Genomic DNA, 144,179 nt, shown 5'->3' with positions numbered 1-144,179 from the left:
AAATAGTTGTTAAATATCACTAAAATGCAACCATGCACATCCCACAATATCTGTAAATGCCTGTGGTTATTTTTCTTTTGGCACAGAACAGTGAATTTCATGAGAAATCCAAAACCAAGACTGTGGCAGTTATTCAATCATAAAGATACTAAAACCCCTCTAGAAAGCTTTACTTTTCATAGTCCAAGTATAGCTAAACAGTGAGCCCTCATTTTAATAGTTTTTGTTGTCATTAGTATTGTATCCATGTGTAATATTAACCAGATAAAAGTTCAGCTTGGTTTTCTTTTGTAATTTATGGAAAATCCATGTAATTAGTATTACAGCAGGGATCTGGCTTCCAGGAAGTATCAGGAGAGTTTGACTACAGGAGGAGGTCCCCTTGAGGTGGAACATCACCCCCATTTTACCTGCTGGCCCCCAGGTCAGGACTGCCTGGCTGCAGTCTTTTGTGCAAAAGATGTGTCGCCTTTGGATGATGCCAGAACAGAAGACTTTGTGATACCTGAGATATTTATATTGTACATTATTATTGTAGTGTTTATTAGTGTTTTACATTACATTCATTACATTATAAGTCATTATTTAGCTGACAGTTTTATCCAAAGTGACATGACAGTTGATTACCCTAAGCAGGGGACAATCCCCCCTGGAGCAAAGTGGGGTTAAGGGCCTTGCTCAAGGGCCCAACAGCTTATTATGGCTACACCAGAGCTTGAACCACCAACCTTCCAGGGCCCAGTCAAGCACCTTAGCCACTAGGCTGCAGGTTGCCCCTGTGTCCACAATCAACAGTGGGGTTTGTGAATGAACTGGCTACTCCAGCTCTTGAAATGTGCTTGCTCTTTTGTTTTATTTGAGGATTTATGTGGGGTGTAGTATCATCCTCGCTGCCTCTCCTGTGAAACTGAAAACATCAATTCTGTGCATGAGAAATGACAGGCTGTAGATTTTATTTTATTTTTTAAAGAAAAAAACACATTTGAATTGCTTTTTTTCCCAATTTGACACCTGCCTGAATGCCGCCAGTCAGACAGACGAGGCAATGTTCATTTCTCCCTTTTTTCCCCTCCTCCCCCCCTTTTATCTATTACCTGGAAAATCAGTCTCGAAGTGTGCTTTTGAGAAAGGGAAATATGCCTTACATATATCTAATGAGGCACTGAAGAAGCCATGAATATATATTGTTGAGTATTTCTTTTGTTGTCTAATTTCATCCTAGATCAGCAGCAGAACTATGAAATATGAATTATAACTATGTCTGTCAGTCCCAACTACCATGTGCAAGTTGTGTTTTGTTGCGTTTTGCGGAGCGGTTTCATGCCTATCAAACAGGCCTAACCCTAACCCAGATTCATTGGGTCTTAAATGACAAATGATTCTGGGAACTTGAGGTTTTGTTTGGGGGGGGGGGACTTGAGGTTTTGTTTGGAGCCTGAATCACAAAGCAGGATTACTGAGTTAGCTGGATAACTGCAGAGAGTAACACCCACAAAGCAGGATTGCTGAGTTAGCTGGATAACTGCACTGAGTAAAACCCACAAAGCAGGATTACTGAGTTAGCTGGATAACTGCAGAGAGTAACTTCCACAAAGCAGGATTACTGAGTTAGCTGGATAACTGCACTGAGTAAAACCCACAAAGCAGGATTACTGAGTTAGCTGGATAACTGCAGAGAGTAACACCCACAAAGCAGGATTACTGAGTTCGCTGGATAACTGCACAGAGTACTCAGGGCAGTTACCCGGCTCACTCATTAATCCTGCTTCAGGGAAGAGGCCCCGGATTTTACACAGGATTAATTGACACTCTGCCTTTTATGTTAATAAGAAAACACTCTGAATTTGCTCTTTCTTTTGTTAACACAAATTACAATGTCATTTGAAGTATTCGATCATTCATTCAGCTACTTTCAACCGTTCAATTAATCACATATTCAGAATCCATACATAATGCACTTCATCCAGACAGTTAAAAAAAAAAAATCTATGTGTGCACATGTATGACCAATCCACTTGATCCTAAGAAATCCTAAAACCACACGATAGTGGGTATTAACTGTGCTGTACCACAAGACTTACACAATAGAAGGATGTCTTGCCGTATGTAAGTTATTTTATGAGTGTTTTAGTTAGGGTAGTGAGAAAAAAGAAAACATGCGGATATGTTTGTTTGCAGTGCACAGAATGGCATTGCAAAATTAATATAAAAATATAGTTGTAAGCAGACATTCCAGGGGTTCACCTGTTATGCTGTCAATATGTTCTTGCTGATGAGATGGACCTCTACGTCAACTTTCAGACTGAACTGATGCAGTAATTTCTCATGACTATTGATTCATTTCAAATTTTGATTTGCATGTATTGATTACATTTGATATATACCTGTATATTAATATTCGCACATAGACTCTAAACTGTTCCAATCATACCAAAATAGTCTCATGATAGAGCTTGATATTTAAAAAAGTAAAAACATTTTCAGAAATTCAATAAAATCATTGGACATCAGACTTGCTGCAGAGATCAACCTCCAACCAACATTTGTAGTGCAAGTGTGCCCTAATTGACAGCCATTTTGGAATATTATCACTAATTTCCTCCTCTCACTCTATATATAGTTTATATTTAGTTCTTAAATCATGTTATATAAAGTGTATTTATTTTGTCTGCTGGAGTTGTTTTCATTTATTTGTTACTTTGGCAACATGAAGATCATGCTGATTATGCACCTTAAAACTGAAAAAGAAAATTCTGTAAGAGGGTTAGAAGGATTGGGAGAGAGAGAGACTATTTGCTGCTGAGATGAGCAGTGGAACATCCTGGTGTAATTGTAAAGTGCCATTCTTCCATTATAAATGGGGGAGCCTTGGGCATAGTCTGCTGGTGGAGGGATACTGGACTCCATCTTGGCTCAAGGCCAACGTGTGGGAGAAAGAGCCTTATGGAACCTCTGAGACAGGAAGTCATTACAGCCATGGGGGCATGGGCTGAGCCAGTCTGTGCCAACAAAGGTGTCATCCTGCTTTTTCTTTATCCATTTTTTTCTGTTTAACAGCCTGAGAAATTTGTAAGAGGTGGCACAGCCGAAGACTGAGGAGACACAAATAGATGCACCTGTTACATGCTAAATTATCCTGTGGGGCTTTAAGTGAGTAATAGTACAATATTTAAGTGAAAAATGCACATGCTGCTACAACTCAAAACATCTGTAAATTTGTATTTTTAAAATTAAACTGTGTAATGTAGAAAGTGTATTAGTGATAATAATATAATACCAATAACAATAATAATAATAATAATAATAATAGTATTAAATAAGTCTCTGTCCATCCATTATGAAATCTCCAGCAGTTCTGTGTGGTGTTCAGTAGCTGTGCTGTTGCAGACGCTGGGGTGTTGGGTAGATATACAGGACAGTGGGGTGTTGGGTAGATGTACAGGGCGGTGGGGTGTTGGGTAGATATACAGGACAGTGGGGTGTTGGGTAGATGTACAGGACAGTGGGGTGTTGGGTAGATGTACAGGACAGTGGGGTGTTGGGTAGATGTACAGGACAGTGGGGTGTTGGGTAGATCTACAGGGCGGTGGGGTGTTGGGGAGATGTACAGGGCGGTGGGGTGTTGGGGAGATGTACAGGGCGGTGGGGTGTTGCGGAGATGTACAGGGCGGTGGGGTGTTGGGTACATGTGCAGGACAGTGGGGTGTTTGTCTCCCCATGCTGAGTGCACAGAGACTGCGGAGCACCCAGGCGATGAATCCCCAGATGGCCCACGCTTGTCTTACACACCCACCTCCTGCTCCAGCTCAAACAGGCCCAGCCCTCGGAACGAGTCCCAGACCAACAGGGGCTTTGATTCTGGTGCTTTGGGTTAGGGGGGTAACTCTCCCTTTCTCTTCCTCTGTGCGATGTGCCAAGTCAACGAGCCATGACCCCAGCCAGCCCACCACATCTGTGAGCCCCTACAGAGTCAAGAGGTGTGTGTGTGCGTATGTGTGTGTATGCGTGCGTGTGTGTGGGAGAGAAATGCAGTCTATGTATGTGTGCAAGAGAGCGAGAGAGAGGATTAGACTGCACTTACGTGTATGTGTAAATGCATTTTTTGTGTGTGAATGAGCGTATGTGTATATGAGTTTGTGTGTCTGTGAGAGTGTGTGGGGTCAATACCAAACTAATCCTAAAATCTGTACACTCCTCCTTCCAGAAAGGAGACCCCCCCCCTCCCCCGTGGAGCCGATTACAGAGCAGAACAACCCCCCCCCCCCCTTTGTTACTGGGCAGCCATGTATACACTGCCATAGCCCAACAAGAGTCTGACTGTAGAGGGCTGTTACAGACAGCCATGTATACACTGCCGTAGCCCAACAAGAGTCTGACTGTAGAGGGCTGTTACAGACAGCCATGTATATTTCATTTTTATTATATTTCCGTTTATGGATTTGTTTGGGACACCCTTTTGCATTGCGCACAGATAAACATTTATTGATATGGCGTGATGTACTAAAATTTCATGATTGTAAATGAATCTGGACACTCCCGATTGTTGTCATTTCTCTTGTGTGACTGTACCCAGATTTCCACATATTATAAAAAAGATGCCATGCTAGCTATATGAATATGTGCAATATGTGCACATATATGTAGCCATAGCCCATGACTCTATGAAAATGTCTGATCAAACTTATGATGGAGGACCTCACAAATCTCATTACCCCTACTTGTGCAGATACACTGTGTGTGTTGTGTTTGGAAGGTATGCTGCGTTGGATTGTTCCTTAAGAGAATACACCTCTAAACCTAATGAAATACTGTAATGCTCCAAACAGCAGACAGTTCCATTGTTTTTCCTGATAAAGGCAAAGTGTGAAGGGGAAGGACATTGCATTGAATAACTGCTATAATGCCATGCCTTTCATTTCAAGGCCCCGTACATGTGGTGTGCTTTTTATCAAGTTGTGTTACATTGGTGCCGATTATACAAAGAAATAGTCATCCCAGGAAACAGATTGAGACATATTTCTGCGTTTGACGGAGTGAATTTGTACATCTGCCTTTCCTCAGCCCAGCTGCGTGCCAGTTGGCCAGTTTAGATGTCAGTGATTTATGACACGCCCTCCTCCCCCATTAAACACTGCATTAAGTTTAAAGTGTGGCTCTGATCTTGGGGAACACACAAGGATTGATAGCAGATTAGCCAGGCACTCAGGAGTCTTAGAGGACTTGCTTCTCGGACACCTGAAACAAATGAAGGATAATCACTTGATGCAACTGTCCCCCCAAAACGTACATTATAAGTATTGGGACTTGACGGTTTCAACTGGTTCTGTCCATTCTTAATTCAATTAATGAATGGCTTTCCTTCTCTTAAAATTCTGATTGATTAGCAGCAGGCAGAAAGACTGTGTGGTGTGTAGAGTGTAAAATAGGCACTGGTTCTCCTGTACTGCTATGTGCTCCAAAATGAGAATAGAAGGGCAGTTAAACTGCATAGTGGCCCAGGAGAACATCTTTGACAGGGCAAGTGGGAGATTCTGTTCCCGAAATGGTGGAAACATCATGCGTATTTGTGTCACCTATTTGAGAATTCAAAAGGTGTGTGATATTTATGGAATGTATTTCAAAATTCTAAGAGCCATTTCTGTAATATACCTGTCCAGGCAGGATATTATTCAAACCACAGCCCCAGGAAAGAAGCAGCATACATATTTAATAACCTCCTCCTCACACCAACCAAAATGGATGACTCGACCATCTCGGGGCTGAAAGAAATGTGGAAAGTACCGATATATTTCAATATATTTAAAAAGAAATACACCTTGATATATATATTTTTTAACGTGCATCATATTTTCCAAAAAAGCCCACATATTTCAGTATATTTTAACTGGTGTCATTCCATTGTCGCGTTTCTCCAGTACACTTTTCATATCCTTTAAAATGCATTTAAAGGAGGCTGGTTGAAATGGCTGCCTGCATGTCTGCTGCATGTGGAAGTGTTTAGCCGTGCCGTGGGAATGAGGGCTGAATTAAAGCGTAACTGCAGAATTGAATTAGAACTGGGGAAAGCCACTGCTTGATCTACCTCCAGACATGCAACCCACAGAAGACACAAGAACTCCAGCCATGGCATAAATTAACGCAGGCGCATTTCTCCTGGATTAAAGCTTGAATTAAGAATAGAACCACTTAATACTACAGTATTTTGTTCAGGGGTAAATGTTTTACAATGTAAACATGACATTTCTTTGAACAAAATTGTTTGCATCCTGGACATGCCCAAATGGCATGATTAAAATAGAATTGTCTCATTCTGCCTTTAGTAACATTGGCAAATTACTTCACAGTATTTAAAACATTTTTATATGGGGGCCACATTAGCAGTAAGGCAGAGTTGCTGATTTAATCCCCCAAGGTCGTTCGAAGTGTCCGTGAGCAAGACACCTCACCCCCAATTTCTCAGACGAGCTGGTTGGTGCCTTGCATGGCAGCCTTTCACCGTGTGTGTGTACGAGAGGTGTTCATTGTAAAAGCACTTTGGGGGGGGGGGGGGGAGGAGGAGAATGCACTCTGCAATATAAATGTAGTCCACCTTCCTGATGGTGCAAGAAATTTGAATCCAGATCTGCAGTCTGATTATGGGCTATGTACTGGTGTCAACTGCTATACAATACTGCCTCCTAGTGGGGGAACTGACTCAATGCTGATATATGTAGTGACAGATGTGGGTTGTTTATGTATACACATTTCTGTTGAGTCTTAAATGAATGCATTTCAGAATCTAGATCACATCATTTCAAATTCTGACTAATGTAATATTGACTGCAGGCCTACAGCAAATTACTTCTTAAATATTCTGAAAGATGAAGGCTTCAGTGTGTTACAAGCTAATCCAGTTTAAGGAAGCACTTTATAGCAACCAAACATGGAGGTGAGTTTTGAACAAAAGATTAGATAGTAGACAAATAACACTAAAATAGGATTTCTTATCGTGAGAGAAGGAATTATTTTAAGGATTAAGATCAGTTTGGGTTTGCGACAGTGTAAAAGTTTAGACGTTTTATTTGTGGAATTGCATTTTTCGGAGTTCGACAAGCAATTTTCTCAATGTTGCTAAAAGATTAGAAATGTACAAAGTAACAACTTTATAGTGATCGGGTGGAGAATTCTGAATGGAGTGGTGGCTTTACTACTGAAATACAGTGGCAAGGACATTGTCAAGGACAACAAGCTGGATAAACTAAAGCTTGAACCTTAGATCAAGGACAAACCAGACTGCGCAAAAAAAACCAAAAAAAAAACCAAGGTGTAAACAGAATTATGTCCCTGGTGTTCTCCAAGATGTTTAAAGCGATTTTGTTTGACATTCAATAAAAAATATCACCATGTTTGTCTTTAACTACCAAATGTAATTACATTGGTTGGAAAAAAAAAAAAAAAAAAAAAAAAAAGTATAAAGGAAGCCTAAGCAGGTTTATACCTCCCCGAAAACCATTCAGCATAGGACACAAAAATGGTTTCTGCACCGGATGTAAGGTCTATGATTAATCTCAGTCTCTTTAAGGCCCTGCCCACAGCAAACAACCAGGCTTTAAGAGGACTTCCTGTTACACTAAAGGCCTTAATGGTACACAGTACAGTCCACCAGTTGAGCTCCACCAATCACAAAGCACATTAGTAACAGCTACTAAAGAATGCCCACTGACTGGCTGACACTACTTCCTGGAATCCCACAGGGCATTTGTAGGTCTAGCCAGAAGTTCTGCAGGCTGTTACCAAAGCACTTTGATTGGTGGAAATCCCATTGTCTCATTGCAAAAGTGAAGTCACTTCAGTCAAACCGCATGATTCACTACCCAGCTCAGTACCTGCACTTAAAACCGAACATTGCAAATCCTAGCTTCTCTGAAGCCAACCTTCCTTTAAAAATCAAACCAAAAAATAACCCATAATGAACAGGGGGCCAATGCACCCTGCACTCCCATCACCCAACTCCCCCCAAAAAAAGTCTTAAAACGGGAAAGTTCTCAGTCCCTGGGCCCAGGGAGGAGCTGGTCGTGTCGGGGGTTATACGGTCTTCTGCTGGCCCTTCTTGCCTATCAGAGACTTGTGGATGTGTGGGATCACTCCTGTATGGAGGGAGAGGGAAACAAGGGTCAAAGGTCATGTATAATGCGCAAAACCCCAACACCTGCCCTCCTGGGCCAAAGCTCACCTACAAACTAATTTACAGTGATCACCATTATGGAAATGCAACAAGTATTACATTGTAGTACATGGGTACCATCCATCCATCCATCCATTATCTGAACCCGCTTATCCTGAACAGGGTCGCAGGGGGGCTGGAGCCTATCCCAGCATACATTGGGCGAAAGGCAGGAATACACCCTGGATGGGTCGCCAGTCCATCACAGGGCACACACACCATTCACTCACACACTCATACCTATGGGCAATTTAGACTCTCCAATCAGCCTAACATGCATGTCTTTGGACTGTGGGAGGAAACCGGAGTACCCGGAGGAAACCCACGCAGACACGGGGAGAACATGCAAACTCCGCACAGAGAGGCCCCGGCCGACGGGGATTCGAACCCAGGACCTCCTTGCTGTGAGGCGGCAGTGCTACCCACTGCACCATCCGTGCCGCCTACATGGGTACCATGCCAGTGTATATAAAAAATTAACATATTGCAATATGCAAAGGCAGAAATACATTTATATTTGAGTAATTTAGCAGATGCTTTTAACCCAAAGTGATTTACAAGTGCAAATTGCAGGTGAAAAGCACAAATCCATAAACAGCAAAACACATTTTTCTGTGTAGATAAGAGGGATATGGGGGGGTAAAAATCAGGAGGGAGGTGCATTTTCAGTGTCAATAGTTAAATAGAATGTAATATCTGACTATTTGGCGTTACAATGATTCTGACCCTATAATACCAGCAGTGATCAAGCTTTTACAAAGGATAATGTACAAGGAGCGATGGCTGTATGGTGACAGCAGGTGGCAGTGTGGAGGGATTCTGAAAGTACCATGACCCAAAACAAAACTTAAATGGCCAAAACAGCAGCAGAAGGGCAGGGGTTTTTGGGAAACCAAGACTGCTCATCACAACACCCACCAACCCTGCATGATGATTTTGGCGCTCGGGGGAAAAATAAAAAATAAATCACTTCAGAAAACATTACTGCAGAGGCAGTGAACCTGATACAGCACATGGAATTAGAGATCTACCAACAAGTTCTTGCACAATAGACTGATTATGTCCCAATACGTGCACTTCCTGTGTTGTGATTGCAAGGCTGCTACATTATGAACAAATATCACAAAGCAGTCAAACAAAAAACCCCCATACAGGTTTCAACTGGCAACAACAAAAAACTAAATCCGATTCTTGCCAGCGAACTGGGCGGGGCGCAAACGGTCTTTGGGCCATGGAGTCAGACTGAAAAGAGCCGATTTAAAGAGTCACGCCTCGTCGCGCCACCAGTGCACCCGACTGACTGGAGCAGAGAAGGGCCATACGAGGCACAGGCCAGCCAAGCTGCCGGTAAGACTCGCCCAGGGAAGTCCAACACCTTTGAAAAGAGGAAGAAAGGAGAGCGAGAGAGAGACACATGGAGACGGAGAGGGGCTTACCCCCGCCTGCGATAGTGGCCTTGATGAGGGAGTCCAGCTCCTCGTCTCCTCGGATGGCCAGCTGCAGATGGCGGGGCGTGATGCGCTTCACTTTCAGATCCTTAGAGGCGTTTCCCGCCAACTCCAGCACCTGGGAGGCGCGCACAAGAGCATTTAATCAAAACGGCGCATTTTCCTCCCCCAGACAAAACACACCGCCAAACTCTCCCGAGATGGTGATGAAACTGCGGGGCTGAGTGTTGTAGGGACTCAATCCACACGTTCTCATAATTACTAACAATTTTTTTTTTTTTCTCTTCTCAAAATTATTATACATTATACATTAGAAATGTAACCTGGTTGTTTAAAAAAACACAAAAAAAATTCATAAGGAATTTGAAAACCCCAATATTTTCAAGCACAATAATTCTGAGCCCAAAACCACAGTTCGGAGCGTTAACATTTAAGGAATCTAAGGAATGCCTAAAAGTTCACTAGGATGGTGTTGCAAGAAATTGGCCTGAAATTATTTATACATGCGCTTATCAGTTTGGATCAGTTGTGTGGGTCTGATGAGCAAGTCATCTCCAAAGTATTACTAATCGCTGAATCTACCCAGCATACCGAAATGTAAAAGCAAATGACTGCACAGCAGGTTTTTCCAGAAACAGATTTAACGTGTAGACAACCGTAGGCTACCTCTGCAGTCAGATATTCCAGAATCGCTGCACTGTAGACGGCTGCAGTCGCTCCAACGCGACCGTGACTCGTCGTCCTGGTTTTCAGATGTCTGTGAATACGGCCCACTGGGAACTGTGGTAAAAATGACGGAGAAAAAAATAAAAAATAAAGATATTGACCAAACGGGACTTTTGACCACTCATTGTTGGATCACCGCAAAATATTTCCAGTTTTTCGTAATTTCCCTCCTTGTTTGGTTAGCCAGCCAGGCTAGTAGAAGGCTACTAGACCAGTATCACGTGTCCTTGAGCGACATAGCAAGTCTTTCATCGCGGGCAGCTAACATTGCTGAAATGTACAACTGCCCATTAAATAAACGATTTTAAATTACCAATAACAATAATAGTGATAATCATTCAAACGCAAAGGCATAAGTTACTCACCTGCAATCCTGCTCTCTGTGACCGCGAAACAGATTTTGTTTTAGTTTTTCCGGAATCCTTCCCAGCCTTGCCTCCAGCCTAAAATGTGCCAAAAGGTTTACAAAAAGAAAAAGCGTGAAGCCAAACATTAAATCATTCTACGGTCAATTCGATCCATTATAGTTGGGCTATGATCTGTGTACGTTTTAAGAAACAATCCTACGGGAATACTTCCCTACAACTACGACTAGCTAGCTACTAAATTAACTTACATTATGTAAGTAACGCGAAGCAATTGAATTCGAACCATATGCGGAGACAGCAAGCGAACAGCTAGCTAGCTAACACTGATTAACCGTAACGAATTCACCGCTGGCCTAGCTACATTAGATTGATAGATACAATTGGGTGTATAAAGAACGTAAATAATAGTTATTCACCATGCAGATACAGTGACTTTACCTGTAGGGAAAAAAAGATCTTACCATTGTATTACTGCTATGCCAACACGCAGATTACCACTACACACGCTCTTTATCTTATCTCGTTTAAAACTACTCGTCCCGCCTTAACTTCATTATATACGCAGACTATCAGGACATCCGGGACTTCTTTCTTCCGGCGAGGAACCAATTGCATTCAAAGCGAATTACTTCTGAAGAAATGTATAACCAATCGGAATAATAATAAAAAAGATTCAATTGGCGGAACAAAGCAAATCGCGCGCCTAACATTATTATTTTGATCGGAAATGCAATCCCCTGTTTGTTAGAATGTTTTAAAAAATATATATATATAATACAATGTTAATTTTTACATGCGCCCAGAGACTGCAGAAAGGTTTCCGGTTTCTTGCAGAAGCAAAAATGTAATTTAATTTTTCCAAAAGCACACTGCATCTAGACACAGGGTGCCTGACGTGCCGGTTGAGAAATTACTTAGTAGGTAGTCTAATTTCATTCATGATGCAATTCCACAGGCCAACATGAACTAATACAGTATGACCAAACAATTTAAGGCAAATTAAGGCCACACTCGGCTACTGTACCACTTCAGATATGATTTCTGCTTAAATGGCTCTTTTAAATTGCTTGTTACTCTGTTTCATGCATAAAGTTCAGACAAAATAGATTTTTACATTATTACAATGATACACATTCCTGGTTTTACTATTGGAAGCACGTGAGACCTCTGTTGTGTGTCAAGGTGTAGAAAATGTATTATTATTTTCAATTTAAGAGTGTATGTAAGCTTTATGTACCTATTTGGATATTTTAGAAAAAAATACATTTCAATGTCTTTTCATTGACTTTCTTTTATTGAATTGATAGTAAGTACATCTTCATAGAATAATAAAATATTCCAGATTAATAGAAATAGGTTATGGGGTGAAAACTAGGGTTAGTATTAGAATTAGGGTTAGGGTAAGTATTGCAAGTCGGGTTAAAACAAGTTTGGCGTTATGTTTAGGGGAATAGCACATTGTCAAGGAAATGGTGACATAGGCTATGCATTGTGCTACAGTGATAATGCATTCAGCCATCCTTAATATGTTTTATATTTTTGAAACATATTTATTATTTATAAATTCAATGACAGAATTCAAATTGTGTTTCTAAATTATGCTTGATGGTCCATATATTGGTGCATTTTTGAAACATATCTGCAACTAGGCCTCAACAGATTGTATGCAAACAAGTGCTTATTAATCAACGCTACACCAGTAAAAGTTTGCACAATTCTCAGCTGCCATTTAGAGTCAAGAGATAATGCTACTCTTTAACATGTATATATTATTTTTATTCTTCAGGGAGTTGGAAATGATTATTCATTTGGACAAGAAATAAAAAATGCACAGAACCGCTGCCCATACCAAGTTCAGTCGCTGCTTGATATTTGACATTCCAAATTTGGATACATAAAGGCGCTTAACTGAGTTGTAATGCACATGCCTCCACCAGGTGGGAGTAATGAACACATTTTTTTTTACCAATTTTCACACTTTACAAGAGTTCTAATCATAATGTTGGCAAGTGGATTCTCAGAATTACAGTTTGAAAGATTCATAAAGAGTAAGTCAGTTCATATAAAGTAAACATAACTTAAGGCTGATTGATGATCTTCTTTAAAGATTTAAGCTGTACTTTATACAATACGGATAAAAAAGACAGCCAGTAGTAACACTCTTAAAACAGTGAGTTAATCTCAAAGATTAACAAGTGCATAATATTGTTAAACTGCAACCACTTATTTATAATCTAAAAAATATATATTTCTTACAATTATATTTGTTAGTATTTAGTGTTTGACAAATACCTTGGTTTCCCATTCTTATTTCTAAAATAACATAGGGTAGATCCAGCATATCTAGAACATAAAAACATACCGTAAGAATACACACAACCTAAAGGATCCAGCACTACATAAAGCCTAGACGTCAATATTCCTGCCGTATCTGCCTCTACTAATATGCCTTCTTTGAAGTGATTTTGATAAATAATAATAATAATAATAATAATAATAATAATAATAATAATAATAATAATAATAATTTAATAAATTATGATAAATGGGAGCTATGATCTGCAAATTATTGCATTGTTCGAGAAAATGTTGAAACTTATTTACCAATAAGTAAAACAGTACCTTGCTGTATCCAGGAAGCTACAGGCCAGAGATTCTCAAATCTATCTCTTTGGTTTTGACAAGTATAAATACAAAGATACAGCTTGTTATATTATGTAATTGAAATGTGCAACGATAGTAACTCATTATCAAACTGAATTTGGGTCAATCCCAATTGTTTTCAGTACAGGAAGATAATTACAATTTGAGTACCACGGGGGTCAGTATTGGGACCATTTGACCATTCACAGTTATTCATTTGAAAAGCATTACCTGTCCTCCATGGGAATAGAATAAAGCATGCGATAAGGTGATTGTGTTTGCAGCACATTCAAAATATGAAAGAGATTTGATTTTAGCACTGGTTTAATCACATTCTCACTCTACAAGCTGAGAACTGGTTACAACATGCAATGGACCATTTTGTTCAACGTTTTGTTGTTGAAGAGTAGGAGTAGTGTTCTAGAACTCAATTGCTTTCAATTACCAGCAGTGATTGTTAGAATGCTCAACTTTAGAACCCCATATTTGTGATCATATGTGGAGAATCTGGACTACTAACCTTATCCCTGTGTTAGTAACTCAGTGTATGCTATGTAATTTGAAAGTCTCCCTCCCTAAACACCTCTGTTCAGTGGTGTCAGATTTATGGCCTTAATAGAGACTCCACATGTCTCATTAAAATGAGGGTTCAATTGTTTAAGCTGACCTTCGAAGCTGATCCAGCGAGCAGAATCAGAGACAGTAGCGGTCAGGTTGCACATTCTATCGCCACGCTCGCAGGACGCAGATAAGAGGCAGATAAAAATGGAACCATCACTGCAGGGTTTGCTGCTGTTTGGAAATTGCCAGATGGGTTTCTATGCTGACAGGACAGTTGCTAATCGCAAAGTGAGGGAGAGAAATCAGTAGTAATCTTCTGCAAACAAAGCCGGGTTTACTGACGTGCGACCTCTCGTGAGCCTTGTCACACCGTAATCTGAGTTTCTTCGGCAGATGTGACCGAGGTCAGGTCCGCACGTAGCCCACGTCACCGCAGATTTGGGAGAAAGCTACGGACCTCGGACAGCGGCCGTCCAAGGCCACATTTAGATCGTTTTTGCGATGGGAAGTGAGTTAACTCCATCCGTCAGAAATCTGTTATTTATCCACAAGGGAAATGCACAATGAGGAAATGACAGGAACTAAACAGACAGCAGGCCATTCAGGTTAGAAATCACCCCCAAACTCAACATAGGCTGGTGATGTCACCATTGCCCCACAGAAACTGAAGGCCGGCATATTTTATTTCTGTTGTATTCTCTCGCAAATGAGGCTTCTGTCTCAAGTGATCATGTTTATATAAAGGATAAATAAAAATCAATTAAATATCGCAGCCAATGTGTAAAACACTCCCGGTCTCATTGTTGCACTAACACTGTACATAAGTATTCCCTCACATAAGAATACATACATAAATGTGTAGTGTGGTTGGCTCGGCTAGTTCGCGAGTAAGCACGGATGGTGCAGTGAAAGCGAAGGCTGGTAAGCAGGTTATCGCGACAACACTCCCCGATGACGTAACCTTCAAATTCAAAGAAGCGTTGTTGCCCTCGGCTAGGGGCGAGTTCGTCTTTAGCTGACTGGTAACGCGTTCGTTGAACAAATTGGAAGTGAGAGGGAGGGGTTCAAATCCCACGTCGGACTCAGGCAATTTCTCACCTGTAACAAATGCATAAATGAAACATGTAAGAATCTGTGTTTCATAAAGACAACGTATGACTGTCTTCTTCATGAATGGAATGCTGGAATGTTAATCCCATTTTAGATATACAAAACATAAGGCAGGAGTGTTTTTTATTAGACTTGAGTGTAGGGCCACACAAAGACCTAATGGGGCAGGTGCTCAAAGTGTGAAAAGAGCACAGGGAACCTAGAAAAATCTGAGGGGCAGGTCGGGCACTTGGGGCAAAAGGGTCAGGTACTCTGGCACCCACTGCAAAAACCAAAAAATGAGCCTCAACAAGTATTTTAGTACTGTATTTAGAGTTATAATCTCATTTCTATGAATTTTTTTTGTCAAATAAGACACAAATATTGCCAATGAGGTTAGATAGTAATTCACTAATTTCAAGTTTTGCCAATGGCCTAGACAGTCACTGTCAAGTAAACAGTAACTTTAACTTTTTTACTTGACTTTTATTTTTTACTTTTTCTTTACTTTGTTAAGACAGACATTTTTGCAATGCAGTCACTATTTTGATTATAAGGATTTGCAGAGGAGCTGAATGACTTTAACATGTGAATGTCTGCAGGACAGGAGAGGAATAAAATTCAGAGTAGCGGTTGGTCAGGAAATGGCAGTTGCAGCTTACTGGAGATCTCTTCCCATGATGCTTAGTGACCAGTGCACTGGTCAGTAATAAGAGAAGAGAGGGGCTCTATTCACAGGGGAGGAGTCTTAGGAAGGATGAGGAGGAGTCTACTGGTTATGATGGGAGACACATTAATGTCTGTCTTTTTTTAATTTAGTTTTTTGCAGCTTGGACTGTACCATATTTATCATTTATCATTGCGCAATAGACACATGAGCTTGGAGCTTGATGTTCCAGGACACAATGTTTCTCACATGACCCCTCCACCCCCATTGCTGGACATACAGTTTTTATGATTGTAAGATTTACGTTTTAACCTCTCCTTCATGTTATTTTCGGTACATGTTATATCAGTTTTTAAACTAGAACAAAGTCTATTAGGCACAAGGACACGGTGGGCCGCCATTATGAACGATGTCTTCTCTGGAACCTTTCCGTTGCTTTCAAAAATAATGAAATCAAGCATTTTAATTATCAAAGACTTTACTATAAAGAGCAGCAAGCTGTTTTTTTATTGAATTTTATTTGCACACATAAAAAGCAGTCAGTAACAAATTGGAAACTGACAAGGAGAGTGCAGGATAGGTACAGTTACCTCCCTTACTCAGTTATGTTGTATTATAAAACATGAAAACAACTTTCTTTTTTTAAGAGTTAAAAAATAAATCAAATCAATATTGTTGAAACCAACCATCACCTTTAAAATTGCATCAATTATCTTAGGCACACTGCCCAGCAGTTTTATAAGAAGATTGTCTGGTAGGTTGTACCAAACATATTGGAGAACTTGCCACAGTTCTTCTGCAGACGTTGTCTGTCTTGTTCGCTTCTAGCTGTCCAGGTAATCCCAGACAGCCTCAATAAAAAATTGGTTTACTACAATATTGAACAAAATGCAAAACAATCACGACAATTTCATTTTGGGGAAAATTAAATCAAATTTGCTATTTTCTACTGACACCCTATTGCAGAAAACAAAAAAGGACTGCATATGTTCTTTTCCTTACATGTTTAAATAAAAAATTTTTTTAAAGGCTTCAAAAGCCATGGACACTCACTGAGCACTTTATTAGGTATTTATTATACTTTTTTAGACTTTTTATTCTTCTGCTGCTGTTGCCTATCCACTTAAGAGGTTTGACACATTGTATGTTCAGATATCCTCTTTTGCATACCACTGGTGTAATTGTGTGGTTATTTGCATTACTGTCACCTTCCTGTCCAGCTTTGACCAGTCTGGCCTCTCTCATTAACAAGGCATTCTTGCCGGCAGAACTGCTGCTCACTGGATGTTTTTTTGTTTTTTGTACCATTCTCTGCAAACTCTAGAGATTGTTGTGCATGAAAATCCCAGGAGATCTGCAGTTTCTAAGATACTCAAACCATCCTTTCTGGCATCAACAATAATTCCACAGCCTTTTGACCATGTCTGCATGCTTTTATGCCTTTCGGCGCTGCCACATGTTTTGCTGATTGAAATATAAGTATAATAATATAAATATATATAAATATATTTATAAATAATATAAATTATATGCACTGGCATGCACACAAAGAGGGTAACTGTGTGTATGTGTGAGAGAGTAGCCTATCTGTGTATGTGTGTGTGTGTGTGTGTATGTGTTTGAGAGAGAGTGTGTGTGTGTTTGTGTGTGTGTGTGCGCAATTCCTGATGACATTGCACCTTTTCGTACTCCACTTTCCTAATTGGCCCTGGATAAGAGATGACATTTTGTAACGCAATGCAGTTTGCGCACTATGTGTACTCAGCCAAACTCCGAACCTCTCTCTAACCTCTGCACCCCACAGCTGCATGGCATGCACAGGCCTGGCTCCCTGGTCACAGAGGCTAGCTCCCCCACACCCAGGCTAATGCACCACCTCATTCCAATAGCAATAAGTGGAATAACAGACAATAATAATGGGTCAGAACCGATAACTTTTCTCTGGGGGGAGGGCAGGCGGCATCAGCAGTGGTGATAATGTCCATTGGGACATGATGTTGATAGGCAGCTTGCTGCCCTTAAGGTCCCTTAAAGCTACAAGCTGGCCACTTTTTTCACTGTCCACTGGAGATTCAGACTAAAAGAGCTGACTGCTGCTCATCAAGAGAGAATGCTGGTGAAACAGTATTAAGAGTAGCCATGTCAGTTAGAAAACCCCTGGTCCGCAGACGTTGTTTTCGGAAACCTTTTTTTATTGAATATCCCTTGTAGTGTCGGATTCAGCATAGTAGAATATATAGTTCTTGATATTAAGACCAGAGACTCATTTCCCCTAATGGGGGCAAAAATGTATTTCTGGACCTTAGGATAATGTCACATATTTGCATAACTGAATGTCCAGTTCTGGATGACCCATTTTGAAGGGGATGTTTGCTGGGCAAAGTCACACGGTGCGGTGAAACACCTTCCACTGAGCTTCGACTGTTCAAGACCCACTCAGGACCCCATGAACTGATTCCCAAAAAGTACCCTGCAACCCTATGCAAGCTGGATGGCTGAAAATTACATAATATTCAGCCTGCATGTCATGGAGCCTTTAAACCTGTCTGATACAGGCCGAAAGGAAGTAAAGAGACGCACACATGCATGCATGCACACACACACTGCAACATTACAACATACCTGTTTGTCCAATATATTTGTCTAAAGTGCATAAACAGATCTGGCTCTCGCAGACAAAGGAGTGGTGTACAAAAAGGGATATCAAAAACATTTTTGTGTCTAGTGCTTGTGGAAACATGCCTTTTTCCAAACCACAGCTCTAACAAAGATACATAAATAGATAGGCTACATGCAACATTTGGACATTTTTGTTTATCATACAGAATACATAGTCTGTACATGATTCATGAAAACATGTATTAAGAAAGGTGGTTATTTTGGCCACCACCTAGAAACAGGATCTAAACAGGGAAACGTAAGTCCACATTTACTTTTTTTAAGGAACTGCGCACATTTTGGCACGTGTCCCAGGTGCAGAGATATAACTGACATGCTGACCCATAATGCCCACAGTGAACCTATTTATAACGCGTTTGTATATAAATATGTGAAATAGTCGCCAAAGAGTCTGGAAAACGATGATAGGCTACTATCATTAACACCTATCCATAGACTTCCGACAGCGGAGACATTTTAAAGTGTCTTTCCGAAGTGTTTTCTCTGCATTTTATACCAGCCATAAACAGATGGCAAAGCACGACGAATAGGCTACACCACCACAGGGCTTCATTACCATAGCGAGCAAGTGATCACATTGATGATGTGTCTGCAAGACCTTTATTGTTGGCACAACTGTCGAGCGCTAACGTTCTGCAACTATGTTATTGTATTATACTGTTCTGTCTCAATCTCATCGTCAAACTTGTATCTTATTTGCTTCGTAATTAATTTTTTTAATATAGATATACTGTCCCTTCATTTGGGCTGGTGATAATCGTTTTTTCAAGAATTGCATTTGCCTTTGAAGATCCGACAGCTCGGTAACATTTTAAGAGAGTTACCGGAGGTGTATCTTTCCTTCAGACAAACACATGTTGATGGCACCTGGCGCCGGTTAATGGATCTTATATTACACAGACCGCCCGGCCAATTCAAGGTCTCGTGCCAAGAGCGTTCTCAGGTTCTGTTACTGGGCAGAAACATGCAGAAACATAATTTGCGCAGCATTCACATAGAGAGGGAGAAATGAAATACCAGGTGTTTTAGCAATTGATCCGATCGGTGGATATTTGCACGGCAGTCCGAAAGCATAGGCCTACCAAAGTAGATTTGGTGAATGGTCTGCACTTATGTTGCGCTTTTATCCAAAGTCTCTCACTCAACCATTCACACACCAACGACTGGCTACTATATCAGTGGTGTCAAACTCCAGTCCTGGATGGCTGCAGTGTCTGCTGCTTTTAGGTCTGTTTCAGCACAAGTGATTCATTTAAGTAATTGATTGGCTAAAGAGTCCACACACCTTGTTGTCAAGGCCTTAACTGACCACAGATTGAAAAGAAAGTGCACATACCTGCAGAACTACAGCCCTCCTGGACTGGAGTTTGACACCCCAAGTCTAGAACAGATTATTCTACAAATGTATTCGATACCAATGGACAAAAATAAACCATATAAACCAATTTGATAACATTTCTTTATGTTGCCCATGGCTGAATTCAGCGTGTTACACTGTCAGACATTTTCCTAAAGAATAAATTGATTTTAAAATATTTTTTTAAATAATACATTTTTCAAAAATAAAAAAATGCAGGCTCCAATAGCTTTATGTCTTTGAGTTTTTCAGCTTAGAAAAGGCTGAACAGGTCCATGTGTGAGTTTGCCACATTCAGATGTACTTGCAGGGCTGAGGAACGTAATTATTCTGCTGAAGTCAGGCAAATCTAATAGCTCAGCTCACTGTTTTGGGCCTAGCTCTTTCCAGCCTGTGCAGGGATCCCTTTCTAAGGATTATGGGTAATGATTGTATGCCAGCTTATTTGGAAAACCTTTGAAACAACTCCCATGAACTCAGCTAGGGTTTAAAGCACCAGGCCACCAACTTTGTATTAGAAGTAAGACAGCTGTTCCTGGTCACTCAAATGTGAAACAGCTTTCCTGGCTTCAAAAGAGCTCAGTCAGATCAGTGCGGATCAACCTGTTAAAGCACCATTCCATAGTATGGAGGGGCACCATGGTCTGGTCTCTGCTAGTGTCAACTGCAGCCAGTAGACCCACAAATCAATGTATAATTGGCCATAGCTTAGAGGAGATATGAATAGGTTTGCCTTTACTTCACCATACCCTGGGTTTGCTATCACTTTTTCTCCAAAGAAGATAATAGCCAATGACCTGACTGTTTGAGTTCAATATTTTCCAATGGGATAAGAATATTTCTCTTGTCAAGCAGTTACTTAAAACAAGCAAATATTTCCCACTTGATTTGGAGAATGGTTCAGGGCTCACAGTCAAGCGTATAGGAGGAGCGCACACCGCACTTCTGTGACCTGGGAGGGTGTCAAACTGACCTTCCCCCGAAACACGCATGGGCAGAATATGGAGGTGCATTTAGGGTGCAGATGGCACAGCAGAATTTCACAGCAAATACAGCCTTTTCAGCTCAAGGAGAGTAATAAGGAAATGGACAGACCCCACACTGGCAGAAACACAGCAGACTTCCTCTACCCTCAGAAGCACAGCAGCCTCCATTAATGAGCAGGAGAGAAATGTCACACAGACGCTAGTGTTATTAGCAGGGGGTCATGTGAAGCATTGGCGTAAAAACAATCCTGCCGCCCTGACCTGGGGCGGAATGTTCAGTGTGGGGCCGAGGTTACGTCTCCCTGAGGAACTTCTATAGCTCCTGTTATTTTAGAGCGTTTTGTTTTCGGCATGCCACGTGCAAGATTACATCTCTCTGAGGAGCATCTAAAGTTATGTTTTTATAAACTTGTACTTTTGTAAGTCATGGCAATCTTCTCGCCAGGCAAAATGCTTGCATTCCTGAACTGCCCAAGGATTTTGGAGTAGACTGCCTCGGTATCCTGTTTTACATCAATAAAAAGGAAAACTTAAATTTGGGTCAGAATTCGACAATGTAAACATTCTTCTACAAATCCCCCAAGACAACACAAACTTAAAGCACTGCAGGCTTTACTAGAAGGGTGGACAGGTTCATGTCTAAGCTTAAATTGGAGCACATCTTACATCAGATCTGATATTCCATTTTGCATTGATATACAATTAAAACCAGGTAAAATTGATTTGGTTTTGATGCCCATATTATTCATAGGGTCCTAGGTCACAAAAGGGCAGGGAAGAGCACGCAAACCTATTTTGGTTCTCAGAACATCCCTGTTCCTAGTGAAGGGTCCGGCGTTAATGGGACCCTTGTTTGTGGGAAGACAGGGAGACCTGTCCGACCCTACAGGGGGGGAGTCACGGCAACGGTACTCAGGCACAGACAAACAGCCCAGAGCCCATTGCCCCTGTATGAACCACTAAATGGATTCATACAGGGGCAGACCGTAGCCTCGTGGCTAAGGGACATGACTGAGACCTGGATGGTCACCGGTCCAAACCCCAGTGTAGCCATGATAAGATCTGCACAGCTGTTGGGCGCGTGAGCCAGGCAATTAACCCCACATGGCTCCGGGAGGGGGGGGGGGGGTTGTCCCCTGCATAGTCCAAGTTGTTTTAGATGAAATTAATTATAACTTGGAAAACAAGGGGGAAACTGAGCAGATTACCCAGAATACCCCACCCTCAGGGAGCAAGCCTATTGGATGTTGTCTTCATTAGAGAAAATGTGCATTTAACCCGTTTGTGAAAGCGGTGCCCCTGCCATAAATAACCCAGGACTGCACCTCCACAGTGGTTTCCAGAAATGTCTCACTGGGGCTGAATTAGGACACAGTTCCAGAATATGGCGCGCCATCGTGGCGTGTAAACACACGACTACACGGGTTTGGGAGGAGCGCTCACTGGACGCTTCAAAATATAAACAAGCTTACCGTACTTCTTGACATTTGGACTTAATAAATGAAACGATGCATGAGACAGTCGAGGTTTAAAAAATATTTATTGTCAAAAAGACAAGAATTTCCACTTCCTTTAACAGGAATTCCGTAAAAAAAAAAAAAAGAAAAGAAAAATGCCAAAAACAGCAGCGTAACTAAACACCCTGGAGAGACATTGCAACAGTAGCACAGTCAGCGTACAGAGACGACCACTACAACAAGCAAACCAATCCACATACAATTCCCATAGTGCAATGCAAGCTGACCAATAAGGTAGTCAGCATTCAATATTTTCTTTTTTTCCTCCCCAGAGCAAGACAGGCTGAAGGCTCAGTCTTCAGGGGGAATCTGGGTCTTTTCTGTACCTCAGAGCCCCCACCACCAGGAAGCAAGCGGAGTCTTGACATTTGACGGGTCATTCACACACTATTTTCTACACTGTATTGCACACTGAAAGCCACAGATCCCCTACTACAGGTGTCAGCAGACTGGTTTCCAAAACGAGTCTGGTTTCACAAGAAAAACACAAAATCATAAGTAAATCCAAACTACGTACAAGGATTTAGTGTGACAGTTATAAAAAGAGCAGCTACAATGCACCTGTTGAATTAGTGAGTGCAGACTGCAGTATGAAAGTACCCTTCCAGTATAAAATAGTGCACAAACATTTGGATCCACTCAGGAAACTGCTTCAATTTCAGCGAATATTTGTGGCTCTCAAGACTCCCAGCAAGAGACCAATCAATGTGCCTGTGACACAACCAGCCCTGCCTCCCTAATCTGCCCAGAGACTAAAGCCTCTGATGCAATAACCAGATTTCCGCCACCATCCCATCAAGTACCGCTCCTCCAACAGCCTAAAACCCTACCCAGCCCTCCATTTTAGACTGTCCCATGAGGCAGGCCACATCCTGCAGAGGGGTACAAAACTCTGAACCTTGGGTGGGCATTAAGAAAACCCCAACCATGCCCCTTGGCTGACCAGTGATGCTTACATTCAGATAAGTATCAGTTACCATGTCTAGCCAAATTCATCAGGAAACACTGAATTTTCAGACCAAATGCCTAAACCAGAAGCAGAGGATCTTGGGTACGTCATAAGCACACATAGTTCAGAGCAGGAGAACGTCCACCAACAAAGTCAGACATTAGCAGCACCGGAGGAGGAGTTGAGGGGGGGGGGGGGCACGAAATTCAGCGTTTCCTGATGAGCGATTAACAGCGGAACCGGGAATAGCGGGTGGCGTGGGGCCGGGCCGGGCGACGGCGGGGCTTCAGTACTCCAGCACCGTGCCGGCGGAGGACGAGTACAGCTTCCTCTTGACGAGGCGGAAGCCGGGGCTGAGCTTCAGCGCGTGCCGGAAGCGGGGGCTGAAGCAGGCCCCCAGCCGGAACAGGTGCCTCAGGCTGGGCCAGGCGCAGCTGTCCTGCTTGAACACCAGCGTCAGCTCGAAGGTGGGCACCACGCTGGGGTCGTAGGTCACGCGCTCCAGGCGCTTGCAGCCCCCGTCCGTCTCCAGCAGCAGGTGCAGGACGCAGCCCCGCAGGCCGCACGGCTCGCCCCAGGCCAGGCGCAGAACGTCCCGCGCGATGCGCCGCGTCAGGGTCTCCGGCACCAGCACCTCGGAGCACTGCAGCCGCGTCCGCTTGGCCCGCGAGAGGCAGCTCTCCAGCAGGGAGGCCAGCTGCAGGCAGGCCCGCTCCTCCAGGGCCCCGCCGGGCAGGGTGGGCTCGGCCAGGGCGTGGTCCCAGTACGCCAGCTCTGAGAGAGGGGCGAGCAAGACTTCAGATTAAACATCGCAGGACCTTGGAAGTATGACGTTTTATCTGCATTACAAGTGGTTTTGAGAGATTGAGCTTCAAACATTACAAAAGTGAATTGGCTCCCAGTAGATACAACCTTTTAAATTTTTTGCATTCATACAAACAGAAGGAGGGGATTCAAGCAACATTAGTCTGACTGAGTAAATTAACCCTTTAAATCCCAAGCCCAATATGAAATGGTTCCACCCAAATCCCAAGGGGTTTTGGCTTCGGAAAATTGAGAATTTAGTACGGTCTTAATAGGGGCACAAAACAATAATATAGAAGTCATTTTGATTGGTTGTAAAGGTATAAGGTCAAGGGTTAAACAAGACTTGCTCCTCAACATTGGTCAACATTGGCTCAACTTTGACTAGATGTAAATCCAATGCATATACATAATCTATAGGCAGAATATATTTGCATTTTGTAGACAATTGCTATACCGGGCGTGATACAGGTAATGATTTACTCTACTACTGAAAATGTGTCTGCATTGTTACAGCATTCGGGCAGGTAAACCCGGGATTTCAATCCATCTCAAAGCCTATATTTTACATTTGCAGTTGGGGAGTAATCACAGGGAGAAGTCAAGGACAAATCGTTTGGTAGAATGTCGTTAAAGCAAACATCAAATCTCACCATCAAGGAAAGCCTGGTCGTATCGGCGGTCTATCTGGTCCGAAACGCATTCAGTGCTTTTGTTCTTCAGGGTACTGGTTGCAACCATTATGGAATTCTTGGCAAATAAAAACAAAACAAAAAACAGTTACAAAAAAAGGGAAGAAAATGCACAAACTTCGGAAACGTTAGGTACACGAGGCAACAATTCGCTTGCTACTTTGCTAGACAGCTACCGTTTGCAATCCTACGAAAAAAATAATTCGTAACAAAACTACGCTTACCGTTAGGAATAAAGATTTAGATCATAAAAATAAGTTAATTTTAATAAACTTTCTGTTAAATACTTCCACGCAAACTCATTCAGAATATAGCTTTCTCATTCTCTCTATCGCACTCGCATACATTCGCTCTCGAGTAAAACCCACTGATCCTCGGCGCTGAAATTTTATAGCCTCCTTCACAGCCGGTCGCAGCGTGTCGACCAATCAGCGCACGTTTCGCGTTCTGAGGAATAAATGCATTTCTCAGCATTCACCAGCGGTCAGCAGCAATTGGTTTCGCAACCGGCGATTGGCTGCAGCACATTGTGAAATAGCCACTCGCTGCGGTGGACCACCTTGTTACCATCTCACCTCAAACCGGTACGATGTTTTTCAGTTTCGCCTCCATAAACGCTCCTGTTAAATATGTTAGCATATGAATGACACATTACATACCCCACCCATAAACACACACACATACATAAATATCCTGCTTACACATTTGGAGGATGCCAAACAATCTTGTTATTTGTCCTTTCCCTCTGGATTAAAGGGATTAATAAAATGAACTACAGGCGATTCTTCAGGGTGAGTTTGGTGAGCAGAACAAGGGGGCATCAATGGAAATTAGCAAAAGATAAATTCTGTATAGACATTTGGCGGTATTTAATCACACAGACAGTGGTCTCTGTGTGTAATTGCTTGCCAGGACATGTAGTGGAGGCAGAAACACTGGGGGTTTACTATATAGCTTTCAGACAAACTAAGCAGATAGGTATACTTTTGTGGTAGGAATAGGCTAGTATTGCTGGGCTGAATGGCCTGTTCTCGTCATTATAGTATGTTATGTTGTTATGTTAAGTATTTTTGGAGGATTGCGGATTTCCCCTGAAAATATGCTACAGAAGGAGAGTTGGGGAAGCACGAATGTGGAAACTACCTTCAGAGAGGCCTATCTGTCTAGGTTATATTACTGCGTACAGATACTGGGCCCAGGCATATAACTCATTCATGAAAACTGCAGGTACTTCCTCATTGCCAGCTAGTCCCCACAGAACTCCCCAAGTTATTTCTGGACCACCCCTTCTCCTGATCCCCCTTTGCAGGCTACCCGAACAATCCCACCCCACCTCAGATTCCTGGCACTGGCATATCATTCCAACAACCACACCACCCCAAAGCACTTAAGATTCCTCCTTGTAGTTTCTCATTAATTTCCTTGCAGCTGCTAGAGCAGTGGTAACCAACCCTGTTCCTGGATATCTACTCTCCTGTAGGTTTTCACTTCAACCCAACAAAGCACACTTCATACAACAGCTAGAGCAGGGCTGCTCAACCCTGTTCCTGGAGATCTACCATCCTGTAGGTTTTCACTCCAACCCTAAGAAAGCACACCTCATTCAACAGCTAGTGCAGGGCTGCTCAACCCTGTTCCTGGAGATCTACCATGCTGCAGAGTTTCACTCCAGCCCTAACAAAGCACCCCATTCAACAGCTAGAGATCTCCTTCAGCTGCTAAATAGTAGAGTCAGGTGTGCCAGAACCTACAGGATGGTAGATCTCCAGGAATATGGTTGGTTTCCACCGTGCTAGGAGAAAGAAGGCACATTCCACCAGAATCATTACACGCCTGGGACTTCTCCTGAGTTTACCCAGGTTAGATGCACCATGAGTCTGCATGGCTGCGTCATTACAGGGGCTCTGAATACATGCATTCATTCTGCAGAGGTCAAACAGCAACCGATGGAACAATAATACCTAACTTATTGAAATTATTAAATTGTTGAATCTGCAAACATCTACATTTGTATCAACTTTATTGAGAAGTGCGTCTTCTCCTATGCACTTTGGTCTCCTAATTTCCTCTTGTCACTAAGATTTTTGTGTGTTTATAAACTGTACACACTCAACCAGGTATATGCTGCAAAGCGTTCTGTAGCCTACTGTACTTGTACCTTCAATGTTTTTAAGTCATGGATAAATTAGTCATGCAAACAGTGAAAATCTAATAATGAAAATTACATTTTAAAGACATATTTTGTTGAAATTGCGATTATAATGCACTGATGATTATGTTGATGATGATGATTATAATTATATAAATGTCCAAATTCCCAAACTGAAAACAATTAGTTACTTTCTTCAATGATAAACCTAATTTCTTTATCAAACTGAAAATATTGTTCTAATTGACTTGTGGAACTGGAGACAAAATTGGTGAATAGATCTCCATCTGTTTGATGAGTGAACAGACATGTAAGAAGCACAATTTAGATAGATATTTAGAGAGATATAGCTCAGTATAATTCATTGACTAATTTCATTTTCCAGCCTTTTGTCTTTCTCAGCTTTTGAGCTATACTATTTAATGCACAGGCAATTTAAAAAGGGGTAGATAGTAAGCAGTCGCTCCAGAAGGTGAAAGCCTTTAGACAGGGTTTCAATAGTTGGATGTCCAGTGTGTTTGGATTGAGAGGTACTGCTATTAATAGCCGAGTATGTGCATCTGTTTATGATTACAACCTTTTAGTCCAAGGCACTGTGCATGTAAACAAGATTAATGGTTATTCTGTTGATCCTCTAATGTTTACATTGTCGTATGTTTAGATCTGTACAGATCACAAACATTAACATTGCAGGCTACATGTTCAGGAATATTCGTATACACAACTAAAAGTTGAAAGGATTTTTGTGAGCCTGGTAATGTACTGCTGTCCATATTTCATAACAGTGACTGAAAAACCTCACCTCACAGAAATATCACCATAATGCTTTAGAATACTACTGACAAATAGGCATGAATTATATAATGAAAATACTAACAGATACAAATCTAACATGTCAAAAGATTAACATATTTGTTTGTGCTCTTGTTTGTTATTCTTGCTGTTTTGTTGTGTTTGTATTTAAAATTATCTTTTGTACTACACAGGACTTGAGCGTTAAAAAAGTGTTTATTCAGATAATTTTGGACACTTCAGTTTCAGTCTCACCCAAATTACCTGAATTCACCCTATTATTATTATTATTATTATTATTATTATTATTATTATTATTATTATTAATGTCTTGGTTAATTACTTAACTCACTGTATCACATGGAAATCTGAAGGTCAGTGAATCTCTTCCCTGGAACCCTTCAGTCAGTTGACCAGTAACACAAGTAAGGCTCGTCTGCTGAGGAAAGTAATATTATCATCGCTAACGGCAACTTGGGCCCAGTAATAGCTGACAGGGCACATACAGGGCACTTCATTTCTCAGTATTATGAGGCAGGGGGGCGATCTTCACAGTTTTTTGGGTCCATATGTCTATCTGCAGCAGGGACAATAACCTCCTGAGACCCAGGAGAAGAAAAGTATTTTACATTTTCTGATATAATACAAGTGTCTTGGATGAAAAAAACATGTTGCAGTGAAAATATTTTCTAATATATTTTATTTTTTACTTATTTTTTTTACATATGTCATTATGTTCAGATAAATACTGTATAAAACATTTAATGTTCTCATTTGAGGACACAGGATCTCAGAGGGTTAATACATTAAGAAACAGAATTATGCGCCAAATAAACTGGAACTTTAGTGTTTATCTGTGGTAGGTGGCAAACATGGATTTAAGGTGTGAGATCATTAGAATATTCTTATGCTGATGAACATTCTATCACTACTGGTAATGGAAAGCAAATGAGTTCTAGAGTCAGAATTTAGCAAATAAATAAATAAACATAAAAAACAATGTACAATTGAAAAGGTTAATGGCATGTATCAGTTTCTCAGGACTGTGGTCGGCAGATATGTGTGGTCAGGGTAAGGGTGGGCACGGAGGGGGGGGGGGGGGGGGTGGCTGTCTTCACCATGTCAGCTGACCTGGCTCATTTCAGCACACAGGAAATATTGCCGCGTGTGTGCTGCTGGACGCATTGGCGTATGAAAGGCTGATGGAAAAGTACAGGACTGCTTTGAGGTGTGTCCTTCCAAAGTACAGATCTTCAGCTCGTGTTACTTGTTACTGTCATTTATATTAGTGCAAAATATGTTTTCACTATGTAGAAAAAATTGTTTTTTGAAAATAAAGTTTCAGTCATATATAAATTTATCATTTTCATTTTCGCTAGGTTTCACAAGGCAATGCTCACCTTCACTGCTAACACAAAACACTATTGCCATGTTGCTGCCATGTTATCACATTGACAAAACATTCCACTAAGGTGTGTGTGTGCGTGTGTCTGGGTGTGTGTGTGTGTGTGTGTGTGTGTGTGTGTGGAGGGGGGGAGGATAACCAAAGTTGTCTCACCTGAAGATGATACACCTACAATTTTGGCTGTTGAAGGGGAACCATATCACGAATGGAATCACACAATCAGAACCCCCACCGAACCGTTGTCATGGTGACAGGTCTCACCACCCAACCCAGGAGGGGACCTTGGAAGGCTTGAACCTGAGTCAATGCCAGTTAATGGCCGGCAACCACAGGAATAACAATAGCAGCAGTGCACAGTCTATGCATTCAGGAGCAGGTACAAATTGGCCAAGATTGTTTAAATGTCCGTTTGACCCCCTCTATCCCACCCTTATCTTGCTTCCATTGTGTCCATGTTTGACATGGTAACAGTGGCTTTCTATCTTCTATCTTCTCCAATCATCTGATGTCTGAGGGCGGAGTGGGATGGGAGATTAACAATCATTAGACTAGGGGGAGAGGGGTGGGGGGGATTGTGGGCCAGGGTGGAACCTCTCATATTTGGGTGTACCAATCAAAATCTGGGTGTGCCTAGGAACCCCAGGACACAGCATGGCACTGGTGCTGGTAGTGCCAAGACTACGAGAATTTAGGTAACACTTCATCTGAAGGCACTTACATAACAGCTATATAACTCCTTCATGGGCACTACATGGCACATTCATAAGTACTTATGTCAATAACCGCAAATAGGCATATGGTGTGTGATGTAAACATTGATGCAGCAAGTGACATTATTACGACATACCTTGTGAACTGACACAAGCTCCTTATGTTGGTTATTGACACTTATTAATGCTAATGGCATGCTTATGAATGTGCTTTTGAAGGAGTTATATAGCTCATGGTTGATAGGAGCCTCCAAATAAAGTGTCACCCAATTTGTTCATATTAATCTAGCAAAGTGGGTGGTGTGATGGGATACATCTGTATTCAAATACCGAAGCAGAACTATATACTACAGCCCATCAGGTTAAGCAATACCTGGGAATCAAACCTGCAACCTGAAGGTCACAAGCACAGGGAGGTTATTTCACCAAGCAGGATTACTGAATTAGCTGAATATCGGCACAGAGTAAAACCCAGAACAGCTCTTTTTGCTTCAATCCACGTTCCAGGTTTGGGAGGGTTCCAGGTTTCACTCAGTGCAGCTATCCAGCTAACTCAGCAATCCTGCTTTCTGGAATAGGGCCCAATTCTTTACCGATTATATTACACTATTACCCAACAGCTGATCAGCCTCTCACACTCTAAGACAGAGGTGTCCAATCTTATCCTAAAAGGGCCGGCGTGGGTGCAGGTTTTTGTTTTAACCCAGCAGTAACACACCTGATTATTCTAATGAACTAATCTTGGTCTTTAATCAAGACCTTGATGAATAGAATCAGCTGTCTTAGTCCTGTGCTAAAACAACAACCTGCACACACACCGGCCCTTCCTGGATAAGATTGGACACCCCTGCTCTCAGACACCACTGATCTCTCTTGGGCTCAAACAAATCATAGGGATCATCAACAATGGCCCGCAAATCCAGCCCTCGTTTTCTTTTCTCCTGGAGAATTAGCACTATGATTGTCTTTACACCTCACTCCCAGGTAAAGGGAGGGTGAAAAACAATGGTTCCCAGCCCTCGAGGACTGTGAGTTCCTGATCCCTGGCAGGGCAGGGGAGTCAAACTGAATTCAGAGTCTGTGGGCATATGTGGTTTCTTTTCAATCAGTTGCCAATGAAGACTTTGAGAACAAGGTGCATGGATTCTTTAGACAATCAATGACTTCACTGTTGTCAAGAACAGCCAAAAAACCAGCAGACACTGCATCCCTCCTGGGCTGGAGTTTGACACCCGTGCCATAGGGGAAAACTAATGCAAGCTAACCCCCCACATCCCCTCCCACCCACTCTCCCCCCCCCCCCCCCCCCCACAGGGCCACAGGCACACTGGAGAGGGAGAAGATATCTCCGCTCCCCAAGAGGATTCATGCGGGTAAATAGGAATGAGGATCGAATGAGCCACACCTCTGTCATGTTATCCTCGCTGTGTGTCTTCTCACCTTCCATCATTAGATTTTTTAAAGTCGTGTTACCAACAGCTTACCTACCAACGTTAGCTTACCTATGGAGACCTGCCCAGCCAGCGATCGCTGTGCTGACCCATGGCCCACCGCCATTTTCCAAACCACCACACCGGAGGTTGGATGAAGCAGTTCAGGCGCAACTGTCAGGAAGAATAGTGGCAAAATAGCTGGTGAATAGTTGGAGTAGCTAGCAGAGCAATTTGCCGAATGTTTGTGGTTTCTGAACGACAGTATGAATGATTACAGCTTTAAAAGCTTTTCCAATGTTCTTATAGAAAACACCAGGATTGAATATGATACCCTCCTCTCCACACTATCACTTATGATTTTTATTTTTTCGAGAAACATTGAGTATTTTTATTGAAATATTTTTTTGCATAAATGGCTAAGATATTTTCTTTAAAACTATGCCTGCCACATTAGCCTGTTCATACCGCCTGTTCCAAATAATTTTACCTTTCATTACAGTGTAATGAAACGTTCCAACCCCAACCCCATCCCCCCACACTCCCATTCGCAATCTGACTCCACAACTGAGTTGTTTAAACCTTAGACGGTGGATACCACCAAGCAACTTTCCACCCACCTGACCAGAGCAGAGAGAGGGAGAGAGAGAGAGAGAGAGAGAGAGAGAGAGAGTATGTTCTCTTCTTCCACCATCGGTTGTCACATGGGGCGAAAAGGACTGGACTGTGGAACAACACGACGATGTGCTCATGGCAGGGCATATCCACGATCCAAAGTGACATAGAACAGCTGACACTGCACAGCTTGGTATCCAACACAAACCTGCTTTCTGATTCAATTCCACAGTAACAAAGGACAGGAGGGCATAAAGCAAGCCAGTATTTATATCAGCCATGCAAATAATTGTTTTGAAGCTAATTACCATTCTAACTCTATGAGTTATTTATTTAGTTCCCACTTCTAAGCCTAGATGTTTATAAGTAACAGATATCATAAGTAAAATGCAACTACTTCTACGTGCATAAGCCCTTGAATCACATACAACTACGGTCATGCCTGTGAGTCTGATTTCAACCTACAATCTTCCTACACAAGCATACCCTGCTGAAGAATCCTGCTATGCCAGCCTGTCCAGCTTGATAAGTGAGCTGGTCATAAAGCTGGTCTAGCTGGGTATGAGCTGGTCAACAAGCAAGTTCTGATAGTCTGAGTTTCATGTTTCAAAACGTAGCTTGAGCTGGTCAAACCATGTCAAGCTGGGAGCTGGTCTGAAATGCTCAACCAGCTACCAGCTGTTTAAAAACTCTAGCTAGCACAGTATCCATGACATGAAACCTCTTCTGAGCTGAACAGTGAAGATACATTGACAAAAACTATCCAAAAGGACTCCACCATTTTGTAGTGCTACATTCCGCGAAGGTCCGTGTCACTCAACAGATGAGCAAGCTCACAAGATCTCGGTCTGTGTGTGCACGTGCCCGCAGAATCGGAGATACCAGCACACACAGACACAGTTATTTATGGAAACGCAGCTGGACGAAACAAAACCAGGAGGCTACAGTATCTTTTTCTCTGGCCATTTGTCAGTAGATGCCGTTTGCACCTTTGAAAAATAAAACCCTGAAAGTCTGTTCAGTAAAGCATTCCCCCATGGCCATTTTGAATCGCTGTCATCGCTGTTTTGGAGTTTCTAATTTCAAGAAAACATCAACCGTTTTTAAGCCAGTTGTTTTCCACCATCCTGCTTTTAAAATGAATGAATCAATGGTCAATGGCCTGAATTAATGACACGTATCCTCACCAAAATCCAAAGGTGCAATTTAAAGTTAATTAAATTCAGAATTCAAAATGGTTTTATTTTGCAGTTGATTAAAATATATATTTGTTTTTGTGTATGGCCCCTGTGCAGTCTCTGACATCACACTGTTTTAAGGGTTTAATGCCACCTTGTTTATGAAACATGTAACATTTTCTTGAATGTGTGCAGTGGTTAAATTGCAGTCAAGCAGCACCCAAGCCATTACATATTCAAACCCAGCTGCTCTGGGATTCTCTGAATATTTCCAGCACTTCAAAACCACTGCAATTGCTTGGTTATATGAGGCACACTTCAGCTCTTTCTAGCTGTACTGTTCAGTGTACTGTATGTCCCATAAATCAGTTTCCTGATTGTAATATTTTCAGAGGACAACTCTTGCATTAAATAATTATATGTTACAGTATTTTGAGAAGAGTAGAGAACATCTTCATAGATTTTCATGTACCATGCAACCATGTTGAAAAAAACATTGTGAAAACACGATGTCCAGCAATTATCTTAGAAGCAATGGCATCCACATAAACTGAATGCAGAGCAGAATGATGTTCTGTGAAGGCAGCGCTAGCATACATCATAGTGTTTACGCTGTGCCCAACAATGACTCAGAAAAGCAGTGATAAACATACATATCTTTATTGACTAATGATTATGTACATAAGACTTGTGTGTATGCCAGCAAGCAGTTTGTGTAATGCATGTGTGTGTATGTATGTGTGTGCATGTGTGTTTGTATGTGAGTGTGTGTGTGTGTGTGTGTGTGACAGAGAGAGCTAGAGAGAGGAGAGAGAGAGGTTATGAGATAAAGAGAGGATGTGAGATAGAGTGGGAGAGAGGATGTGAGTGAGAGAGAGTGAGTGAGTGAGAGAGAGAATGTGAGATAGAGAGAGAGAGGGGGAGATAGAGAGAGGAGAGAGAGGATGCGAAATAGAGAGAGAGTGAGATAGAGAGAGGATGTGAGTGAGAGACAGAGAGGATGTGAGATAGAGAGAGTGAGTGAGAGATAGAGTAAGAGAGAGAGAAAGAGAGAGAGGATATGAGACAGAGAGAGGATGTGAATGAGAAAGAGAGAGACAGAGTGAGAGAGAGAGAGAGAGAGGATGTGAGATAGAGCTCAGTCAGAATATCACAGTGTGGCTTGGGCTGTAACAGCAGCTGAAACCCCCTCTCTGCTGGCTTAATGTCAGAGAGGAGCTGGGATAAACACAGGCTTGTGTTACCGGCCCACGGCCCCACAGCCAAGGGCAGAGCAGTGCATCCACGCAGCTGAACTGTCTCCTAGCAACCGCACAGCAAGAGCGCACACTCTAGTGGTGAATATAACTACTGCACCCACACACAGGGTAGCCAAAGTGTCCTACAAAATAGGGTGGTAGTTCAATCATTATAGTACATGCACCAAAAAGCCAGGCAAGAGGAGAGAAAGAAAGAGAGATATACATATATTGAGAGATTTTGGCTGTCAAATTATTGGGCTACTTTTTATTTCACCATACCTACAGTAGGCCTAGCAAGTCAGCCACCATGTTTATTTAAATTTTGACTGGTTTCTGACATTTCCTTCATCCACCTCCACTCCACCTCCAACCTTAAGGTTGGCTTTATGGGAGTTTGTGTGCACAAAAGAAAATGGTTTTGTAGACCTTACGTTTATTGATAAACCTGTACAGAATATTAGATCAGACACAAAGAATAACTCCAGCTCTAACTGTAACAAAAAGCCCAGCCCTCACACAAAAGCAGGAAAAAATGTAATTCAGTGCTTTTCAGGCTAAAAACGTACTTTAGATTTAACACAAATCAGTAGACATTATTTTAAAAATACAGCACCCCTGATTCCACAAATCAACCTTTTTTTAAAGTTTTTTGTAAGAATCGTGGTGGAGGGTAAAAATGAGAAAGCAACGCGACCCAAAAAAAGAGCCATTATCTTGTGTTCCAGTCGGCCCATAATATCTCCCCGGCGTGGGCTAATATGCTATGTGGCAGCTATTTGAATAATAATATTGAATACAGTTTGCAATAAGCCTCCGTGATCAAAACAATTACCCCAACAGAATCCTTAATGATATAATTATATAATCGTTGTATCCAGAAACTCAGTGCATTTATTGGTTAGCATCATGCTGCAGACAGAGAGGTGAGTGCTGAGTAGTGAAATATCTTCAAGCAAATGTGATGCATGTTTGGCAGGGCATGCATGACTGACACTGGATATCTGTTTCACTGGCCAAGAAGACAGAGTACTGTACCACCCTGCTTACCTAAGACAAAATCAAAACCAAAAAATGTAATACAGGGGTGTCCTTGAGGGTTTGGATACATGTCTACTGGTTTTAGATCTGGCCGATCATTCTGACTTTATCTTTGTACACTGTACACATTGCTGGTGTGTGGTGAGCATTCTGGCGCAAAATGGCAGCCATGCATCACCCAGGTGGGTGCTACACATTGTTGGTGGTTGAGGCAAGTTTCCTACACATCAATGTAAAGCACTTTGAGCGGCTAGAAAAGCGGCTATTCAAATAGCTGGTTCAGAAATCACAGAGTTTAACTCACATATCAACTGTGTTTGTGATAAAAATTTCAGATCGGCCTCTACCACATATAGTTAAGCAACATGGCTGTTAATGTGATTATCTCAGTAAATATCCAGCTATATAAAAGTGACATATAACCCATGTCAGCCATTTTGTTAGAAAATATCATCAGCCAGGTACAGAAAGCACTACGCCTAACCTCAGACCTCCAGAGATGAGTATATTCACATGTGAATCTCCTCCATGTCTCCGCTCATTCATGATGCATTCAATAGATGCCATCTACTGGTGAATATATGACATTTCTTTCTTTTTCCCAAGGCCTAATTTGGCTGCTGATTGAAAGGAAACCACACAAATCTGCAGACACTGTGGTACTGTAGGCTGTGATTTCTGATTTATAGTTCTGAAACACTTTCACCCCATTCTGGACGCACTGGTAACTGAATAAGAGTAATCTCCTGAAGGATCAGCTTCACTTCATCCCTCTTCAGCGCAGGGCTGCAGAGAGGCAGGGTGAGTCACAGGAGTGAGAATGAGAAACTATCAGCGTTCTGCTTCATCAGAGCCGTGATCCTCTGTCCATCCGTGCGTCAGTGCTTATTCACCTGCAGTTCTTCATTACAATTCCCATCATTTCTACTTTGGATGTGGAGTGACAATTATATTTCTCCTCCTTTTGGACATTTCTTTCCTTTCTTTCTTTTGTTCTTTCTTTGTTCTTTCTTTCTTTCTTTCTTTCTTTCTCTCGCTTTCTTCAGAAACAACACCAGTCTTCACACAGGCCTCTCTCCACTCCTGCCTTGTTCACACTCTCATAGACACAGTTTTTCTCTTTAAGCAGAAGGATTTTAAGATTTATTGATCTGGCAGGGAGATTTGTAGCATTATATCTGAGTATAAAAAGCAGGAACCTTGCTGTGTTCGACAAGCTTAGTACGTTGATCTGGGTGAAATAACTTCACATCCTGGAGAACCTGGTATGGATTAGAGATTTAAAGGGGGGTGGGGGGGATAGGTTACATTTTGAAGGAGCCAAATTGAAGTCATACACTGGTTCACTAACACCCCCCCCCCCCAGCACCCCAAACACACTGAGACAATATCCATTCCCCTTTTTTCCCAGGACATATTCTCAAGTTTTTATGTCAAAGATTGAAATAATTTTGTTTCACCTTGTTGGGCACACTGGCTCATTGGCCCGTCACAGCCTTTGGTGAGTAGGTGAGAAAGAACACTCTCAGTAATCATACAACTACATCAGGGCAGACGACTACACAATCTGCAGCTACAGTCAAACGTGGACATTGGAAAAAATTCTAATATTGATCTTTTTTTTATACAGATCAAATCTGCTTAATGCTTCATTTATGTATTGCAGTACTGCATCCTATACAAGGATCCCAGATACATCATGATTATGAACCTTTATTTAGATTAAACAATTTAAAACCATTTATCCAATAATGAATCATGATATCTTTATTATATTACAGATTATACTGTATATCTAATTATAATCATCATCAAATCCACAAATATAGAAATAGAAATATCACTGTTGTATCATAACGGGGTGGTTATGGTTTACCTTTGGCAGTGAAGTAACACTCTTCCTCCCATTCAGGTCCTGGTGTCACGCCCAAGAGAACAATGTCATCATTCTTACTGTACATCCTGCATTGAGAACCACAGGTAAGAGGTGAGTACTGTACACTTAGGAAGGTACCAAAACCTCACTCTTAACCACACTACAAAATCTAATTCAGATTTTCGTAATAATCTCTGATTACTCATAATTAGAAGTCTCTGAGACAATATGTGGAATTGTTATTTATATTCAGTTTGACTATACACTCAATGAGCACTTTATTAGGTATTTATTTATTTATGTATTTCTTACTTATTGGTCTTCTGCTGCTGTAGCCTTAGAGGTCTGGTGTGTTGTGTGTTCAGAGATGCTCTACTGCATACCACTGTTGTAATGTGTGGGTATTTGCATTACTGTCACCTTCCTGTCAGCTTTGACCAGTCTGGCTATTCTCCACTGACCTCTCATTAAAAACACATTTCTGCCTGCAGAACTACTGCTCACTGAATGTTGTTTTTTGCACCATTCTCTGCAAACTCTAGAGACTGTTGCGTGTGAAAATCCCAGGAGATCAGCAGTTTCTGAGATACTCAAACCACCCTGTCTGGCATCGAAAATCATTCTATGGTTAAAGTTACTTAGATCACATTTCTTCCCCATTCTGACATTTGATGTGAAAAACTGCTGAACCTCTTGACCACATCTGCATGTTTTTATGCATTTAGTTGCTGCCAGATGATTCTCTGAGACTATATGGAATAACAATTCATTTTCTCTGGGACTAGAAGCTGCTTTTTTAGGCCCTGACAACACTGTTGTTATGGCCAATGATGTTCACTTGAACCCTTGTCTTTGCCTGGCACCTTTAAGATAAATAAATATTTTAACATCTTGGGACAACCCAGCCTATTCCAGAATCACTTATTTTAAGAACCAGTTGTTTTTTTTCATAATGACATGACAACATACAGGGTGGAAAACACTCGCCTGATACATGTGTATGTTCACACCCAATTTAGGAGACATTGCATTTTTAAAACAACAAAATAGCAGGACTCACTTTTCTTCCATGTAATCCGCCACATCTGTGAAAATAAATGGAATGTCTACATACATAAATCAACAGCCTAGGAGATTACGTTCCTTTAAACCAGCAGAGTATTAGAGTTCCCAGACACTTCTATCATTTCTATCTAAATACCATTGATTGTGGTTAACCAGCAGATATGTTTATGTCAGCGCCCTCTAGTGGATAATTCATTCTCATAACAGAAAATTGATCATCATCATTAAATACAGACTGATGAAATACCATGGATTTATGTGCTAGCAATGAGCTTAGGTCCTGACTAAAACATTAGAAAAAATGTTTTAATAATTTTAAATTACTTGGCTTTCCACAATCTGAGGCAGATAAGGATGCTTCTATATAAATAAAAAGAGATGGTGGAGATCAGTACACAATGAGGATCTCAGCTTTGTACCTGCTTTAGTGTGGACTCTGACACAGATGAGAACTTTGCTCTTCAAAATCAGGATGGTAACAAGCATAATAGCGGCCAAAACTCCCAACACTATCCAGAGAAATTTCCTGTCTACAGAAGAAGAGACATACACCATTATAAACACATACCTTTTCACTGGTAAACTACAACTACTATGTACTACATAGCATACGACTGCTGCTGCTGCTACTACTACTATTACTACTATGACTAAACATTTATAACATCATTGCAATTACATTTTTGTGTGTTCTTATGTACCATGTCATAGGAAAATAAAAACGTATACATTCCATCCCTAGTCAGCAATTATTATTAGTTTGCTGTAGTGTTTTTGTTTGTGGTGTGCATGCGTCTGCACGTGTGTGCGAGAGTAGTGTTTGTAGGCGTGTTAGAGTTAGTGAGCATATAAGAAGGTAGTGATATTTGGCAGTTTACATCTGACTGATGTATTTTTAACCCTTCTGATGTATTCTTAGGTTGTAGGAAAGACAATAAGCGCGCCGGGTGGGTCAGGAACAGGAACAACCAAGGATTGTGAAAATAGGAGTGACAGATCTTGAAAACTGATAACCATTGTCTTCTTTGCAGTGTGCATGTCATTAAGAACCGTCTATAAATCATTGTATGAATAGGTGGCACTATGGTTGAACAGAAATAGCCTCTTTGCTACATTTCTACCAGTGACAGTGGCTCAGGCGGTAAGAGCAGTCGCCTGGTAGTTGAGAGGGCTGCCAGTTCAATCTCGCCCAGGGTGTGTCGAAGTGTCCCTGTGCAAGACGCCTAAACCCCAATTGCTCCTGACTAGCTGGTTGGTGCCTTGCCCGTGGCAGCCAATCGCTGTTGGTGTGTGAGAGTGTGTATGAATGGGTGAATGAGCATCAATTGTACAGTACTTTGGATAAAGGCGCTATATAAATGCCTACCATTTACCCTTATCAGACAGCATTCCTGTCCTCTGTTCAGTCAAACCTTAGAAACGATGAGATGAAATTACAGATACCTGACTTAGGAGATTCCTGTGACTTCTCCTTTCCCTGGTTGTCATCAGGAGAGGCACTTTCACCAGCTACAGATAGCAAAAAACAACAAAGACCAGGTCTGTATTCAGCTTTTCCTCACTTCCCAGATTACTTTGTGTTTTTCAGCCCTGAACTAAAGTAGTTTTTATTGGAATGTCAGTGTTCTGGAACTTTACCAGTAATAATTGTTACATTAGCATTAGAATGAACATTCCAATCACATATTTGTCCTCTTACAACCGACAGTGTTTGTATTCAACACCATCAATGTCTTTGTCAGGCCTGGCTTCTCAAAACAGGCCACTGCCTTTTTCCCACACCACACACAGGTTAATCTAGCACCGACATTGGGTGAGACCTATAAAAAACTCAGAGAAACCTGAAAATTGAGAGACCAGACTGAATTAGAGCTTACAGTAAATTGATAGACTCACTCATGACAGGAGGCTTTTTGTGTCTCTGTATATGCTGATTCCCTGTTTCGGCATTGGCTGAGGGAGATGCGGAAGCTGTTAGTGGATTGCTGTGTGGGACATATTCTTCTCCTCAAATCAAGGTTAACATCTTTCTATCACCTTCTTCAATTCAATTAATTGCAACCATGATATAGTGTATAATTATATTGTTTTTTTTTTAATCACAACATTATGAAAAAAAGACTGATCAGCTCTCTTTGAAACATTTTGGCAAAGCCACAGGGACTTTGGTTTAAAAAAATAATTAACTTTATTTGCACAACGATTTTCAGGTCAAAGATGCACACGGTAAAATGATGCACAAGAAAACAACACAGGTCTGCGTGGTTAATGGAGTGAGATTCATAATCTACAGTTAAAAGAATGAGTAAGATGTATGGCTAGATGAACATATCGCTCTCTTACCTGGCTGTCTTGCGGTTAGTGATGCAGTGGTAGCAGAAGCGCTGGTAATCAGGGTCGGAATGGTTGTGGTTGGCGATACAGTGGTAGCAGAGGGGCTGGTAATTGGGGTTGGAATGGTTGTGGTTGGTGATGCAGTGGTAGCAGAGGGGCTGGTAATCAGGGTTGGAATGGTTGTGGTTGTTATAAGCTGGTCCTCTAGGACAACAAATAGGTCAGTGTTAGTGTAGCTAATTCCATCAAAGTTCAACCCATCATTTCCAACAATCCGTGGGCTTTTTCTTTTACGCGATACTGACTTAGGAGATCCCTGTGACACCTCCTTTCCCTGGTTGAACCATACCTTCTGACAAAGTCCAGTTATGACCAGCTTAAAATTGAGCTGATCAAGCTTGTCATAAGCTGGTCTAGCCGGGTATGAGCTGGTGAACCAGCATGGCAAAGCTGGTCAGAAGCTGGTCTAGCTGGGTATTATCTGGTCCTGGTAGTTTGCCTGAGCTCATAGCTGGTCAAACCATGTCAATGGAAGCTGGTCTGAACTGGTAAACCAGCTACCAGTGGTTTCAAAACCTAGCTTGAGCTTGACTCATACTTCTTGTTGCCTCAGTGAGCAAAAGACCAAAGCCATCACAGAAACACTGTTTATCTGCGATGTTACCTATCGAGGGTTTGGGCCAAAATGGGTATTATATATCAAAAGAAAGCTCTTGATGAGATCTACATATCAATGCCGTCTATCTAGTGGCATATTTAGCTTCATTGAAATAAAGGGTAAAAACTGAAATACTCCCAAAGATACTCCCTAAAATTTGGAAAATGGCACTTACGCTTGCACTCCAAACCTTTGATATGATGTGACACCTCCAGCAAAACTGTTACCTAGGGGATCCACTTGACAGGGAATCGAGGTGTTAAGAAAACAACCTCGTGTGCTTGCATTTAGCATCACCGTGGCACCACTTACTGCAGTGACTGAAGACTCTGAGCAGAGCTTTCAATATGACCTTCATCTCTCTCCTCACAACTTCATCCTTTACTTCTAGAAACTTTTTCAACAGAGCATCAAGCTCTTCTGCAAGAGACAAGCATGCAAGCAATTATTATTTATTTATGCATTTATTGTCTTTACATCAATTTTAAGACAACTTCATCCAGTGAAATCAGTAGTCAATTTTGTACTGTCACATAGATTCTTTGCTTCTCCCAGACAATGTGACATCTTAAAAACGTTGAATCTGAATGAGTGATGATCCCTTTCGACTCACAGAAAATAAATCCATTTGATCTTACCAGATTCCCCAGCCCGTGCTGGATTCACTGTGGATCCTGGAAAGAACATGGAATAATAAAAGATTCAGCACTGAGTAACCTACTTTCAGCATGCTGCTTTCTTTACACACCATTATGATTGACTGCTGCTGACAACTAGCAAAGATCCTGCTGAAATTCATAATTCAAGACTGAGAATAATTCACATTGAAGTTGGTTTGAAAACCTCTATGTGCAGTGTATGACACACTGACATCGATTCTACAGTCAAGATGCATTTTTCTCAACATATCTGTTATTTGTAATAAAATTTGTCCATGAGGCCATGACAGCAATATAGGCCATAGGTAACTGTGGCAAGGGTGTGGGTTGCGGGAAGGAAGCAGAGCAATCCAAGGACCAAGCCTCCTGATTAAGTAGGCACACACCTCTACTATGATGTGAATTAGTCCAGGCTTTTAAAATGTGTGCTCTTTTCGCAGTAGGTGTCTGAGCTGTGTATGAGAGACAGGGCTGAAAAGCAAGAGAGCTGAAAAGTGCCAAAACAAATGCTAGAATTTGGTTTAATTTATTTTGCCTTCATTATTTTAGTTTATTATTTTTACCCGGATCCCATGAGGGTGACGGGCAAAGATTTTAATTTTTATAGTCGCTCTCGCTCTCTCTCTCTCTCCCTTCCTTACTACTTGTAGATTGAATAATAAAAATGGCGGTGCAATTTGGCATTTCCCTGTGTCCAGCTCATCTATCCTCCCCAGGGTGTGTCACGGCGTGGAACAGAAACATATTAAATATTTTATTTACAATACTCAGCAAAAGTTTTAGGCAGGTGTGAAAAAATGCTGTAAAGTAAGAATGCTTTCAAAAACAAAAATGTTAGTAGTTTATTTTTTGCAATGCAAAGTGAGTGAACAGAAGAAAAATCTAAATCAAATCAATATTCGGTGTGACCACTCTTTGCCTTCAAACCAGCATCAGTTCTTCTAGGATTTTGTGGGCATATTCAGGTGTGTGATGAACAAATTATACCAAACAGGAGCTAATGATGATCAATTTCATATGTAGGTTGAAACACAATCATTAACTGAAACAGAAACAGCTGTGTAGGAGGGTTAAAACTGGGTGAGGAACAGCCAAACTCTGCTTCCAAGGTGAGGTTGCTGAAGACATTTTATCGTCAGAAGTCATACACCATGGCAAGACTGAGGACAGCAACAAGGTAGTTATTTTGCATCAGCAAGGTCTCTCCCAGGCAGAAATTTGAACAGACAGGGTTTCTAGATGTGCTGTCCAAGCTCTGTTGAAGAAGCCCAGAGAAACGGGCAACGTTGAGGACCGTAGACGTAGTGGTCGGCCAAGGAAACTTAGTGCAGCAGATGAAAGACACATCATGCTTACTTCCCTTCGCAATCAGAAGATGTCCAGCAGTGCCATCAGCTCAGAATTGGCAGAAACCAGTGGGACACCCATCTACTATGCGGAGAAGTCTGGTCAAACATGGTTTTGAAACAAGGCCAAGCGACTCAACTATGCATGAAAACACAGGAACTGGGGTGCAGAAAAATGGCGCCAGGTTCTCTGGACTGATAGGTCAAAATATTTCAAATATTTGGCTGTAGCAGAAAGCAGTTTGTTTGCCAAAGGGCTGGAGAACGGTACAAGAATGAGTGTCTGTAGGCAACAGTGAAGCATGGTGGAGGTTCCTTGCAAGTTTGGGGCTGCATTTCTGCAAATGGAGTTGGGGATTTGGTCAGAATTAATGGTCTCCTCGATGCTGAGAATTACAGGCAGATACTTATCCATCATGCAATACCATCAGGGAGGCATCTGATTGGCCCCAAATGTATTCTGCAGCAGGACAATGACCCCAAACATATAGCCAATGTCATTAAGAATATTTTCAGCGTTTAGAAGAACAATGAGTCCTGGAAGTGATGGTATGGCCCCCACAGAGCCCTGATCTCAACATAATTGAGTTTTTCTGGGATTACATGAAGAGACAGAAGCATTTGAGGCTGCCTAAATCCACAGAAGAACTGTGGCTAGTTCTCCAAGATGTTTGGAACAACCTACCTGCCTAGTTACTTCAAAAACTGTGTGCAAGTATACCTAGAAGAATTGATGCTGTTTTGAAAGCAAAGGGTGGTCACACCAAATATTGATTTGATTTAGATTTTTCTTCTGTTCATTCACTTCTTCTGTTCATGCATTTTGTTAATTGATAAAATAAACTATTAATATTTCTATTTTTGAAAACATTCTTATTTTACAGCACTTTTTCACACCTGCCTAAAGCTTTTGCACAGTACTGTATATGTCTATATAAATCTATATATTTATATATTTAATCTATACATAGAATATAACATGGTTAACTAATTGTTTGCTATCAAGAGAACTAGAGCATGTTCATCTAGGAATCTGAAGACCATTGTCACAAGATATCTCATTATTTTTATCAGCCCATCCCCATCTTGGCTATCGTCCAGAATGCATTCTGTCTGAGAAGATGGAATCAGGTGGGCGTTTTCATCTTGCAGGTCGGGAGAGATTTCATTTGAGTTGTCTCCTCATTGGACAGTCGGTGTGTCTCATTAGTCAGACTCCCTCTCTCTACTGTCCCATTTTTAAAGTAGATGAACAAAACGGCTTTGACTCCGCCCTCCTCCACTCCCCATCAGAGTGTACAATGATATATGTTTCAGCGGAAGTCTTTTCACATTTCCGGTTGGCTTCATCATGCTCGTGTTATGTTTGTATAAATTTTTACTTTCATCCAATGTTGCTGCTTACATATTCATTAGTGTCTGGAGTTGAAACGTAAAGCCAGGTTTGTGTTTTTATAGGCTACTGTATTCTACTATGCAACACAATTCCCTGCCACACAATTACCATGCCAGGTTAGCTCCTTTCCGACCGACAGCCTTGACAAATCACAAAAGCCACCCTTTCCTCCTTCCTCCGACACAATGCAGTTATATTTCACTGTCCCTGATTGTATATAAATTATTTTATTCACTGTTGTTACCATTGTCTTTACCGATCATATTTAGTTCCTTCAAACAGGCCAAATTAATGGCGGTGGTGAACAGTATTGTACCCCCTGCTAATGGTGGCTAATAATGTCATGGGTTTCAATGTCTACTGCTGGAAATTTCAGTATTTACCGCTGTAGACCTCTTGAGGGCTTGCCAGCTTAGTTCAGCAGGAGAGATTACCTCCCGCATGTGGAATGCGGGTGTAATCATGGCCAATTGCAGTCAGCTGCTTGGAGAACTATTTAATTCTCTTCCTGGCACTGCTCTGGGCTTTGGTGTTTCAGTTCGACACGTACACAGAGCCGGTATAGAGGTATAGAGGTATTAAGGTGGACGGACGGACGGACGGACGGACGGACGGACGGACAGACAGACAGAGAGTTTTGAAGACTGAATTACTTTAAATCTTGAGAAGCATTCAGTTAGAAATGAGAAATTAGAAAAAGAGAAGTTTAGGGACCTAGTTTGTATTCCTTTTGTTTCCATTTTTTGTTTCTGGGTTCCGCTTCTGTTTTGAAGAGCGAGTGGCAGAGTTTGGCGCATAAAGTTTAGCCCGTTCGAGACTGCCGATAAAAAATTCTCGTTTTTCTGTTGGCGGATCGCCGGGGAGTTTGGTTCCCTTTTTCCGTTCTTTCCTCGCCTATTTTAGTGGTTATCCAACTTATCGTTGGTAATTTTGTGATCCCTTCCCGGTCGCTCTTGGTCTCACACCCCTGCTCCCTTACAAACAACCAGGTTCTCTGAACTGTGGGGTCAGGAAGGAGAGACAAGCATTCCACTGGCCTCAGGTCAACTTTAATTTCCTGTAATTCAGCAGCGTTTCAAAATGGCCGCTGCACTAGACTCAAGCTGAAGAGGTAGCTTCATCACAGTCTCAGCAGTGCATCAGCCTAAACACATATCTACATAATACTTTTGCATAGCACCATTTACAATCAGATATTATGGCCTCTACAAACTGCAATATAAATATGCTTTTGTTGTGCCCGTTATGAAGCAGAGAGTAGCCTGGAACACACACAGTAAATATCATGTATTTAGATGGTAATACCAAATGCAAGTTTGAGAAAATGACACTTTGTGAGTATCTAGAGACTATACCATAGTTATACCATGGTCATTAAAATTATTAGTATTACTATTATGATAATTATGATATTGGTAATAAATATATGTCTAAGGCCACACTGAAAAAGGCCCTCTGACACAGAGACAATGCATTTTATCACAACACTGACCCCCGCCCTGCCCGAAAAAACAAAGCAAACCAAAACAAAACAAAACAACTGGTTGGACTCCTGCTGAGACTCTATTGTCATTTGAAGAATGACGATATCCACCAATCTTCAAAGCCCTATTCCACCATGTATGAGCATTTAGCAGATGTTCTAACCAAGTGCAACATACAGTGAGTCATTTAGCTGACTCTTTTTTCCAAAGCGACTAACAGTTGATTAGACTAAGAGGGGCCAACCCCTCCTGGGGAAATGTGGGGTTAAAGCTCAAGGGCCCCACAGCTGCTCAGAACTTATTGTGGCTACATTGGGACTTGAACCACCAAACTTCCAGGTCCCAATCATGCACCTTTGTCTGGTTACATGCCTTGTTCATGAATTGAACCCACAAACATTAGTATTGGAAGGCCAGTTCCTTGTCTAGTACTCTATCTGCGCCTACTGTTTGGTGTCATTCACAGGATGATGGCAAGAACCCTTTGAAAACACACTCCTCAGCACTGCCAGAACCACATCCAAATGTAGACAAGTCGCACCTTTCCACTGTCACTCCTACCACTTCTTACATCTCAAAATAATGAAAGCCATGCCTGAAGAAGTCAGGAAATTAAGTCATAATTTAAATTGCAGTTTGAATTACAGTTAGAATTTCTGAAAATATTAATATACAATATTTTGTATTATTAGAATTAATTCACTGAATTATAATTTATGTTGAGAATTGACTGAATGGAACCCATCTCTGACACAGGATTCCCAAGTTAATAATTGCAATTACCACACATACAATAAATATGAAGTTTAAAGGACATGGTTTAAATATGAATAAAAACTTGAGAATGTAATCAATATTATAAAGCATAAAATACAAATAATGAAATCATTTCAGACACACTCGTGTCCCGCAGCAGTGTAAAGCAGATTAAAGTGCACTGTGCCTATGTTTGCACACACACACACACACACACAGATTAAAGTGTGCTGTACGTGTGTTTGCACACACACACACACACACACACACACACACACACACACACACACACACACACACACACACACACACAGATTAAAGTGCACTGTACCTATGTTTGCACACACACACACACACACACACACACACACACAGATTAAAGTGTGCTGTACCTGTGTTTGCACACACACACACACACACACACACACAGATTAAAGTGCACTGTACCTATGTTTACACACACACACAAACACACACACACACACACACACACAGATTAAAGTGTGCTGTACCTATGTTTGCACACACACACATACACACACACAGATTAAAGTGCACTGTACCTATGTTTGCACACACACACACACACACACACACACAGATTAAAGTGTGCTGTACCTGTGTTTACACACACACACACACACACACACACACACACACAGATTAAAGTGCACTGTACCTATGTTCACACACACACACACACACACACACACACACACAGATTAAAGTGCACTGTACCTATGTTTGCACACACACACACACACACACACACAGATTAAAGTGTGCTGTACCTGTGTTTACACACACACACACACACACACACACACACAGATTAAAGTGCACTGTACCTATGTTCACACACACACACACACACACACACAGATTAAAGTGCACTGTACCTATGTTCACACACACATACACACACACACACAGATTAAAGTGTGCTGTACCTGTGTTTACACACACACACACACAGAGATTAAAGTGTGCTGTACCTGTGTTTACACACACCCACATTAAAATGTGCTTTACCAGTGTTTACACACACATGCACAGATTAAAGTGTGCGTTACTCATGTACACACACAGATTAAAGTGCGAGTTACTCGTGTACGCACACACTCACTCACTCACACACACACACAGATTAAAGCTGTTACCTGTGTGCCCCAGCTGTAGTGTGATGAGAAGAAGACAGCAGGCTGCTTCAGCTGGCTTCATGTTCGTGTTCTCAGGCAGCGCAGAGCCTGGACAGGACCTGCTACTGTCTCACAGCGTGTGTGTGTGTGTGTGTGTGTTGTGTCCTGAAGAGTGTTGTGTCCTTTCCCTAACCTCCTCCCCCCTCCCCTGGGGGCAGGACAGGGAGGTGTTAGCTCCTGTAGGAAGCCTGAATGGGGAGGGTGGGAAGATTCAGCTTAAGTAACTAGCTAAAGGGGACATTACATTGCAGTTATTTAGACTTTTTATCCAAAGCAACTTACAGTTGATTAGACTAAGCAGGGGCTACAGCCTACAGTGTCCTACATTACCTGGGAATTGAACCTGAAACCTTGTGCTCATAAGGCCAGTTTATTATAATATATTGCGTACTATAATGGGTATTATATAAGCAATTTGGTCAAACGCAAATGACTGCTATAAAAGGTTCTGCATAAAGTACATAATGTAGTAGCAGCAGTAGCAGTAGCAGTAGCAGTAGCAGCAGTATTAGCAGCAACAGTATTAGTAGTACCAGTAACAGCAGAAGCAGTATTAGTAGTACCAGTAACAGTAGTAGCAGTAGCAATAGTAGTAGCAGCAGCAGTATTATTAGTAGTACCAGTACCAGTAGTTTTAGCAAAGCTCAGGGGAAACTGAGCAGCTGCGATACTCTGAGGGGAAAATGGGCCCATGGAATGCTGGGATTGTTTCAGCAGCTCACCGCAGGACCCCAGTTCTCAGGGACTTTGCGGCAATCATGTGACCCAGGCGATGACATCCTGTGTATTGTGCAGCGTACAATAGCCCCAGAGAGAGAGACACGCAAAACTCACCTGACGGAAGGCCCACTCCCTCCCTCGTTTCTAAATCCGGACACAAAAGCCCCTCGCTTCCTGCTTTGGGCACGGATTGAGTCAGTTTAGGAAAGTCTTAATTGTTCTTTGGCAGTTAATTGGGTGTATCTCATTTCCCCTCAAAATGCACTGTATATTAAAAATTATTTGACATAATACAAGTTTCATGGATGACAAAAGCATGTTGCAGTCGAATATATATTGTTGTCTCATCTTATTGAATGTCCCTTGTAGTGCAGGTTTCAACAGTTTCAGTAAAATATATGGTGCTTACTGTTGAGACCAAATGCTCATGTCAACTACAGAGGACACACATGAGTTGCTGGGCCGAAGGGGGATATATTCTCTTTATAAAATCTGGTCTGTAATCTACTTTAAATGGTTTGGTGACACATATCGAGTGGGCAAAACATGAATGCATTTACATGTTAATGAATATGTAAAGAACCTGTATGGATGAGCTGGTGATGTAATTACGTGATCTGAATAGCACAGTGGCTGGTAAAGGGGCATTCTGGGGGTTGCAGTCTAAAGCAAGAAAATAGACTTAAAGCAGCCCCAAAGCAGTTTGTAGTGCAACAGCCAGTTTGTACAGGCTGCACATATGAACATGTTGTATTGGGTTCTTTTGGAATTGAAAACACACCAGAATGGAAACCATGTTTAAGAAACCCCTGAGAATGTGAACTATCCCTTTAAAGACTAAGGGCCAGTTTCATAGACAAAGATTAAGCCTAGTCTTAGACTAAACTCAATTTAACAATACTCTCCATAAAAAAACCTCAATTTAGTCCTAAACTTAATCTGTGTCTATGAAATTGGTCCGTCTATGTAACCTGACTCAAATAGTCAGAATCAAAATGTAACATGATGCGAAAACACATTCCTGGTAGTGCCGCTTACATATTATTTGCAAAATTATTTGGAATGATTTTAGATAAAGTGCTCAGTGTATAGCTACTGTATTAGGTATTAATTATTTCTTTTTTAGACTACTACTGTAGCCTACCCACTTAAGAGTCATGATGCCTTATGTCACAGGTGTCAAACTCCAGTCCTGGAGGGCCACAGTGTCTGCTGGTTTTCGGGTTGTTCTCAGAACCTGTGGTGCATTTAAGTCATTGATTGGCTAAAGAATCGACACTCCTTGTTCTGGAGGCCTTTGACAGCTGATTGAAAGGAAACCTCAAAAACCAGCAGATACTGCGGCCCCTTAGGGATTCAGTTTGACACCCCTGCCTTATGTGTTCAGCAATGCTCTTCTGCATACCACTGTTTTAATGTGTGGTTATTTGCGTTACTGTCACCTTCCTGTCAGCTTTGACCAGTCTGGCCCTTCTCCTCTGACCTCTCATTAAGCCGTCTGTCTGCAGAACTGCTGCTCACTGGATTTTTTTGTTTGTTTTATGCACCATTTGCAAACTCTAGAGACAAGTATGCGTGAAAGTCCCAGGAGATCAGCAGGTTGAGATATTCAAACCACCCTGTCTGCCACCACCAATCATTCCATGGTCAAACTCACTAAGATAAAAATTTCCCCCCATTCTTATGGTTCATGTGAACATTAACTGAAGCCCCCGACCTGTATCCAGATAATTGTATGCACTGCCGCCACACAATTGGCTGATTAGATAATCGCATGAATAAGTAGGTGTAATAATGTAAAAATGTTCCTAAAAAAGTGCTTGGTGAGTGTATAGTATTTGTATAGCATTCATCATGTGCTTTTCTCACACTGAAAGGTGATGAGGGGGAAACTCACCTCAGACACCACCAATGTGTAGCACCCACCTGAGTGATGCAACGCCAGCCATTTTGCACTAGAGTGCTTAAAAAAAAAAAAGAAAGAAAAAAAGAAAAAACCAACAAAGCAGAGAAACTCAGAGTAACAGAAAGGAACTTCTGTGGGTGGAATAGATTTATTATTTGTTTTATATTTATTTGTCATCTTGACATTGTTGTCCAATCACAGACTTTAGACAGACTTTTAGCTGGGCGGGCAGTCAGCACCATCGTGCACAAAAACACACATGGTGGATTCTGATGATTTCATGCACTTTTATTCAACAGTAATATAAAATACTTCCATTTTTTGCTAGTTCTTTTTTTGTTTGCAAGTGCATGCTTTGTCTGCCAACAGTTTCAAAGTGAAATGACAAAAGCAAGGCTTTATGTTGCAGTGAATTACTGGGGCACTTAAAACTGTTTTTTAAAAATACCACCGGACAAAATCCTCTTATGGAGCAGTATCAATCCTGCAAAAGATATACAAAGCAAAAGAGATCCAAATAATAATAATATTAATAAACATAACAATAATAGTAATAATAATAATAATTATTAGAACAAAATGACACTTTGAGGCACGTTACAGGACAGAATCTAAATGACTACACCATTATATGACAATAACAGCTATCCATGCATTTGGATTTCCACGTGTAAACACAAACATATCTCACAAGAATCGCTATCCATGCTGAATCTATGTACACAACGAGTGCACTTCAAAGCTTATATTAAAAATAGCATGAGTCCTCTTCGGTCTTAAATAGTTCAACGCGTTAATTACAAAAGAAGCAAAAGGCATAAAGTAGTTTCATAGAGTGGCTATAAAGAATGTCGGCTTACAGTTCCAGTAAATACCTGCTAAGCACACTACAGTCCCAAATATTTCTTGGCAGCCAAGTTAATTTAATTCCTTGATATAAGTATTTAATTACTTTTATAAAACATGCATAGGCAGATTCTTCAAGTCGTTTAAATTTTTTTTATACAGAATATACTTTTCCCACTGAACTTTATATAGTATTTAAAATTTTGTTCACTATACTTAAAATTGAAGAAAATAAAGGTACCACTCATCAAAGCAGATTTCTAGCAAGCCACAACCAGTAACTCTACCTTTCAAGGAAATAAAACAAAGTGTCAGCAAATGAAAAGTAAAAAGGCAATTCCAGTTATCAAATTCCAAGAAACAAAGGTATTCATTGCCAAAGTTAACCATTTTATAGAGAAAAGGGCCAAAACACACACTACATAGACCTGAGGTAAGCATGACCTGTACAGAACCAGAAAACCTTTCCTTTTTGGCATTTTCAACAATTTTGCAACATTCGTTTAAGACTAATTTTATTTCAGAGCTATTGTTATGATAAGAATAGCAAAAAAAAAGTTATCAATAAATAGTCCTTATTTAGTTTGTACACCTTTATATTTTAAAAACATTTCATACGTACTGTCCGTTTTTAGTGCTGAATTTATGTAAACGTTAAGAGTTAGTTAGAAGATAAAGAAATTTCCCACGTCCAGTAAAGGATGAGCCTCTCCACAAAATAAAAAAATAAAGAAGAAACCATCATAGCTCTTTCCTCACTGTGGCAAACACACACAACCCTGCCCACATAAAGAGTATACCGGCGATAACGTTTTCATGTGTCTACAAGCATGTTTTTTAAAGGCATATCCAAAAAAAGAAACAACAGCCACCCCCACCGATGAAGAGGTTTTAAGCATCATTCTCCGAGCTGCTTCTTTCACTGCCGTCACTCGTTCTCTCACTCTCTCCCTCTCCCTCTCTCTCTCCGTCTCTCCCAGTCCCTCAATCGCGCAAAACCAGGCCCCTCCCCCACAGGCTATCCGCCACGGGGAGGAGACGGGCTGGTCCCGCCCAGCCGGTGGGGAAGCAGCACGCCATTGGCCCGCAGCGTTGAGTGGCGGCTGCCGCTCACTGGATGTTGCTGCGGCTGGCCCCGCCCCCTGTGGGGTCGGTGCCGTTGGTTTCGGAGGAGAGGGCGCGGTTCAGTGAGTTCTGACTGGCGTCTGTGGGCGAGACGTCGCGCCGGGGCGGCATGCGCTCGTTGATGCGGTCCAGCCCCTTGGCCTCGGCGAAGCTGGTGATCTTGTGCTGGGGGGAGAAGCCTTTGATGGCTGGGGGGGGGAGAGAGAGGGGAGAACAGGTGCGTTAACCCCAGGGGGGGTGGTGAGGGGATCCAAGCCCACACTCAGGTCACTATTTAATCAAAAGTTTGGGAATTTTGTTGATGGGGGGAAAAACAAAAAAAGCTACAAGAAAAAAAAGGTTTTTTGTTCTGTAAAATACATACATTAATAATATACTGATAAATCTCTTGTCTCAGCAGTTATGATGGGAAAATTTTGACACGCTAATGGCCACTTATGGTAATGGTGCAGGCTTCATGGGCTACGCTAACGAGGTCCCCACCCACAGTAATGTTCTGCTTAATAATGCCTCAAAAAAACAGTCTCTGCATGCTATCTTGGGTGAGCACATTAAGAGAAACCCATCCGATAAGAAAAGACACACAAAATGCTTTTTATTTGAGTTTTAGCGCCCGTGGATGTTTTGGTGAAAGGCTCTTATCGTCACGGCTTGGGCCGAAACATCAACACGCACTAAAGGTCGAGTAAAAAGCCTTCTGTATGAAGGCAGGCTTTTCCCTTTGAAACTCATCTGCGAAATGATCACACCTAACCCTCTGCAGCAAAGAGAAGACAAGGAAGCCTGTATTTTAGATTTAAACTCCTAAAAGGGGGTGTAGAGAAATCTAATTTCAGACTAAAACAACTATTTAAAGGATAGGTGACAAGGGGCCTACCAATATCCTCTCGGTATACTTCACCCGCTGCATCAACCAATCATTTACTTTGTTACTGGGGCAGCCTGTAGCCTAGTGGCTAAGGTACATGACTAGGACCCGGAAGGTTGGTGATTCAAACCCTAGTGTAGCCACAATAAGCCATGATTGGCTTTCTGCGCAAATCTAAACATATTCTCGAAACAGATCTGAATGGTTCTCCAACCTAAAAAGCAATTTTAACTACACAAACAGAAATAATAATAACTTTGGGCAACTGTAAATACCATATCACAATTACACAACCATTGATAATGAGGTATTTCTGTATAGGAGAGATACAAAGAGAAACACGGTGGTAGAGAAGGTGTACATACACAGCACTAATACAGCACAAGGAAAATAACACACTGGCGGGGTCTACAGGGGAACACTAACCGCCTGTTAAACCTGTTCAGACATGCAGCACACTACAGGTCGGATCTACAGATCTACTTCACCGCGCCATTTTAAATCTGTCTTTTTCAGTAACAAATGGTGAGTCGAAACGGGAGCCCCAGACCAAAGCTAATCAGTAGTTTTGTTTTGGTTTTTTTCCTAAAAAAGCTTTCCTGCCCTTTATTTATAAATTTGGAAAGCCCGATCTTGTTTATGGGCAGCAGTTGTGGTCGGTTCAGGAGCGAGAGATGAGCCTTTAATTCTCTCCTCCAAGGCAGCCGATGTCAGTCGCTGCTCTTCATCGGACCGCAGCCCCCACAAGACACTGCACTTCCTGTTTCTGATTAGTCGGGTGTATTCAATCACTGCCTTAGGGCAGGTATAAGAAAGCTTTTTCAGCGTCGCTTCGTTTGAAGTCCAATGTGCTGGAGTACAGGGCAAAAAGAACAGAAATTGTTCCACTGTCCAAATACTTACGACCTCACCTTCTATGATCTGGATTTGATGCCAGGCCTTGGGCCCATCTGTGCACACCGACACAACAGCGAAAGCCATTGGTCATTTTTATCTTTTAATTTCCTCCTTTTTACAAAAAAAGCTGTAGTCTTATCTGTGTTACCATACTGACTTCCCCCCCCCCCCCCCCAACTTCCAAGTAAAGTCAGCATTAACCACTCCTTTTTATCTCTGATGTTTGCTGCAAAATTCTGTGAATTTTCATGTTCTGAGAATACGGTAATGACTGCTGGCTGCGTAACAGGGGTTGTAACGGAAGTGTGTTGCTGTTTTGCTCAGGTCAGACACGGGTTGTGAGCGGCTGACACACAGAAGAGGACAGAGGGTTACAGGAAACACAAGGAGGAAGCAAAGTCAACACAGATGCACACCATCTACTAAGAGTTGGCTAGGAGGAATCAGCTAACAATTCCAACGTAAATAGCAGCTCACCAACTGCTATTTATGCTGCAGTTGATGTTGTTCTTGCGTTGTATGTTTTTCTTTTGTTGCTTTTTCATTTTATTTTTAACTCCTTTCTTTTTTTGAGAGGAATCCAGTGTCGGACTGTCCCATTTTGGACTACTCCCCATGGAAATGAGACAATGCTGATGCTCTGATGATGACTGCATCTGGCTGATCTTTAGCGCAAAAACAACACAACAGCGTTGACTGAATATTCATTGTTTTAAAGGGGAACAATTGTATGAATCCTCTCATTAGTTTCCCACTGGGGGAATGTTTCCTGAAAATGGAGGCTGCCAACCCTGCAGAGAAAGTTTCCCTGTTTTCCCTGGTAGAAGCTTCAGTTTCTTCCAGCTTAAATTGTGGGGACAAATTTAGCTATTCTTTCCTACAGGCCTTGCCCATATTTTGCTTCTTCTTACACGAGTTACACAAACCACTCCCTACTGTTTGATTGTCTTAACAAGAAAAATGAACCTCTTGCAATCAATAGTATAAACACTGACTTGGCAGGTCTAAATGTCTCCCGAGGTGGTGAGAACTATGACTACATAAACAGTGGGAGGATATGAGAGGATGTGTGAGGATAGATGTTACCAATAAATGTTTGCACTGGCAGGGCTTTGGCCTACAAGCTAGACGACCAAACTTCCTATTGGATAAAGAGATGAGAGCTACTGGGGTGCGTCTTATGTGCAAATATTTACACAAGCTAAATTCACTCAGCCATACAACTGTTCCCCTTTAAAGCAAAGACGGCTTTGCTTTTAAAAAATATATTTGTGGTTAATACTACGCCACAGTTTCTTAGCCTGACAACCACACACTCTGTACAAGCTATGGCAAAGAAAGTAAACCCAGCGCCACCCTTGTTGCTGGGGGCAACAGAAAGGGCCTGTTTGGCCGATTTACCTGCGTCTGCCTCAACTGCCTCAACAGTAGCTGAAGAGAAGAAGAGGGGTTGCAAACGAATGAGAAGAGAGAGCAGAGAATTTCAAACTCCGACAATAACGTCAACCACAACGTCAACCAGCAACAGGACAGCTTCGTGAAGACTCAATGTTTTTAACAGAAATGTTTGTCTATTCTAGGGGGGTGGGGGGGGGGGGGGGGGTGGGAGGGGCACTTATGAATGCTAAGTTAATAAGCAAAAAAAAGAAAAACAGAAGGGTGTTAAGCAGTGTGCCGTGTGGGACACCTAATCACATCACCTTGTGGGACCCCTTGGACATCCACCTTTTCATCTAAATGAAAACATTTTTGTAAACATCTGTGCTTTCTTTGCAAAATAATTGACTGTCTGACACCTAGCAAAATATCACTTATTCAAAAAACAGGCAAACAAGGATGGGTGGCACATCCCAAGTTAATAAAAGAAAATAATAATAATAATAATAATTTTACCAAAAAACCTTTTATGGATATCAACTTGATACGTACTCGGAGAAGTTAACCAAGACTTTCATTAAGCCTGAATTTGCACATTGTGCTGAGATGAAAATACATGCTGAAAGAAGTTACATAAGCTAAGCAATATTAGATATTAAAGTGCGTTTACATTTTTTTCAGACGTAAATATACAGAGAGCAAGAACTACCTATTCACATGAAATAAAACATATCAGAGAACCAGAGAAAACCGAGGACGTGTGACAGAGGGCAGAAATATGGGCGCAGGAGCAACTAAACAATAAATCGCATACTAAAGTAATAATAATTATTATATTATAATAATTATTATTATTATATGGCAATAAAAGAATAATAGCGTAAAACCTGGTTAGGAAAGGGGTGTACACAGCAGGAAAGTGTGTGAATAACCGCAGGCATAACCACACATCCACACACAGCACACAGCGACAGTCAGAAGAAAAGACTGAGCACAGTGCCTGTCCCAGAGTGGGGGAAACAAAGCGATGGAGAGGGGATGTGTTATTGGAGTAAACTAGCCTTCCACATGAAAATATCATTATAACAAAAACTCTGCTAGCTATTTATTAATACACAAATAACATTCATTATTTACCTTCAAGATGAGCCTGATTTTGAGGATAAAAGAGCCTTTCGTAAACTTACCGTCAGTGATGCCATTACCAGTATTTTTGCAATAATTTGAGATTAATCCAACATGCAGTGCTTGAGAAGCGAGAAGTCATAAATTCACTGTACAGTTCATACACACATAACACAGAAAAACCCTCCGAAGGAGACCCACTGGACATAATGACGAAAAACACAAATACACACACACACACACGCACACACACGCACCCAGGCGCATATAAGGGCACACAGAGTTTGAGACACAGACGCACGCTCAGATGTGTATATAAATGCATACAGAGACAAGCACACAAACACAACCACACCAACACAAACGCACGAGATAAAACCCAGAAACAGCACACTAGCTGATGGAAGGGACACGACACGGTGGCAGAAGCACACTTCTCTGCTCTACCAGGGAGGCCAGGCCTCGCTCTGATTCTACCAGCGCGGTGGCGGGAATCTCAACAACGTCACACGGCCTCTGACATGCTTCAGACCCACAGCTCTAGAGCCTCAGAGACTCTGCCAGATGTCTGCAGATGTTTTTCCAGAGCAGAGTACATGGTATTACATTTAACATGCTAAGACTTTACAGGTTCCTGAAGTTGAGGGCGCAGGGAGACAATGGGGGGTGATGAGTGAAGGAAAAAGGCACAGCGCAAGACTGTACGTGTGTGTGCGTGCGCGTGTGTGTGGGTGTGTGCATGTGTGCGCGTGTGTGTGCGCGTGTGTGCACGTGTGTGCGCGTGTGTGCATGTGTATGTGTGTGTGTGTGCGTGCGTGTGTGCGTGTGTGTGTGTGCATATGTGCATGTGCGTGTGTGGGGGGGTGCCTGATGGAAGTAATTTTGGAACCACTCTGCTAGGCTCTCACACAGGTGGCTATATGCACTGACAGAGGGAGGTCAAGGGTTCCCACTTGGGATTGGAACCTGCAACCCTTGCAGGTAGCGCTGTGCCACTCAGGAGAAGGGTGGAGCAACATAGCCATAATAAATGTCCAACATGTCACAGAGAGAAGAGTGACGTTGTTCTGATTCCTGCCTGTCTGCGGACAGGAAGGCGGGTACCAGTTATCCCCTTTCGCACACAGTTAGGAGCACATGTCAAATCTTCCTATTGGCTGGGCTCCCCTGCCACTAACAATAATTGTACTTCTGAAATTCTGAAGCTTTTTGCATTTTGTTGGCAAAAACAATTGATTCTTTGGACAGAGATTACAGTAAAATATATAAATTATTTTTTGGCCTAGTTTTTTTTTAAATATCACAAATGAATTATTTTCTGTGATGAAAAGGAGATAGAATGTCAACTCGGAGTGAGCTTTTGGAATTCGGCATGGGGAGGTGAGGTCTACTTTTTGTCTCACAAAATACTTCTGATGGAATACTTGCGCAAAAAGTTTATACCTGCGGTTTCTAGAGAGGAAGAGAAGAGAGAGAAACACACAGACAGACGTTTGAGACGTCCAGTACATTGCAGGTGGGGAGAGAGAAAGTGAGAGAGAGAGAAAGAGAAAGGGAGAGAGGGAGAGAGAGAGACACACACAAAGTGAGAAAGAAAGAGCAAGACAGACAGAACAAGAGTCAGAGAGAAAGAGAGATACTGAGAGAGAGAAAGAGAGTCTAAGAGAAAGAGAGAGAGAGAAAGGAGAGATACAGAAAGAGATGCAGAGACAGAGAGAGGGCACCAAGGAATACATACACTCAACATCAGCACACATCTGAAGAACATCTCAGGGATTGAAGTCTCACACTGCACTAAAACACCACGACACGGTTAACCTGTGCTTCAGCACACAAACTTAATACTAATACTGCTCATGGCCATTACAGATTCTTACTATGGGAAAATGTTTTCTTTGTGCCTTCTGTATAGTCAAAGATTCATACTTTTTTACCTTTTTTTATTATTATTATATATTTTGTACAGTTTAATGGCCTTATGTGCAATTCAGATGATCAGGCTTTGGAATACTGGTGATTCTGACCAATCAGAGAAAAGGAATATACATGACATCACACTCCATTCGCTTAGCAGAGTTTGTTTTTATCTAGAGCTATTAATAAAAGCGGAGAACTTGAGTGTTCATCTCAGGAATACTAAAGTATGACATAACCAGGAAGGCACAGAAGGCTTATGTATGATCAATCAAGTGAAGTTAGCTGAACAAACACATAGTAGGGTAGGAAACGTAAATATATCGCTAAACCATCCGACATATAACCTATAGCTGTATCTACAGTGCCTTCAGAAAATATTCAGACCCCTCCACTTTATTGTGTTGTAGATTTAATATAATGAGAGATTTTAGTTTTTGCTCAAATTTGCTACATTTTCTAAAACATGTTTTCACTTTGTCATTATGGGTTATTGAGCATAGATTGATCTGGAAAAATGTTAATTTTATCCATTGAAAATTAAATCTACAACACAATAAAGTGTGCAAAAAGTGAAGGAGTCTGAATACTCTCTGAAGCGAGTGTATATCTGTGACTGAGCATCAGTGCTGGGGCCTGGCCAGTAGGGGGCGTGAGGCGGGGCGTAGAGGAGGGGCTCTTACCGTTCTGCAGCTTCTCCTTCCCGCCGGACAGGACCCCACTGGGCAGCATGCCGGTGGGGGTGAGCCCCTTCAGAGTCAGCACGCTCTCACTCTCCTCCCTGAGAGAACACACGGCCGGTCAATCACTGCCCGTCAAATACCACCTGTCAATCACTGCCTGTCAAATACCACCTGTCAATCTCTGCCCGTCAAATACCACCTGTCAATCACTGCCGTCAAAAACCACCTGTCAATCACTACATGTCAAATACTACCTGTCAATCACTGCTCCTCTCATACCACCTGTCAATCAGTGTGTCAAATACAACCTGTCAATCACTGTGTGTCAAATACCACCTGCCAATCAGTGCATGTCAAATACCACCTGTCAATCACCGCTCCTCAAATACCACCTTTCAATTACCCCTTGTCAATCAGCCCGTCATTAATCCCCTCCCCGTGACATCTGCCGGCCAATCACCACCTGTCAATCACTCCCATCAATCACACTGTCATTGGTTACCCCAAAATTTCAGTACCCAGAAAAGTAGCCAGCTAGGGGAGTTTGTGAGGGGGAAACAAACCGCTCGAATAACATCATTTTAACTAATTAGCAATCCTTAAAAGTGCACTATAAGCAGCGGGCCAAGCTACAGTCTGTAGGGCGTCCAGCACCCCAGACCTCCCACCCAGAGCCCAGGCAGATTATAACGACTGCCATAAGATGTGTGACTTGCTATAATGGTGTTATGTCACACTTATGTAGGCGTTATGGTGGTACTGCATTTTTCCCCAGTAGGGTCACCACTGGTTTGTGCTTCTGGGAGAAACGCGCTGGCCAACCGGACAGGATAAGGCCGGGCCGGCTCCTTACCGCAGGACGGAGAACACTCGGGCCATCTTGCCGATGGCGCGGATCTTGTTGCGGATCACCTCTTTACGGGCGGACGCTGTAGCTCCTGTGGACACGCACACACAGAGACACACACACACAGAGACACACACAAGCACACACAGACATAGATCAGGTGAGACTGCAGTACACAGCAGGCAGCGACATCGGGCATCAGTGCACTAACAGGCCTGCAGCCTTAACTTTTCCCCCAAAACCTAAACCCCCTAGAAAGTAGGGGTGTCCGATCTGGTGTGAAAAGGGCCGGAGTGGGTTAACCCAACACTGCGACACCCGATTCTAATTACCAGATCATGGTCTTCAATCAAGACCTTGAAGAGTACAATCAGGCATCTTAGATGCTGGACAAACCCTGCACCCATTCCAGCCTGTTTCAGATGAGACTGGACACCCCTGCCTTACAGGCTAAACCAGGCTCACTACCTGCCGCACTTGGGGCCTGCAGTACTGCTGGTTCTAGTCTGCCTGAATGGCCAGAGACAACACACTGCTGTGTCAGGTGTAAACCAGTCCCTGACTGGAGGAGAGGAATGAAACCCAGCAGCACTATTGACCCTGAGGACCAGACAGGAGTCTTCCAGACAGGGCTAAACTGACACTAATACAAGAAAAACACAGCAGTAGCAGTACTGTATGTTCAGTAGCCAATCACAGCCACGGTAGAGAACCATAAAGGCCGTAAGTTTGCCAAATGGCACGAGAACAAATGCGCCGTCACCATGTGAAGCACCAGTGGACCTGACCACCACAGACGATAAACCTACACTTGATAGGCTAGCCCTGGTGGCCATTTTGTAATCTGTGGGGGACTGCAGTCACTGGCTGCCTTCCAGGAAGGGGAACACGGGTGGCGTTTCAAGACGAATATAATCAAGAGGAACACTAAAGGTTTGGCCACAGATGAAGGTGAGTTCCGCAGAAAATCACTATCAGAAGGTATCAAAAAGTCACAGGTGCGACATAAATTAGTTTAATCTGAGGCTATCTTGGGCAGTGTGGATAGCTACATTGACTGAGCAGCAGACCTTGAGAATAAACAGCCGAAGGTTCAACCTCCCAGACCCTTTACATGGTTAGCATTATATAAGAGATGTGTGTGTGTGTGTGTGTGCGACACAAACAAAACTACACCACCGCTGTATGATAGTAACATCTGAGCCAAAATCAGAAGCCTTGCACTCAGTACTGTGCCTGTGTTGTAAATTGCCAGCAGGGGGCAGGTGAGAAACAGTATTCCTGTGAGATATTTGCATTTGATGCCTAAGGGAACACAGAAGAGCTGATGAGAGCTTCACTGTAGATCAAATGCCTATAATGTCATGATGTATATCTTACGTCGACTGCTACGTACTTCAGTCTCTTGAATGAGTAACCAATTGCAGAAAGGCTTTAATGATATTCACCTCACTTCGATAAAAGTCCAAATGGACCCAGAACAGCTGGAAAGGCTGTGGACTGCGAGAGAGCTCAGGAGAGGGAATGAGCAGTGTAGAGAGAGGGAGCTGCTGCTCAGTTAACGTAACGCTACTCGTACGCAGGACCAGTGGTGAGCGGAGACCCTTTCTGAAGATGATGAAAGAGGTGGTCATGCTCCCACCGTCCGAGGAATCATCTCTCCACACTGTACCTGAACTCCTCTGTGGGAGTACCCTGATCTACTGCTCCGACAACTACTGATCCCAGTCTTTTAGCCCCTTGTTGTACTTTGTAGTCTAATCTAGGACTGTTGCAGTTGTATTTGTATTTATCTTCCAAACAGACCTGGCATATTTCCCATGTGTACTGGACTTAATGTTAATGGCTGTAAAACTGATTCTTTGTGATTGTAGCTTATCAGACCTGTTCTGTAGTTTGTTCTAATGACCTTGGTATGTACTTTGTTGTATGTTGCTATGGATAAACGCATCTGCTAAATAAAATGTAATGTAATGTAGTGCAATGGGGAATTGAAATGAACGAACACAAACAGGAGAGGAGTGGGCAGGGTGGAAGACTGTCTCTCCCTCTGACATTTTCATCACACATTTATATTATTAATAAAAACCTCTCTGAAGCTCAGGTTCACTGGCTTTGCTTTTGATCAGGCCACAGCAGCACTGTCTATATCAGTGCTACTCACTCCCGGTCCTGGAGAGCCGCAGGGTGTGCTGGCTTTTGTTGTTACTCAGCACTTAGAAGATCGATGAAAGCAGGTAATTACACAGTTATCTCACCTCACCTGGTTTCTTGGGTCTGAACTGGCTGCTGCTATTCAGGCAAAAACAAAAACCAGCAAACCCTGAGGCTCTCCAGGACCAGGAGTGAGGACCCCAGCACACCCTGTGGCTCTCCAGGACCAAGAGCGAGGACCCTAGCACACCCTGCGACTCTCCAGCACCAGGAGTGAGGACCCCAGCACACCCTACGGCTCTACAGCACCAGGAGTGAGGACCACTGCCCGACATGTGCTTAACTGTCCACACGAATGCAATATAAGCACATTATTTTCCATTGTATCTGTATGGTCACGCTAGAACTGTACTGTCCTCTAGGGTTCTCTTCACACTTGTTCCTGTGTTTTATCTGTACTTTGTTGCACATTGCTCTGGATAAGAGTGTCTGCTAAATGCTTTGTAAGGTAATGTAATGTAATTTTTTGAAAATGTGTATAGCTCTGCACAGTTTCTGTCTCCCTCTGTATCTGAGCTGAAGTGCGGTGAACCTTCCGGCAGGTTCCGGCAGCTGTGCATCACCCAGGTGGGTGCTACACAATTAAAACTCACCTGTACAAACTGCCCCTTTGTTCAACAAACCCTGAGCTGTGTTTATTCTGGGATGAATAACCACACTGCCGCTACCTCTGACATTGTAGCCTGAAATCAACCTGCTGCATACAGCGCTTCAGCCCCAGCAGAACTCCCTCTGGTGCCTGTGAGGGCACTTAATGTTATGTTGCAGGTTTATGTGTTGACTCTACCAATACAGGTCCCACCTGACCGCTTTCAGTGATGAAACATGTTCGGTCTGTGCTTTTTGTTGGAACTGTGTGTGCGTGTGCGTGTGTGTGTTTTTCTGAGGAACGGAGCGCCCGTTTACGGGGTTAGACTCATCCAACACGCTGACGCCGGTACCTTTCTTAGGGCCAGAAATAAGCTGTTCTTCTCACCACCCCCAGGAGAGAGAGAGAGAGAAGAAAGAGACAGATCAGATGGGCAAAGAGCGAGGGAGGAAGTGAGGGAGGAAAGAAAGTAGAAAAGATGAAAAGAAATGGCTAAACAAAACTCTGCGAAACGGGAAAAAAAGAAATAAAATTAAGACATGACATGCAAAAGAGTGGAGAGAAAAAACAGTGAAGATTCTAGAAGCCCCCCGGCTACAGGGGACCATAGAGGGACAGGAAATGGTGCTGCAACGTGATGGCAACGTGATGGCAACGCTACCCGCTAACAGGGGGGAAAGGACATTCAACCAATGTAAACCAGACAAAGAAAGGGATGCAGGAGAACAGATAGTAATGAGATGTTAGGGATGGCGCTGATACCATGGAAACGGCTGGTGGAGTCACCACAAAATGAGGTGTTCTGGATGTTCTGATCTGACCTTATATAGACTTCAATCTTCAGGCAAAACTCCTGATTTACTGCACGGTTTCGCTTTAAGGTGTAGTGTACCTCTCTCATCCCGGCTAATTTTATTTTATTTTATTTCTTTTTTATTAAAAAGAACATAAATCTTTAAAAGCAGATCCCGGTAAAATAAAATACATTTGAAATACCTTAACCCTTTAGAGGCCATTAACATAACTAGCATCCAATATTCAGAACAAAAATTCTTTCATCATGATAGGTTTCATCAAAAATTCTCTATTTCTGATACGTGTTTGAGGCAGGTCAGTCTGAAGGAATCTTTTAAGGTTCGGTATTTCCGTGCAAAGCATATTTTCCAAGCATACGGAGAAAGGCAGAGAAACAGAGCTGAACTGAACCGGTTATAATAAAACGGATTTTCGGCGTTATTGTGTGTCAGGTTGCGAAGGAAAGGGCCGTTGCCAAGGCGATCGCTTAAGGCTTTGATCACGACTGTTACAGATGTCCTTGGAACAGGTTCAGACTGGAATGCGCAGAAAATTGGGTCCAAGCTGCATTTCTAAAGTGTCATCGCACGGTGCCAATCTGCCCTGCGATGGTCAAAACACTGACACTGCTGTTTGCCCCCCCCCACCTCATATGAACAGGAGGACAGACCCACATCTGACCCACCTCACCGTGTCTGGGCCCAGTGAGCTCATCTCAGACAGACAGGGGCCAGACAGGGACAATTAGAATGTGACTACAAGGACATCAGGGGCACACGGGTGAGGTTAGTCCTGCACCAGGGGGGCCCAATCATCTGCCACGGAGGGCTGAGAGCATCCAATCAACCACTAGACCTGCTGATTTCACCAATCAACACACCTTCAACCATAGAGTATGGAACTAGTGATTGGTTGGAATGAAAACCTGCATACGGCCCTCCATGGCACATGATTGGTCACCACAGTCCTACATCATGTGACCTGCCTGCCAATAGCTACAATACAATAGCTGGGACTCCCAGTCAGGTAAACGCCATCAGTGAGCTAAACCAGGAGAAGTTCTGTGGTGATTGGATCTCAGACGCCATCCATCGAGAGAAACAAAAAGAATCACCAAGACCTACTTGGGCAGAATGTAAATCTAACTGCCTGAGCTTAACCCTCAAACAAAAATAAAAGAATATAAGAAAAATGCAGATGTAGTTTGATGACTTTGTACTACTTTTTTTTTTTTTGCCAATTTCTCTTCCAGAGATTTTACCTTAAATGCAGTTTCAGGAAAAGCAGCCAAAAATCCCCCATGTGCATTTATGGCTTTGAAACACTGTACAGTATTTCAGCCAGTTTATCTTATTCACCACGTCGAGCACTTTTGGGGCAGACTTCAGCCTTCACGCCGTTGGCCGTAGATAGACACGGGCTCTTTTGTGGCAGAGCAAGCGGCCGTGACGCTCTTACCGTCGATCTCGTCCTCGGTCGTTAGCTCGTCATTGGAGCAGATGCTCAACACGTTCACCAGCATCTCGGTCACTATGGAGACAGAGGAGAGGAAAGATTCAGATGATGTGCAGCAACCTGCGTTCGTGGCGACGGTAATCAAAACAACGCGACTACAGGACTGATCTACGCAGGGGGGATTTTGTGATCCGTTCTCAGAAAAGCCTTGAACTCAAAGGCGAGTTCTGGGACTGGCTGGGACCCACGGTTATATGACATTATATAATGAGAACTGGTAAGGGGCATAGCTCTGCACCGACGGCACAGAACAACTAGAACAGAACCCTTAGCACAGAACAACTAGAACAGAGCCCTTAGTACAGAACAACTAGAACAGAGCCCTTAGCACAGAACAACTAGAACAGAGCCCTTAGCACAGAACAACTAGAACAGAGCCCTTAGCACAGAAGTGCTAAAACACAAATCCGTTGTAAAGAACCGCTAAAACAGAACCCTTAGTACAGAACTGCTAGAACAGAACCCTTAGCACAGAACAACTAGAACAGAGCCCTTAGCACAGAAGCGCTAAAACACAAATCCTTTGTAAAGAACCGCTAAAACAGAACCCTTAGCACAGAACTGCTAGAACAGAACCCTTAGCACAGAACAACTAGAACAGAGCCCTTAGCACAGAAGCGCTAAAACACAAATCCTTTGTAAAGAACCGCTAAAACAGAACCCTTAGCACAGAAGCGCTAAAACACAAACCCTTTGTAAAGAACCGCTAAAACAGAACCCTGAGCACAGAACTGCTAGAACAGAACCCTTAGCACTGAACTGCTAAAACAGAACCCTTAGCACCGAACTGCCAGAACAAACCGCTGGACCAGAACTGCGAGAACAGAGCCGTTATCAAAGAACCACTAGAAAAGAACCACTATCTCAAGCAGCTCCTTAGAACGCTCAAAGAACACTATTACAGGTGTTAATGGGAGAAGGAAGACAAACCCAAACAGCAGAAATATAAGCAGCGGATGTTGACACCATGGAAAGGGCCACATCCAGCCCTGAGGGCGTGGCGTGAGCAGAAATATAATTTGTGTCGTCATGCTGATCAAGCAACCTGGAATCTGGATTTGATGTAGGGGCAGCCTTCACCTAGCTAAGGTACATGACTGGGACCCAGAAGGTTGGCGGTTTAAGCCCCAGTGTAGCCATAATAACATCTGCGCAGCTGTTGGGCCCTTGAGCCTTAAGGTTGCATTGCTCCAGGGGGTATTGTCCCATGCTTAGTCAATCAATTCTAAGTTGCTGTGGATGAAAGTGTCAGCTAAACGCAACTCACCTTTCTCCCCGACGAAGGGCAGAGACCAGGTGAAGACGTCCATGAAGTTAGGCAGCCAATACGGGTGGGGGGAGCAGTTAAACTGCCTGATGTTCATCACGTTATTCTCATACTTCAACACTGCAGCTGCAGGGGGAGAGAGGGAGGGAGAGGGGCAGGGTTAAGAGAGGAGGAGGGATGGAGGTGAGAGATAAAGAGAGGAGGTAGAGAGGAAATAGAGTGAGAGAAGAGAGAGATAAGAGAGCGAGAGAAGAGAGAGAGAGAGGAGAGAGAAGAGAGAGAGAAGAGAGAGAGAGGTAAATATTTTCTGGCACGATGACTGGACAATTCTGAGGTGTGAAAATATTTGTTGGCAAATGTTCAGTTGTGTGGTCCCCCGGAGTGCGTTTTCATTGGACAGGGAACACACTACTCCTCTTTGCCCATCATGCTGTGTGCTGTGGGGCACTCACTCAGCACACACTGTTATCCAGAGTCACAGCGTACAGTACAAGAGGGGGAAAAGTGCACACACTTAGAGTTATTATGAATAACAAAACCAGAGCGGGCTAACCACATTCACAGTGACTGTATGTGCAACATCACTAAAGCACTAAACATAAATGAGCTACAGCAGAGCTACAGCTGACACAAAAAATAAATACACACACACAATGGGCAGCCAACTCTGAAGAGCACAGGGCCAAGAGTTGAGTCACGGGCAGCCAGTAGCCTAGTGGCTAAGGTACATGACAGGGACCCACAAGGTTTGGTCAAGCCCTGGTGTAGCCACAATAAGATCCACACAGCTGTTGGGCCCTTGAGCAAGGCCCTTAATTGCTGGGGGGGGGGGGTTGTCCCCTGCTTAATCTAATCAACTGTAAGTCACTTTGGATAAAAGCATCAGCTAAATACCAATTTGTTTTTTATTTTATATAGTTAATATCCCACACTGCACTGGGTGGATTTCCAAGTGTAAAGAACCACAGTAAATTCCCCATGTATTCCACACAGCACGGCCATCTTACATCGCACAACAGAGCTGTCTCATACTTTAGTAAATCATGTCCATGTAATATGGTTGGCATAATACTCTGCTTGGGGTTGAGGGTGAGGGTTTCTTCAGGAATATTCTCAGCTGTGTGGACAAGCTGGGGAATGGTCTAGACCAGGGGTCAGCAACCCTGATCCGGGAGAGCCACAGGGTGTGCTAGCTTTTGTTGTTACTCAGCACTTAATTGATCAATTAAAGCAGTCGATTACTCAGTTAACTGGCCTCACCTGGTTTCTTGGGTATGAATCAGTTGCTGGTATTAAGGCGAAAACAAAAACCAGCACACCCTGCGGCTCTCCAGGACCAGGGTTGCCGACCCCTGGTCTAGACTCATTACCCTTCACCACCCAGAGTAAGGGCTGTCAAAGAGACCTGCCAACAATGTTTACCAAGTTAATCGTAGTTCATTCATGTAAAAAACATTGTGTTGTGGGGATGGCATTCATATAGCTCTTTTTCCAGCGACTATGGCTATAGAAAGCACTTTACAATCAATGCCTCTCATTCACACACGGCAAAAGGCTGCCATGCAATGCACCAACCAGCTCAACGGGAGCAATTAGGGTTTAGGTGTCTTGGTCAAGGATACGTGAGCCAACCAGACCTGAGTCACTGTTTTTGATTTTGCCTTCTTGTCCTTTTTGGTTGGCTCAATTGAACCAGGCAAGGGCAATCAAGCACAGAAAAGTATTTGAAGCCAAAACAATTACCAGGGGTACAGAGAACAGGCAGCCATGTGACTAACGGCACCAACAAACCCACTGCTTTCTCCTACTCAAAAACTTTAATGCAAATGAGTTTCACCATTTTTTACTTTGAGCCATAATGGCTGCCGAGTGCACTCCGGGGTCAAGCAGAATTACAGAATACTTACGGGAAATAAATGAAAATGGCAGGCGCTTGATCACAGATCTTAAGATAATGATCATGATAATGATAACCCGCAGTCATAATCATTAGCCCATAATATGTGCAGAAGAACTGGGGAGACTGCATTCATCAACCAAACCCTAGAGATGCTGTTCCTCTACCTGCCACCAGGGGGTCCACAGTTTTCACAACAGAGGCTCCCAGAATTTTTACTGGCCCTTAGTTCCTCAGTGTGCTGGACAGCATGGCTGCATTCGAAACTGCATACTAGCATACTAAATCTCAGGCTGATTTTCACTGAAATGTAGCATTTGTAGTAGGCGGTTTCGAACACAGCCCCTGATCTCTTTGGTATAATGACCTACCTGTACTGTGTTCCTATAGGGAATCTCTACAGGGAAATTACAGCTGATATGTCCCTTGTGGAAATAAAACATACTGAAAATATGGAAAATATATTGTTAATATGTAGAAAACTAAGTGACAAAGAGTGCATCTCAGGTAGTCTATAGAAGGAAGATCTACGTATGTGCCACCATGTTAATGGTGTATTATTATGTATGGCTGGATGTCATCATAATCTCATTGTGAATGGTATTTTATGTATTATGTTAGAATAATGTACAGACTGTGAATGCTGTATTTCTATGTATTGCGTTACATTAGTCACACAATGTTTTATGGTGGGTATCTGGGCTGTATAAATGACTCGCATAACTGCCGGATTCACTCGTGTCCTTTCATGGAAAGTCTCTTCTGCTAAACACAAGGTCATGTAACTTAACATCCTGAGATCCTGCGTCCTCAAACGAGACAATTACATGTTGGCTTCCCTGAGCTCTACACAGTATTTCTCTAAATATAAGGGACATTTTAATGAAAAATAAATATATAATATATATTTTGAAAATACTTTCACTGAAACGACAATTGTAGTATGTCCAAAAATGTAAAATATTGAAAAGATTTTCTCCTGGGATAATGTCATGAAGGCATTTTGGACAGCATTCCTTTCCTGTATGTCAAATTCAAGAGTGGGACAACATGAATATACCCTGAAAGTGGGCAATCTGGCTAGGAGCTAATTTGACTGGCGGAGGAGGAGGAGGGCTATAAAAATGGCGGCTATAACAGGACACAACACAGCACTAACAGAGGAAAATGTGAAATTGTGGACGTAGACACACCATACGAAGCCTCAGCTGGAAGCCGCTCACTGTGAGCTCAGAGAAGGCAGATCTATGGAAAAAGTCCAACATCAGCAGCTGACTCTACACTTCATTTACTCATTTAACATGTATGTCTTTAACATGCACACTGACTGAATCTGTAAACATTCTTAAAACCCCAGGAAAGCTCTTCTGCATATATCGGCCCCAACACCGATATACGCACCTGCTCAAATGCCCTCACAGGGGTTTCTTTCAAAATTATTAAGTGTACAGCCAAGGAATGTGTGCCCCTCACATCTAAGACAACATCACTGCAAATAATCACTGCAAAAACAAAACCATAAGACAATCTCAAGTATTTCAGTCTTATATAGACTATAAAAAATGTTCTGCTAAATGAAACAAAAATATTGCCAAAGAGGTGAGACAATTTGAATCATTTCAAGACTTGTGAAGCAAACTAACTAGTAATACGCTAATATTTTCTACTTGAGAGAAAAGAAAATACACTTTTAAATCTTAGACTTATAAGACTAAAAAACTTAAGACATATTATCGTGCTGTGTGCGATATATTACTCCCAGCTGGGGCTCTGGGAATGAAACCTTGAGCAGGACACTTAATCTGACCTGCCTTAGATTAATAAATGTATAAATCACTACACTATCCAGATGTATAAATGGATGGTACAGAGAAATGTAAGCTATGCTAGCTGCTAAATACCTAAAAGTGTGAACCCGTTTTCACTCAGCGCTGTCCTGGCTCAGTAACGTGGTGATTTTATCCTGACCGTCCGGCCCCAGGGAGGTTCCCCGTGTGTTCGGGTGTGTCGGGGGTGGGGGCGTTCAATCTGCAGCGCTGTGCGGGATTGATGGTGCCGGCTGACTGAGCACTTACAGCTGGGGTCGATTCCCATCCATCACCGGCTCTCGCCCAAGTCTCCCTCCCGAAAAAAATCGATCACCCAGCAGGTCCCATTAGTGCTTAATTAAGAGCCCCCAATCAGAGGAAAACCGACCGGGGGAAGGCCCGGAAACCTCCCGTCTGGAGCCTTAGGAGCTCCTTTCCACAGTCACAACAAATCAATGAACGGCTTGGGAATCTTACGACTTCAACCTTACGGGAACTGTTTCACAACCTTAAACTGTGGCACTGCTAATAAAACCCATGCCTTTAGCTTCATGACCATGCTTCTACAATCATTATGCGGCAAAAAAACTGCCTGTTTCTCATGCATTCAAAAGCCATTACTAACCATGATCCATTTGTTCTGTACTTTTTGTGGTCTTCACATGAAACATGGTCAGCCTGTAGCCTAGTGGCTAAGGTACATGACTGGGAAGACTGGTGGTTCAAACCCCGGTGTAGCCCTAATAAGATCTGCACAGCTGCTGGACGTTTGAGCAAGGTACTTATCCCCTGCTTTGTCTAATCAACTGGAAGTTGCCTTGTATCAAAGCGTAACCTAAATAACTGTAATTGTACTGTATTATGTATACACTTTCCACTGTGTTCCACTGTGGTCCACACTCTCTGGCCTTTGGATACTCGGCCAAACGGCCAATGAGAAAGTGCTGCTGACCTAAAACCACCCACACAAAGGTTACTTATACAGCTATACAGTCATGGAGTTAATGGGACACAACACTATTATCAACAGTATTTTAGTCTTATATTTAGACTTAAAATGTTATTTCTATTACTGTTTTGGTAAATAAGACAATACTGCCAATGAAGTGACAGTCTGACTAATTCCAAGATTCACTCATGGGGTAAGAAAATGTCACTCGTCAAGCAAACAGTAACCTAAAGCAAGACAATATTTTCTACTTGAGAGAAATAAAAAAGGATTTTAAGTCTCATTACAACACTAAAACAATCGTTCACAGATTTTTCTGCAGCGAATGCCATGCTAATGTTGAAGCAGGGCCAAATAAAGTTACCCTACCCTATCTTTGACTGCTAGGTTTGCTATTTTAATAGAGAGTTTTGAGCCCTGTGAGGCGAGGAACCGGCAAGTCAGAAAACAAACAAGCAGAGCCCTTCATGGAGCTATACACACTGTGAATAATCCAGTACTTTCATGAGGTAAACACAACCGAGCATATCAGTGATGTTCCCCAGATTCCGTGTACAAATACCCAGCTTTAGCACTGCGCAGGCAGTAATAGGGCATTATGGGAACTGGACTAACAACTCGGGGGTTGCGAGTTCAATTCCCAAATGGGGCTCTGCCAGTGAAACCTAATTAAAATATACCGAAGATGAAGATTGTAAGGCAGCAGGCCTGGTGATGAAAATGTATGTAATGAGAGCGGTGTGAACCGGTCCTAACAGGAACACTCCGCGCTCGTTAATGAAAGGCTGTGGAGAGAGAAGGCTCACCTTTGTTGTTGTACACATCCAGGTAGTTTGGGGCTGAGAATATCGTGATGAGAGACGGGAATCCTGTAGTTTGGCTCTTCCTATACATGCGGTACCTGGGGGAGGGGGAAAAAACAGTGATGTATTACAGCAATCACCAATCAACTGGCCAACAACTTAATGGCCAGTGGGGTGGGTGTATTTCCAAATATCTCTGATTGACAGTCGATATCTCTTTACAGCTTCGCCCCAGTGTTACTGAGGTAGTAAAAACAAGCACTTTGATCACAGAAATAAAAGATGATAACAAAACAATGATGAGGGTTTTTTGGGAGTTATTTGAAGACATTACATTTGATTGGTTTAAGTAAGTGCAGTAAAAAGCTGGAAACCGTCCAGCTCACATAGTTTCAGGGTTTTCAGGGTGATATATATATATATTTTTTTTGTTACAGCTCCGTATAACCAAACTACACTTGGGAGAAACGGTTATTAAAATACGTTGAAAATGTAAAACTTAAAATAAAATTAATTTTTGAGGTCAAAGGTCACAGTTCCAGGGTGTGTCCCTCAACACGGGTTCTGGGTCAGCAGTTTGTTTTAACAAACAATTGTAGGGTGTGGAAATTCAGAGAGGGCAAACTGATCCTGGGTCAGTCTATAACTAACCAATCAGAGCTACTTACCCAGTGTCCTGTGCCTCGTGGGCCCGGATCACTGATAATAAGTTATTGTGCTGGAGGAAGTCACAGACTGCAGGGTAGCTGCAAGGCAGAGGGAATATCAGCTGTTACGTTAACGTCAAACAGCACAACCAACTGCTCACACTCCGAAGCAGGGGCATCAAAATCCAGTCCTGGAGGGCAGCACCATTTCAGAACATTTTAATTTAAGTCACTGACAGGCAAAATAATCCACACATTTGTCTTGAGTCCTAAATTCATAGCCGGACCATAAATACCTGCAGGCCCTCCAGGACTTGAGCTAAACTTTGACAATACATTTTAGTTCAGTATTTACATTACATTACACTCTATTCCACATTCATTAACCCAGAGCCACAGACAAAGGCTGAAGGAAAGCGCATTCATCTGAATATCCCATATCCGTAGGGCTTAATTATATCACAGCAGTTTTAAAGTTGAATAAAAGATCTGCATGGTATTATTCGTTTAATTCCGGCCCAAAAGAACAGCTGTAGTTCTCGCAGTGCATTTTTCCCACCCTCATATCAGATGATCCCTCTCCATTACCATGACGATGTAATGTGTGTGTCATCCGAGGTGACGATCCGCGGCAGTCTCCCGCTACTCCAAAGCAGCGGTTATGACGTTCATCGCGGATGCAGTCGTGATTTCTCCCACAGACTTCCCAGCCACCACACAGACACCAAACCCTTCAATAACTGTCAACGGACATATTATATCCCGGCGCTACCCCCTCCAGCCCAGCGACACAGACAAAGGAGGACGGCTCTGCCTTGCTCACGCCTACGGTTCTCACGGTGCCCCAGCAGCAGTGGCGTGTACGGCTGTCGAACAGGAGCTGCAGAAAAGACCGCGGCCTTGAGCCTTTCACTGTCTGTATGGCCCTCTGCTTTCAGACAGTTTATATCCACAGAGTGAACACAGAGGGACCCACCATCCCTGCTCAGGGCTCGAGTGCATCGTAAATCAAACGGGACACGTTACGCGTGTGTGTGCTTTTATATACAGCATATTATATTCATCAAACTCAGAAAAAAAGGTTAGGGAAAAGGGTATAAGAAGGTAAATAAAAGTGCGGCCAGGGGTCCAGCAACATCCATTCGTCTTCGCTTGCAGCTACTTATTAGCACCTAAATAAACATTTTACCTTCAGGGAACATTCCGGAAATGTGTTCCTGTTAAAACGAAAAATTACCTCCACCGTACCTCTATTTCACAGCGCATAAATTCAAAGGAACATTAGAAAATGGATTTCTATGCGTGAGCGTGTAAGCTTATACATATATTAGTGCATGTGTGCTTGTGCATACTCGCCAAATCAAACAAGGAAAGTGTGGGGTTGAATCAACAAATGGTTGATGGATTTTGGGGCCTACAGTACCTGTAAAGTATGACCATCCATTCACCGTGTTGTGAGAAGTGACGGGGCCTACATTACCAGTAGAAGTAGGTGCAGCCTTGCACCGTGTTGTGAGAAGTGACGGGGCCTACATTACCAGTAGAAGTAGGTGCAGCCTTGTACCGTGTTGTGAGAAGTGACGGGGCCTACATTACCAGTAGAAGTAGGTGCAGCCTTGTACCGTGTTGTGAGAAGTGACGGGGCCTACATTACCAGTAGAAGTAGGTGCAGCCTTGCACCGTGTTGTGAGAAGTGACGGGGCCTACATTACCAGTAGAAGTAGGTGCAGCCTTGCACCGTGTTGTGAGAAGTGACAAGGCCTACAGGACCTGTAGAATTTGCAGCACTCACACTGTGTTGTGAGGCTGTGAGAGTCTACAGTACCTGTAAAGTATAAGCAGCCTTGCATTGTGTTGTGAGAAGTGATGGGGCCTACATTACCAGTAGAAGTAGGTGCAGCCTTGCACCGTGTTGTGAGAAGTGACGGGGCCTACATTACCAGTAGAAGTAGGTGCAGCCTTGTACCGTGTTGTGAGAAGTGACGGGGCCTACATTACCAGTAGAAGTAGGTGCAGCCTTGCACCGTGTTGTGAGAAGTGACGGGGCCTACATTACCAGTAGAAGTAGGTGCAGCCTTGCACCGTGTTGTGAGAAGTGACAAGGCCTACAGGACCTGTAGAATTTGCAGCACTCACACTGTGTTGTGAGGCTGTGAGAGTCTACAGTACCTGTAAAGTATAAGCAGCCTTGCATTGTGTTGTGAGAAGTGACGGGCCAAGGGGCCTACAGTACCTGTAAAAGTAGGAGCAGCCTCGCACCGTGTTGTGCGTGAAGTGATCCTGGTTCTTCTCGCTGCCAAAGTCCTCCAGGGGGTCAGCCCAGAGCAGGTCGCACATGGGCCCGTACGCTGGGGGCTCTTTGAACCTGTCTAACTGGAGAGGGGGGGGGGGGTCAGCGACTGCCGAATGCCTGCAGTATCAGCAGATCACACGCAAGTACACAGTTCCACACCAACCAGCTACTGCATTAGCGCTTAGCAGATGATCTTATCCGGACCAGCAGTCAACAGATACCATCATGAAGAATGCAGTCTTTCTTTTAAAACAACTGGACATTTTATTGAATTCAGGTAAAGTACTGATCAGAGCTAGGTTACCGTAAATCAAATTGTGGCCGGGGTCTTTTATTTACTTAGGCTGCACAAAGCACAGGCCTTTATTTGGGGCAGGCTTGTATTCGAGGCAGGCCTTTATTTCTTATTAGGCTTCTGTTGTAGAATTTTATTCTTAGAAATAAAGTAAAAGGCTACACTTAAAGTGGGCCAACACTATTCAACACTTCCTGTAACCGTTCAGAAACGCAACTTGAGTAGCTAAACCATTAATGAAAGCCAAAACAGATGCGTCTTCATAAAATAACAACTTGCCAGACGCCTTCATGAACAATAACAAATTAGCGTAGATAACAGCAAGTTAAGGATTTTTTTTCCTAAAGTGCGTTTTATTGTGAGACATGCGTTTCATTTGGAGCAGCATACCAGTAGGCTATCAAAAGATTTTCGCTTTGGTTTGGGATTTAATTTACTTTTGGACTGTTTGATTCAATTGCTAAATGTTGGGACTGATGGGTGCTGAAATCTGGGGGGTATTTGATGGTTCACTGTTAAGTTTTATGTAGTTGAAAGAGTGTCGGGAGTCAAGGCAGCCGCTTTCATTCATTCATTGAACGTGCGCTGTGCTGTAAATACATGGAAACCTTATTGCGTAGCCAAGTAGCCTAAATTGAGTTAATTTTTAATTTTGCCTGATTAACTTTTTATTAAATTCGTAGGCTGGAATGCCTCGCGGCAACAATTGTGTTTAAATGTATACTGCTTGAGCTTTTGGCAAGCTACTCAGAAGGGGGCGGCAAGCGACTGGTAGCTTGAGAGCAACGTGTTGGAGACCCATGGTGTAGGACAACGACTTTTCATTGGCAACAGTATTAAATTCATTCATTGAGTTAAATCGAAACAATGTCTTCTAGTGCTCATGGACTGATAGTCCTACTGGTGGGCAATATTACATAGTATTGTATTTGGGGGCCGGCCTTTATTTGTCCAAATCGACCACGCCCCGGGCTACTATCTGATGCCTGGCTTCAAATAGAATCCCGGACACAATTTGAGGATTTACTGTAATCATTTTGGATCCTAATACTTGTCCACACTGGTGTATTGAACCTATGAAATGCTCTCAAAAATGTTCCTCTCCAGAAGACCAAGCACACCAGCCTCATAATGGCTTCATTACTGTCATTGGCACAACTCTGGTCTTCATGTTGACAAATGCAATAACAGCCAGAATCAAGACTAGATACTGAAAGCATTCTCATACCTGCACTAAGGCAGCGATTGAATACACCTTACAAATCAGAAACCATTTATATTGGTCTGCTAAAATGGAGGGAGGTCGTACCACTCTCCAAATAATAATGGACTGCACTGTACACCTGCTTCGTCTAATCAACGCTCTCAGAAGGTTGCTCACTTCCAAGAAAAGGCTTCTTTTGTTTGTTTGTTTCGTGCGGAGAAGCACTTCATCCGTAGGAGTACAGAATTACATCTGATGAAAACATCTAATTAAATCTGGACGTATGGCCCCTCCCACCACATGTACAGTACAGTGCAGTCTATTTCTCCTGCTAGTGAGGGGCAGTTTAAATTACAGCATGCAGAGAACAAGATGTGCTTGATTTGGTGAAACGGGGAAAAGAACATAAAGTACAGTGAGAACTGGAGCGGTTACTGGCACTTCTGCCCCGCTTTGAGGTCAGCCGGCTGGGTTTATATGCGGCTCCCCAGGGACCTCCGCTGCCCTGCCTGGGTCTATATTTGTTTTATATTTTATTTTTATTTATTCATGTATTTGTCAGGGACCATGTACAACACTGTTGTACTGTACCGGATTTAGCAGTGGAGCACATTTTCATCCACAGTCCCTGGGCTACTATACGTCCACAGTACTGGCAAAGAAGTTCAGTATGCTGGGTGCTTTCGGCTCACTACGGGGCTGTGTTCATTTTGTTTTCTGGTCCTGTTCTTTGGTATAGGAGGGTGTATGCACGTGTACACACACACACACACACACACACACACACAAACCCATACACACACCCAGTGCGCGTACACACACACACACACACATACAGACACATACAGACACATAGAGAACAAACACAATATCGTGCATGCAGGCATACACAGACACAGACGTGCATGCACAGAAACACGCACACACACGTACAGAACAAACACAATATTGAGCATGCAGGCATACAGAGACACATATGTACATGCACAGAAACACACATGAACACATCCACAGAACTCCACTGAAAACTGACACTACATAGAGACAGCCTCTCTTAATGCATGCGTGACCTGCTAAGCCCAGCCTGAAACACACACCGCCCACCTCCGATAATAACAGCCGTATCTAAGGACTAAACTCTCATGTGCAGCTTTAACACAAAGGCCGTTCTGCCCGTTTCATTTTCTTGTGAGGATGGAATGAAAATGCAAGAATGCAAAACTGGTAAGAAAAAGAAAAAGAAAAAAAAGAAACTTCGAAGCCAAAGGCCGTAGATCACTTGTAAGAAAGAGTGACTCCAGGGAACCGCCCAGTTCAATTACGAGCAGGCGGTGTAATTGGACAGGCCAAATCCAATCAGCTTTTATTGAAATCGGCAAACGGCGAGGCCGGACTCATTTTAATCAGGCAAAGCACAGAGGCACTCCCGAGATACGGCTTCTCTTCCAGAGAGAGCAGACTGTTCTCCGGTACCACAACAGGAAATAAATAGCTGTGGAAGTGGGGGAAAAAAACCCTGCATTTTTATTGGATGAGAAGTATAAAGTGCAAACAGGAGAGACTTTGACCTGAATTCAATAAGCATGTTTCATCTTACACTACTGAATGGCTATTTTAGTTTAGACTTTTTCCACAAGGAAATTTTGAGAAGACCATTAAGCGCAAAAATGAACTCTCCAAATGGTATTTTCCTTTTCAAATTTGAAATTAAATAATTATTGAGTGCAGCCATGCCTATGAGAGGTTTTTGGGTCGTTTTCTTTCCATAATAAATTAACAATAAAAGCCCTTGAATTCTCTCATTAATTTTTGAGCAACTAGCAAATGGCTTTGAGCAACTAGCAAATGAATCTTCCAGTTCTGGGCACCGAGTCTGTGCTATAAAAATGTACTCAAAGAAAAAGGCTTGTGTGTTCCCATTTTAAGTTCCTGACCTGATTGCAAATACAAAAGAAATCTCCCACTATAAAATAAACAGCTCAACATCACACCACACAGTTAAGAACACAAATAATCTCCACTTTTGAGCTGAAACATTTTTGCTAGACATTTGACTTGAAGTGTGAATTCTCCAGTGTAAGGTTGTTGCGATTCAACTACTTCTTTGTTCAAGAACTAAATGCAAATGGGTTTTCTGATTGGCTCTACTGCCTGAATCTAGCCCCAATTGGAGAGGAGGAAGGGTTTTGTTTTAACGTGTTAATGTGCAGCTTTCAGGAGGGTGTCATAAGTAGTCAAACAAAAGGGAACAGCTATAATATTACACTCAAGTTTATGGGCACATTATAGTTTTCAGCTAAAAAGCTGACGCATAACTTCTGACATTAAATACAAGTTTCCCAGCCCCAGGCTAGATATGAGGAACAGTAGCACTATGCTTCATTTTACAGCCCGTTAATTACCTAGTATTAACTAGGTAAATACACAGCTGCTTGTGTAATTGTTAGTCAACTACTTTGATTTCAGTGGTAAGTACTATGAAACAAAAGTCAGTACCATATGAAAGTACCACCTAAATACATTTTACAGTCCATTTCATAGTACATACCTCTGAAATCACCTAAACAGTACCTGGTATTTACGGGCTGTAAAATAAAGCGTTACCCTAAAAGGCAGAAGGGTCAGAATGGCTTGCGGCAAACATACTTTCCTGATGTCGTCGAGTTGCGTGATTTCCGGGGACAGGCCTCCGTGGACACACAGGAACTGCTGGTTCATGAGCGCGGCCAGGGGGAGGCAGTCAAAGGCATCCATGCAGGCATCGTACACCCTCTCCGAATACTTAATTTTACCTGCCGGGAGCGAACACCAACACTTGTGTGCTCACATTCATAACCTGCCAATGTGTGCCCTGCTGTAAAAGCGATCTATGCCAGCTTCACCAGCTTGAAAATTGAGCTGGTCAAGCTGGCCTTAAGCTGGTCTGGCTGGGTGTCAGCTGGTCAACCAGCATGGCCAAGCTGGTCATAAAGTAGGTCTAGCTAGGTATGAGCAGGTCAACCAGCTAGTGCTGCTAGCTTGTCTGCCATTTCAAAACATAGATTGAGCTGGTCAAACCATGTCAAGTTGGGAGCTGGTCTGAAATGGTGTGTGTATGTGCGTGTATGTGCATGTGTGTGTTGCTCGATACTTACATTCTTGCTTAAATGTGAAATACTCTGTTAAATGTCTACATTCGTGGTTCCCCCGGAGAAGAAACAGTGTTTTGGGATAAAGGATTTTTAAGGCCCATAAATACAGCACACACTGCAAGAAAAACAACAAAAGGGGTCAGAAACCAGAAAACAATTAAGTGGAAGAACAGAAACACGATCCTCTATGTTAGCATTTCCCTCCATGTCTATGTCAGTGAGAAGGGTGAGGGAACCTAGCGATGAAAGCCTTGGGCTACCAACACCCTCACACAGTCATTACAACAGCATTATAGTGACTAATCAACGTGCAACAGGAAGCCTGTCCAATCAGCAAAACTGTGTTTGCATCTAGGCGAAATGAGGATTCCAGAGAATACTGCCACCATCTTGGTGTTTGTTTCAGAGGAAGCACGTTCCTCCGCTAATTTCATTTTATTAATATCTTATTAATAATCTTGCATACTAATCATCTAGTGTACCCATTCATGCAGTGGAGGGTGATAGAGAAGAAATCTACTTACTTCAATACTGAAATAGCCTCGGTCAACGTAATCTCCTAAAAAAAGATACCGAGTGGTCGCTGGTGACCCTCCCACCTCGAAGAGCTTCATCAAGTCAAAGAATTGCCCATGGATATCTCCACAAACTAGAGAGAAGGGAGAATGAGATGGCCTTCAGACACAGACGCACACCACACACAATATTGAGATTACATTTTACCAGGCCTGCTTATCATCAACTACTGTACTTGTACAATGTAAAACAGATCGCACAACTCCAGTCCTGGAGAGCCACAACAGCAGTGTTTGTGCTGCTGCTTTGTAGTTTAATTGTAATTAGCATCCTTGAAAATATAGGCCTTGGAAACATGGTGCGTGACATTTTTTGCCAATCAATGACTTAAGCATTTCAGTGCTTAAAAATGCCAGAAATGTATAGGCAATATTGTTATCTGTTTTACACAGCTAAAAATCATATACACAATGTTAAACATTCAAATAACCATTTAAATAAGCATTACTTAAACATTTTCCATTCAGAATGAGCTAAAAGTATTGTAAATTCATTTATTCAAATTTGTGAAATACAGTTCTTACCAGGGAAGCAATTTGTCCTTAACTTTGCAAAACAAACTTGACTTCAGGAAAGATTAGCCTACTTCTTTTGTTTCATGGGCAATGGGATCTGGGATACTACCAAACTTATTTTGGTTCACCAACATCAATGAACACTGGGTTCCTTTGCAAAGGAAACCTGCTCCACTCTTAGACTGAAGTCCACCCTGAATAATGTGTGTGGCCAAACTAAGCACCTGAAGGAAAGTCAGTAAACATGATATACTTGTTATCAACAAAGTCAGTGAAGGCAGTTTGTATTAGCTATATTTCTCCAAGGGACCTTCATTTGTTTCACGTCTGAACCACTGAAAAACAAAGAAAATGGCTGCCGCAAAAAGAAAATCCTTCATAATTTTGACAGGGACAGAATAAAAAGGGAAGACAAATATCAAAACTGTTTGGAGAGGCCAATCACCATCAGACAGAGATCTATGACAGTGTAGGGGCAATGGTTGTTGGTCTGGGCTTTTAAACAGAAGGTTTCCAATTAAATAGGGGCGTAGCATAGTGGTTAAGGTAAATGACTGGGACATGCAAGGTCGGTGGTTCTAATCCCGGTGTAGCCACAATAAGATCCGCACAGCCATTGGGCCCTTGAGCAAGACCCTTAACCCTGCATTGCTCCAGGGGAGGATTGTCTCCTGCTTAGTCTAATCAACTGTACGTCACTCTGGATAAGAGCGTCTGCCAAATGCCAATAATGTAATAATGTAATACCTACATGCGACATCACACTCTAACCCTTAACCAATACAATTAACAACACCACCCAACCACACACACACACACAAACAAACACAGATGCACACCTAACACAACACACATGTACATTTATTCCACCTTGCCTTCTGTTTTCTCCCATCTCTTTTCTAATTGTATCAATGTTTTGCTGACTGCTTTCCCACTGCAACACAAACGCTAATATTACAACCCCCAGGTATTCACAATATATAGGCTCAATGTATGTACATATGGGCACATACTTCTAAATGTATACGGATGGATGAACGGACAGACAACCAGACAAACAAACAAACAAACAAATAAATGGGCAAGCAAGCATGCACTGAATGCCAAATGCGCTTCAGAAAATAACAGGCTGTGTTCCTGGACAAATGCAAGCAACACAAGCCATTCGGCCTGGAAAACAGCTTATCCAAACCAACTCAATAAAGATAATTATGATAATGGCAATAATACCAAGCTGTGGGCACACGAGCCAATTACATAACAAGTCAACACAATGAAGAAAGAAAGGAAGGTGCAATTACACAAGACAGCAGCAACACAACACGGTTTCAGCAGCACAATCGCTTCCTCTGTGAGAAAGGCCTGTTAAAGACCATTCCCCAGCACGCTCTGCACCTCAGCCTCAACATAAATATTTACCTTCAAAAAGGACAGACGGATGACAGACGTGGTTCCGACTCACCAAAGTCATATTTGTGTAAGCAATTTGTGTTCATTTTACAGTTCATCTTCTGTTTATGTGAAAATATATTCACTAATCAAGATATTTACATCTCGGTAAATATCTGGTGCTACACTCGGGAATAGTCATCTCCGAGACAGACAAAACACTGCATTAGTTCCATCAAGTCATCTTCCAGGAGCCTGAATTCCCTGCAACGCATCTGTAGTGCAGAAAGGAAGGGCCCCGCTGAATCTGCCAGACAAACGCAGCTTTAATCACAATCCTACCATCAGCTAGCAGCAGTGAGCAAATATGAAAACACTTTTGCTGAAGTTTTGTGAATGTTTTGTGGAAGGAATCTATTGTGTGTCAGTGGATGGACGACGGGTTATAACCCCTATTGTGGCTGTGGCTGTGCTGTAGAAATTCTGAGACATCGCACCTGACCTCCCTCTGGCAAACACCCGGCAGCTGGAACAGACAGTACAGGAACATAATCCCTCCCAGTCCCCGCGGAACAGGAAACGATGCACTTGAACCCGCGCCCACAGCGTGGTTTTCCTGACAGCACTACCCACAGGAATAAAGCAGCCCTTCAAACGCTTTCCACCGACATAACGCTCCACAGGAGAGACTAAATTAATTTGCCTTAAATCTAATTAAGCGGATTGCCTTCATTATTTAATGCATCAGATGGGAAGTAATCTCATCCCACTCCGACGGCAAATTGCCCACACACACACGCACGTCAGAGTCATTACAGAATTAAATGAATGGTGTTTGCCAAGCCGGTTTGATTAGCAGCAAACCGAGGCTATGTTTAATCAGAGCTAACAGGCTCACCAGATATCGAGATCCTGTGTGTCTTCTTGTCCTCTCTGCTTCTTCACTACTGGGGCCTGTGGAAAGGTCAACATCCTCATACCTGGCTAGGTGTGATCTCATCCCCAGACTCCAAGCCCCGGGTAATGTACACACACCGTTTACACCATAGCTAATAAACCCCCTTGCAAATACATAAGTGTTGCACAGGGATACTTAGGGAGGGAGATAAAAATGTTACACTCTACCCATAATCAATATATTTTATTTGTATACAGTGCTCTTCACACCATGGGGCCCCAGGGCGCTTAACAGTTAAAAACAATTGCAACACAATTGCAACACAACAAGCACCCGCCAACATGAAGGTTCTGGTTCGATTCTCATCTGACTGTGAAAATATTCCACTTGCTTTAATTCGTTATTCATAGAAAGGCCACAGTACTCTGTCACTAGAGTAATCCTGACAGGCCCATTAATCAGCATAATTGGGCTGTAGTTAAATAAATACTCACTGTATAAGCACTGTCTGAATGCAATGTACATTCACACTTACATTATCATTCAAAGGCTGTCACCGGGTTTGAAGACTTGAACAGAAAAATGTAAGAAAATATGATGGCAGGCTGTTCAGTACATTCTGAACATAAGAAAAGGTAATATTATACTATGTTATATTGCAATGTATTGTAGTATTACATTACATCATTGGCATTTAGCAGATGCTCTTATCCAGAGCAACATACAGTTGATTAGACTAAGCAGGAGACAATCCTCCCCCGGAGCAATGCAGGGTTAAGGGCCTTGCTCAAGGGCCCAACGGCTGTGCGGATTTGAATGTGGTTACACTGGGATTAGAACCACTGACCTTGCGTGTCCCAGACATTTACCTTAACCACTACACTACAGACCACCCCGAATTATGATGTAGTAATACTATAACCAGAGACCTAAAGAGAGTCAGGGGAGAGAATGCTTCCTCAAACATTACATCACCTTCTTTAATGTTCCTCAAACTCCACCTTTCATAATGTTCAGGAGGGTGGGTAGCAGAGGCTGTTAAAGAGTAACTCACCGTTTCAGCCTGGTTCCATTTATTCCACCATTTTGGGTGGAGTAGATGTGTCCACCTAATTTGCATAAATTATTTTCTATACAACTCAATTCACACAGAGCAGCTGCACCCAGCGTGTGAAACTCAGAATAAAGTTCAAATATGAACTGATGATCATGTACCCACGTACACATTTACACAAGCAAATGTTCCCATACACTACATCACAGCTATTCCATGAATGTGTTTAAATGTGCTTTTTCTTGACAGGATCAGGTGTTCAGTGGTCAGAAATAAAATTCTTTGGCTAAATAAAAACGATGGAGCTAGTCTGTGTTCACCTTCTCAAAATCCACTCCTGGACCAGCAACGCTGCACATGCCTGTAGCTGCCCATCACCATGGAAACCCCACACATCGGCATGGAAACCGCCTCCGAGGGAGGGTAGGACGCTGGAACTTAAGACCCAGGCGCTTGTGTTAATGTCCTGTTTACACGCGCAGGTTTCCAAACGTCAGCGCCTGAAAAACCTCAGTCCTCTGGTGCACTGCAAGCACACAGCATCCTTTCAAAACTCAACAAGATTTCCATTTTCATGTACACATATAATTACCTGCTTATACAAGTATGCATATCATAATGAGATATGAAGTGTTTATAGACAAGCTTATATGCATACATAAGCATGAAAACCTTGGTTTCAAGCAGATGTGCTCAAACTTTTAACTGGTACTCTACTGCTAGCACAAGGCACTTTATTGAGTCTGATCATGTACTGAAGGAAAAACAATAATTAATACTCAACCTGTATCAGCATATGCTCAACGGGCACTCGTAATTTCCGCACAATTTTGCTGCTATAATTGACACTGTAGTGCCATGGGTTTCAGAGGTCATGAGAATCCCAGAATAAATCAACCAAAACAATCTTCTGCGGAACTGAAGGGCTGTTGCTACTGTTTACTAAAATGTTTCTGCAAACAAAGTCTTTTCCATCTAGAAAAGTGCCAGCTACAAATACAGCCAATTGCAAACACCGCCAAACACAAATACAGCCAATCACAAAGACAGCAAATCACAAAGATAGGACCATCAATGCAGCCAATCACAAAGATAGGACAGCCAAATGGGCTTGCATAAAAAATCAATTTTCACACATTCTGCCACTGGTAATACATTTCCCCCAAGACAACCCTTCTCATGTTAAACTGCAGAAGCTAAGCAGCTATACCACCCTGTACCCATCTCATGTTGAACTGCAGAAGCTAAGCAGGTGTGGGCTTGCTTTGTATTTGAACTGGAGCTTCCGGAAGTGGAATTGTTGGGCCAGGAGGGGGCGCTCCTCCCTCTGGACGATGAAGAATTCCACAGCAGTATTACAAAGCAATACAAGTATACAATTACAAATACTGAAATACGCCCAACACTCCAAAACTGTGTGTGTGTGTGTGTGTGTGTGTGTGTGTGTGTGTGGGTGTGGGTGTGGGTGTGGGTGTGTGTGTGTGTGTGTGTGTGTGTGGGTGTGGGTGTGTCTGGCATTTTCGTTTACATTCATTTTCTACTTCATAATCAATAAAAATGGATTCAGAGAAAAAGTGCTAAGCAGTAAAAACAGTAATCCACATGCCAAAATCAGCTTCGCCCACCATCATTAAAATTCAAACAAAAACACAATCAGCAACATGCATCTGAAAGTGACAGAACAAGGAAAAGAGCACTCACAGAAACATAATCTATGCAGGCTTATCATTTATTATGATGTGAACAACAGAACCAAATGTGCTAATTATGCTTACTGTGGGAGAGCCAGCCCTGGGCCCGGCTGCAGAGAAACGAGCCTCGGTATTCATCAGTGACGAGAGTGGCTATCCACAGAGAGAGCCGCCAAGCGTCTGAGAGAGAGCCGGGTTTACGGAGCTCCCGGGGGTACTCTGTGTCAGCAAGAAACAGGGGGGGGGTCTGCCATTCATTAAAAAGTCTGGAAGTTATCAGGAGGGCACCACTCGCAGTGTGAGCCTAGAGCGACAGCTCACTAAAACCAAAGCAAGGTGACGGACTATGACATTCCGGATGAGCGTTTTAAACAGAAGCGGCCTGTCAGTTTTTTTTCCCTGTGATAACGAACTGATTGTAAAATTGGAAATGTGTAAAGCAGCCCCTGGATTTAGTGTGTGCAAAGGAGACAGACGCACTGAATTGCTTAAAAAATAGCTGCCATTTAAGGTTGTTTACATTCACCAATTCATTACCATAGCGCTGCAACTCTGCTACATGACAATTTAAACATTCAATGCCCCTCTGGCAACCTGTCAAGTGGCCCTCACTCAGTACAGTACATTACATTATTGGCATTTGGCAGACACTCTTATCCAGAGCGACGTACAGTTGATTAGACTAAGCGGGAGACAATCCTCCCCTGGAGCAATGCAGGGTTAAGGGCCTTGCTCAAGGGCCCAACGGCTGTGCAGATCTTATAGTGGCTACACCAGGATTAGAACCACGGACCTTGCGTGTCCCAGTCATTTACCTTAATCACTACACTACAAGTCGCCCCGCACTGCGCATTATGGGGCATGTAGTTCCATGGTTAAGAGAACAGACAAATGGTTGTGGGTTCGAATCCCAGTGGGGTCCTTCAGTGCACAGGTTTGAGCAGGTTTCTATTCCTAAATGATTCAGGAAAACAGCCACATATACAGATATGATTAACAAAGTTGTTATGTACGGTACTGAGGACCCAAAAGCAGACCCATGGAGAATCCAAAAACGTTGTTTATTCAGTCCAAGGTCAGTCCAACAGACAATGCCCAAATCGAAAACGATTAAAGGTCAAAATCAGAAAAACGAAGGTACAAAAGGGCTGAGGGAAAAATCAGAGTCGGAAAAGCGAAGAAAATAATCAAAAACCAAAGAAACAGTTGGGCAACCAAAACAAAAGGGCAAGGCAAACTCGGAAATCAAAACAAAGGGGTGTTGTAAGAATCTCAATAAACAGGCATACTTAAATCTCGGCACTGAATAATGATCAACATTCTGACAACTAACACTGCAGAGACTCAGGTTTAAATGCATGAGGGAAGGTGACAATCTAAGCAAAGCTCAGGAGAAAGGTGGGCTAAACAAATAGACAACAGGTGGGAAACATAATGGGGTAATGATACAATAACGGGGAGACGAAAACGCGGACTGGATGCACGTAAACACACATGCAAAACATATGGCTCCGGATTAGGGGGTAGACATTTGCATAGAGTGAAGACGTAGTGATAGTAAGAGACAGGTGGGAATACTTCGCTGAAACTAAGCAAGTAATCAGGGATAGCATAGGTAGGCGGAGTAATAGAAGAGCGTGGACGACTATGAGATTACGTTAGTCAGTGAATGATTAAATCTAAACTACCCAATTAAAGTGACTGTTAGTTTGTTAGTTAGACAGACAGTAAGTGAATTAATCAGATTAGTACTGTACAATATCTAAATTAGTAGTAGTTACTAAGAATAGTGCTTTACAACATTTAACTATTGAGAGAAGCCGGAAGTAAGGAATGCGAGGCTGGAAAAAATCCGGAAACTACCAAAATCACCCAAATACTGAAGCACAGAGACAGGGGAGTGACTCGGGCTCAGAAACATTCAGACACAGACTTGACAGGGGATCACGAATGCAAGGACTGTAATGGGAACAACAACCAGATATGAATTATATGAATAAATAACCAATAATAAATAAGAATAAACAACAATAAACACTAAGACAGACAAAACAGACTCAGAAACATAACAAAACGCTTGAACCAAAATGAAACCAGTGCAATGAAATATGTGAAAAGAAAGATGCTACTAAATCAAAAGATCTCATATCCTGTCTGTATTTCTTGAATCCAGAAATATATAATGCTGAGGACCTAAATGCCTGGGTGCAAATACAGCCAAGAGAAGTGTTTTCTGCTAAAAGCTCATTAAAATATAAAATGGGAACACCTGCAGCACAGCAAGATTATACCCTGGGACAGGCATTTTGTCAGGACCAGAAGAAAGTGATCTTGAATTTGTACTTAGTTTAAAAGACAAGGAATGTAAACACTGATACTAAATACTGCCACTCCTGTGTGTCACTCTGGATAAGAACAACTGTAATTAAATAAATGTAATCCTGCAGCAAATTGGTATTTCTGAGAGGCAAACCAAGAAAATGCAGTGAATCGTGACGCCATGCAATGCGGGATGTTTCTCCCACAGATCAGCCATTAGACAGAGGTCAAGGAGTGTGTTTGACCTCAAACAGGCCAGCTGCTACGTAGCAGCACGGCAAACTGAAGATTAGCCAATTAGCTCTGACAGCCAGGACAGCAGGGATTTCCATGGCAACAGGCCTCGCTGCAGAAAGAAAACACCGAATGCACAGCAGCTTCAGCCATTTCAGACGTTATAAGACGCAGATGAATTAACGCAGAGAACATGACCATGTCCTCGGGGGATAAGGTCCACTCACTACACTAACTGGGCAGCACTTTCATCCAAAGCGACTTACAGTTCATTAGGCCAATCCCACCTGGAACAATGAGGGGTTAAGGGCCTTGCTCAAAGGCCCAACAGCTGTGTGGATTGTGGCTACATCAGGGCTTGAACCACCAACCTTCAGGTCCCAGTCATGAACCTTAGCCACTTAGCTCAGTAAGAATTGGGACTCCCACAACCTCTGCAGTTTAGTGTAATGCTCTATCAACTGAGCCATAGAATTACACTGCATCCCTATCGTCAGGGTCTGCTACAGAAAATTCATTTCTGGTGCACCGTGCTATCCAACTGACTCATTCAAACCCATACCGATCGCACTCCATAGCACCCGTAGCATAGAGCAGTGTGGAGAAAGAACTTTTTAGTGCTCTGCTAAAAATGTATTTATTATTATTCTTACATAATCACCACAGCAGATCTTCAGCGAGATCCTCTCAAAATTTTTATAAGTGCAGCTGGACATGCACTGAAAAAAAAAACCAAAAAAACAAACTGTGACTTTTAAAAATAAATAAATAAATAAATAAATAAGCAACACTCCACCGCTATAAACTCACACAAACACACGCACAGCATTACTGTAAAACTATGAACACCAGCGGCTTTTGTCCCGAGAAGTGGTGAGAGGCAGCTCCTCGTGTGGCTGGGTGCACAGCGGTGTTAGCACGTTAGCGGCTGAGTGGGCGCTCACACCCACACGCTGATGTTAGAGTGGGCTTCAGTTCCCCACGACTCTGCCCTCCTCATCCCCCAGGGCCAGTCCTCCAGACAAACACAGCTGCAATCCACCAGCGGGGATCAGAGGAAAATAAAAATGCACTTGGACACACCAGGTTTTCCTGCTGCAGGAGCACGAGGAGAGATTTCAGACAGGACTGCAGACCGTCAAAAACAGGCATGACCTCAGTGGCCTCCTCCCCAGCCGCCTACGGCTACGCCTGAGGGCAGACGGATTTCACCTCCTGCTCATAGCCAATCAAATCCACATCCTGCTCATAGCTAATCAAATCCACATCCTGCTCATAGCTAATCAAATCCACATCCTGCTCATAGCCAATCAAATCCACATCCTGCTCATAGCTAATCAAATCCACATCCTGCTCATAGCTAATCAAATCCACATCCTGCTCATAGCTAATCAAATCCACATCCTGCTCATAGCCAATCAAATCCACATCTTGCTCATAGCTAATCAAATCCACATCCTGCTCATAGCTAATCAAATCCACATCCTGTTCATCGCTAATCAAATCCACATCCTGCTCATAGCCAATCAAATCTACATCCTGTTCATAACCAATACATTCAAACTACTGACCATAACCCATCACATCAAACTACTGACCATAACCAATTTAATCGAACTCCTGCTCATAACCAATCAATTCCACCTGCTCCTAACCAATCAAATCCACCTCCTGATCATAGACAATCATATCCACATCCTGCTCATAAGCAAACATTTTTCACAACACATTATACAGCAGACTGCGACCCAAAGTTCCCCCAAAAAGGGCAAACTCAAGATGACAAACACAAATGGGGCAAAAGGACAGACAGGGAGAAAGGATCCAGATTCAAGGACCCAGAACAGGGTAAGGCCACTGTCCTCCGTCCAGATCTGGGTGGGAGTTCATAGGCATGACCAATCCAATTTTAATGATGATATACATGGTGATTTTCACCATAGCAACAATAAATAAAACATAATTTATTATAAATACGGTTTCATTCAGCAGCCCTCTGACAAGTCTCACACGCACTCACACCACTGAAAAGCTCAAATACCTCTGGATACAGAGCAATGTGAACTCTTGCTTCTTTAGAGCTGCAAGAGGCAAATGACCTTGGAGAGAGCATTGGATTCAGGTCCGGGCTGAAACCTCTGCCCAGGAGAACAGCAGGCAGAATCAGCCCAATCTCAGGGTTTGAGAATAGGGTTGACTGTGAAAGCATTCACTTCAAAAACACATTTGTGAGGTTATTTTTGAAATAAATTTTAGCTGAAAAAAGGCATAGAAATGAAAGTATACGATCTGTTTGCTTCTCCATGGTACCCTGAACAGATTCCAAGTTAGGTCCAGAACAACGGTCTCTAAGGGTTCAAAGGCTGTGCCCCATCAAAAATTCAAACCTGCAACCCCTCTGTTCACAATTCCAATTCCCTTAACACTGCTGCCAACAAACACACAGGTGTCACATGACATTCTGGCAGATTCTTAGAACAGAGATGCGTCTGCCTACCATGAACCTGAAATGCATTGCAAATGTATGCATCTTATGAATATTCATGAGGTATATGACCTATAGAGAAGTGCCGAGGCGTCCATGTTCATGAATATTCATAAATTATAACATGACACTGGAAACCCCTGTAATGCTGAGAGGGTGGAAAGGACACAGGAGTGGACCATCTGGTCGCTGCACAGAATCTGTACTAACACTTTCAATGACCCTCATTAACTCTTTCAGTCCCAAACCCAATACAAATTGGCTCCACAAAAATCCCAATGGGTGGAGAAATTGGAGAAAATTCAGTAGGGCTCAGAACAATAGTCATTTTGATTGGTTGATAAGATATAAAGTTGAGAGTGCCTTATGCCAGTCTTGGGATTTTACGATAGTTACGCTTGGACTGAAAGGGTTAAAAAGAGAGGGTGCGGTGATGTGCAGATTAGGTTATGGTTCAAGTGCTGATTTGTCTCACAGGTTCAATTTCATTAAAACTGAGAGTGTCTAGGAAAAAAAAAAAAAACTCCTGTTCTGGAAGACTAGATACGAATAACAGAAACAACACCTGGACTACACAACAGCCAGTGTGACAGAAGAGACAGAAGAATATTTGGGATTTGGTGTGGTGAATATGGTTGGCAGGTCAAGCCCTGGTGTAGCCACCATAAGATCCACACAGCTGTTGGGCCTTAACCCCGCATTGCTCCAGGGGGGATTGTCCCCTGCCCAGTCTAATCAACTCAAAGTCGCTTTAGTAAAAAGCGTGAGATAAATAATATTATATGGTGATTTTATTCCATGATCAGTACAGCATCAGCCAAGATGTGTTCTCTCACACAGATCATGGAGATCGTTCAACATTGAAAAAACAAAACAAAAATAAAAAATTGGATTACAAAATAAAAGCAGGCCTCTTTTTTGTGAGCGGGCGGTGAAGCTGACACCTCGAATGTGAGAAATGTCGAGAATTAATTCCTGCTCAGAGTCAAACACGTCCCTCGGCACCAAACAGGAAATCAAGGACAAGCTGTCCTCCAGTCATTCAACGCTTAGAGACATGTAGAGAAGGGTCGATCGTCCTCATTTCAGCCTTAAAGCACACGGCAGGAACAGAAAGCGCGACAGACGCTCGTACTTCTGTAATCTGACATGACACGCAACTCCACCTGGCTCAGTGTCAGCAGTCTGCACCGAATTCCCACACAAACGCTAATTAATAATGTATTAACATGCTACGCTGCGGTAACAAATGTGTTATAAACTATTCATGAAGGAAGTCTGCACAAATGGTTTAGGAACGCATATGGACAAAAGAACAGACGAACGCTGGCACAGTTCAGCCTGTGTCAGCCTGTCACGTAAACAATAAAAGGTGTAGGACACCTGTTCTCAGGGCTCAGTGAAGGGACATGTGGGCGTGTGGGCGAGGAGAGAGAACGAGTCGCGGAGCTGTCAGGTGACCTTTCATACAGGAGAGCGGTTTAACGCCAGACAGCCGGCCGGAGGGATTACCGCTCCAGAAACAGATACGGGAGAGGCGGGATGTCCACCGTCATCTTTGGGTTTTTATCCCCATGGAGACAAACTGGGCACAGTCACCGTCCCCCTGGAACCAAATTCATTCTGCCAGGGAACTCAGACCCTCCTGACTGCCTGGGAACCGACTCAATTCACAACACACAAGATGAACTGAACACCATCCTATCAAAGATAAATAAATAAAAACTTCTAGAGCTTCCTCTACCATAGACATTAGTGGGTCACTAATTTAGTCGCCAACCATCAACAATTTCTAGTTTACTGCAATATGATACCCCACCATGAGTCCCCTCCTGAATATCAACTTAAAACACATTAACGCAAAATACAATAACAGCCCCCACGCATACTCACTTATACGAATGAACCAGTACCAAAACACGATAACCTACGTATAGGCCTACATTTGAATGAAAGCACATGCAGTACATGCACTGCACGTGCAACATAAGCTCACTTTACTGCTGAGCTGTAATATCCTCACCTGAAGCCAGATAGCTCCAGACTGCAGCCAAAAGCCTTATGTTGGGACATTATGTGTTGAAAAAAGGAAAACTACACAGGATTCTAAACTATGCGACAATTTTAAGCAATGCTCTAAGAGCTCAAACAATGAACAATTTGATGTGATCCCAAAAAAATTATTTAGGATTCCAAAAGGTATTACAAATTTCAGAAAGGCATCTCTCCATTGGTCATTTGATGGACAGCGATGTTAGTACAGACAATGGCGCAATCCAACCTCAATCCTGGATACAGATATTGGACGAAATGGAACAACAGGAGATAAAAATCGGAAAAAAAGCATCTGACCTGAATGAGAATGAAGAAAGGAAAAGCAGAAGAGTGATTTTATGGAAGTGGAACGTGATGAAATGAGGCTGAGAGGAGTAGGGCAGTGTGGCTGCAGCAGATGGGGATTATATAACAGGATTAATGCAGACTGGATAACACAGCGTGGCACAGGTACAGACCAGCGACAGAATGGTGACAGAACAGCTGCATAAGATTAACAGAACAGGGACAGAACAGCTGCATAAGATTAACAGAACAGGGACAGAACAGCTACAGAACAGCTGCATAAGATTAACAGAACAGGGACAGAACAGCTACACTAAATTGACAGAACAGTGAGAGAACAGCTGCATTAAATTGACAGAAGCGAGAGAACAGCTAAAGCCACTTCACTGATGAGGAAGGACACATTGGGGAAAGAGCACCAATCGATTTTTCTTGAGTAATCATTACTTACTGATATTCTGATTAAATAGTCTGTCAGGCTTGTTTGCTTAAGAGTCTCTCTTTTCCATCAGATCTGAGTGTAAAAGCTCTTGGTGCGTGGTGTGTAAAAGCCCTCCATAAATAGTGCTTTTCAGCAGCCAGTGTCAGAGTTAACTCAGTGACACTCGCCCTGCCTGGCCACCAGAGGGCCCTAGCGTTATGCTCATGACCTTTGACCTTTGACCCTTTGGCAGTCAATGTGAAAAGTCACAGGGTTTACGGTTGAACCCTTGGGTGAGTCACAAAGCATGAATAACAGCTCCGGGGCAAACGTATGTAGATTTAAACGGTCGAATCTGCATAATAGAAGCCGTGTAAATTGATTCACAGTGTTATGTATGGTAATATATGCGCCATGCGATGGAAATTCACTCAGTTTGTCAGAATACACAGAAAGGCTGCATGGACTCACTGGTGCCACGCCGTAATGAACAGAAGGGATCAGTCACTCGCTAAGAGCAGCGTTAGAAACCATGAAAGAGAGGGAAAACTCGACAGTCCCAAATAAAAAGCGCTCTCATCTCTCGTAATGAACGAGCGCCGTCAACAGGCCAGGTCTGCTGAGTCGGTGTGAACACCATTCCTCCATCTGCCGCTCAGAACGACATGTCAGAACGACGGAAAACAAAACGAGTAAAAGCCCAACGTCTGTGCGGCTTTTAACACCAGACAGCCAGAAGAGAGCAGTCCTCAGCGGGAGAGGATCAAACTCTCTGCAGCGGTAAATGACAGACGCAGGTTATAATAAGCGCTAGTTAGCTTCTGCCACACAACACTTCTGCAAGCTGTTTGTGGAGATTAAAGCATCTAGATGTACTGAAAACAGGTCAAAAGGACAGGAAGAAAAAACAGGAAAGCTAAACATTAACCCTAAATTCTCATATGAAAACATTCTCAGCACTGAATATTCAAAGGGTTCACCAAGTTTACCATGATATAAAATGCTTTACAACCTTCACCTCAGGAGGTAAAGTCATCAAGTTTGCTTTGATAGTACTCTCCCTCATGATGGTGCCGTCTTTAGTTTTGCAAAGCAAAGGGGCTAAGCAGGGTTCCTTTCTATCAGGGGAGTATAAAACTTCAACCAGCAGCTACACAGTCCTCTAGGACTGGAGTTAAACCTGCAGACACTGTGGCCTTCCAGGACTGGAGTTAAACTTGCAGACACTGCGGCCTTCCAGGACTAGAGTTAAACCTGCAGACACTGCAATCTCTTCCCCATTTCACCAGACAGTGTTTCCTGGGGAGTGGCGCGTGCTGGGATTGTGGAGGTCTGACCTGTGACAGGGGCCTCGATGTCGAGCAGGTTCTTCTCGGCTCTCAGAATGGCCGCTCCGTCGGCGATGAGACGCAGGGCCACGCCCTCCTCCACGCGGCCCTCCTTGGTCATGTGTGCCTTCAGGACATCCACCTTGGGCTTCCCCTCACTGTCGAACACCTCCTTCCCTGTCAGGCGGTGGTTGGGCGGGAACGGGACAGCTGCAGGATGAGACAAAAATAAACAAATATATGAGATTCCAGGACCCTCACACTGCAGCTCTACACCAGCGGTAACCAACCCTGCTTCTGGAGATCTACAGTCCTGTAGGTTTCCACTGAAACCCTAACAAAGCACACCTCATTCAACAGCTAGAGCAGGGCTGCCCAACCCTGTTACCAGAGATCTACTGTCCTGTAGGTTTTCACTCCAAACCTAACAAAGCACACCTCATTCAACAGCTAGAGCAGGGCTGCCAAACCTTGCTCCTGGAGATCTATAGTCCAGTAGGTTTTCATTCAAACCCAAGCAAAGCACATCCCATTCAACAGCTAAAGATTCTGTTCTAATTAGTAGAGTCAGATGTGCCAATTTCAGGTTGAAGTGAAAATCTACAGGACGGTAGATCTCCAGGCACAGGGTTGGTTACCACGGCTCTACACAATCAAGAGATTTGCGACAAAACTACGGAGAGAAAAATACAATGAACACATTCTGTTATAGCATAGTCATTCACAAGACCTGCCTCGGGCACCAAGAGTATCTCTATCAATCAATATCAGAAATACACACCATGGAAGGTGAAAACACGACTTCCATTACATATCCATGTCAAAATCATGTATCAAGAGTAGTATTCACAAAAGTCTGATCTGCGCAAGACTGCTTACAAGACTTCAGGATTTCATTCACTTTTATTACTGAAGACTAATTAAAATATACAACCACAGGAACATTAAAACAGACACTAAGTTAAAAGCAAGGTTAAAATGTAATTCTTCAATTGTTCTTAATTAATTTTCAACATTTGTTTTCATATTTGAAGCCAAAGGGCTGAAGTCAAAATGGCCGCCCTATCAGGAGGGAGGAATTTCCTCCCTGGAACACTGCTGTGTGTGCCGTTTTGTCTCCATCAGTTACACTGCCTCAGTTAGGTAATTAGCTATATACAAGGACAGCTCACTCAAACCCTAGACAAATCATTTCATAGCGGTAAACAACAACAGCTCGATCATGGGCTTATCAAAAAACCTGGCACAAATGTCAGCATGCGTATGATCTGGTTAATTAAATCACTGAAAGCAGAAATGAGCATGAAATCCATAAAAAGAAGCAGTCATCATTATTTACCCTGTATATTTAATGGACAATAAGCCTTTCATTCCACATATTACTGACAGGCAGTCATGTACCAAATCTCACCACCTGCACATTTAAATAAATAAACAAACAAACAGATAAACAACTAATGCTATTTTCTTTTTTTAGCTTGGACGGCGAGTACCACAAATCTAGCAACAAGCCTTGTGAAGGGCATTCTCCTGAGTGTGCATGCGTGGGTGTGTGTGTGTCTGTGGTAAACCAAATGCCACAAACCATACACAAACATGCAACTATTCTTGCACTGGCCTACATTGAGAGGGTTTCAAATGAGCTATAATTAGCTGCATACTGAATGAGCGCTCTGAGGTAAACCGTTGATATGAATTCAGGAAATGACGCCACACACGTGTCATTTAGTAATGCCAATTCCAAACTATTGCAAAGTCTTGCATAGCCCAATGTGGACTGAATCACAATGTGTACCCAACAGTATTCTCTGAAAACGTCTGTTGCCCTTCCTGTGAGCCACACACTCAGACGCAACAAAGTTAGACACCGAAGTACAGAAGAAAACAGTGCTCCAGAGCTGGGGGTACGGGGGTAAGGACCCCCTTACACATTATTACATTACAGACGCTTTTATCCAAAGCAACGTCCAAAAAGTGCATATCAAGATCGTCAGAACAAACTACAGAGCAGGTCAGATACAGTTCCCATAGAATCAGTTATCTACAGCTGTGAACATGAAGTCTAGTACAAATGGTACAGTAAATCAGCCAAGTCTGTAAGTAATAAAGTCAGCATGACAGAGAAGTGACACTTCACCCACAGTTACCCCGTGACTAAACACAATTAATCAAAGTTACTAACAACCGAATCAAAATAAGAAAATGTAAACTGATGGCCGTCAGTACAAATAAACAACGCTTGTTCTGACTCTCCCACCTCCCCCTATAACCTTCAAAACCTTGAATACAGGTGCCCCTGAACGCCCCTCTCCAGGGACTCTGTGGAACTATCACATGTGCTCATACTATACCATATCTGCAAAATCCCCCTGTGCCGAAAACAGCGGGCTCTTATTATAATATTCATTATCATAGCCTCCGTCAAATTTAGGCTTTTAAAAACATTTGAGCCCACTGAATTAACAAAAAAAGAATGGCCCCAGGAATACGGAATACACACTGTGTCCATGCTTATGTAATACCACGTTTTCCAGCCAACATTTCTACTGCTTTGATGGTTCTCTCTCTCTCTCTGAGGGCAGGGGCTCCAGAACAGAACACAATGCTGTTTGTTACAGGCCAACATTATCTGACAAACTCAGAATCTGTCCTTGTGCTGGAAAAGCAGCTCAGACTCTCTCACAAAACAGCAATCTGCCTCAGGCACAATTTCAGTCTAGAAAAAAAAAAAGAAAAGGATTTGGTATTTGTTTATTTATTGTTGTAAAACTAACTCATAAAACCTGTCAGCGGTCAAACGGAAATAAAATAAATTGAGGCATTTGATGACCACAAAATGGCACCTGTGCTGAAAACCTAGGGATAAAATCTGTTGAATGAAAAGGTCAAAGGTCAGCGCACACACACAAGCATCTCATTCTGCCCTCTTGACACTGTCCTCTCACACCTCTTTAAAATGATATCAGACAAAAGCCCAGCATCCTGTCTATTATCAACCGCTCTCTGATCTCAGGCATTGTCCCATCCTGTTTTAAACATGCTGTGGTTCAGCCTCTGTTAAAGCCAAACCTTGATCCCACCATTGTAAATAACTTCTCCCAAATATAAATTTTTATCAAAGGTCCTGGAAAAAATGGCACATTCACAACTGTTATTTTTAAAAAGTTCCAGTCTGGTTTCAGAGCCCTTCACAGTACTGAATCTGCCCTTGACAAATGACTTTCTGTCAACTGTTGACTCGGGAGATTGCTCTATTTTAGTTTTGTTGGACCTTAGTGCTGCTTTTGACACGGTCGACAATGATATCCTAATTGACCGGATTATGCCTAAGGTTGGCATTCAAGGCACTGCCCTAAAATGGTATGCCTCTTATCTAAAGAATGGAGTCTCTCAGGGTTCAATTTTAGGACCTATTCTTTTCTGCCTGTACATGCTCCCATCCGGTTCTATTTTGGAGAAATCCAATATTTTTTTCCATTGCTATGCAGACAATATTCAGCTTTACCTCCCTTTAAAAGCAAATTAAATGTTCACTTAAGTGTCTGACTGCCTTGCGGACATCAAAGCCTAGATGACTAAAAACTTTCTCCAGCTAAATGAAAGTAAGACAGAGGTGATCCTGTTCGGTACGCCTGACTCTCTCTGAGGTTTTTCTATTGACCTAGGGCCTCGACACCACTCTCTTAGACCTCATGCCAAAATCTTTGGGTGTCTTTTTTGATTCCGCCCTTACATTCAACAAACAAGCGTTTTTTCCAACTCTGAGCCAAAGCAAAGCCCTTCCTTTCATTGCACAACTTGGAAATAGTTATTCAAACATTCATATAATCTTGCCTCGATTACTGTAATTCCCTGTACTTCGATCTTAGCCAGACATCCCTCCGCCGCCTGCAGCTAGTGCAAAATGCTGCTTCAAGGCTTTTAACTGGTACAAAGGAACATGAACACATCACACCAATACTCGCTTTCCTGCACTGGCTCCCAGTAGTTTCAGGATTGATGTTTAAACCTTGTTGTTCGTTTATAAAAGCACTCCATGGTTTAGCTCCCCCCTACATCTCCGATCTCCTTCACCCATATTCCGCATCCAGGACACTGAGGTCTCCCACCTCTCTGTTCCTCGATCTCAGAGCGCTACATAAAATATAATATTAAAGACAAACAGATCAAGTGATAAAAAATAAAAAAATGCAGTCACTTAACTTAAAATCCCTGCGTATTTGTGATCTTAATTCACAATATGGATGACAGTTGAGGATGAGGCTTTATGAAGCCATGAATAGTGTGGACATTGTGCTGTCCATTTGAACCCAAAAAAACCTTTAGGAGGTTTAGCTATCCCATTTGATTAGTTCACACAAGTCAGCCCTTTCAAGTTTTCCTAATTTGACACTAACTAGACCAGAGGTGGGCAGTTCCGTTCCTGAAGGGCCGGCGTGTGCGCAAGATGGCGTTTCCACAAATTGCCGTGGCTAAATGAGCTAACTGGCTGTACGCACCAACACTGGATCACTCATGGATCAGATCACAGCGAGGATAGCCCCGCGATCGCAGACTGCCAGGCTTATCAGGAGTGATGCGGCGAGATCAGGATTGCGCGTTCCAGTTTGAGGTGGGAAAAAAACAGTTTGAAAAAGAAAGAAAAAGGAACAGAACTCCCTCAGCTGGACATCAGCCTGTAGCTCAGTTCCAGGAGCTGTGATGAAGGTGACCTGCTGTTTCTAAATGACAGGGCTGCACAAGTTCTCTCACCGCCTTCTCTAACCCACCTGCGGTGTCTAAACACACTGGAGCTGCACATATTCTACTGGATTTCTCCTAATAATAATAATCAGAATAATAATAATTTGTTACTAAGCTGACATTTTTATCCAAAGCGACTTACAGACTAAGTAGGGGACAATCCCCCTTGAGCAATTTGGGCTCAACAGCTGTGTGGATCTCAACGTGACTACAATGGGGCTTGAACTACCAACCTTCTGTGTCCCAGTCAAGCACGTTTCTTTCTCCATCTCCATTTCTGCTACAATGCGTAGCAGGGTTAGCCCGGCTAGTGTGCTAGTATGCTAGTATGCAAAGACTCATATCAGGTTTGCGCTCCCTGATGACAAATTCAAATTAACGTTGTTGCCCTTAGCTAGGGCCGATTTTGCCTTTATCTGACTGATAACACGTTTGTCTAAGAACTCTTTGTTCGAGGTGAGGGTTGAAATCCCTCATTGCACTCTGGCAAATCGCATTACACAACTGACTATAATCCTCTCTCCAAAACAGCATGTAAATATCCAGCATTCCTGCTCCAAAGGGAACCCCCCCCTTCTCTCAGAGAAACAGAGGAGTGGTGCGTCTCTACCTCCGATGACATCAGGAGCAGGAGGGAGGGCACGTACGGAAATGTCACCCATGTCCGAGTCCTCCGCTGTGAAGCGGTGTAATGAAGTCTGAGCCCGGGGAGAGCAAACTCTGCCCCGAGTGAAATTACAGGATCATAATCCATCTCCAATGTGTGCCCTGATATTAATAATTCCAACGAACAAAACAGTAGTTAATTAACAAAGTGACATTTGCTTTGACGGAATGTGGAAACGAGGGTTTTTCGTGATCCAGACGGGGATGGTAAATAATGGTCGTGCTCTCAGCAAGCTTACAGAACAGGGGCCGACGCAGCCAGGAAGAGCCCACCGTGGGCCGATTAACCTTTGACCTTTTGCTCTGCTCACTTTACCGTTACAGCAGGTCAGAGAGGAGCAGAACACAGCACAGAATGCCGCAGAACACAGTGCACTCTGCAGAACTCCATCAGCACAGTCTGAGCACAGCGATATAAAGCACAGCTCCCTCATTAGCAGTCTCCCAAGCATTATTCTTACCTGCCGAGGACACAGACCATTGAGAATACAGACCGTTGCATGTACAGACAGCCATTTATGCCGACCACTTAGGCAGTATACCATGAACAGTATACCATCTCAATTAGTTCCCCTCAGGCAGAAACTAGCCCACTTTCAATACCATGAAGCATATCAGCCCTGTAAGATTACTGCAGTGCAAGCAAATGTGTTTTATTCGCCTGTGACTGCAATACCTTGGGGAAAAAAATATATAGGTCTAATCCAGTTGGTACAGAACCAATATAGCAGGCAATAGATTTAGCTCCCGGAAATTCCCGCTGATTTAATCAAGAGGAACCGGAACGTTGGCAAGGCAGATGGGCAGGGGCGAGTGGCGAGGCCCGACTAGCCGAAAAGCTCCCACACACACCGGAGAAATTTCATTAGCAAACAGCGGAAGACTCCGGCAGGCTCAGGGAGCAGGAAGGCGCTTTTAATCCACCTGGGGCTTATTTCACTGGGCCCCATGTATATGACATGAGAAAGAAGCAGAGCGAGAGACCCACACTGCAGCACGACTCTCACTAGCCCGGAGGCCGGTGGATTTTGAGTGACGGGGGCCTGAAGGAGAGGCACAGATGCTTCCAAACACAGAAAACGGGGGCTGAAGAGACAGATAAATGCAGAATAAATAAGGGCGGATGAGATATCGTTTCACCGCTTGGGAAGTGCACTGGTAACGAAGAGGCTGTGAGTTTTATTCTCAGGTGAGGCACAGCCATTATGACATGAAGTAAGGTGCTTAACCAGAATCCCTTCAGAAAACATCCTCTGGATGGAGTGTCTGCTGTATTCCTGAATGAAAAATACTGAGAAACACAGAGAAATACAGCGACTATAGTGACTATATGGTATAGTTAATAATACTATACAATACTAAAACACTGAGTTAATATAATCACATTCACCAGTTCCTGTCCACAGCTCATTTTCACAGTAATAATGGGCCAGCGAGTAAAATGATTCAGTATTTACCCATAAAATACCGCTTTATATTATTAGCAACCTGTCGACCATAATTGAACTGTTAACACTTTTTTTTTTTTTTTTCACCAATTCGCAATGGTGCCATTTTGGCTCGACAGTTGCAGCAGAAGTTAGTTTCTTCCTGTGAAGCTAATTGGATGAAGGCTGTTAACCAAGACATCCAGTCTAACCCTAGGTCCCTTTCCCTTCCGCTAATCAAACATTAGCCGGCGGTAATGAAGCAACAGAGGTCAGTCTGAGGGAGAAGATGAAGTGGAGGGGGAGACGGACACCTCTTGACACTCTGACCTTTGAAACTGACTGCACAACAGCCCCAGGTAACCGTTTATTCAGAACACGGCAGTTTTCTCAAAGGCGGCTTTGCTGCTGCGCCAGGCCAGTGCCCAGGTGAACTCCTCAGATGACCTGTTCCTAACCCAATTCCCCCAGATCTACCGTTCTGTAAGTTTCCACTTCATTTCATTGGGGAGTTTTTTTCCTCTCGTGACTGTTTGGGGCTTTTCTCCTCAATGAGAGTTCTGAAGAGTTCTGAAATGGTGTTTGCCCTTCGGTTTTTTGCTCTTCTGTTACTCTGTAAAGCATCACGTGGTGTAATGCGTGGTGCTTACACAGATCAAAGTGCCACAAACCGTGGTTCTGAAGGGCAGCAGGGTGGCACCTGGGGTCTGGGGTCTGACCTGGATCTTGATTTTAAAGCCCACACAGGCTGCAGCACTCTCGGGCCACGGAGAAAAACAAAGGCTGTGTAAAAGTGTGTGTGCGTTTGTGTGTGCGTGTGAGGAAACAGAAGCTGCACTTGGGGAAACGTCCGAGGAGGCGTAATCTGAGTAAGTTTGGGGAATGCAGTAGGGAGTTCTGTGAGCCCATAAAAAAAGATGAGGTGCAAAGTAAGGAAAGTGAGTTCTTTAATTATTAAAAGCATCCATTAAAACAGTCAGCAAGCCTTTATTGAGCCAACAGTAAAGTACATTACAGCGGCTATTGATTTTTTTTTTTTTACTGTGAAAATATTCATAGAAAATTTGAGCAGATATTGATTTTCTTTCTGTGAATATATTCAGTAAATGCTTACAACAGCAAAAAGAGAACAAAAAAAATAAGATTCCTCCCATTTCCACCTACGATTATTCAATTGAAAGAGTGGATATTATTGCATAATATAGTACGATATGCGGACTTCCACAGGCCTCCGGGGCAATGTAACTCATTTCTTTCGCTAATTAAACGTCCGAAGTCTTGGTTTTGCAGAGCGCCGCTGGTCGATGGCAGCGTTTCCCCCGTCCCTTGGCGGTTTATGGTAATGACGGCCGTTCCCCGGGTGCCCCAGTGCAGGGCAGCGGCGTGATTAGATTCACATCGTCTCATCTGTGTGGATTAAGATCATTAATCCGCTCCTTCTGAACGAAACGGCTCGTTTGCGATGCTTCCCGCGTGCCGTAGAGAGCGTTTTAATTGCGCTGAAAACGGCGGCGTGAAGACCGGTGGGTTCCGCTCAGGCACGGGCGGAGTGGAGAAGGCTTTTAGTGTTTAGCGTGTATTCTCCACAGAGGACCCGGCTTTCACACACACAAGCTGTCGGACAAACATCAGCCTGTATATCCACCGGGTAAGACCGTCTTCACAAATCTAGATTGAAACTGCTATTCCCAATGGAACAGTGCAGCTTGCGATTTCACCAATTAAAAACGCTAAATTATGCGCATAATGAATGAGAATTAAGTTTCATTCATTAAAGTGGAGAGGTGACAAAAGCTATTTTGAAATTAAACAAATTATAATGCTTCAAAATGTCTTCCTGTTCATTTGCATTCTTGTTGGCAGACACACTGGCGGACACACTGGAGAACACACTGGCGTGTGTGTATGTGTTCATACTGGGGGTTATTCAGACAAGAGCAGCCTACACAATTTAAAAATAAAAACTACAATACAGATGCAAACTATTCCTCTGATAGCAAAGTAGCCCTGCTGCCATGGATGAAAATGAGTTCATGGCACCACATCTGAAAGGCAGAATAAAAGGGTAGAGCAGTTGGAGTACCCTCAGAGAGCGGACGGTGTGTGTGTGTGTGTGTGTGTGTGAGTACCTGGGATGGTGAGACGGCAGTGCCAGAATAGAGGGGTACAGGAACACCACTCAGAGAGCGGGCAGATATTGGCCAAATTTGAAAGGGGGTTTCTAAGCGTGCCAGGCACTGCCACAATAATCTGTATCCACTCAAAAACAGGAAACCTTTTCAGTGAGAAAACAATCTTACACTTCTACTGCGTGTGTGCTTCTGTAACTTTGATTTAGTGATATTCTGAGTAATTCTGGCTCTTGGAAAACAAACCGCAAAGGGTTACCTTTCAGAAGACACTAGGATTATGCCTTTCGTCAAAATGGTTCAAGAATACAAGGCATTTTATTTTGGGTATGCCATTGTGTTAAGAAAAGGAGTGATACTTAAGCGGTTAATTATATCAGTTATAATTACTAATTAATTAAATTAGTTCTCAAATTAATTCCGATGCAATCAACTTAAATTCCCCACACAGCTGTTCATTCCGCGACCCAATCACAAATCATAACGGACAGTTTCACAGGAAGGCATTTGCAGTCAGGGCCAGCTTCCCGAGGCTGTGTGTGATGCCATGTCTTAAATACTGTGCCTCAAACCGCTCAATGGTTGGCTCACATACCTCCATCGCTGAAATGGTAAATTGACTGCATTTTTATAGCTCCTTTATCATAAACTGCCATGCAAGGTACCATTCAGCTCATCAGGAGCAATTGCCCAGGGCAGGATCGAACCGGCAACCGTCCGACTGCCAGACTCTAATGACGACTCATCCTGAACTAATGTCGCCCTAGATATATTACTATACTGCTATATATTGATACTTCATCTATGAATATATCGGCAAATTTTAGACGTATACACGTTTACGTACTAATAATGCACAGAAGGTCAAAGGTCCTGGGATGGTCGTGAAACTGAAATGGAACATTCCAGACATTCTAGTTCCAGAGCACTTCATATCTTTCAGTGATGAGCTTCAATTACTACGTACATCAAGGGTTGAGAAGCTATTTCCCAAAGCCATTTCATAAAATTGCACATCATGGAATACTTTTATTTTCTATATACTTTCATTTCAGTTCAGCTCAGTGTGTGTGTGTGTGTGTGTGTGTGTGTGTGTGTGTGTGTGAGAGAGAGTGTGAGTGTGTGTGTGTGTGTGTGTGTGTGTGTCACAGACCCTGCTGGACCGTGCCCACTGCTCCAGTCTTACTGTCAAAAAGACAGAAACTGGCACTTATTTCCATTCTCTCTCCCTAAATTTAGCACACCCTTTTAAAGGCACACCTACTCCCCAAGTCCCACAGCAATCTATCACAAACCTCATTTCATCAGATCCCAGCCAGAACTAAATTTAATTATTACAGAAAATGACACCCAAAATGAGAGAACACAATCATTTCTCTTCCGTGGCAGAAACAAGACAAAGCCTTTGCATTTTCAGTTTTTGATCGATGAACTAAATCCAAAATATGTTACATCATTACTTTGATAAATGTGAAGTTTAACTTTACAATAAACAGACTTCTCACAGGCAATGAGCTCAGCCCTAAAAACTAGCTGAAGATCGAACCGTTCTTGCCCTAAAGGCAGACGCATTTTATACTGGCACAACAGGGAGTTTTTACACCCTATTTTTCTCTCCCACATTGGAACATAATGTCTCCCATTATTTCATGAGACGGTCATTTCTGTAATTTCTTGGACACCAGCTGCAGTTTGCTTCCACCCAGTTGAGCTTTTCACACCCAAGTCTCAAACCTTGTTTCTAAGACTCTAAATCTTCTGTGTATTTAACGGAAACAACAAAACCCTGCAGACAATGGAGCCCTTCAGGACTGGAGTTTGAGATTCTTGCAGTAGAGTGTAACTGGATTAAGTGTGTAAGCTGCACCAAGCTTAATGATCCAGAAGCTGTATCAGTGATGGCACCGGCCAGTAATTTAATGATAGCCAGCAGAGCGCGTATGAGTGCGCATGGGTGCGTATGTGCGGGCATGTCTGTGTCCGTTTTCACAGGCATGTGTGGGTGCGTGTGCATGCATGTGTGAGGGCGTGTGTGTATGTGTGTGTGCACATGTGCATGTGTGTGTGTGTCTGTGAGTGAGTGAGTGTGTGAGCGTGTGAGTGTGTGAGCACATGTGCGTGTGTGTGTATGAGTGAGTGTGTGAGTTTGTGTGTGTGTGTGTGAGTGTGAATGTGTGAATGTGTGAGTGCACCCATGCAGATGACACACTCCAAAGCACAGGATGTGGTCGGGCAGGAGAGAGGGATATTCTATCACAGAGACAGTGCTCTTGCAGAGAATATGTTTGTCCTACAGGCTTCTCCAGGTGACTGGTTACATGTTCGGTTAAAAACGTGCTCAGGCCTTCTCACTGTTCACAGCGATGGGACACTTTCTCCCCCTCCTTTCGCTCCTGATATCATTGTTCTGAAAGATGGGAATACCCACACTGCCGTCTCAATGGAGGTTTATGAAACAGATTCTGAGCCTCTCCAAATCCCTCCACCTCATACCTGTGAGAAACTCTCTCTCTCTCTCTCTCTCTCTCTCTCTCTCTCTCTCTCTCTCTCTCTCTCTCTCCACATCACAACAGCAGTAATGCCTGCACCGCTGTTGGCCAGGCAGGAAGGAGTACTCGAGAGAGAGATAAAATGAGTCATTCGCCAGCCCGCCTTTTCATTTCTTGTGAACGTACTCCGGCTGTGCTCGAGGACTGGGCTGTGGTAAGCGCACGTACAGCAGTAAGACACTTTAGCCACAGGCTTTCACCGACCGCAAACCACGAAGCGCAGTCCCTGACAAACACGGAGATAGACAGAGTCATTCTGAATGAACAAAAGGAAGTGGACAACACCAAGGACACACATCTTTATATTGTGTGTGTGTTATTTCTATGTGTGTGTGTGTGTGTGTGTGTGTGTGTGTGTATGTGTGCATGTTCATGAAAGTGTGCGCATGTGCTGTGTGGATTGAGTGTGTGTGTGTGTGTGTGTGTGTGAGAGAGAGAGAGAGAGAGTGTGCGTATGTGTGTGGGTGTGTGTTATTTCTGTGTGTGTGTGAGAGTGTGTGTATGTGTGTATGTGTGAGCGCATGTGCACATGCATGTACTGCGTGTAGTGCGTGTGGTGTGTGTACACCGTGTGAGAAATTAAACACACAAAAGGCGTAAGTCAGAAAATCTCAATGACGTGATGGATGTGACCACATCAACAAGCGATGACGTGAGCGGTCTCTCACGCCACTGCGTCAGTCAGAGATGGGTAAACTCCCCTCTGCCGATGCTGGTCGTCCACAGAAAATAAATAAAAACTAAATACAGATGAAACTCAGCCACTTGCTGCGAGGAATGTTTTGCAGAACACCCGATAGGAATGCATCTTATTTTTATTTGAAACAGCAGTTTCCCTATCAGAGTTCAGACTCTGAACCTCGAAGGCGGCGTTCATTTTGAAGAGGGGTGGGACTGGGTGGGCGGAGTCATGTGCGGTGGGCGGGACTGGAAGGACACCTGAATATCTGTCCTTCCATCTTCAAAGGGCTGTGACCTGATTGATCAATAATTCAAGAGCTGTTCACTGGCTGGAGAGGAAAAAAAAAAGAAAAACAGGAAAAAGGGCTCTTCAGATTCAGTTACAGCTTAATGAATTCTCTGGGACTGGCTCTCGTAAACAGAATCATGTCCCTCTCTCCATTTCTCACTCTCCCTCTCCCTCGCTCTCTCTCTTTCTCTCACTTTCCCTCCATGAATAATGCATTCATATCTGGGAACTGATCATTTACGGGACATTTAAGGCCAGCGTTTATGAGTGCTAGATTCAGTTAGGACAGAAGCACAGTCCACACTGGGGTGGAGACGAGGAGAGTGGAGATAATGTGGCTAACAGAACAACCACTGCTCCTCCAGCAGGGCTGCACACCTTCCCACAAGCCAACAGTCTGCAGCTCCAGTCAGAAGTTGACCGTTTACAGAGAATAAACCTGCCCGAGACATTACTTTACACTGCTGCAGGGGTTCCCTAACTGTGGAATTAGGGCATCCAACATCACGACAACCCAACTATCATAAAGCAATGAGGCACGAGTGACTGGTATATCACCAACATACTCACAGCTAAACGGTGTTGTTAGAGCAAACACAACCATGTAGCTACATCTGGGTTTTCTTTTAGTATTCTTCCTGCTGCCACACTCATACCACCGGGAATGAAGACATGGAGACGAGAATTAGTAGGCTTCTATCCCACGTAGAAGTGGAATACATTCACAAACTAAAATGAGCGATAATTTTCATCACGACCTGTAACTTCACGAACCAAAATGAGCAATAATTTTCCTCACGACCCGTAACTTCATGAACTAAAATGAGCGATAATTTTCCTCACGACCCATAACTTCATAAACCAAAATGAGTGATAATTTTCCTCACGACCCGTAACTTCATGAACTAAAATGAGCGATAATTTTCCTCACGACCCGTAACTTCATGAACCAAAATGAGTGATAATTTTCCTCACGACCCATAACTTCAGGTGCGTTGGCGAAGCCCATTGTCCGCACTGCATGGAAATGGCGGCTATTTCGGGAAGCACTCGTTGAGCGCTTGGGTGTTGTGCGGGGCACTTCTCCCTTCAGAAGGCGGAGAAGAGCTCAGAGGCGAGTCGGAGAGGGTCCTCTCGGTGCGTTCACATGCAGGCGTGGGTAGGCAACTGGCACGGGCCCTTCAGTACGGGACCTACCGAGCATCACAACCCGTTTGGCCCAAACGTTAGAGAGAATCCACCAAAAAAAGTTCTCCAGTTACAAGAGCGCCAGATCCAGACCAGGCCAACAACATTCCCAGTGGGGGCGACATCACTAAAGCACTAAATGGTAAATGTACTATGCTAATCGGGAACCATGTTACACATTGCAGATATGCACATGAAATCATCCAAATACCATGATGCGTTATGTAGAGGCAGCCTGTAGCCTAGTGGCTACAGTACTGGGACCTGGAAGGTTGGTGGTTCAAGCCCTGGTGGAGCCGCAATAAGATCCGCACAGCTGTTGGGCCCTTGAACAAGGCCCTTAACCCTGCATTGCTCCAGGGGGATTGGTCCCCGCTTAGTCAAATCAACTGTAAGTCACTGACAAAATGTCACAAACAGAAACAGATAAATCCAGCCACTCACATCCTCTCAAACCTGGCCATCAGCGACAGGCCCGGCACATTAGGCTAATGGCCTTTTAGTGGCTCACTGCAGTGGAGAGGACACCAGGGGGCGCACGAGAGCAGCCTCTGACACAGCAGCGAGAGACCCCAGGGTCAGGACACCTCCACACCTAGCATCTGAGAGCAACACCCTCAACACAGGAGCTAACGCAACACTGAGAAACAGGTACCATCAGAGAGACGGTGGGGGGGGGGGGGGAGAGAGAGGGAGGGAGAGAGGAGAGAGAGCGAGAGAGGAGAGAGAGGTGGGTGAGTGAAGGAAAGAGACAGAGAGGGGTAGAGAGCAGGAGAAAGAAGGAAAGAAGGATGATAGTGATAGAGAGAGAGAGAGAGAGGTGGGGGCAAAATGGAGAAAGACTGGTGGAAGGCGAGTAAATAAAGAAATAAATCCAGGAGAGAAGGAATCGCTGTTTATTCATTTATGCTTTTAGAAAGCCGATCCGTATCCAAGGAGACCGACAAAGCTGTATAAGAACACAAACGGCACATATGCAACTGCTGAGCCAAGTAGGGCCCGCAACCACAGCCTGGCTGCAGTTCAATGTCCCAGAGAATAGACCTTAATGCCGTATGTATTACACCCAGAGAATAGACCCTAATGCCATATGTATTACACCCAGAGAATAGACCCTAATGCCATATGTATTACACCCAGAGAATAGACCCTAATGCCGTATGTATTACACCCAGAGAATAGACCCTAATGCCGTTTGTATTACACCCAGCCCACAAGGGCCCAAAATCCAATATAAACCTCATTCACCTTACAAATACACCATTTCTGAGACTCAAACACCCAGCCTGCTTAAACGAAGGATTACAGGTAAAAAGCCTCGGTATAAGAACCTGAACAAGGTGTGAAACGGCGTGTGAGAAAGCCCATAGTACGAAGGGAACCGTTCGATTTCTCTGTAAAACATAAGAGCTGAAAGTGGGCTGAATTTCTTCCAGACTGAAATGGAGCTGGAAAAAATGAAGACACAGCCAGGTGACTCGTAAACCACAGCCACGAAGGGCGGCCATTTTACTATTATAGAGAAGTGGCACCCCAATGGACAAGGGTTAGGAGGGGGCACTGTTGTACAAGGCCATGTGAATGACACAGAGGCCACTTCAGTTAAACATCCCGCTGCTTGCATGGACTGTAATAATGAGCGTAAGCCAGGTCAGTTACTCCGGATAGAGCACCTGTACACACCTGACTCCCCACACCTTCAGGAAGCCACACGCAATATCAGTCCGTTTATTCTCACCACTGTCTGTTTAAAAATGCGAGATTAAATCTCCTGGACAGACAGCTCGCTGGACACCTCTGAAAATGCCAAATTCAATCTGGCAGATAGCGAGCTGAACGGCCTACTTCATCTGAAATCGCGAGATGAATTTGAGCCGATAGCTTCCTGCATATTTCATCTGAAACCGTGAGACTGAATTTTAGTGTTAGTGTTATGTGATATCTAATGGACAATAAAATGCTACACTTTATTATCTTATCTTCTGGGACTGGTCTCATGTGCATGGCATGTCCCAGAACCACCAGCCAGGCTCACTCTTTCTGTAGAGTGTATCTCCCTGTCGAGGGAGAACGTGATTAAGAGCAGCTTCGCTCACACACACACACACGCACACACACACTCAGGCCACATGTGTGGGAAGGACGCTGCTGTGCATTCAGAGCTGTGAAGCAGAAATGAAAAAGGGTTTTTAAACTGTAATTTTTATGACCTGGTGAGTACAGGGCTAAGGCAGCACACTGCCACAGACTCATCAGGATTATCATTCAGCTATTCCCCGTTTAAAAACCTAAAATCAGCACAGGGCCCCAGTGACCAGCACCATGCTGATACATCATCCTACGGTGACAGAAGTGCGCGTCCACCCACACAAAAAAACATGCCCATATAGGCACACAGGTACATTATACATTGCAAGATCACAAGCGTACATACACGTGCCCACACAGAAATATAGGTCAGTGAGAAATAAGGGATTCCAGTTTTGGAAAAAATTAAATAGGTTAAAAATGCTAATAAAAGCAGTCTTTACCATCATTAGAATGATATGTAGTCAATTATAAAAAAATATATTTTTCAGCAAATGTGTTGCATAGCTTGGTGCTTGGGGGCACATGCTCACAGAAACAAGCACACCCACACACAAACACACACACACACACACACACACACACAAATGTCCACAGAAACGCGGGCACACGCGTACACTCACAAACTCCATTTTAACAACCCTGTGCTAGAGACAGCTTTCATTAGAGTGTGCTTGTTATCCTTGCCCAAAAGTATCAAAAGCCCTACACACTGAAACACTGCTTGTGTTGGGAGGACCAGGTGGGTGTACAGGTTCAGAAGCCCTCTCTCTCTCTCCCACCTCGCTGCGTCTCCCTGGGCCCAATCAATTATGCCAGAGACCAAAAATAATTCAACACACCCTCTCTCTGATGACGCAACAGTATGCAACACAAATATTCCTTCTTTTGTACCATCTCTCTGTATGCTTTAGGACTGACACTGGGCTACTTGGCTCTTGCCACTAATTATCCCATGGATACCAGCACAGTCCCAGGTCCTTACAGACACCATTAATGGCAAAAGACTTTATTTATATCCAAGTGCCCAGTCAACTGCGGTTATCTTAATGGATATATAATTAGGCACTTGCTTAATTTCGTTAAGTTACCCACAAGATGTATTTTGCACTTAAACATCCTATTAAAGAAGAGAAGAAGGCATTATGATTCTGTATCTGTGTTGCGATCACCATTTTCTATTTTCATTGGGGGGGGGGGGGGGGGGGGAAACCTGGCAACCTGGCAACCCCAAACCGCCTTCCACATTTGGCCTACGGTGCTGACAGTACGCCAAATGCATGACCCCCACCTCTTAAGCACAGGAAACCCAACACTCGCTGCGCTGGGCCAGATTTGGGTGGCTTGGCAGGGGACTTGGTATGGGAGGTATGAGGGGGACTCCGGAGCCCTGAAATACTCAGCAGGACTCGCCCTGCGGTTGCCCTGGGTAACCGTGTTGGGACAGCAGTGGCCGTGTGCTAAAACGCAGCCCTGTAACGTGACCCAAATAACAGCGTGTTTGTTATTATGTAACACGTTCTTCTGACAACGCCCACAGCTTCACCCCTCCCACCCCAACACGGCTGTCTCCACAGAGACACAAACAAGCAGCCGCTCAGAGCCCAGAGAAAACCCCCGTCTCCACAGATAAACCAGCCCCCTGCCCCTCTCTCAGAGCCCAGAGAAACCCCCATCCCCACACACAAACCAGCCCCCTGCCCCACTCTCAGAGCCCAGAGAAACCCCCATCTGCACCGATATCCAATAACCACTCAGGCTCCAACAAAGACATAAACTCTGGATGTAATCTGCAGGGGAAACACTGGATAACACTCCAGTTTTCCAGCATTTAAAAGACGCAGAGATGCCAAGAAAAATACAAAAACAAATAAATTGCAGCATCTCTCTCGCAGACCTTTAACTTTACCAAAAAAGTACCTCCTGTAAACACACACACACACACACACACACACACACACACAAGCTGACCAATTTCACAGTATAATAATCCCACTGAAAACAAAGACCAGGCACAGTAGGCCTCCACAGTCTCCTGACAGAAATGACTCCGACAGCACCCTGCAGTAGCTCAGCACAGCTCAGGCAGTGTGGCTAGCACAGCACACACAGTCAATTATATTCATACACAGGCAATGAGCATTACACCAAGTTACCATATTTGTACAGTTTAGTTGTGCCCACAGGGGGAGGAACATGATAAATCAACTCTGAGAGTAAAGTGTACTCTATCAGAGTTCATTTATTTAAGTTACTGTGAAGCCTTTTAAGCTGTGAGATCTAGGCCTCAAGAGCCTGGCCCTAAATTACAGAGGTCAACATGCCATAGGTTTACATGTTCACAGGTTCACCTTCTCACCACTCACCCAGCCAATAGATCCAGCTCTCACCACTGATACAGAGCATGCGGAGCCAGTAAACCTGAAAGGGAGAAATCCCAGGAAATGCGTGTCTGTGTGTGTGTGTGTGTGTGTGTGTGTGTGCGTATACATAAAAACACTGTACATGTAAACATGTACAGTGTTTCTATTCAAATTGCAGATACCCACACTCTCCACAGCTGGAATAAAGAAAAAAAGAGACCAAGGAAGCTCCTCCTTTTTCTGCATCATGAAAACAGTGGAAATACACATATCGTGATCGTCACCTTTGGGAACACACATATCGCAACTCACTGATGAAGACCCATGTCACGACTGACACTGATGAAGACACACATATTGTGACAGTTACTGATGGAAACCTTAGTTTCAGCTGACGGAGAGGCACATATGACTGTCACCCACCGAGAGACACATATCACAACCGTCACCGATGGAGACACACATATCACGACCGTCACCGATGGTGACACAAATCACGACCATCACCGATGGAGACACACAAATCACGACTGTCATCGATGGAAACACACATATCACGACTGTCACCTAGGGGGACACACATATTGTGACAGTTACTGATGGAAACCCTAGTTTTGGGTCCTCTGTAGAAAGTGCTGATATTCTATAAGCACTGAGAGGTGCCACTGCATCTGGACTGTGTGGGTCCAGCTGGCTGTTGCTAAGCACGTTACTATGGTGATGATGCTGCACCTCCATAGTGTTCCATTTCAATTCAGTCAGTTCAGGAAATTAAATAAAATTCCAGTTGAACTAAAATAAATAAATAAATAAAAATAAAAAAAGCCTGTGAAGGCGGGTGGAATCTGGCAGGGGGGTATCAGGTTCCCCCCAAACCGCTGTAAGCATTATTTATTTATGCAGACACAGCGTAAATAAACCCCTAAAACACCCCTGGGGACAAACCCTGCCTAGTGGTTAGGCCCCCGTCGCCCCAGAAATGCACGCCAGCCTGCCCCCCTCTCTTCTGCAGAGCTTTCTGATTGGTGGACCGTTGTGCACCAGGAGGCACTCCTCTCCGCAGCCTGTGTGAAACGAACGCTGCATGGAAACCATCTGCGGCCACGAGTTAGGCGGTGCTCCGGAGGAAGGATATTCCCAGATATTCCCAGCGTCCCAAGTCGAGAAGCTTACACCCCGGCCGTCTCAGACCCCCCAAAATTCAGCAACGCTGTCTTGTGTAAACAGGCCTGACCTCTCCCATAAGCCTTGTTTCCTAGAAACTCCTGTAAAACCTAGAAAACCACCGTGAGCCTGTCCAACAACTGCTGGATTTTCCAGAAATTCCTGAACTGTTCCCAGGCACCGCAGAATTATTTTTGGAACCGCGTTTACCCCCTAAATTTCAAACCGACTTGAGGGGGTAGAGGGGCATTGGAACCCCCCCAAAGTGCTTTACAATTGATGCCTCGCATTCACACACACACACACACACACACACACACACACACACACACACACACACACACACACACACACACACACACACACACACACACACACACACACACACCTCGTTGGGAGCAATTGGGGGTTAGGCGTATGACTCAAGCAACTGGCAGACTACCATTCTAACCTCCTGAGCTAATGTCGCCTGTAGCACTGTACAGCCTCTGTTTAATACCAGGAAAAATGTCTAACATGACATTCTAACAAAACCACGGGACTGAAACGGAAAAGTCTGAAGAGTCCGACTTCATTTTAGGTCACAACCTAACAATCACAGAACACAAAAGAATGAAGTTTTATTCGCCTTATTTTTCAGCTCTACTGATGAAACTCTAAAACGAGTAAAAGCGCGGTGACATTTCTAGAACGTTCCCTGATTGGGATCGGGATAGGCTGGTCTCTGGGGGTCACCAGTGACAGAACGTTCCCCGATTGGGGACGCAGCATCCCTGGGGGTCAGGGCTAATTAGGTTTAATTGCCTAGTGTTCTCTCCCGTTCATGTTTCACAGAGAACAACACGGGTTTAGGGTAGAGAGATACAGGGCTGACACACAAGGCTAAAGAAACACACAACCAGCGACCGCCTTAGCCATTAGCTCTTAGCTTACCTGCCAAGTCCTCCTACAGTGCTTCATTTACACATTCATACAACGGGGTGAAGCTCAACAGAGCCAAACTAGACAGAGGACACAGACAAACAGCAGAGCACCCAGAATTCAAACCGGCAAGCTCAATGTAAGCTCCTGCTTACGACCCCAGGTCCCTAACCGCTACAGCCAGGACGAACAGGGCAGAAAACAGCCGCGAAGTGTGAAAAAAGAACACAAGCAGGCAGCCCCAAGTGCGCTGACACGCTGTAGAACAGCAGCCTACGCACCACGAACGCACCAGGCAGGCAAAGCTGCACCAGCACCACTCGGAGAAGCGATCTGTCCTGACAGAAGAGCAGCGTTTACTGCACACACACAGGGGACAGGCAGGGAGCACGCACACGCAGAAATGTAGCAAGGAGCTGACTAACCGAGAGCACTCAGAGAAAAAGATCGTCACACACTCCTAAAAAACTGACGTTTCGACACACTGCGTCTTCTGATACGCCTCATATACAACCTGAAGAAGATACTTTATGTCCAAACGTCAGTTAATCATACATTACTTTGGAGCAAAATAGTCTGCGGCCATCTTTCTTCAGACACACACACACAAAAAAGTTAGAAACGTGTAAATCTATGACAACACACAAAAAAACTAAACAAGAGGCTTACAGGGAGAGCCGGTAAATATGTAATTTCTTATTTATTTTGCTGACGCTTTATCCAAAGTGATGTACAGTTGATTAGACTAAGCAGGGGACAATCCTCCCTTAAACAATGTGAGGTGAAGGGCCCAACAGCTGTGTGGATCTTATTGTGGCTACACCGGGGCTTGAACGACCAACCTTATGGGTCCAAGCCATGTACCTTAGCCACCAGGCTACAGGTTGCCCGTAGAAGTAACGTTGGCAGCTGAGCTAACACACGCGCTCGTTAAACCGTGGTGGATATACCGCCAGAGACGAGCACTACTTTCACATCGCTTAATTAGCACCTGAGAGCTTCATTTACTGCAGCCCATAAACATTTATCAGCCGTACTTATACCAGTCACTGAGGCATCCAGTATATCATCCCACTCACTGTTCACCAGCCCCCTGAGCGCATTCTGCTCTGAAAAACCTAAACAAAGATATACACACTCAGTGAGCACTTTATTAGGTATTTATTAGACATATTTTTTTAGACGCATTAAGTCTTCTGCTGCTGTAGCCTATCCGCTAACTTATGAATTTAGTTATGACAGGCCATCTTCAACAGGGAAACGTATAACATGTGGCCTAAAACCAGTTACATTACATTACATTACATTAATGGAATTTGGCAGACGCCCTTATCCAGAGCGACGTACAACAAAGTGAATACCCATAACCAGGGATAAGTGCACTGTTCCACTCCGTGACCGGAAACGGACAGACTCACAGGGTAAAATGATCGCGCGTTTTTTAACGCCAAAGCAGAATGAAATAAACGCAGCGATGGAAACGCAGCCTCGATGGAAACGATGGCCATTCTCACGGCAGCACCACGCTGAAACATCTCCATTATCAGTGCGCTAATTACACCAAACGGTGAAACTCGGAGAACACAAAGACAAGAGGAGAGCCAGGAGAGGGAGTATCACCCCCCCTCCCTCCCTGGCACATTTCTGTGAAGAACATAAACACAGAGAGCACAGACACATACTATCATCTCACATGAAGAGGAACGTCAACATTCACAGCAGGAATCCCCGCTATCACTCTCTCCGTTCTCCCCCCCTCCGTTCTCTCTAACAAGACTTCTCCTTTCAAGCAAGGCTGAGTTTTTGAAGCCATTGATCACAAAGCTTCACTAAAGCAAAGACAGGAAGCAGTGTATAATAATCACACATTGGTTCCACCATAAAGAGCTGCCATGACAGCAAATAGGCTCCATCAAAGCTCTTGAATAATAATTTGAGCTCACTGAGCATGTAGTGTACCGCTCACTCTGAGCATGCCCAGTGTACCACTCACTCTGAGCATGCCCAGTGTACCGCTCACTCTGAGCATGCCCAGTGTACCGCTCACTCTGAGCATGCCCAGTGTACCGCTCACTCTGAGCATGCCCAGTGTACCGCTCACTCTGAGCATGCCCAGTGTACCGCTCACTCTGAGCATGCCCAGTGTACCGCTCACTCTGAGCATGCCCAGTGTACCGCTCACTCTGAGCATGCCCAGTGTACCGCTCACTCTGAGCATGCCCAGTGTACCGCTCACTCTGAGCATGCCCAGTGTACCGCTCACTCTGAGCATGCTCAGTGTACCGCTCACTCTGAGCATGCCCAGTGTACCGCTCACTCTGAGCATGCCCAGTGTACCGCTCACTCTGAGCATGCTCAGTGTACCGCTCACTCTGAGCATGCCCAGTGTACCGCTCACTCTGAGCATGCTCAGTGTACCGCTCACTCTGAGCATGCTCAGTGTATCTCAGGCCCAGAGGTAAGTACACAGTCAGCACAGTGGGAGGGGGGGGGGGGGGTGATTTGGCAGAAGGGATAAGCAGGCAGGTATTAGCACTAATAAAGTGGGGCAGAATTTGGCAGCATTTCTACACTTAAAGAAACAGGGATTCATATGCTCAGATAAAATCACCGTTTGTGCCAGAACTCGACAATGAGGAAAGTGAAGGATGATCCCTTTTTCAATGAAGGTGCGCTGAACTTGTGTGACCTCAATCCATTAACAATTCTCCCCTAAAAGCACAGTTCTCAAACAAGAGGTTGAAACTGTCGCAGACCACTGTTACAGAAAAAAAAGAAAGATCAAAATCGACCAGCCTCTCAACTTAATAACACCATTCAAGTCTGAAAAATATGAAATCCTGTGAAATGTGTCGTGTCTGTGGGTGGGCTAACCACTGTGTGGACAACCTACACCTTCCAGCTTTGGAGATGGTGAAACACAAGAAAGAAAAGAGCTCAATTTAAAAGAACAACAGACAGGCCATATACTGTGTCTGTGCGTGTGTGTGTGCGTGTGTGTGTGTGTGTGTATAACCAGATTCCCCTGATACAGCAGTCAGAGAATGATAGTAGTACCTAAATGCAGCATACCAATAGTTAAGGTGTACTTCATTGTTAAATGTCTTTTCTCCTTTACGTTTTCATAGCTTTTGAAGACTCAGAAACAGCTACCTGCTAAATACAAGTTCCAGTGGGAGAAATTTGTAACTGGGATGTGTGTGGCCAAAACTGTGATGCCTTTCTACTGATGAAATTACAGAGTCAATAACAACAAATAGAGAAACCTTTTGAAAATAAACATACATGTTAAATGGACTGCATTTATAGGGCTTTACAATGAATGTCTCTCATTCACCCATTCACACACACAGTCACACAGCAACGGTGAAAGGCTGCCATGCAAGGCACCGACCAGCTCATCGGGAGCAATTGGGGGTTAGGTGTCTTGCTCAGGGACACTTTGACACACCCAGAGTGGGATCAAATCGGAAACGACAACAGCTCTTACCTCCTGAGCTCAGAGAGGGAGAAGAGTGACTGCGTGAAGGTGATTGAGAGAGTAGCTGAGTGAGTGAGTGTGAGAGTGAGGGAGAAGAGAAAATGAGTGAGAGAGGGAGAAGAATGAGTGAGTGAGTGAGAGTGTGTGTGAGAGAGGGAGAAGAGTGAGTGCATGAAGGTGATTGAGAGAGTAGGTGAGTGAGTGTGAGAGTGAGTGGAGTGTGTGAGAGAGGGAGAAGAGTGAGTGTGTGAGTGTGTGAGAGAGTGTGTGAGAGAGGGAGAAGAATGAGTGAGTGAGTGGGTGAGTGAGTGTGTGTGTGAGAGAGGGAGACAAGTGAATGTGTGACAGAGGGAATGTGTGAGGGAGGGAGACAAGTGAATGTGTGAGAGAGGGAGTGTGTGAGAGAGGGAGAAGAATGAGTGAGTGAGTGAGAGTGTGTGTGAGAGAGGGAGAAGAGTGAGTGCATGAAGGTGATTGAGAGAGTAGGTGAGTGAGTGAGTGTGAGAGTGAGTGGAGTGTGTGAGAGAGGGAGAAGAGTGAGTGTGTGAGTGTGTGAGAGAGTGTGTGAGAGAGGGAGAAGAATGAGTGAGTGAGTGGGTGAGTGAGTGTGTGTGTGAGAGAGGGAGACAAGTGAATGTGTGACAGAGGGAATGTGTGAGGGAGGGAGACAAGTGAATGTGTGAGAGAGGGAGTGTGTGAGAGAGGGAGAAGAATGAGTGAGTGAGTGAGAGTGTGTGTGAGAGAGGGAGAAGAGTGAGTGCATGAAGGTGATTGAGAGAGTAGGTGAGTGAGTGAGTGTGAGAGTGAGTGGAGTGTGTGAGAGAGGGAGAAGAGTGAGTGAGTGAGTGAGTGATGGCCCACATCACTCCATTGCTAAAAAAGCCTACCCTGGATCCCTCCATCATCCTGAACTACCGCCCGGTATCTCTTCTTCCTTTTCTTTCTAAAACCATAGAACGAGCTGCTTCTACTCAACTTTCTTCTTTCTTTTCTAACAACAACCTGCTAGACCCCCATCAGTCTGGCTTCAGATCGGGCCACTCGACAGAGACCACGCTCCTCTCCGTCAGTGAGTCGCTCCATGCCGCACGGGCAGCCTCCCTCTCCTCTGTTCTCATTCTTCTAGATCTCTCTAGATCTCTTCTAGATCTCTCCATCCTCCTGTCAAGCCCTGTCAGCAACGGGCATCTGTGGCACAGCCCTGGACTGGATTGAGTCCTACCTCTTTGGTCGCTCCTTCCAGTGAGTGTGTGAGTGAGTGAGTGTGTGTGTGTGTGAGTGTGTGAGTGAGTGTGAGTGTGTGTGTGTGTGTGTGTGTGAGTGAGTGAGTGAGTGTGAGTGTGAGTGAGTGTGTGTGTGTGTGTGTGTGTGAGAGTGTGTGAGTGAGTATGTGTGTGTGAGTGAGTGTGTGTTTGTGTGAGTGTGTGAGTGTGTGAGTGAGTGTGTGAGTGAATGTGTGAGTGTGTGAGTGAGTGAGTGAGTGAGTGAGTGTGTGTGTGTGTGTGTGTTTGCGTGAGTGTGTGAGTGAGTGAGTGTGTGTGTGAGTGTGTGAGTGTGTGAGTGTGTTTGCGTGAGTGTGTGAGTCAGTGTGTGAGTGAGTGAGTGAGTGAGTGAGTGAGTGAGTGAGTGAGTGTGTGTGTGTGTGTGTGTGTGTGTGAGTGAGTGTATGTGTTTGCGTGAGTGTGTGAGTGAGTGTGTGAGTGAGACACACAGCAGCCTGCAGACGCAGCACCACACGTCTTTGCTGATGCAGTTTTAGCAGCACCACCTCAGATGAAATGCTTCTCTCATAGGCCTATGTATACAGCCTGGCTCTCAGGGGAAATAAACCCCACGTCTGTCACGAGGCCGTACGCCCACAGGTCTCAAAGGGGGACCCCACTAACAGAGCCCAGGGTACCGAGAGTGTGAGCGTGAGCGTGAGCGTGTGCGTGTTTGTGTGATTGTGGAGCGAGGGGTGAACACAGGCTCGTCAGGTTACCTGTACACACCACGTCTGTTTTTGTGAATATTTATAGCACCTCAGCACAACATGGGGGGGGCGCCAGGTCACATGATAACACGCTGAGAGACAGGAAGGAACACACTGGGTCTAAAGACTTGCATGGAGCCCATTAATAAACATTAATGTGGGATGTGGTTAACTGATGATCATTCCAAAAACATCCACCTCCTCCACCTGAGATCGAGTGATGAGGTGGGAGTCCTTCCATCAGGACACACAGTTAATCCTGCTAGCTGGCCTCAGACAGACTTAAAGACAGCCTCCACTGGTGAAAACATCTACTCAAAATGCAGGGAACAGGAAATTGTGACAATCTTTCACTTCAAAAGCACTTATGGTTCGGTTATTTGCATGTTAAAAGGTGGATCTTTTGTTTACAAAGGAAATGGAGCAGTGCACTATGGGATTGTTGGCTCACTGGCCCCAGCGTCTCCCGTTTTGAGTCGTTGTTGACGTGTGGTCCCCGTGTTCATTTTCCAGCACTGCTTTACAAAGACATCTTTGCTGCTCCTAGGGAGCCCAGCGTTGCCATAGTGCCGATGTGGCTGCAGCAGCAGCCAATGGGAGGGTTGAGGGGATCACTTCATCCAATCAGAAGGTGGGCCAGTGACATTGGTTTCCCCAGGATTGGCTGAGGCTTGACCACCTGATCAAGGCTGCAGCCAAAATGGACTGTGACTCACAGCTCTGATCCAGGAGCCCACAGTGCAGTCGTGTTAGAACATGCAGAGAAACAAAGACTGTGTCTATACTCTGTATAGCACAATACCTGCAACACTAAAAACTATATCCATGACCTGGAGGCTGCTGGTTCCAGTCCCCGATGGCGAATGCCACACAGCTACATCTAAACTACAGTTAAGCACACTTCATTCTGCCAGACTAATGGTTAACTGAGGTGATACTGGACCGCCATTTTGATTTAAAAATCTCTGGACAATAATCTGCTCCTGTACACATGATAAATAAGACAATAAGCAAGAAATGCGTGGACATGGATTAAGCCAATACCATACAAATAAAGTTAATTTGTTTCATATCCCATTCATCGTCTCACATTTTGCTTCTGATATTACAAATGCAGGTCAAGGTACATTACATTACAGTTATGTAACTGACACTTTTATCCAAAGCGACAGTTGATTAGACTCCCCCCCGGAGCAATGCAGGGTTAAGAGCCTTGCTCAAGGGCCCAATAACTGCATGGATCTTATCGTAGCTACACCGAGGCTTGAACCACCAACCTTACGGGTCCCAGTCATGTACATTAGGCCACTAGGCTACAGGGTGCCCCATAGGCAGTAGATGCCAAGCGGTTTATAGTTGGTATAGGGAAAAAAACAAATAATTAACAAACAATAATAACTCATTTGTTGGAGCAGATAATATAGAGTAAGCAATACATGACTGTACCTCTATAATTTACACAGCACAAACACACATCTGAAAATGCCATTCTTTCACAGGTAACATATGCCTCGAGGAGAGATCAATATTCAATCAAACGCAGCATTCTGTAGAGGGAAAAAAAACATCATTTATCCACCATTTACTGTAGGTTCAGCCAGACGGGCACTCGCAATTACCGGACTCCTTGTGTAAGCTCACTCTCTGGACATCGGCTTTGGGGGTGGGCCGTTTAAAGTAATGGCCAAAACCATCTTTACAGCATGAAGCCATTTCACCATTCCAGCAAGCACCGTTTCAACTGGCTAATCTCAGACAATAAACGGCCCACGCGGTTAAAGAACTGCCGCAGAGAAGACATTTCTCCAAGAATAACAATTTACCAGCCTGCTCTTTGTGCCACTAGACTAGACTGCCACTAGACTTCCATCTTGGAAAAAGAAATCCAATACCTCTCAACCGCACGGATTGGCTGGCTGTAGAAGGGAGGGAGGGAGGGAGGGGGGGGGGGGGCAAGGCAGCCAATCGGCTTTGTGAAATGAAACGAAGAGGACTTGGTTGACATTACATGGGCTACAGATACAGTTCTTGGGTTTTGAAAGAGGAACACAGACCAATGGGTCTTTAAAAATATATATATGCTATCCATATTTGCTCCTCAGAAAGACCAAGTGTCCCTTTAAGCAGCCAAAGCACTGACAGAAATAGACTACATTTAAATCCCCATGAACACACAGTCCGCTATCCTATTCTAGAGACAGTGGAATGAAATGTAAACGGTGTAAATTGCGTACAGCACAATTTAAAAAAAATCCCTCCTGGATAGAACAGCATCTGTCCAAATGCCAACATGTACAATTGAATTACAGAATTAGCAGAATTGTTTCACATTAACGCCTTGAACATAGGCCCTGATTGTCTATGATGACTTTCTATATGAACATGCTAATTACATGACTAACAGGTTTAACATCCCTGCTGAAATCGGTGAAATAACCACGACAGCGAAGAGTCTTTCTGTGGATATTAATTTCCAGCTCAGTGATGCGCAGATACAGCAAGGGATGTGGCACATCACAGAGGCACAAGCTCATCCGGGAGCTCAATATGAGACAAAATTCAACATGAAATAAAACGCACTGGAAGATTTGCGGCGTGGCGGAGAACATGTCACCCGCTCCTCAAAGCCTGGCTCTCCTCATCTGTCGCCTGACTTCAAGCCTCCCAGCATGCTTCACTCGTTAAAGAAAAAAAAAAAAAAAAAAAAGATATAAGCCTACATTTTTTTAAAATTCCAAAAGCAATTTCATAACATCTGCGTCCTCCGCAGAGAAGAGGGAAGGAGGCGGCGGTGCTTTCATTCAAGTGAGCGGTGAGCAACACTGCAGAGACCAAAACAGGTGCACTCTTCTTCTCTACAACGCTTTCTGCCTGGAGTCCAGTCTCTCTCCAGGCCTTTAAGAGCCGCCATTACTGCTGAAACCATCGGCCCCTGACTACCGCCTGGCCCTTATGACTCAATGACCCCCGCAGGGCCAGGAAAGATGTCAAAAGACCTGCTGTGTCTGTAGGTTTAACTTCAGTCCTGGAGGGCCGCAGTGTCTGCAGGTTTAACTCCAGTCCTGGAGGGCCGCAGTGTCTGCAGGTTTAACTCCAGTCCTGGCGGGCCGCAGTGTCTGCAGGTTTAACTCCAGTCCTGGAGGGCCGCAGTGTCTGCAGGTTTAACTCCAGTCCTGGCGGGCCACAGTGTCTGCAGGTTTAACTCCAGTCCTAAAGGGCCGCAGTGTCTGCAGGTTTAACTCCAGTCCTAAAGGGCCGCAGTGTCTGCAGGTTTAACTCCAGTCCTGGAGGGCCGCAGTGTCTGCAGGTTTAACTCCAGTCCTGGAGGGCCGCAGTGTCTGCAGGTTTAACTCCAGTCCTGGAGGGCCGCAGTGTCTGCAGGTTTAACTCCAGTCCTGGAGGGCCGCAGTGTCTGCAGGTTTAACTCCAGTCCTGGAGGGCCGCAGTGTCTGCAGGTTTAACTCCAGTCACTGCAGCCCTCCAGGACTGGAGTTAAATCACAGAGCCCTGCAGGCTTTGTATAGAGTGTAGCCCTGGCCCACCAGGGACCAGATGCGATTGGCCAAGGGAGATCAGTTACTCTCACACGTGGGTGACATCGTCGCATAAGTCAACAGCAACGACAACAGTAATATACTTAATTTCAAAACTAAGACAAGTTGATACATGAGTCAGCAGTTCAGATGATGCAAGTGAAATAAGTAATAATACAAACAATACAATATTACAATAATAAATCATATTGTTTACTGAGTGCGTGAGTGAGAGAGTGGGAGAGTGAGAGAGTGCGCCCGTCAGTGAGACTGGGTGAGAGCAAGCGAGCGGTGTTCAATCTGCACTTCGTTGTACGTCGCACTGGATAAGAGCGTCTGCTAAATGCCTGTAATGTACTGTAATGTAATGAGAGAGTGAAGATGATTGAGAGAGTAGGTGAATGAGTGAGTGAGTGAGAGTGTGTGTGTGTGAGAAGAGTGAGTGAGAGAGTGTGAGAGTGAGTGAGAGTGAGAGAGTAGAAGAGTGAGTGAGAGTGGGTGTGAGAGTGTGAGTGAGCGAGTGAGAGAGTGAGTGAGAGTGAGAGAGTGAGTTAGAGTGTGTGAGAAGAGTGAGAGTGAGAGTGTGAGATTAGAAGAGTGAGTGAGAGTGGGTGTGAGAGTATGAGTGAGAGTGAGAGAGTGAGTTACAGTGTGTGAGAAGAGTGAGAGAGAGTGAGAGAGTAAGAATGTGAGCATAGGAGAAGAATGAGTGAGAGTGAGTGAGTGAGTGAGTGAGTGAGTGAGTGAGTGAGTGAGTGAGTGAGAGAGTATGTGAGAGTGTGTGTGAGAGTGAGAGAGTGAGTGAGAGTGAGTGAAACACACAGCAGCCTGCAGACGCAGCTGAAGAAAGGCTCTCACTGAGCTCTAAACTGTTTTCCCATCAACACGCCGCTCCAGACAATCCCCCCGCTCCGGAATTACAGCCTCGGCTCAGCACAATCCCTCCTCTCCCTTTCAGGGCACAATGGAGCTCCGTAATTACGCCAAGCGAAGGCGGGATTCTCCTTCATTCCCCTCGCCAGCCACACACAGAGAATCTGCAGCTGGAGAGCGTCAGTTTAATATAAATAAATAAATAAATAAACAAACAATAAAATGGGTGGCTCATCCCGTTAAAGCTCTGTTCCAGTGTGGACGGGCTCTCTGGTCTGGTAGTTAAAAAAATCCCTGCACTAGAACATTGTCTAGAGTGCCAGTTTAAAATAAATAAATCAAAACACAGCAGCCGCTAACCCTTTCAGTCCCAAGAGTGCCATACGGCACTCAAGCGTAACTTCCTGCTATAGTACTGTTTTAGGCCCTATTAAAACGTGACTAAATTTTCTCAACCAAAGCGAAAAAACCCCTTGGGATTTCATATTGGGCTCGGGACTGAAAGGGTTAACCTAACGGCCTACCCGCCGAGTGCCACTCCAGTCAGGTCTGAGCACGCCTCTGTGTGAGAAAACGTGTCCTACGTGTTGCTGCCCCGCCCCAAACGAGTGAGCTCCCGGCCCCTTTTCACACGGCCAACTCCAGTGCTACACACCAAGCTCCTTCACAGATAGCACCAACAAAATTCTCAAATGTTCTGAAGACATTACCCACAAATTGGAAGGTACACCCGTTCCCCATCAGTCAAACACATAATAAAAAAGGAAAACTCTCATCTTTTGTCATCTCTCAAAAAGAGAGTGCTTCCTTAGAAAGCTTTCAGGGAGATCGGGATAGACACCCAGATGCGACATTCTGTGGCAGAAGGCATTTTTAAGACGCTCAAACAAACAGCAGTGATTATTCACAGCTCCGTAAACTGGAGTAGCAGCAGTTCATTACACGTACCGTTAGCAGATCTGAAGTAGGATTTTAATGTGTGTTTTAGCTTCCTGGGTTCCACACAAACAGCTCCTGCCCTGGCGTTTGCATTTGCCAGAGGATTCAATGCCACACACGGGACACCTTGTATGGTATAGCATAACTAGTCCAACTTGTACATTATAGCGGACTAGTTGGGTTGACTCATAGGGTATAGCAGGCCAGTTGGGTCGACTAGTAAGGTATAGCAGGCCTATTACACTGGATCACACGGTTGTGAAATAAATATCCATCATGGTTAACTGCAGTATGTTCCACTTCTGTAAGGGTGTATCTGTGCATTTGTTGGTGGGTCTGTTCACATGCATATGTGTATGTGTGTGCACGTGTACACATGCAACAATCCTCCTTCGTCCTCCTTGTGCTCACTAGCACAATGATCCAATAACGATGTCCTGCCCAAGAGCATTCCAACACTCGGCTGATCCATGCCCATAGAATTCCCACCCCAGAGAATTCCAGCTAACAGACAACACCAGAAAACCCATGTTTATCATCCTCCTGATGACGGATAACAAGCCCGAACATGTTTGTTGAATGTTATTTAGTCTCCATTTTGACAAGCATTTGAAACAGGGCCTTTGCCCAAACTTTGCTCCTTGAAGTGCAGTTCCTTCACCATGAGTTTCAACTGCCAGGAGGAATTTACCTGTGATCAAGATGTGTCAATGGTGTACTGTAAGTACACAAGAACCACTATTTATACCTCACAAAGTTATTACCAGTTCATAAAAAAACGCAGGGGGTCTATTATGACAACACACATAAAATATGCTAAGAACCGTAAAACAGCAATTAAATTATGAAGATTATTATTTTATTTTTTTTACTTTTTGCGAGACAACTCACTGGTGCGAAGCAACAAATGAATATCATCCTGACTGCAAATAACTCCAAATTATTTTATTTCCTGTCTCTGCAATTCAGACAGTTACGGTTCCAGAAAGTTCCATGAATATAACCCGGAGGCAGAGATGGGCTTCTTTATTTGGGTCTTGAAGAAGAAGTTTGTCCTCTGCATTCTTGGCAATGATAGGGCAGAAATGTTCTTGCCGTACTGCCCTATTTTTGAAAAATGTATCTTTGTCACTATCTTGGCTGTGTCCTTAATTTGGTTTGGCCATTGTGTTCTTGAAACTTGGTCACAGCTGGAGAAAAATCACAGCACACAATTACAACATCAGCCCGCACCATAGCCAATCAAAATGAGTTTTACAAATGCTACACAGCATCTATATATGTTTCTTTTACATCACGTGAATGAAAGATGCCGTGTCTGGGACATCATCCACGTGCTTTGCCGGAGCATTCAAGTGTGTGATTGGACAATGTCTGTAAACAGCCTAAGCACCCAAGTGTATGATTGGATATCATCTGTAAAACGTTTAAGCATCCAGGTTTATGATTGGACATCATCTGTATAGCGTTTAAGCATCCAGGTGTATGACTGGATGGGGCTCATAATAATAAATCATTTGTTATTTAGCTGACACTTTCATCCAAAGCGACTTGATCAGACTAAGCTGGGGACAATCCCCCTGGAGCAATGCAGGGTTAAGGGTGTCTCTTAGGGGCCCAATAGCTGTGCAGAAATGATTGTGGCTACAAAAGTGCTTGAGCCTCCAACCTTCTGGGTCCCAGTCATGTACCTTAGCCATTAGACACAGGCTGCCAAAAAACACAGCATTCTAGTCAAAGCCAACCTTTCCAACCCAGGTGCCAGCATATCTCCAGTACGCAAATGAGCCGAATCCACAGAAAACACAAAAATAACCATTTATATTTACTCTTCTTTGGTCAAAAGATGTTTATTAGCTATTACAAGAACACTGTGAAAAAACCTAGCCTTATTCTACCATATTTTTGCCTGCCTGGCAGTGGCTGTGGCCACTGAATCGGCTGAATTTTTGAGAGATCGCAGGCCGGTAATAAGCTGCTCTCCTCCACTACAACACCACAACAGCTCCTAAATTTACCGTCAGCACTTACTTTATGATATAGCTCCACAGACGCATGCCAGATCCCTGCCTGTAACAGAATGCAACTCAAACTGAAATATGAGGCAGAATAAACAGCCAGGAGAAGCCCCGCAGACCTATGGGTAATATGCACAGAACTGCCTAAGCTTTGAACACACACTGAAACACACCCACAGGCAATCACAGACACACAGACACACACAGCATGCGTGTACTCCACCTGCTCAAACCTCAAAAGACAAAGGATAATTCTTGGTGGGCTCATATTTTGTTTGGCAGATTCACATAACCCCTCAGGTATATTGAACTGCTTGCACTTGCTGGGCTGGAATGTGTCACTGAAATGTGTTGGTGTCAGTGAAGTGTGTTACTGCAATATGCCTCTGCAGTGTGTGACTATAGAGTGTCACTGCAATGGGTAAGACCAAATGAACAGCAGTCATTGATCAGATTTCCTCTCAGCCGTATTGATGGCTGTAAATCTGCCTCCTTTCCTCTGACCAAAGCAGCTGAGAAACACAAGTCAGTGATTAATGCATTTCTAGCAACATAGCAACAGAGAACCAGCACTGTCTGGCAGCCCTGAAGACAAATGCATTAAAAAACAAAACAACATTAAAAATGAATATGATGCAAAATTGCATTGTGAGTTACATGACCCTAATGGATCACGTACCGCAGCCATATTCACTGCACTGCTCACTCACTCACCCAAAGAATAAACGACTCTGTAAGACAGCCGTGAAGTGTATGACTAAACAAACGCAAAGACACTAACAAAACAAAGTACAGGCCAATGTTCGTATACTGCATTATTTAGATAATATTTTAAAAGCTTAATCCCGACTAATCCCGGCAAAGGCCTAATGCGGTTTCGGAGGCACGTCACAGAGGGAGGAGGCAGGACACGACCGTACAGACCTCCTCAGTCGGCGGAAAGGTACATGACTGGGACCCAGAAGGTTGGTGGTTCAAGCCCCCGTGCAGCCACAATAAGATCGGTGCAGCTGGTGGGCCCTTGAACAAGGCCCACATTAATCCAGGGGGGATTGTCCCCTGTTTAGTCTAATCAAGTGTAAATTGCTTAGGATAAAAGCGACTGATACTAATAACTGTAATGCCATGTTCTAATTCGCCTTTCCAATGGTGTTCATTCTCCCCAGAGTGGAAATAGGTAAGGAACAACTGTGGCTGAAGCTCCTGCCCCTTTGCCCCATCTGTCCTTAAGTGCCCCTTTCCTCAAGAAAACAGCATCGGCACCACAAAACATTGATGTATGGTGCTGGGTGAAATCATGGCAATGTGTTGGGCAAATCTCCACAAACCCCGTAAGAAACTGCCACCTCCCCATCCCCTTCAACCAACACCTTGATAAGCAGAATCAGGTGCGTTCGAGCTGGGCTGAAACAAAAAACCTGCACCTACATCAGTCCTGGACACTGGACACCCCCGCCTTGAAGTGACACGGGGCTAATTGTGCAAAAGGCATTCCTAAAAATCTTCTGCAATTTGAATTTGCTGAATAAATATCTACAAGGTCCAAGAATATATTTCAATTATGAAAGTTAAGTAGCTTCAGTACTAATATTTCTACGGTATGAATAATTCATTATCATTAGCATTGCCATAGACATTAAGATCTCTTACAAAAAGGCCAGTCGACTGATCACTTGAAGAGTCCTTGGCTGAGACTCAAATGGTCCTCTAGTTCCCTATAAAGTGGACTAGCTATGATGTCAGCCGATTTCGAGCAACTGGCTGAACCCTGTTGAGATGCAGCGATTATCTCTAGTCCATGCAATGTCACAGGGCTACTTTGACCAAATTAACTGCTGCAGATTCCTGTTACACCAAATTCTCACACTCATTTCAGTTTGTTTTTATAAAATGCTGTTCATTTGCGGGCCCATCTGATACCCACCCCCTTCTGAAAAGGTAAATAAAATCTCTAAAAGAAGTAGTAGGTGCAGAGATCCAACAGAAGTACTAAACCACACTAATAACTAAATCATGAAGTACTCACACAACTATCCCTGGGATTGTGTCTCAGTTGGATAATTAATGCCCACCCCTGTCATTTTATCACTTCAGATTACCATTCATTTGCTCCTCCCATAACTTCGACCCCCAAGCACATACCTCTCAGCTCCCAAAACCCAAAGAAAGCCACTCAGAGATATACCTTATTTTGACATTATTTAACTGACATTTTTATCCAAAGCGACATACAGTTGCTGTTTATCCTCCTGGGAGGAATTAACCCTCTGGGTCCCAGTCATGTACCTTAGCCACTAGGCTACAGGCTGCCCCCTTGTTTCACGCACTTACACATGAACTCCGTTCAGCTGTGGTGGAAAGACTCTCATAAGGTGTAGACAGCAAAACAAAGAGTGGTGATGAGCCCTTAACACCGATAATAACATTACCTTTGATTCGGCGGCACAAAACCAGAACGCTTTGAGATGCATGCTTCCAGTGTGGAGAGCATCGTAAACGTCGCTGTGATCTCCCACGCCTGACTGCCACTGATAAAACCATGTTTAAACTGCGCTGTTCTGCAGTTGATCAGAAGTCAACACCGCAGCAAGAAACAGTGGGATTCTGTGAGTTTTACAGTGGAGATATTCCGCTCTCCAAAACTTAATTCCTGCACTACTGTCAGTCCAGAGGAACTCAGCAGTAAACCTTAACCCTGCCACCACGCATCACTGCTCATTAGAAGTCACTTCATCCAGAGTACCTTGGGACACTTGGCCCGTTTCCATGGTTTCACTACATCCTGATTCACTGCCATTATAGAGGCATAGTTCTAGAGACTACACTTTCATGCATGTTAAGCATCTACAGTGCTTAAACATATTCAGTTGAAACCGGAATTAATATAAAATCATTTTTACATTTGGTGATTTACTGGTGATTTGCTGGGGTCCCCAGACCTCGTCCTGGGGAGCCACAGGGTATGCTGGGGTCCCCAACCCTCGTCCTGGAGAGCCACAGGGTCTGCTGGGGTCCCCAACCCTGGTCCTGGAGAGCCATGGGGTCTGCTGGGGTCCCCAACACTGGTCCTGGAGATCCACAAGGTTGCAGCAACATTTTGTTTAACCCCTTATGAGTGGATGCGACACGCTGCACGTTACATCTCCCTGAACAGACGGATGCGACCATAATTTATGCTATCGACGATAACCACAGTGTATGTCGGGGGGGACAACAGAACATTAATGAACGTTCTGCGTTTTCAGAAGAGCAACACTGTAGCTGGACTATAAACCGCCTTTAAAGGGCTAACGACAGGTTCCCCTTGCTCAGTTTTAGGGTGTTCAGGCAAGAAAGTACCGGAAGGGTACTGTGCCATCCATCAAACCAACAATGCACCTTCATCCTGGTGTGACACCAAGTCAGTTCTGCAGTCAAATGCAAATGGAAAAAAACCGTTGATCTTCAGGAACAGTTTCCCACTCTCAGAGACCGACTCTGTCCTCGAACTTCATATTAATTCCTGGTCACAAAACTTTCCAAAATTTTCTTATTTTTCTAGAGAAACAAAATTAGTGGTTAACCATCTCATGTTTTTTTGGGGGTTTTTTTAAACGAAAGCAGCAAACCAAAATTACAGACTGCATTGCCACACCAGGACTGTCCATTTCCTTTTCATTGAACACAATCCTCAACAATCCACTTAGTAACTTGATCGCGCCAATACTGCGGCATGCAAAACCAATTTAAGAGTAGCCTACACAGCATAATGCAGCTACCCTGCTAGAAGATTCCATTCAAAGTGTAATATGAAAATATGAAATATCCTTCTTATGACTGGTGGCTGAAATACATTTATAATAACAATATAACAATAACATAATAGTACAATAATTTGTTATTTAAGAGAGAAAGCCACTCAGAAAAATACCTTATGCTTACACTTTCATCCAAAGCAACTTACACTTGATTAGACTAAGCAGGGGAGCTTGGTGCAATGCGGGGTGAAAGGCCTTGCTCAAGGGCCCAACAGCTGTGTGGATCTTATTATGGCGACACAGGGGGTTGAACCACAAACCTTGCAGGTCCCAGTGATGTACGTTAGCCACTTGGCTACAGGCTGCCCCCAATTTGAAGACCAGGAGGGCCTGCATTCACAGGATTGCCTCACAAGCACCAATTACAACCCACCCCCTCACTCTGCTCTCAGGTCAGTCTGCAGCGGTCTAGAACAGACATGCCAAATGTCACTTTAAACCCCGACTCCTTCCCAACAAACCAGAAAGGTAACAAGTACCACCCAAGGGGAAATCGGTTAGTCATGTCCCAAGATTATTATGCAATAACACTATGAGGAGTGCCTTACTGATGTGATACTGGCAGTGATGCGCTGCAGTCGCAGGCACGAAGCCGATGATCAGCCAGTATCACACGGTACAGCACGACTTTGAGCGCATTACATCAATTATACAAGACTTTTACTAACACTTATAAATTAAAAAGAAAAAAAAGAAAAAACACAGAACGATACGGTAACTCAGATTCAGACTTTTTCTATTATGCCGTTTTGATGACAGAACGGAGTGCTTCTGAAGTGTTGCTAGGTTACGAGTTACTATCACATCACAGGTTATATCTCCGATACAACAAATCAAACAAACATAAACATAGCAGATTGGTAACAGCGTTCTGCCAAGTCACGAGTGACATTGTGAGATAATGCAACTCCCTGGAATGTCTCTCAGCCAATCACAATTGCGAGGTCGGAAAAAACTGTTGTTTAATTAATAATAAATGAGTTTGGCTATTCAGTTTAGCCTGGCAGGCTAATCATGAAACCTACTAGGGAAGGAGCTACCATGAGCAGTCAATCACTGGCTTATCTGAACCAATTAAAAGTGCCCACACTGATTGTGTGCTCTGATTGAACCACACTGGTTCAAAACAGTGTGTCTCAGATAGATAAAGGTAAATGATGCTTTATCCAAAGCTCTCATTCACCAATAAACACACACGCACACTCACACACCAACAGTGATAGGCTGCCATGCAAGGTACCAATCAGCTCATCGGGAGCAATTGGAGACAAGGCATTTTGCTCAGGGACACTTCGACACACCCAGGGTGGGGGATCGAATCAGCAACATCCTGACTGCCAGACCACCGCTCTTACCTCCTGAGCTAAGGTAGATTGAGCGGTGATAGTGACCTCTTCCCCATCACTGCTCAACACAAGTGCGTAACACCAGGGACAGGCAGCGCCCCCTGCTGGCAAATGGGCACAGCAGCTCCCCCTGCTGGTAAGGGCTGAGCATGCAGGTGTGGCAGGATTAGCTGAGTCACGGCCAGCATACTGCGGGCTGGCTCCCTGAGCAGGTAATGTCCCCCATTCATCAATGAAGAGCTGAGGCACTGAGGCAGAGCGAGTGCCAGACACACAGGGGCTGGAGGGGGAGGCAGGGGGGCACGTGTGTGTTTGTGGGGGGGGGTTATACAGGATGGGCTGTAGAATGTCCAAAAATAAATTAATAAATAATAACATAAAAAATTAAAAATACTTATTTGGCAGAGAGCAGCAGAGTGCAAGTGAGAGAGAGAGAGAGGGAAGGAGAGAGGGGTAGAGAGAGAGAGAGATGGAGAGAGAGGGAGAATGTGAGAGAGAGAGAGAGAGAGAAGTAAAGACAAATGTAAAAAGAGAGGTAGAGATAGTAAAGAGCAGAGAGATAGCAAGAGAGGACTTACTGCAGCCACATAAAACTGTGGGGAAGTATGCATGTTATTAACACGGTTCCAAAAAAACGACTCTGCAATCCATCAGGAATGGGGGTGTGTGAGGGGGGAGGGGGGGGGGGGGGGGGGGAGGGAGAGGGGGGGCAGTTGGCTATCCCCACACAAGGGTATCCCTCCAGAAAGGCAAGCCCAGGGAGAGGCACACTGGGGCCGCTGTTGGAAAAGTGAAAATTATGACCAGGAGGTTGCCGGTTCAAATCCAGGTCAGACACTTCTTCTGCAGCTTATAAAGTAAACATCTACCAGAATAGTAGCAGAGTAGCCTAATGGATAAGATGTGTGCCACTTGAAAAAAACACATGACAAATGACCTTTCTAATATTATTCATTTTAAGATTTTTTATATTTATGTCAAATGCAAGATACAAAGTATGCAGGAAAGCACACCAAAACAATCTTCCCTGTGCTGTACATTACACAATAATTCTATAAAAATAAAAATAAAAATAATACCTACATAGTCCGTACTGTGTGTATTAGAAGCCTGAAAGTAGGCTATCTTTCTTACATTTTTCCACATGGAAAGCTTAATATCAATATCTAGTTCTCATACCGCTGAAATAAATAACGCCTTTCATCTTCCACATTGCCTGAAAGTAATGTGACTTATTCCCTTAAAAATAAACGATTCTTTACAACGGTCATATGGGCACAGCAGCTGGCTACAGCTGTGGGGTGATGACTTCGCGAGTTATTGTGAGGAGTCGGTGCAGTCTCTGGGAATCACAATTCAGTTTTGCAAAGTCTGATATGCGGCATGTCATGCCACACAAACGAACGATAAACCACGAAGACGTAAAACTACGGTACAAGGCGTTTGCCTTGTACCGTTCATTACTGCGAACCACAACACAACACGCTTGATCCAACACACATTTTAAGACTGCCTGGTCATATTCCTACAGGCATTTTGTTGTGGGCTTCTGTTGCAGCTACCGCAGTAGGCTACATTAAGGAAGATCTATAGGTTGCACTATATCGACACTAGCCAACACTTCTAGAAATGTACAGGCTACGGACAGAGAACTGATGCGAGAAAATGTCATCGTAGCCTTTAAGCAAGCTTTTCACACGTCGCTAGAAGCAAATGTCTTGATATCAAATTACTAAATACCTTCTGCTTAAATAAAGGTATCCAATCTGTCATATGACATTTAATACTATTCTCTCCGTTTATAAAGAAAATAAATTGCAAAAAACAACATGTTTATTTGAAACGGGGTTATTGCAAGGCATAATACTGTACAAGTTACCAACCGTGCCCACACGATCAATGTACAGTCGAACAGTGGATTGTTAAAACTTGGATCACCAAAGCTACACGGACGAGAAAATGTTCGCATGTTGATCTAGCCGTGAACATTCTCCGGTCATCCACCGTAGCGACAATAAAACCTCACAAAAAATAACAATAAATCCCTACAAAAAAAATGAGCTAGGCTACAGCAACACTTGGCCAAAATGCTCGCAGGCAAACGTAGGAAGTAGCCTCAACTCAAAACCATCAGACGGCGCGCAATGCACGCCAAGACAGAGACCGTTTGAAACGATGCGTCCAACAGCATGATAAACGGTAATGAAAAACAGGTAACCATAAACCCAGATCACTATTTTAACAACACCACAAACTCGATGGATGATAATCAGCTAAGTAGCCTATATCTACTAGCGACAGATACCAATACCAATATTACCAGCTACACCCTTTTTTACTATGCAATCCGTTTTTCTTTAGACTGCACTCACAACAGCCAGCTCGCTATTAACTGTGGCTACAGCAGTCGTGACTTGAAACTTGACAGCTTTCAATTGTACCTTATTGATGCATCGTTCACACTTGCAGTGCAATGCAGCAAAGTATGATACAACTCACATTTCACCATCCTGTCCGTCGTTGATAACTTCGGCTCATCATTCGGCTTATTTTCTGACATTTCCAAGCGTGGTGTTTCAATCAAATTTGAGCTGCTGCTGAAAGCGATCCACTGAAGTCCTTGTGCACCAAACTTTTACCGTTCCCCAAGTGGGAAGCCGCCGTTATCTCACCAAGGTCTTTCAGCCTGGGTATTGAAAGATACTAGCAAGTACTGATACAAATGTATACAGACCAAGGTCTTCCAGATTTACTGTTCCAACTGTCTAAATTTCTGTCTCCAACGCTGAGCGCAACCTATCTTTACAGCGCGAATAGATCCGCCTTCTCTCGAGGTCGACCCCGTCGATTGGAGACGTAAACTTCTTTTTCGGTCCAGGAAGCCTTCCCCTGTACGCGTACGGACGCACCAAATGTCAATCTAACTCGCCTGCGTATATTTCAAAGAGATAACGCCTTTCGTGGGCAAACTGAACGCACTGTGGTGTTGCGATATAACATGCGTTTATGAAGAAAAAAAAACAGATTCTAAGCCTATGAGACGACAGAAGTAGCATATTTAACAGGTTGACTGGGGGGTGTTTAACTGCAGGCTCTTGTCGCCTGTTGTTGTGGCAGTGAAGGGGGTGAGGGTCGGAGGTGGAGAGGGCTGCGCAGACAGAATTAACTTGGGCGACGAAAAAAAAACCGAACACGAGTCACGACACATAATAAAATCACGAACGCAGTGCAGATCGTAACTGCCTGTCTTGATGTATGTGTGACGCTAGCCCTGGGTATGGCCTCGGCGAACGGTTTAAAAGCCTTGAAATGACCGGATGCTAACGTACCAACGTCGTAGCTCTTGATTCACAAAGTAGGCTAACCTAACATAGTCCTCAAACAGTATGTGTAAACAAATACTCGCAACATAGGCTATGGTAAAAAGAGAAGTAGTTGGGTTATTGCGCAACAATAAACTGGCAGACCTCCAACAAGTTGTTAAATGATGGTTTACATTTTGTTCTCTCTCACATCGCGGTTGCTTAAGTGTAAAATATTGGGCACAGATGTAATCCACAACGCAGACAATTTTATCGCTTAATACTGTGGTTCTCAACAGGGGGGCCACAGGGCCCAAAATGGAATGGCCAGGGGGTCCTTTAGAGACATAAATAATAATTCAGCCAAATAAATAACACAAAGCAAGCAATTAACAGTATATCAGATATGATAACCATTTTAATTTCTGTAGATGTCACACTTTCTTTCTTTTGGTGTTTGCTCTGAAATTATTCTGTTGAATGGAATACACTTGACTAACTGCATTGGAGTGTTTACCACAGGTTTAATAGAATCATACAGGTACAAGGAGGTACAGTAGGTCCTCTTCGGTGTTTAGAGACTTGCAGGGTATTCTTATTTTATTCTTATTTTTTCAGGTACAAGTCCTCCTAACTCTTGTTTTCTGAGAGCTACTGTACCAGCAAGTGCAATTCTGGGAGAGAAAAAAAAACCTGAAATAAATGAAAAAATAAATAAACAAAAAGGAGGAGGCATTGAAGAAGCTGATGTCATGGCATTGCAGTTGCGTTGATTGACTTTGGCTTCCTTCCTTGGCAATTTATTTGAAATCCACTCCAAAGTATTTCTACAGACACACCCAGCTGCAACAGACTCCTGTACATCCTGCACAATTCATGCGTGCCACCCCCATTTGTCCTTTTAAAAAGCCTGTATTTATCACTGACTTTGGTACATTTTCAACTGAATCCAAGGCAAACGACCTCTCAGAAGCCCTTGTACTACTAGAAACCATGTTCAGTACAGTTTCCTAGCCGAATGTACAGAATAAGCTGGCTAGACATAACTGAAACCTGATTGGATGGGGCCAAACAGTTTGGTAAAAAGAAAGAAAATCAAGGCATTTCAGTTTCTCCAAGGCAAATACATTTCTCATTTGGTAATGTCCATGATGCGCTGGGGCCATAAATTAGTCAAATGTAATGTTTTTTTTCTAAACACAGTATGGTCCTACAAAAGTTATGTTGTATGAATCCAGAATATATTTTGCATTATATAGGCTGTCATGTAATCCAACCCACTATCTCTCAAACACTATCTCTCAAACACTATCTCTCAAATACATGGGCGAAATTGGCTCAGGAGGTAGCATCCTAGTTTGATACTGGTTTGATCCCACCCTGGGTATGTAGAAGTGTCTCTGAGACAAGACACCTGAGCATCAATTGTAAAGCACTTTGGATAAAAGCGCTATATAGATGCCAACCATTACTATACACATTTTTGATTTTATTTCTATTTATCAATCCTTTTTGTTCCTTATGATTTCAGTGTGATTCTTGTGTTTGTGATCACAAGGCCCGCACTTTAAACATATTTTGCAAGAAGTACATGTACTATGGACAAAAAGAGCAAAAGACCACATTAAATATTAAGTGAGAAATAAAGCTCAAGTTCTTTTCAAGGCTACATACTCCCTCAGAAAACTGAAATAAAAAAAATATTTTTGGGAAAAAGATACATTTTCCCTTTGGCACAGAAAATACTTCAGCCTGGTTCTTGTAATAAACCTAACTATTATAAAGTGTCAGACATTCCTCATACAGGACACATTATAGGAGTCAGATGGGACACAGGGAAGGACACTACAGCAACATTTCCGAAATACTTTGGAAAGTAGAAGCACTGTATGTCGTATTGATCAGTCAGTACAATTTCTCCACTTGTAAAGTTTCTCCACTTTCCAATATGGAGCCCATTACATTTGATCCATTCCCTTCACAAGATTTTAGATGACTGCTCCGACCTCCTACCTGTTGAGGGTTGGGTCTCCCAGATCTGACATGCTATGGGAATGTCTGCTGCTCTACCCACTGTGCCATCTGCTCTACCCGAAGGCAGGAACGAACGCGATGCATGCACGTGTGCAAGTCAAATGCATCCATCAAAGCTGCAAAAATGGATTTAAGTATTCAAAGTAAATTCCACTTTAGTTCAATGCCATAACACTAAAGGGAAACAAAAATGGGGAAAATAACTGTGCTATGTAATGCTATGGAGTTGAAAGACTATTTCTTCTCGCCGCCCACCTTATTGCACACCTGTGCCAATAGCTATAGATGATGGATGCATAATGGTGTCATTAAAAGTTTGAGTGCCCCGTCAGTTTGTACTTAATAACACCTCCTGTGGCAGTTTCTCAAATTGGCTTGTTTCCTGTATGCAGTGAAGTCCTCTTGTTTCTACTTTACCCATAATTCCTTACTAGCTCAAGAACTTTTGGTATCCTTGCATGCACTGCACATTGAGATCTCCCCACAGATTTTCAATAATGTTCAAGTCTGGGGTCTGTGACAGCCGTTCCAAAAGCTTCCTTCTTTGCTGAAAGTACTTATGGTTGATTTTGAGGTATGTACTGAAACATCCATTTGCAGCCAAGTCTGAGCATTCTGGAGGTTTTTGGGCAAAATTTCTTGGCACTTGCTGGAGTTCCAGTGATTCCACTGACTTTAAACACTCAAGGGATTAGTAGATACATGTTATCGGACAATTTAAATGCAATTCAATCCTCCAAATCTCTGAAGACATAATAATGCAATTGTAAAGAGAAAAGATGAAGCACAGCATATTAAAATCATTGCACACTGCCATACCTGTTTGGAGAGGCAGGCTGAAATGACAAGAAATATAGACCAAAATATGCTCAACTGACATCAATGAAATGCACGAATACAGACAGACATTTTATTTTAGTATTCAGAGATTGATTAAAACAGAAAAGTGTAAAAATTATAATGCTTTACACTGCAACCACCCATGGATTAATGTGATAGCAAATTCTAATTATTTACCGTCTTTACAAAAAAGAATGAGAGAAGCATCAACAATTGAGCTGATGCATTTTAAAAGTCAGTGGATGCTTCACAAAAACACAGTAATTTGAGAGCGTGCTGGCAGATATTGTCACTCTATTCATGGGTCTTTTGTACAGTATCATATTATTTGTTGCATAAGATATTTTATCACCAACTAACTCCTCCTCTTCCCCAACCATCATACTCCTACTGCACAAATAGTTCCTAAAACACAGGGAGATGTGTGGCATTGTCTGTAGATAGACACTTTTGTGGTCCCTTCTCTGTCTGTTACCCTTCTCTGCTTTCTGCCCATCGGAATAAAATAAGTAAATAATTTGTTATTTAGCCAACGCTTTTATTGAAAGGGACTGACAGTTGATGAGACTAAGCAGGGCTCAATCTCCCCCCTGGAGCAATGCAGGGTTAAGGGTCCAAGAGCTGGGCAGATCTTATCGTGGCTACACCCTGACTTGAACCACCAATCTTCCAGGTCCCAGTTATGTACCTTAGCCACTAGGCTATAGGCTGCCCCTGTCAAGGGAAAAAACAAGGGCAGACTCTCTTTTAAAATAAAATTAAGAGCGCAGTGACCCTGTGAAACTGTGGTAAATTTAGTTTTAGAAAACTAAACTTTGCAGCAGTTCAGTGATGAAACCCCACGCCACTGTAAAGGCATTTACACTCAGACAGGAAGCAGATCTGGCTGACATGATTTCAAAAATACTTTCTGGGGAACTGATGCTGGCCGCAGATTGTAATTAAGCCCCTGATTATGTAAGGCAAAGAAGCTGTTTACAGAGGCCTAGGAGAAGAGTGAAAGTGTGCAACTATAACAGGTGTTGCGAGCATGATAGAACAGCTCCTGCATGACATCAAGGTTTTTTAGAAAAATCAACGGACAGTTTTTACACCATGCAATGAGATAAAGCCAACATCGTAGCATCATCGGTTATTGTCACTGCACTGCACTTTGCAGCCTGTGATACTCTACTGGAGGAGAGGTTGCATTCTACCAAGCGTGAAGAGCATGTAAGATGCAAGGGCTGCTGGGTAATTTGTACTGTTAAGGCTCTGTTCCAGTGTGTGGATGAGCCCCATGGTCTGGTATCTGTTCAGGCTCTGTTCCAGTGTGTGGATGGGCCCCGTGGTCTAGTATCTGTTAAGGCTCTGTTCCAGTGTGTGGATGGGCCCCATGGTCTGGTATCTGTCAAGGCTCTGTTCCAGTGTGTTGATGGGCTCCATGGTCTGGTATCTGTTAAGGCTCTGTTCCAGTGTGTGGCTGGGCTCCATGGTCTGGTATCTGTCAAGACTTTTCTAGTTTGTGGATGGGAGGTGGTGGTAAGCATTGTTGTTTTTAGCTGGCCGTCCCAAATTGGATAGAAAGTGGGGAAAACACATTTTTTTTAAATGAATGGAGCTGTGTGTGTCATGGTTACAGTGTGGCAGAGTTTGGCTAATAAGCAGAAGGTTGCTGGTTCCATTCCCCATTGAGATGTACCCTTGAATGCAAGGTAAATGCAGGAGCTCAGGAAATGTCGAGCTGTACTATAAGTCTCAGAAGGGGTAACATTGACATTTATGAGGAGTGAACAACTGTCAATTATGTCGAAGCTGCTTTTGTGGATTGGGGTGGCCCAATGATCTTCACCACAGATATTCCCAGTTCTACAGATTTATATTCAAATATCAATATACTGCCCAAATAGTGAACTGTGTATGCATAGCATGTGTGCATAGCGTGTCATTGTTGAACTTCACTGTAATGTGTTGTTAAACCATTGGAAATTAATTCATGAAACCTGAAGGCTTGTGGTTGAAGGTTAAGCATCCATACCTAGCAAAGCTCTCAAACCTCTATCTACCAACCAAAACCTGATAATACAACAGACACCTTGCCAAAGAGAATGACCTCTGTGGTAATTCTTCTTAACATACTATTTTTAGTCTTTAGTCAACTATGGGTAAACTATACTTGTGCATTCCAGCTTGGAATTGCCAGTATATAACCAGAAGGAATCTACAAATATTGTTCAATTGGTTGTTATCCACATGCTCTGTGATTGGTGGAGCATCCCACTGGGTACTATGAGTAAGGTGACACACAGCCCTCTTGGCATAATGCGGGGGGAGGGGGGGATTAAGGAAGTGTCTTGGACTGAAGGTATGCAAGAGCTGAATATCTATTCAGTCTTCAGAATACTTTTGTTTTTTTGTCAAGTCTGGCCATTGAGACAGTAACTGACTGGAACCGGCGATTGAAGTTGGAACAAGTAATCCCCAAATCAGTGACTCCACTCAGACATTTAATTGGAGATCCCAATGTCCACAATCTAAGAGCGGAGCAGACAAGCATGTTTTCCACTTTAATTAAAGACAAATGGCACATGCTGTACATTTGATTCCAGAAGGACAAACTTGAGCTGGGAGAAATAATTAAATTACTATTTTAAGTACACACATATTAAGAACTTGCTTGAAGGCACACTTTAGTTGAATAGCTAATTGACCGTTACGACTCCTGAATGAATTTCCCATTCCTTCAGTACTGTTTTGTTTGACGGCTTTCGCTTTTATGAGGCTACCTTTGACGCTGAGAGTAAAATCTGTCACTGCATACAAATATGTTGTCAGAGGGAAAGATCTCTGGCCTCAATATAACCAGCAGGGAAAGGTAAACCTTTAATTTGCTTCACATATAAATCACCAGCACAGTTTACCTATGTTTGCTTGTGGCAAGGATATGCCAGCTTGAAAATTGACCTGGTGAAGCTGGTCATAAGCTGGCCAAGCTGGGTATGAGCTGGTCAATACCCAGCTGACCAGCTGGTCAACCAAGTACCAGGTGTTTCAAAACATAGCTTGAGCTGGTCAAACCATGTCAAGCTGGGAACTGGTCTGAACTGGTCAACCAGCTAAACCATGTTGGACTGGGAGCTGGTCTGAACTGGTCAACCACCTACCAACTGTTTAAAAACCCTAGCTTGAGCTGTTTTCTGCAAGGAATACATCATTATTTTTCTCATAGGTCATGTTTTCTTTGGTTTGTGATTAAATGGTACACTGTCAGTCTTGCCCTCAGCCAGATCATATTGACTCTTGGACCTGAAAATATTGGACTGCTGCGGTTTGGCAATAAAAGAGAAGCCAGTGAAATTACATGTAAATGTACTGCAGTAGAGACCATTGCAGCAGGAGCAGGGAATATTCTGTCTCAGCACTTCCAAGTTTATTACATTATAATACGTTTTAGTACTCCACCCACCGATTCTCTCTTCCGATCTCAGTTAAATTACAAAGGACGAACATTTTTAATCAGGCCATAAACTGTTTTTGTATTTTAGAGTAACGCATCGCATATTCTTTTGGTGCATATTGTGAAGTGGATAACATTTGTGGTTAAAGATTTAGCCTGTTATTTTGAGGAATGTGTTTATTCAAGACTTGCACAGAATCAGCACAATTACTGCAGTAAGACAATGGTGGTGAGCTCAGTGTGTGTGTGTGTGTGTCTGTGGTACTGTTGAGGGGTGGTGGGGTTTGTTTTCTCTCTCAACAAATAACGTGTTTGAAATTACGTGAACACACGGCACATCGCAGGCACGCGTTGGACTCACGCACCGCTGTATTTAATTGCCTCGTTACTGACGGGACCGTTGCCGTGGTAGCGGAAGAGAAACACGGAGGTCTGAGAAAACACTGATAAAAGCGTAATATCACAACGGAGAGGTGGGGGTCACACGGTCATCAAGAGCTGTAAAGCAATCATCGCAACCGTACGAGCGTATCTTTGTAAAATATTAGCAACAGAGCCATAAAACGGCTCCCCTCCAAAAGCAACAGTCGTTCCGGTGTTTAAGCGGCGTTTAAGTTCCCAATGTCTCCCACAGGAAGAGTTACAAACAGGAGAGGCATTTGACAGCTTCTCTAAAGAGAGATCCCCCTGACTGAGCTTCTCTCAGTCCAATCCAGGGTTTAACAGTATAATATAATTGAATATAATAAGTATCCCCCAGTTGTTTAATGCCTTAGATTCACAATGATAATGGCATTGAAAAACAATAATTTGGCAAAAGGCAGCTTAAGAATAATAATCAATCTTCATAATACACAAAGTTGTATTATACAGTAGTATCATAGCTTATAAAGCATTTAATCTATGAAGAACATTTGTACATGATGTACATTTTAATGGTTTATTCAGACTGTAATATCATTAAGTGGATATGTAGAAAAACTCTCATTTAAGTATTTGAAAACAGTCACATGAATTATCTTCTACCTACACTTTCACTGTAAAATTGAAATGTAGAACTTTTAAACAACAAAACTGAAAACACTCAGTAAGTGTTTACAGTATGTACAATATCATTTCATGCATTCAAGTTGTAAATCACTCAACTGACTCACTGCCAACGACTTACTGTAAATAGAAAAGTAAAATAAACTTCATTTGTAAGTGGAACTGCATTTATCAGCTGAAATTTACATGCACAAATAAAGTAACATGAAAGAGGCACTAAGGACTTTTTAAGTACAAAGTGATTTGATGAAAATGTACTTTATGATATTGAGTGAATAGGTGTGTTTGTGTAGCACACAGTTCAGGCCACTGTTTATAGAACAGGAAAAGCGTGCTACTATTCACAGGGAATTTCTGGAGAGTGTTTA

General features: G+C 43.4%; 4 protein-coding genes across 9 annotated transcripts; all 4 read right to left on the bottom strand.

The window, feature by feature from the left end:
* Nucleotides 1–7,041: 7,041 nt before the first annotated feature.
* LOC133130621 (histone H2A.Z-like) lies at nt 7,042–11,341 on the bottom strand. Its single transcript, XM_061245320.1, has 5 exons — nt 11,207–11,341; nt 10,743–10,820; nt 10,318–10,431; nt 9,640–9,769; nt 7,042–8,126 (listed from the first exon to the last, which is right to left on the bottom strand). Exons 1-5 carry the CDS (start codon nt 11,207–11,209, stop codon nt 8,065–8,067), a joined length of 387 nt encoding a protein of 128 aa, XP_061101304.1. The 5' UTR covers nt 11,210–11,341; the 3' UTR covers nt 7,042–8,064.
* Nucleotides 11,342–22,250: 10,909 nt separating this feature from the next.
* LOC133130977 (DNA damage-inducible transcript 4-like protein) lies at nt 22,251–25,072 on the bottom strand. Its single transcript, XM_061246005.1, has 3 exons — nt 24,914–25,072; nt 24,651–24,747; nt 22,251–23,967 (listed from the first exon to the last, which is right to left on the bottom strand). Exons 2-3 carry the CDS (start codon nt 24,736–24,738, stop codon nt 23,480–23,482), a joined length of 576 nt encoding a protein of 191 aa, XP_061101989.1. The 5' UTR covers nt 24,739–24,747; nt 24,914–25,072; the 3' UTR covers nt 22,251–23,479.
* Nucleotides 25,073–33,612: 8,540 nt separating this feature from the next.
* Nucleotides 33,613–48,105, bottom strand: LOC133131144 (hepatitis A virus cellular receptor 1-like). 3 transcript variants are annotated; one of them, XM_061246314.1, is made up of 11 exons: nt 47,982–48,105; nt 41,819–41,854; nt 41,493–41,600; nt 40,532–40,726; nt 40,085–40,141; nt 39,632–39,697; nt 38,608–38,718; nt 38,184–38,229; nt 37,124–37,209; nt 36,708–36,743; nt 33,613–36,509 (listed from the first exon to the last, which is right to left on the bottom strand). In XM_061246314.1, exons 1-11 carry the CDS (start codon nt 48,040–48,042, stop codon nt 36,466–36,468), a joined length of 846 nt encoding a protein of 281 aa, XP_061102298.1. In that variant the 5' UTR covers nt 48,043–48,105; the 3' UTR covers nt 33,613–36,465. The 3 variants fall into 3 exon arrangements, with proteins under 3 accessions (XP_061102298.1, XP_061102299.1, XP_061102300.1); XM_061246315.1 differs by having other exon boundaries at nt 38,184–38,208; XM_061246316.1 differs by lacking the exons at nt 40,085–40,141; nt 40,532–40,726.
* A 2,670-nt stretch (nt 48,106–50,775) lies between these two features.
* Nucleotides 50,776–136,053, bottom strand: LOC133130112 (protein phosphatase 3 catalytic subunit alpha-like). Of its 4 annotated transcripts, XM_061244376.1 has the most exons (15): nt 135,652–136,053; nt 94,995–95,195; nt 80,260–80,384; nt 79,739–79,850; nt 79,251–79,396; nt 75,046–75,185; nt 72,834–72,911; nt 72,169–72,263; nt 66,709–66,834; nt 65,385–65,456; nt 63,484–63,510; nt 60,335–60,419; nt 59,482–59,579; nt 55,784–55,813; nt 50,776–52,805 (listed from the first exon to the last, which is right to left on the bottom strand). In XM_061244376.1, the coding sequence occupies exons 1-15, from the start codon at nt 135,710–135,712 to the stop codon at nt 52,603–52,605; spliced, it is 1,599 nt and encodes a 532-aa protein (XP_061100360.1). In that variant the 5' UTR covers nt 135,713–136,053; the 3' UTR covers nt 50,776–52,602. The 4 variants fall into 4 exon arrangements, with proteins under 4 accessions (XP_061100360.1, XP_061100362.1, XP_061100361.1 ...); XM_061244378.1 differs by lacking the exon at nt 55,784–55,813; XM_061244377.1 differs by lacking the exon at nt 63,484–63,510 and having other exon boundaries at nt 135,652–136,048.
* Nucleotides 136,054–144,179: the final 8,126 nt, after the last annotated feature.

Source organism: Conger conger, chromosome 6 (assembly GCF_963514075.1).
Source record: "Conger conger chromosome 6, fConCon1.1, whole genome shotgun sequence".
In the NCBI taxonomy this organism is placed as follows: domain Eukaryota; kingdom Metazoa; phylum Chordata; class Actinopteri; order Anguilliformes; family Congridae; genus Conger; species Conger conger.
Note: the sequence above shows the minus strand (reverse complement) of the source record. Positions and strands in the feature narration are given on the sequence as shown.

Excerpts from the sequence above, each read along its gene's own strand:
- LOC133130621 (XM_061245320.1), bottom strand. Across the intron at positions 9,770-10,317 it reads TGGAATATCTGACTGCAGAG|GTGCTGGAGTTGGCGGGAAA; the intron begins GTAGCCTACGGT and ends CGCGCCTCCCAG. Across the intron at positions 8,127-9,639 it reads GGCCACTATCGCAGGCGGGG|GAGTGATCCCACACATCCAC; the intron begins GTAAGCCCCTCT and ends CCCTCCATACAG.
- LOC133130977 (XM_061246005.1), bottom strand. The coding sequence starts at position 24,738 with ATGGTTGCAACCAGTACCCTGAAGAACAAAAGCACTGAATGCGTTTCG. Across the intron at positions 23,968-24,650 it reads CGACCAGGCTTTCCTTGATG|AGCTGGCGTACTGGGACCAC; the intron begins GTGAGATTTGAT and ends CCCCTCTCTCAG.
- LOC133131144 (XM_061246314.1), bottom strand. The coding sequence starts at position 48,042 with ATGAAGCCAGCTGAAGCAGCCTGCTGTCTTCTTCTCATCACACTACAG. Across the intron at positions 41,601-41,818 it reads AGCACGGGCTGGGGAATCTG|AAGAGCTTGATGCTCTGTTG; the intron begins GTAAGATCAAAT and ends TGTCTCTTGCAG. Across the intron at positions 37,210-38,183 it reads GCGGATTACATGGAAGAAAA|GATGTACAGTAAGAATGATG; the intron begins GTGAGTCCTGCT and ends TTCTCAATGCAG.
- LOC133130112 (XM_061244376.1), bottom strand. The coding sequence starts at position 135,712 with ATGTCAGAAAATAAGCCGAATGATGAGCCGAAGTTATCAACGACGGAC. Across the intron at positions 80,385-94,994 it reads CATCGAGGCCCCTGTCACAG|TTTGTGGAGATATCCATGGG; the intron begins GTCAGACCTCCA and ends CCTTCTCTCTAG. Across the intron at positions 79,397-79,738 it reads TTTCACATTTAAGCAAGAAT|GTAAAATTAAGTATTCGGAG; the intron begins GTAAGTATCGAG and ends CGCTCCCGGCAG.